Below are 105946 nucleotides of genomic sequence, written 5' to 3' on the forward strand. Positions count from 1 at the left end.
TATATGACTCTGAATACAAATAAGCAGGTCTCATTCATAACAAGATATCTTTTTTTTTAGACAAACTTCCTGTTAAAAAAGGGGAAACGCCCAAGTTTCCTAAGAGCCACCTAAGTGTTTTCTCCAGGAACTCCTAAAGGGACTGTGGAGTGATGAAGGCCAGAGGCAAACACCTGAAGGCAGCAGCCAGATTGTCTTGACTTCCCTTTTTGGTCCCAGACACTGGCTGGCTCAGTGTCAGGCTGGCCCTCCAGTACAGATCAGAGCAGTCTGATCAGTTCTGCTGGAATTGGTGACAAGTGCCAAGTCCTACACGTGTCCTACTTCTCCGGAGCACCTGTGAGTCACCACTTCAGCTGGGTGCAAAGGCAGCTCCTGGTTTGGTGGCCAACCAATGTCACACAGCCTGGAAGGAGAGACCTGCTTACCCACTGCATCCCTATTCTCACTGATACTAAGAGCCGAGTAGGAATAATTGAGTAATGAGCATTAGTTTAGTGAGGTGTGAATGTATATAAAAGGGCCAAGATACTATCCTGGCATTAGAAGAGCCTTTAAAAGGGCAAAAATCAATGGGAGTTTTTCTTGGCTGAAAAGTGCAGAAATTGGCACATGGATAGTAGCAGAAGATTCATTTCTTCTTTCTTGCAATGACATTTCATTACACACAGAAGAAAGAAAAACCATGAAATAGTCAATAGATATTGTTTCTTTCCTAAGGTCTTAAGAGAAAACAGTGTAACAAAAGGGAGTGATGCTGGTTTTATTATTGTTCTCAACGAACTGGCTGTTGCTTTCCTGGGAACCAAGCTCTCAGCTGAGCAATCAGTACTTTTAAAATAATTTTATGGTGAATTTCCTATACAGTGTTGCACTTTTAATACATCCAATAGTCACAATTCTCAGGTGGCAGAGTCTGCATTGGCATCCTTTTAAAAAACTTTTCCTAAAATGTATATTTCAAAATGTGTAACTTGCAAGTATTGCTCTTGATTGTTTCATTTTGAAGATTAGGCTCATGATCAAAGAGCTACGGCTTTATTCCTTCCTGTGCAATCATTTCTGTGCAAGGCCTACAAATCAATTATTTCTTCCTTCATTTGGTGGGCAATGCAATCAAAATGGCAAGTGGTTCACTCCACAAGATTTTGCTGGTGCGGGTGTGGTGTGTGTGCTGGTAGGGATGAGGGGTTTCTGCACATCCCTGAGACAGAAATACAAGCAGCTCTACCCAGCACTTCTAAGCTAGATGAAGTCCTTCCAAGAGCAGGAAAGTAACAGAAGAAATAGTACTTGGTCTTTAAGAAATAGTCTTACTGGCTTCTTTAACAAGACTTGTTTAGGCTATGAAAAGTACCAGTGATCTAGAGCTTACCTACTCTCTGCCTCTTAGTTTAAAAATAGGTTTTCTGCACTGCTTAACCACCTGCTGTATTCTCCCCCTATGCATTAGCACTGCCCTTTCTGCTGGCTCCCTAAACATACGTGGGTAGATCGCGAGATACACATTCTGCTTTTACAGAGGCAGGACTCAGCCTAATTATAACCTGCAAGATCAGAATGTGACTGTTTTGACTTGCAGAAGCAAAGATGAATAACTGAGTTGTTGGCATTTAATTTTAGATATTCTGAACTCAGTCCTCTTTTTACTGTAATTTATTGTACTTATGACAGTGCTGATACCTGAAGAAAATTACCTATATGTGCAAGTGATCATTTGCATTGTATTTTCCAATGAAGTAAATTGACTTTCAGCAAAGTAAAAACACTTTTGCTGTTCTTTTGTAAATCTAAAATCATTGTGTTTTTGTTATTTGTCTATGATGAGAAAATAATGGACAGAATAAAGTTTAAAAATATTTTTTACCAGACTACAGTAATTTAGACAATCTGACATTTCAAGAACATCTTTATTTCAATATTAATGACTAGTTGTGGTTAATGGATTTCATTCATCCTAATATCTCTTCCTGTGTGTAATAGGCACCTTCAGTGTTTACATAGGTAGCTTTGCCCATGATGTATTTCATCCTTGAGCATAATTTATAGTTCTATGTCAGCATCTGGTTGGAACAGACAGGGGTAAGATGACATGATTGCAGGGTGGCTTTTTGCTGAGGTAGTCTGTGTGTAAAGCTCTTGAGGGCAATTCCTGGTTGTCTAGACCCTTCAATGCTGCAGTCCTCACCTTCATCTCAGAGCAATGGTACTGACATATATCATTACAGACTAGCACATCACTTTGTTTTCCACCTATTTTTCCCCCATGGAGCTCTGCTGTCCCCAGCAATGATGTCAGAATGAGTGTCCCTATGGTGTCCCTAGCAATGATGACAGATTAGATAGGATAGCTCACATATTTTTGTAGTGATTATTTTCTTAAAATCAGTCCCATTTTCAGAACATTTGTAGCTTTATATAAACGGTTTCCCAAAGCATGTCCCTTTCATTATTTAAATACTTTACTTTCCTTCAGCATCTGACTTCTCCTTCTTACTCCTTTGTCTCTTGATTGCATTTAAACTATGTAGTTACTATTGTTTCAACCATACCAGCAGTATCCTCATTTGGGGGCTCTTTTGACCTAATTTTTAAGAGACAATATTTCTATATAAAAGAAGAATCACCCTTCCTTCTATAAGAAATATAATTTGTTAATTGTCTTTCTAAGTCAAGCCTCAAGGAGAGTCCATGCTTCTACATTTAGTGTCTATATACACAATCAAAAAACTTCACATAATATATTAAATATGGCACCTAGGCTCATGTACCACTAAATGTAATCTCCAATTAAATAAAAAATATAACTTTGTTTAAATGTATTTTTAGTAAGGGGAAAGATGTGTATGTATTTTTGTAGCCTGACATACAAGAGATTATGTTCTGAAATCTGAATTTAAATATAGCAGAGAAATAGGGGATGGACAACAGCATCAATGCAGTTGTTTCAATTTTTATTTATTGTAACATGTATTATCATCACAATTTTTCTAAAATAGAGTCTTAGTCTTGGACAGAATTCTTACATAGATGGATCAGGTTTCATACAAACACAAAATAATAGAATCATCCTTGCTTCCCCCTGCCTTATAATCCAAGGGTTCATAGTGAGAGACCATTGGGAAAGGATGAAGTAGATCACACGCATGATAGACAATTGGTTAAATATATCCAAATTTGTAGCATTGTGGCAAAGGTTTTTGAGGAAAACACTGAAGTAGCTTTCCTGATGTTTATGAGGAACTCAGCAAGAACACATAGGAGCACACAGGACATAACATGGATATGCATTCCTGAATTTTTAACACCCATCTATCCTGGGTAGGGTGGATGTGAGAGCTTAGGAGATGATATAGTGGGGACAAACTGTAAATGGACTTCCAAATGAAGACAGTGTATCCTAGTGCAGTAAAGATGGGGGGAACAAAGAGAGGGTTGTAGGAGAGGAAGATTTAGAACTTGCCATTTCCCATAGTGATGATGAATTATTAAGGTAGTTGGTGTCAAGGATAAGAAAACAGATGTTGCAGCAATAAATGTGTGGCATAATGAAAATTTGGATGAGTTTTAATTATGCATATAAATGCAGAAACTCTTCTACTGGAAATGTTAGGGAAAAGTGTTGTTAGGATTTCAGCATAATTTGGCTATGAAAAAAAGATGGAGGTGGAAAGTGCAGATAAGTGGCAGGCTAGATATGATTTGTCATGGTGACTGCAAAGGAGATACAACTGAAACTGCTGTTTTAAACACATCATTCTTGGGGTCATGTCCCTGGAGAACAAATCTGAGCCAAATTTTCTGAGGCTTTCCTTTGAATAAAAACAGTCAGATCTGCAGTGAAGAGATGAATATTCAAAATAATAACTAAATCATCATAGGGTCACATTGTCATGAATACTGGAGGTGGGTCTTGAAAGAACGCCAAGTGACATGAAGTGGTGATGGGTAGATGCACAGAGAGAAAACAACAAAAAAAGGAAAAATCATGGAAACTTAAGGAGAATAAGGTTTCAGTAATGGATTATTATTTTTCAACTTTATCTCAGTTCAAAATCAGTAACAGTCAAAGGTAAAAGCAGATTATGTTGTGTCTAAGGGGAGAAACCTAGTTTACAGGGGTTCTGGAATGAAACTGGAGAAGAGGTAAATTTAATGAGCTTGGAGATGGGAATGAGGAGCAGAGCAGTTTGTAGCTGGTGAGAAAAGGGGATCAGAAAAAGAATATTTTTGGTGGGAGCGTGAGAACTGAAGGAGGAGTGAACAACAGTTTGCTCAGGATGGAAGAACTGAGGCAAACGGAGGAGTTGGAAAAGAAATTCTTAAATGTGACATGGAAGAAGGAAAGGAGTTACAGAAAGGGAAGTGATGGAAAGCACATGTCTTCATGTAGAAGACATTGGTGAGATCCCAACGTGGAGAGTGAAGGAGATGCAGAGTAGAGAGGAGCAGAGTAAAAGGGAGGATGATTCAGGGTAGCTAAAATCCTACTTGAGATGAGAGATGTTCCCCAACTGGAGAATGGAGAGTTACCTAACCAGGAAACAGGAAGAAATATAGAAGGATAAAAAAAGCTTGCAGTGGTGAAAAGGGGTGAAGTGAAGGATGTAGAAAATTAACAACAATCCTTGGGATAAAAAGAGAAAGGAGAAATGAAGAAATCTGCGAAAAAGAGAAGGGAGAAAAATACCGAGAATTACTTATCATCTGAAAATTGTGGAAGGATTGACTGACAAGGCTTGAGGGAGAAGATGACCTCAAGTATGAGGGTGAAAGGTATATGATCATTGTTTAAAAGGGAGGAACACACCATCAGAGATTCAAGAATATGGCTGATGAAAATCAGTGCAAGGCTGTAAGCCTTGGTATAGGCTGAACTGAAGGAGGAATGAACACAGAAAGGAAAAAATGGGACTCTTCAGCCAAGGGTTCAGGTGAATTGGTAAAGACTTACATGGGATACAATGAAAATAAAATAATGCCTTGAGCTGAATAAAGGGACAAGGCTGAAGATGGAGAGCAGACAGAAAGAAAATTATAGGGGGAAGTGAGTAGGGTCATATTTAATGCTGCTAATAATGGAGGAAAAGGGATGTAGCCTGGGAGGCGTACAGACAGGGAAAGAGCAGAAGTCCAGTGTGATTATCATGAAATGTATCTGGGGAGATGGAAATGAATGGAAAAGAGAAACTTCTGAAAGAGAGGGAAGATAAAAAAAGACTTGGTGAGGGTGAAAGGAACGACATATGAAAAAGTCATGGATGACAGGGGTTTTTTACAGAGACAAAGAAAGTGGGAGGAAAGAAGGGTGTAGGTGTGAAATGTGAAGATGCAAAAGACAGGTAGAAGCAGTAAGAAAGGAAGATGTAGCATAAAGACAAAATTTTCAAACTTGGATGGTAAAAATAATGATCTTAAATTCTGTTTAGCCATCTTAGTAGAAGGTGGCTTTAAAGCAGAGTCCCTCAAAATATTTTTCTTTTTTCTTTCCAGACATCATCTGCAAATAGTTACTCAGATGTGTGGGCTTTTCTCTGGAGAGAGCAGTGGGAAATGAACTATGGATTCCTACTCTGTCATCTTCAGTGTGTGCATTAGGTGGTGGTGGAAAGGCTGACAGAAACTATATTTAATACAGTATCAGGTGATTCATTTGGCTGAGAGAAGGAATAGATGTTAATAGTACCATTCCTAAACAAGTGTAGATCTTTCTGTTTCACCACATTTGGCAGGTCTGTTTGGATGATGCCTAATACAGACTTCATCCTGAATGCAACCTAAATGGCTGAGACCAGGTTTATTTCAGCACTCTGCATTGGAGGGCCCTGCTGCTTGATAATAGTGTTGGCTTCTGTCTTAGGGACTTTCCTGTTTCTGCAGCTGCTTCTGCTTTGTTTGGAAGTGCACTTTTTTTCCCCCTGGACATGGACTTTGCTGTGCTTCTGTCACCTGGAGCTTGGGTTTCTGCAGAGAACAGCCCATAAGACCATGCCCAGGGATCAAAAGGCAGCTTTCCCATGTGAGCACAGAACACCCACTGGCAGAGTGAGCTCCTCCTAATGCTCCTGGCAGGCAGCTTTGGCTCCTGTGAAATTCAAAGTGTGTGTTTTTACATGCAAAGCTCTGGGACGGGATCCATCTTGCTGGAATGCGCCGCTCAGTCCCTGGCATGGCTCAGCAGCTGGGGCTCTTTGCTGAGGGGGTTCTGTTCTCACCTGTCCTGAAAGGTGACAAAGAAAGGTCTGCTGGTCTCGTGTCCTGCAGGCTCACCATGGTGCTCTCCACCAGCATTTGTGTTTCAGTCATAATGCCCACAAAAAGCCTGTTTCCAAGAGAAGCTTTCTCCTTCCTGTTTTTGAGAAGGGATTTGGTAGTTAAGCCTGGGGAGCTGCAGCAGACTGTGGTTCTGATTTGTTTTCTAGGAATGACTAAGAGAGGAGGAGTTTGTACTCTCTGACTATATTCTGATGACTCTGTTAGCAACCACATTGCTTTAACTGTACTTTCAGCATGCTGAAAGTATGTTTTTAATCTTGCAAAACCCTCCTCAGTTTCTGATGTTGCTTCTCACATACATGATGCTATTTTCCATTTTTAACTTCAATCCTTCTGGGTTTGGCACATAGGATTTTCCAGAAATATTTTCAAATGGATTTTCTCAACTTAGTAAACCAATTACTTTCATATATTTTCATTGTTGGCTGATGTCTGAAGATTTCTTGTTTTGAGTAAAACCCCTTGACCCTGGTTAAAACCAAAATTTTGTTTTACTATATAAGCATCTTAAAAGTGAAATATATTAAATTACAAAAATTAAGAACTAGTATGGTGGAGATTTTGCTTTCAAGTTATAGCAAAGAATGCAGAGAAAAAAGTTCAGGTCTTGATCAGAATAATGGGATGTGGGATTAATTACTTGGTGGAAGCTGCATCAGAAAAAAGGTGGTGATTTGAATCCTCAGAGGCAAAATGAATGAATTACACAGTAGCTGGTTTTGGTTCAGGATGATGGTTGTCCCAGATTAGCTTCCCTGGTATCATTTTAACAGCATCCAACTACAACAGTGAATAGTTTCTTGTGTTTAGTCCCCAACCAGGGAAAAAATGTCTAAGAAAAAAATCTGGATGTGCAGCCTGATAGTCACTGCTGAAAATCTGAAAACATAAGGCTGCAGTTCTCCATCGTGGACCACTCCCTGATGAAACTAATATCTTTTTCTCCAAAACTGTGTTGGAACTAGTTATCCTGTACTGCAGTGACATCTACTGAAAGAAAGCAAAAAAAGTCTTGGGAAAGCAGTCTTTGCCTTTCTAAAACATAATACAAACATCAGGGATTTAATATATTATTGAACACTGAGAGGTTTAACATTTTTCCCTTTGTCAATTTCAGAGCTATTATTGTCTGTTTTTTAGGAAGCACCTGTCACCACTATGTTCCCAGACTTTAAACACATAACTAATGTATTCTGTGACCTGTTTTGTATGCAAATACTTAATTCCTGAAAGATTGTGGTTTAGTTTTAGGTCATTCTCCATTTGAGAATGGAAGTAAAGGGACTTTTTTTCTCACTGAAGGAGGGGAGAGATTAGAATTTAGGGGTCTGGCAAGCATAAATATTGTTCAGACAGAGCTGGCTGCTGTGTGCCACAATGGGCTGAAAGGACAAGAGAATTGTCACTTCTACTACTAAGGGGAACTGCTTGTATTTTTATTACCTTTAGGTAGAGCATATTTGAATATGTGCTTTCTTTATGCTCTCCTCTTGTAGTAAGCAGTGTTTTATACTGGAGATGAACTAATGAATAGCAGAAGACTAATGAGTTGAATTGTGTACAGCTGCTTGTAGGGGAGATCTGCCTCATTTGCTGGCAAAGCTTTGTGGTCTGTAGCTGCCTCATCCAGATACTTCCATCTCTTTCTTCCAGGGAACTGGATTATGGGATCTAATCTTCTTGCCATTGGCAGCAGTGCATGCAGGTCTCTGGATGAGGAGAAAAATGGAATTCATGCCTGCACTTCCATCCCTCAGAAGCAGAAAACATCTTGTCATTTTACTTGCAAGATCCTCCTTGAAGGGATACCTTCAAGCAGAAGAAGTCCCACCGCTGTCTGCATATGACAAACTATCAATGAACTATGAAAAAAAAAATGTAGCAATGCAAAATATTGTTTGATTGAGATTACTGTTGTTTAAAAAAGACCTGAAAATACCAGCGGGAAGGGTTTATGGTTCTGCTCCCTTCTGCATTTTTTTTCTGGTCTTCCATCATGCAACACTTACAGCCTATAATTAAACCAGCTTGCTGCTATTTGCATTTTCATGAAAGGAGCCTCTCCTAACATACCTCTCTTAAATCTCCTATTTGATATCGAGTGAAATTTAATTTCAAGGCTTTACTCTTTGCAGATCATTTAACTCTTAATGGCTTTTCATCCTAAATCTATCTCTGCTTCTGTCTGAGCATATGTGTCTCCCTCCTCATCTCTCTGTCTCTCTTCCTCATTATTTGTTCACCTTTAAGCCATTCCAGAGCTATTGGAAAGACAGATTGCAAAGACAGAAGCCTGAATTTTGCTATTATGCTCTACAACTCTGGCATAAGTTCCTACACATTCCCATCAGAAATATTTCTGGAACTGAAAACCCAGCAAGGGAAAAAATGAGCTCTAGGCTGCTTATTAGTTAAATAGTTCTGTATGGCACTATTTGCACATGGGAGTCATATTTAAAGATTTAGCTGAACAGTCAAAGAATAGTGCTTTGCACAATATTCTTGGAAGTGCTTAACTTAAGGTCATGCATAAAACTAAAATACAGTTTATATGTTCAGTTCTAGGTCCTTTGTGTAAGGCATCCCTTAGAAAAGTAATAGCCAGCAGCAAAGCATGTCTAGCAAGTGGAATTTTCTGTTGATTCTCTCATTCCCTTCCCTATCTTTCCTTTTCCTGACAGAAACAGATGGAATTTTATTTTCTCACAATCACTATGAACTGAGACTAACAGCTCTTAAATTAGCAGTGAGGGGATGGAAAGGTGTGGAAAGCAACAAAAACATGCAAACCCTCTGTAACAGTCTGAACAGTGAAATGTGGAAATAAATCTTGTCAATCAATAAACCATAACTGCCCTGTGGCTTGTGGGTCACACCCAATACATGTAATGATCCCTCAGTCCTTCATATAACTTGTGTATATTGAATAATAAAAAAATATGTTGATTAGATCTTCCAAACTTCTATGCAAAAGAGGAGGACTGACATTTTATTTACTTACTGATAAAGTCTACAAAGGATTTTCTTTCAGCTTGGCAGTTGTTGTTTAACCATGGAAGTCTTTGACTTTCTGAGAACATTTCCTTTAGGTTCTTCTTTGCCCTTTTTAATCTTTTATTTTTTGCTCACTTTCCTCTCTTCCAGAATTTGGTGTTTTCTTTTTGTGACCATTATCTCATTTTTTAATTGTAGTAATTAATCACAAGAGATGGCATAATGGTAATAAGCTCAGTTTAAAACCTACTCCAGTTATCACATGGACATCTTCTGAGAAAGCAGCCACTTGACTTTGTTATAGGCTGGTTCTGGAGCTGGTCTGGATGTGCTGCAGGTACTGGCCACAATATGATTGTCTGACACAGGCCCCAGGAGTCACACAAAGACTCCCTGTGTTTAATTTTGAGAAAGAAGACTTTCTAAATTGAACAGCTTAAATCACTTACCCTCTAAGCAGGCTATATGGAAAGATGAGGAAATGAACACTCAGAGAAGTAGATGCTGCTGAGATGTCATTTTCTAAACCCTGACTGAGGTGTGTAGGAGGAAGGCCTGATGCAATGCTCAGTTTTGTTCCTGATGAGGATCTCCTGGTGGAAAATGCACACACCTGAGCTGGAGTGAGGGCTCCCCTTCAGCACCAACAAGGTGGGGATGTCCTTTCAGGTATAGAAGTAAAGGAAGTAAAGGAATAAATTCTCTGTGAGGGAAAGAAAACAGCTAAAGGTGAGGTATATTTCAAGCTCAGTTTTGTCTTTGCTATGGAACCAAGATCATGCTGGTACTGAGTACTGGTTGTGGGCTGCTCTAAGATCAGTAAATTCATTTTGGGTATGAAGGACTTTGCCATACTGATCTGATATTGCTGATACTGACCTGTTAGTTCAAGAACAGGAGGTCACTGCATTCTTGGTAGAGTTTGTATTGACCATAACCCTTTCTAGAATTGATTACCAATGCCAGGTGATGAGGATTGCTGCCTCTGGTCTGCAATATGTGCATCCCTTCTTCTCTGCTCCCACACATGCATGATGGAGGCTGCTGTGTAAAACAATAGCCCAGAGGCTGTCAGGGATTTCTTCCTATCCCTGAGGAAGCTGAAATACAGAGGTTCCTCCCAGTTACACCCCTGCAGCTTAAGCAGAGTTTCCATGAAGATGACTCTGATGCATAGGATGAAAGATGTTCAGCACACTAAAATTATTCAGCTACATATTTTTTGCCAAGTAGACCCTGAAAGTTCTGGGAGAAATGCCAAAGCAATGCTGGTAGATGAATGCTTCTGAGCCATCATGTCCTTGACTGCAGGAAGACAGAAATGTTCGATCAGGACTTGTTTTAAGGTTACCCTCTCTTTGTTTTGTTTTTCTTTGTATGGACCAGATAAATACCAGCTAAAAAATGGTATACTCATTTGATGATGCCCTTCTCATGGAAAACCATAAGTTAGATATAGCTTTTAACTATGCAGTTTCCATAGATTCCATTTTATTTATAGTTACCTCCTACCAGTATTCTATTTTCCTGGGTTTTCTGGATTTGCATTGTTTTGCTGATTCACTGCATACAGCACATGGAAAATTCTTGGTAATCTTGCAAACACAAATCAGCCTGATGCAAATTCCTTATACTGTGTGCTCATTTCATGGAAGGTCCAACTTCACTCTCCCTCAGCATATACAGCTGGGGAAAGATTTGACTTAAGTCACATCTAAAATCTCCTTCTTGAACATTTGTTTAACATTTGATTCTGCACTGCATGTTGCCTTGTATTTTGGACTTTTTTACCTGTGCCTACTATTGACATTTCTGCCATAGTGGCCCATTCGTACAGAACTTTTCTCTGAAATATGGCTTGGTTAGTTCACTGAACTAGTTTTCTTTATCTGAAACAAAAAATCAAAAATTACTGCCACAGCTATATCAATATTGTTTTAATTAAATTCTTTGCTCCTGCTAATTCTCATGAGGTTGAAGTATTTCTAGATAATGATGTATGTTTACTAACCCTTTTCAGCACCTTAAATCCCTAGTATTATTTAACAAGATAAGTATTACTACAGTTCTAGGGCTTTCTTTTCTGTTTAGCACAACCAATATGGAGAAATTTTCATTTTTGGTCTGACTTTTTTTCCCCAAATTGTAACAGGAAGATATCTTTCTGTTTTACTTCAGTCATACACCAATTGATGTTTCTGATGCTCTCTTTCATGCCTTATTTTTTAGTAATTGTGTTTGTGCCTTCAATGGAATATTCATTTCACAATAACTTCTTGTACTCTGGAGGGATTTTGTAGTGATGTAGAAAAATAGTCTAGAAGCCTTTAAAGAAAGATTGTTGAAAATTGATTTTTTAAAAATCATTTTTGAAGCATTTTCTAATTTTTGACTCCTGTGAGAATTAAAGTAGCCAAATCCAGTATACACTAAAATAACAAGCCTTTTTGTTCTGTAATAGATTGCTATGTGAACAGAGGGAAGAAAGGAGCTGAGCATGTAAGTGTTCAGGAGGTGCTGGATACATAAGGGTCAGTCAGCCTGTACTAATAAATGTCCCATTTAATCTGCACAGTGCTGGATTTAAAGGCATGGTTAAGAATTCTGGATTACAAAGGATATGAACAGCTCTGAAGAGGTATATCCTTGTCTGGGGTTTGGAGATTTATTTGATTATGCTGCATATGGTCATATGTTCATGGCAACAGGGATGTGCAAAGAGCCTCTGTAAACCAGAAGAGACAGAAATACCCTGTAATAAATGATTGGTGTAATTAGCTTTCTTACCAGTGGAAATAGCCAACAAAGTTCCAAGGAAGCCATGGAAGTCTTGATAAATATAATAAAAGTATCAATATGTACAAAAATCTACTGTAGCACATAAACTTCAAATGTAGCTAAAGATAAATAAAAAGAAAAAAAAAAAGCAAAGCCACATATAAATGTATATGTTTCTTTATGGCTTAGAATGAAGGTAGGCTAAAGGTGGTGTCATCCAGACCTGTAGCATCATGCATGCCAGGACTAATATTATGTGGAAGTTGTTCAGAGCAATGTAATTCAGATTTAGTGTTATTTTAGGCAATGTTAACATAGTCCTGACTCACAAGAGAGAGAAAATTAATTTAGTCTGGATCCCATTATTCTCCCTGAGAATATATCTTAGTTGAAATATTTTTATTTATCAAATTCAGTATCTGATTTTCAGATGTTGTTTTACAGTCAGATTTACAGTCCTAGTTTGTGTCCTATTTTTATCAAAACTAGGGCTTTGGAGGGGCTAAGATAAAGCTGGGGGGCCTTCCAAAGTTGCAAAACAAAAACAACTGTTCCTTTTGTTTCTGTTCAGCCTGCTGCTTTTTCCATCTGTTGGAGCATTGACCATCTCACAAGAGCTTGTAGCCCAATCTTTGGATTTGGTATTTACCTTCCTGTTTCCTCCAGTACTACTTTGCCTTTTTGGAGTAAGGCAGTTTTATGTCCTACTGCTATATTTTCTTTAGATCATTGTTTCCTAAAGTTATTGAAGCACTGAAAATGCCCACAAGGACAGATTTCATTAAAGAGCAGCACACGGGTTAAATTGTAACTAAAATAAGAGAAATTGACCCTTCTTTTGTCATCTCTGTGCAGCAGTCATTTCTCCAAATGCCTTGGGCATCTCGGAATGTCAGTTTGTTAAACTTGACTCAACAAAGAATTCTAGGGCACTATTTTGAAAACAATGTTTTATTAGTGAGTTGGCATCAAGAATCATAAAATATAAAGGTTCCCAACTTTGTGTATTAAAATAAACTGAATTTACAGGTTCTTCAGTAGTGAAAATTTCCAATTTTCAAAAGGAGTTTCCTATGATCAGGACTGGATAGAGTAGTGATACATGGATGGGGACAGTGCAATGGCTGTTGTATTGTGTTGGTTTGTTCCATTCCCACTCTAGGTTAAAATGGTTCTGCCCTGGTTCTCCCTCCCCTCCCAGTTCCTGCCTGTCACCCCAGTAATTATAGCGACCATTGTATCTTTTTACACTCCACCCCGGTTTCCCTAGTAACCGAATGTATCCTTCCCTCAACCCCACCCCGGTGCCCTGCCAGTCACTCCCTGCCACCACCTTTTTCTCCAGAAACTTCTGACCGGGGCTTGGAGTGATTGGATCAGGGGCCGGGGACCCTCCCTCAAGTTATTTTCATTGGTCTTTTCTGTGTGTCAATTCCGTGTACCCCACTCCCTCCTGGATTCCTATTTGCTCCCGACTTGGTTCCACCCCTGCCTCCCACACCCTTTATAACCTCATGTAATCGCTCCCCTTGCGCTCTTCGCTTGCTGGCCTCCCTGGAATCTTTGATAAATCTGGGCTTTGCCCTGAAAGAAGAGCGTGTTCTCTCCTTTCCTTGTTGTCCACAGCCACTCATTGGCCTTGTCCTGCATCTGGCACTGTCCCCTGCTATAGCGCTGGGCATTTGCCTGAGGCGCTGACCCGAAGCGTGGCCATCGGGCTGAGTGCCCCCTGTGCTGCTAGCGGTGCTGCCGAGCTAGCTGGGACGCTTTTCTCTGGCTGGACAGCTGCAAATGGCATTTCTGTTTCCTCATCCCATGATCTCAGAAGCACTATTTGGGTGTTACAGCTCTCTCCTTGTCCTTCAACATCCCTACATTGGATCAGAAAAGTCGACCAGACAAATCACAAGCATTTGCTATTCCATGGTGAGCACTTTTGAGCTGGAGGCATAAAATACCTCAAAGTGTTCATGTCTCTGGCCAACAAGAAAAATTGGTCATAGTCCCCGTGGTTTCTAGGACTTGTTGCCCTGGCACAATTCCAGCATGTGTGGGATTTTGCAAATGTATTTAAGGAACAGCTTTCAGCCAAAGGTTATGAAGTAAGAGGGTCCTGTATCTTCTCTGCTGCCATGGTGTGTCTGAACAGAGCCAGCACCACCACAGCCAGCTGGCCAAGAGAGGCAGATGGAATGAATGTAGCAATGCTGCCACGAAATCCAGTGATGAACACAGGTCAGGAGCATAGAAGGCCCTATTCTGCACATGGAACCAGGCCACTTTGTAAATTAAAAACAAATTAAAAAGTGGTGATTTTCTAATCTTCAAATTATTTAGGCGATCATACGCATTCACTAACTATCACATGATTGGTGGTAGGGCACTAGGATGAAGTAGAGAGTTTTTAAAGTAACAATATTTTAAAATATTCATCTGTCTTTTAAATAATAAAAATAATCTTTATGTTAAATAACAATTTTTAAAAAATAAAAAATAACTAGGGTTTTTCCTTGTTGCTAAGTAATTGTAAGTAGGGCATTAGTAATGTGCTATTTGTTTATAATAGTCTGATAGAAAGATAACTAGCTCAACTAAGAGAATACAAAAACCTCCCAAAACCAATCCTTAAATAGTCTGTCCATACAATGGTATGACATTAGCTAAATAATCCATGTCCTCCCAGCATTACCTCTACCTGTTCTTCACTTGTCACAGGTAGTAAAACAGGTCTTTGTCTTGTGCAAATAAAAAGACATTTGAGCATTTCTAAGTAAAACTTAGAGAGAAAAAATATTTGTTTAAGACAAACAACTGTTTCATGACAGACCTATTTTGGGTGAAAAGAATGTAAAAATGTTAGCAATGTGTCTCTGGTGTATAAATAAATGCCCTGTAATTGTCTTTGCTAAAAGTGGAGGTAATGGTGTTGAAACAATGGACTCCATTGAATAAATGAAGTCCTGTAAAGTGATAAATGTGTAAGGTCAGCAGAACTATTTGAAGGTAAATCACTTTTCTTTCCTTAGCTTCTGACATCTTTAATCTGAGAAAGAAGATGTCCAGAAATTAACTCTGTGTGTTCCACAGAGGTAGGAAAAGACCTATAACAGGTATAGGATCACACCTGCCACTTCACTTACAGGAACCCCTCCATTACCCTGCCTCTTCCCTGGATTAGACAATTCCTAGCACAAAAATCTCCAAACTGTGTTCAGACATGCTCAACTCCTGCTCAGACTGTTTCACACAGATTGCTGGCAAGACTGATGAGGCTGATGCATTTCTGGCCAGCCTGTGGCCAAGGGGCTAATGCTTCACATTCCTCCTGAGGGGCTGGGGTCCCTTAAAGAGGTAATGGGCAAAACTCCACCTGTATGCACAAAGAACTGCCATATCAGTGGGCCCAAATCATACTGGGAACTTCCATCTGGGAAGGAGAGGGCTGCCCAGGAGGTAGTTACAGTTGAGGGGTGCTTTGACTACTTGTACAGCTCACACAGATTTGCCATAACAGGCAACAGGTAACACACATCAGGTAACTTCACCAGGAGTGGAGCAGATTTAGCACTGCAGAAACTTGTACCTTATTTCATATCAGTTTACACAATGTGCTCATGCCATACTTTCTCCATTTCTCAGTTTCCATTGTATCTTCCAGCCATTCCTAATTCTGATCTCTCATAGCTCCCTCCAGTTTTAGATGTACTTTACATATTGCTATATTGTGTGTGTATATATATATATATGTTATATTGTGTGAATATATAGCTGATATGTACATATCTATACAACACTGCTGCTGTCCCAGCAGCAGCAGTATACTGCTGTAAAGAATTCTCTCAAGGAGAGGAGAATGCACTTAAGTCAGCAGCTGAAGGATCCTTATTGCAGGTGTAGAAATAATGTGTTTGTGATGGGAACATCAACCTCTGCACCAGTGACTGAGTACAAGCATAGAGGGTTTAGTTTGAGAGGGTTTTGACTCTGTCTCTGTGCTTATATCCTCTTTCCTTTGAAGACATGAGAATTTTCCCATTAGAGCTTACTTTGTGGCGTTATTTTGGGAATAACCTCACAAGAAACTGAACAACAATAAATAGATAAACAATGGAATAAAGAAAAAGCTGTTAATGCCAAGTGTGTAAGAACTTACATCCCTGGCAAAAAAAAAAAAGAACTGCTAGAATGAAAAAACATTATGTTCTGATAATTCCCATATTTGATGTCTTACTTCTTATGCAATGCATTTTCTTTACATCTCTGGTGTTTCCATTAGAAATATGATTCTCCTTCCCTGAGTCCTGCTCAGCTGGTATTTTGGTCATGACAGATTTTCATTTTTAAGAACAAAGGAATTTTTGGAAAGGAAACAGGGGTTTATGAAGTCCCATTACTTTTCTCTGAAACTGACAACATAAATGATTATATAAAAAGTACAAGCAATTGTTACAAGCCAAAAAATAAAAGAGTTTTCTTGAGTTTTCTTTCTTACCCTCAGCATCTGTCAGCTACAAAAGCAAAACTCAAAGGGATGCTCTCTATTTAAAATTATCTCTATTATAATCATCATAAGACATTCAGAACTACTTTAACCTTTACAGGTCTATCTCTTTGTGATATCCTGTTAGCTGTTGGTAACAGCAATGTTATATTGTGCTAAGGAGTTTCACAGGTTTTTCTATTTTAGCGCATCACATTTTCTGACATTTAAGTGTATGTTCTTATGTTTGTCTGTGAGTTTACTTTTTTTTTTTTGAAAGTATTTATTTATTGTCCCCCACTCATCTCTACATTAAACAACCCCACATATAGTGTCTCCTTGCATAAAAGTCTCAAGAGAATTTCTAATTTGTTTCATCATCTGTTTTTGTAATAATTTTGTTTGCATTTTTTGAGATGGAGAGTACAAAATAAAACACAATAGAAAATATAACTCTGATTTAAATAGTGCTTGAATATTGTAAGAATTATTTTCAGTGTTGTTTATAGACACCTTTCTTGGTAAGATCCTTTTATGCAGATGCTTCCTAAGTGTGGCCTTAGGATTTGCCTTCGGGACCATGAGCATCTTTGACCCTTTGTTGTGGTTGAGGCAGAGAAAGTATTCCTAACAAGTTCCTGAGAAGTATCTCTTTGTCTGCCTAAGAGTGAGTGTGTATTATTTTAGCAGTTCCATGATTTATTTTAAAACTCTCTGAATGTACTATTTAAACTGAGGACTTGTCCTTCACCTCATCCTTGTTTCAACAACTCTCCCTCTGATTCCTCAATCTCCAATCTGGATGTAGAAGAAAAATGGTGTATAGGGCTTTTCTGGCATTTTCTTACTGTTTCTACCCTCTTCTTTTATCTTCATATTTTTAGTAAAGAACATTAATATACTTTTTCAAAAAAGTAACATATACAAAAATGCTGTTAAATTTGAAAGCTAACAAAGAGTTGAAATGCTTCATTTTTTTCACCCAAAGATTGAAAGCTGAAGGTAAGGTGGTATTTCTATGAGAAAGGAAAAGTACATTATTTTTGTGTCTTTGTATAAAATATTTCAACTGCCATAACATCATTTATTAGACTAAAAACCTATGTATTTGTTCTAAATAATTAAAGGTAATGTTTTGACACAGAGAAAATAAAATTCCATTCGTTCTATTTAGTGCTGACTTGGGGTCATCTATTATTAGGACAGGGATGGGTGACAGGAGATGACCACTCTTTCCTTGCAGAAAGGGAGAGACAGAGGTGTTAGCAGCTGCTGCTTGTGGCCTCTGTCCGACCCCCTTCCCTGGCCACCTGCCCCCTCTCTCCCTCCCTCCCTTCACACTCTCCAGCAGCAAGGCTCCCCCTTGGTGGAAAGCTGAGAAAAGCTGTGCTTGGCAGGGACCCCTGCACACTAGCAGTGCCCATGCTGCTCTGAAGGTGGCTGTTGAGGGGCAGAAGCATCTATTCTTAATAAAGCCAATTACACTCAGCCATAAATAAATGAATAAATAAATTATTAGAAGCTGGATAAATGAAATAGCAATTGAAGTACCCTATTTAAACCAAGGTATTCTGTCCACAAGGAATAGTGCTTTAAGGAAAGCAGAAGTCGCTGGCATTTGTGAGCTTGCAAGCTGAGAGCTGCAAGCAAACTGCCTCTGTCATCATTTGAAAACATAATGCTGACAGATCCCTGACTTGGCAGTAGCACTAAACAGGATTAACCACTCTGGCATCTCAGGTTTCATTGCACTGAAATGGAAATAAGTGCTGTTCACACAAAGAATGGCATTTGTCATATTATTCATGCCTGTGGTGGCCTCTCAGGGTGTACATGGTTGGTCACATCAAGCCAAACAATGCATGACTTGAAACTAAACTTTCAAGAGTGCTTTAATGGTGTTTTTATTAGCTAATTCTTTTGGTTTTAGGGTACTAATTGAAAGAGATAGCAACCTGGCTCAAACGTCCTGATACTCTTGGCTTCAAAGAAAGCACCTTTCTGGTCTGATTCTTATGCAGCACATTCATTTAGCAGTTAGCCCTTTGCCCAGCCATGGCACTCCCTGTCACCTCCATTTGTCCCAGGGCATGCTCAGCCCAGGGTGTAGCCCAAGCAAGGATTTACACACCCATCACTCAGAGACCTGATTCATTTGATTGTGGATTTGAGATCCTGTTCCAACCAGGGCAGTGGCTCCAGCAGGTCACAGCTGCCACCCTGCCCCAAGGCAGCCCAAGTGGTGGCCAGCCTGTGCTAAATCCAGCTGATGGCCCACTCCCTCCCCTCACTTGCCAGCTGGGCTCCACCTTGCTCCCTTGCTTGCCCCTGGCCTCCTTCTGCCTGCCCCACCCTGCACAGAGCCAAGGGGCACAGGAGGCTGCCAGCATGGGCTGGCAGGGAACTGTCAGCAGTAACTGGCAAATCCCATGGCAGTAATGCTTGTTTCAGTAGCATCACAGAAACTGGACTGGGTTTGGAAGTTGTGGCACCATGGGGTCCAAAGGCTACATTTGAGAGAAAACACCCCCTTGTGTGTGTCTGTATGACTCTGCCAGGTTACCTAAAAATATTGGGAGACAACAGTGCATTTGCTTAAGTGTTTCAATTTCTCAAAGCTTTCTCACAGCTAGAAGAGCTGGAGGTTTTTTTCACGTGGGACTGAGTGGGGCAGTGATGTCCCCAGACAGCTGGATAAGCCCCAGCAGCAGGGAGATGGCAGGCTTTGCAGCAGCTGCTGAATTCAAGGGTAGGGATTATTAGCACTTCATCTTGTTTGCTCTCACTCTTAGTGATGAGGGTGCTCTATTTTAATTGAATTTCCTTTCCACTTTCAAAGAGCATCCAAAGGAGAAATGTCAGCACATTAAAGGAGACTTTGCTTTTGTTTGCCAAAATATGAACCTGGAGCCAGAATAGTTCCTCTCTGGTAATTATAAAAGCTCAAACATTTATTACTCTCCTGTTGGATGACACTTGTAGTACACCTTGGAGAAATTAATTCTTACCTAGGCCTGCAGAAAAATCAATGGCATTAAGAGAAAAGTTATGCTACCTTCTATCCTGTTTTGTGGAGTGTGACAACTAAATGACAATAATTAATCATTAATTTTTACTATTGCAAAATAAATTGGAATTTGAGTCAAGTGCATTGCAAAAATATTTGATGACATATCAGGATTGGTGGCAGGATGTTTATTAGAGCTTTTTCATTCGGACCTCTAATACAAATCACTGACCTGGGTTGTTATGACCTAGAAGTAACAGTTTTGTTCCCTGGTGCTGTTGCTTTATTTGAAATCCCATGTTTGAATCCATTTCATAAAATGTTTTCTCCTATTTTATTAATTTCTTTTATCCTAGCTGGAAAGATTCCTACTACATTTACACAAGTAGTTTGGATCACTGAAATTGTCTCCAGTAGAGGGATTATTATTCCTGGATTAAAAAAAAACAAACCTCAAAACAAGGTTGGTATTTTAACTCTCAAAATGAGATAGTTAGAGCTTGAAGTACTGAAAACATTGGATTTGCATAATTTGAATTCAAACACAATGCAATTTATGTCAAGGTAAAGAACAGGTCAAATGAGGTATTTAGAAATACTGAAACAAATAATTTCCATATAAAAACCGGTTTTACTTTGTCAGTTTATGAACATGTTCAGGATTCTTATACTTCAATTACAGAAGAAACTACTGCTTAAAATTTTGTCTTTTTTGGTTTTATAAATCTATTACATGTTTTTGCCCACAAGATTTTGGGAGTAAACATTTTTTTCTTGTTGTTTGTCATTGTGCAGAAAGCACTTACTTAAAATAATACCAAAAAAAAAATCTGTTTTCCCTTGCTGGGGCAATTTTAATCACTGTTCATCCAGTGGCAAAAGATTAGCCATAGTTTAAGTCTGTCTTACAGGAAATTGGTTTCTCACTGCTTTTCCTTTAAAAATCAATTTTTAACTAACACAGTCAAATATTTTAACAAGTTGTGTGGTGAATATTCTGTTCCCACTTATTTCTGTGAACTTCTTGTACCTCAGAGAAGTTATTTTCAGGTTTGCAGCTATGCAAATGAAAGTAACATAACTCCTTTTCTTTCAGGGCTACCAGTTCCTACATGCATGTCTAAACACCTCATGTATATACTGTAATATTATAGCATTAAATGAAACTGCTTTAGAAGGCCTGAATGTTTTTACTTACTCTAGTCACAGTGAGTGTTCTTTACACTTGTCATCTGAAATTATTCCTGCTCTTAATCTGCACAGTTTAAAAATTGTGAAGGAGGTGATGGCATTTTCTATAAGCCAGCAGAAAAGGAAAAGAAACATTAAAGAAGATGTTATTAAAAGCATATGTCATCGTCACACTTCAGGCCCTGAAGGACTTCTGAGGCTGTTCTGGAAAAGGCAAACTTCATTCTTGAGAAAGAACAAAATGTTAATTTGCTGTAGGATAAAAATCTACAGTATCTGTTGAATTCACATAACCGAATGCTAAGGCAGACCTCTTTAGGTCTAAATTGCAGCTTTCTTCAGCTAGTGAAACTGCACATCCTCTCAGATATCTTTGATATACTTAGTCACATAATCATATTGTGACAGCTTGAAAGGAGGAGGACTCAGAAAATAGAAAAGCAGTTTAAAATTCTTATTGAAACAATTTATTTTTGGAAGACAGTGGCATGAGTTTCGCAGAAACAATAAAATCCTTTCCGTGAGGAAGCTGATATTTTCCAATGGCCTTCAAGAAGGCTTACATTCATTGAATCATGTTATTATCAGGGACCATAGAAGGTGGCTGGGTCCACTCTCTGCCTGATGGCCAATATACCAGTGCCAGTTCTGAACAGTGGTGCAGCTCTTCTTGTAGAGTCTGAGGTTGGTGGCTGCACAAACACCCAGCCAATCTTCTTCCTATCCTTATAATTGTTATTTTCTAATCTTTTTGCTTTGTTTTAAACCTTGATACATCCACTATGGAACTGGAGAGTGAATTCATCCTTTTATCTTTGCAGTACTCGCATATACCTGATACACATTCATATCAGTACTGCATAGATATGTATGTTTCTCCTTCTTTTACTTTCTCCCTTCAACCTAAATTCCACATTGTGGGGTTTTTTTAAAATTTCCTTCTAAGTTATATTTTATAGATACCTGATCATTCAGATTGTTCTTTTCTGCTCTTTCCATGGGCCACATATTTACTGAAGCCAAACAGACCATAGCTACTAAGTTTTCCTAGGGCCATGTAAATAAGGCTGTTTCACAAAGTCCATCCTTTTCTGTATTGTTTTATGTGGTTTAACTTTCTCATTGCAGCTCTGTGACATTATCCCTTTTTTATAGATTGTGATTCACATAAAAACAGAAATTTTTTTTGGTCACATAATTGCAGCTTTTTTTCCCTGCAGAACACCCAGTAGTTCCCCCTTTCCTGTTTGTATAGCTGATCGCATCTGCTGCCACCCAGTAGCAGGCACTTATCCCTGTTGAATAGAACCCTCCTTTTTCCAAACCAAACCACTAGTGTGCAAAAATCCTTCTAAACCCAACATCTGTCCTCCAGCATTCTAAAGACTCTCAGTTTGGTATAATCTCCAGTAATGTAAACACGTTTTCTGAACCATCACTGAGTTCATTAACATCCTTCTGACAACGAGCCGCTTGTATGAGCTCCCTAAATAACTCCTTCTACATTGTTTTCCTTGTTTGCTGAAAGAATATCATATAAAACCATGTCAAAAATCTTACTAAAGTGACATTCAACATGACCTTCAATGTTTCTCCTCTGCTGATGATCTCTCTTACTTTGTTGCAGGAGAGATTAGATTTGACATCTTTTGTTCTTGACAAAGCTGTGTTGGCTGTTACTTGTTGTGTTACAACTGCTCAAAGATAGCTTGTTTACTTGCTCCAGTATCTTTTCTGTGTACTGAGGTCAAACAGATTGGTATGTAATATCCTCTTTCCTTCTTTCTGTTTCAACAATACAGTTTCTCCCCTTCTGTCCTGTAATATTCATTCACCGAAAATTATCAATGATAACCATTAGTTTTCATCAAGCAGTCCTTTAATTTCAGGTGATGGAAAGGCAGAAAATTGTGTTTGAATAATTTTTCACTTGGTTCTGTGATTGTCAAATTTGAAATGTCTTTTTTCCCAATTATCAAAAATGCCTGAGATATATATATATATATATATATATATATATATATATATATATGTAAAAATTAGATACAAAAATATTAAAAAGTTTGACTTTCCCAGTGTTGGTTGTCTATTAAAAACTTTCCAGTTTTGCTTGATAGGGGCATAATCATTTGCTTGATTCTTTTCCATGCCTGGCAGTGCACTAAAAATTATTTCATGTTACCCCAAATGTCCCTTACAAGTTGTTTCTCATTTTCTGCTGCCTTTTCTTACTTAATCCCTGCATGATCAGGCTATGCTGTTGTAGCTCCTCCAAGTAATCTGACCCAAATTCTCTTTTCTAGAAGCTTCATTCCTATCTGAGGCTCAGGAGGAGCTGGCGACAGCCAGGCTGATCTTTTACTCTGCCTGTTGCATTTTCTGCATGGAGAGTTCATTTACTTATACCCTTAGTGTTGTTTCTTTGGGGAAGTTCTTAAACTTTTTTTTTTTTTTTTGCCTTTATCAACCTCCCAGAACATCATGTTGGCCACTTGTAGGAGTTCATGGGAACCTACCTCCATAAAATGTATTTTTTGGTGTGTTTTGATGTTTTTGTTTTTTTCTAAAATCACAGAATCTCCCTGCAAAAAAACTGCAAAGCCATACATTTATATATGTATACATATACAGATATATGTATACATACATATTTATATATACATGCAGATGCATGTGTCTATCTCCCTCTTTGTGAAGAACACTGAGAACTTAAAAAAAGCCTGTTTTTTCTGACCCAAGTATTTCAGTTAAGTACCTCCAAAAGAAAATGAAAGATGATGGGCGAGTCACCAGAAAACAAGGTCATCATTCTACTGGAAAATAGAAGCAGTCAGGATTTCTTCTTCCTTTTCTAATAATCCTGTAAAGAATTTTTTTGTTTTACATCAGCAATAGCTTGGACGTGAAGGACATATGTGAAAGCATTATAAATCCATTCCTGGATTAGAAGAAGGTGTTAAAAGTTTTCTTCTGCTCTTTTTTCTGGTGATGTATCTTGTAGACATTTATTCTCATGACTATTGTTTATTCTGCTTCATCACATCAGGGATCTAAGAAGCAGGATTATTGTTGGCTGGACTTCCCGATTTCAGCCTTCAGGGACAATTACGAGCTGGTATAGGACTACACCAGTTCATGTTGTTCTGCAACAACAGCTGTAGAAACTGAGATACGGAGTCCCACTGCCTCCCAGGGAACAGATCCCTCAGATCTTGTATCTAGAACTGGCTTGGGTTTAAAGAATAGCTTTAAAATATGTTTTCATTTCTTCTGTGTCTCACAGGGACTTGTGACACTTGGCATGTTTTTGTATCTATCATTACAATGAACATAATCTCTCATTTTCCTGCAAAAGTCCAATATTACAGAAAGGGGAAAATATTTTAAGTTAAAAGCAGCATTCATCTGCATTGGTGATGAGCATAACACATTTCACTATAAAGGCTTTCTGTAAGCATGTTTCAGTATTTCTTTCTCTTCCTCTTGTGTATTTTAATTACTTGGATTAGCATATTTTTGTTTCTTTCATGTTGCCTTAATATTAAATATTTACAATTATGTCAAGGACTCATTTTCCTTGTTTCTAAAGATCCATTTGCTGCTTATGAGAGTGCTTAAAATAAATTGTTAGTAGTAACTTGCAGTCTATGCAGGATACTAAATGGGCTGTATGAATTTCACTGTCATACAGAAGAGTATGAGGAGGGTTGGGTAGATATTTGGGGTTTCTTTTCTGTGGTTTGGGGGTTTTTTTTCATTAAAAAAAACTCATAGAACCTCACTCTGATGACTTTTGCGTAATTTCGCATTTAAAATTTCACTTCCGAGTGATGTTAAATACCGCAGATGAAAATTGGGCACAAAGTCCTCTGAATGCTGGTAGCATTTAAAGTATGATTTTTTTACCAATTATGCTTATGCCTACTCGCCTCTTCGGGTCTGAATTAAAACACCCAAAGCTTATAAAATCGGAATGCATCCTCCCAAAAAGCCAAGGAAGAGCTTTTCCTATTATACAGTACTTATAAGCTTAGATGTCTGTAAAATAATAATGTGCTATTTCCCAGGTGGATATGCACCGATTATAACGTGCATTATTACCCGTTATAAGCGGTGATATGTAATTATACTCATATTCCGTGATCGCTCTTGCACGTTCAGTGCAGGGCACTGTTCACCACGTGTACGCTGGCGGTGCCGGCACCACCGCGCCGCGGCTGCCGCGCTCGGCACCGGCCGCCTCAGCTTCCCCTCAGAGCCCCCGCCACCGATCCCTCACGCCTTCTGCAGGCGTTCACTGCTCACACCCGAGTCTCCCACAAAAACACCTGCCAAGGGCTCCTTTCCCCCCTCGCAAGGCGCTCCCGCTCCCCGGGCGCAGCAGCCCCCGCCAACCCCTCCCGCCGCAGGTCCGGGCACAGCGCGGGGATTCTGACGGCGCGGGGATAGCGGCCGTGCGGAGATGCCGGCGGGGCGCGGGGATGGAGGGGGGTTGCGGGGCTGGCGGCCATGAGGGGATGCAGGCGAGGATGGCGGGCAGCGCGGGGATTCTGGCCGTGAGGAGATGCCGGTATCTCGGGATGCCCGCGGGTCGCGCAGCTCCGAGCGGTGCCGCCCCCGCCGCGGCGGGCGGAAGGGGGACGGCGGGGGGAGAGGCCCCGCGCCCCCGGTGCCGCTGCCGGGCATGCGCGGTGCCCCCGGAACATGGCGGCGGCGTGAGGCGGGCGGCGGCAGGAGCTGCTTGACAGGACGCTGCGGAGCCGCGTCCCGCCCGCCCGGTGAGTGGCGGCGGCGGCGGCGTTTCCCGCTCCCCGCGGTGGCGGGCAGGGGGAGGGAGGAGCGGAGAGAGAAAGGGAGGCGAGGCGGACGTCGCGCCCCCTCCTAGGGATCGCACCGCAGCCTCCGCCCGCCGTGGCCGCCGGGCGCCCCGGTCCGGGTTCCCCTCCTCGGCAACAACATTGCGCTGGAGGCGGCACCGGGTCTGGCCGGGGCTTCCCCATGCTCCAGCACCGCTCCCCTCCTTTGCGGGCTGAACTAAGAGTGCGGCGGGTCCCGCCGACCGCGCCCGCGGGGACCCGCGGGTGGCCGAGTCCGAGCGCAGCTGCGAGGGTGAGAGGAGCGGGGCGGCTCTGTCTGCCGGCGCTAACAGCGTGCCTCTCTCTGTCCCAGGGTGGCCGCGACTCCCCGGAGCAGGAGCTCCGGTGGGCAAGGGCGGCACGGGAGGTCCCCGAGCCGCCGGTGCCTCCGGGACGAGCGGCGGGGCCGGCGGCGTTTGACAGGAGCCCGAGCAGGACACGCCTCCCCTCGCCGGGGCGGCCCCGCTGCCTCCCCCGCGGTGGCGGTGGCTCCCCGTCCTCCCGGCGGGGGCTGCTCCCGATCGTCCCTGCCCGCCGACCGCCGAGGCTGGCGAGGTACTGGGCAACGGGCGTCGACCAGGAAAGCCGGGTGCCTGTTAAAAATCATTTAATTCCGAGCGCTCGCTTGTGTTGGGTAAGGGGGCTGGGGGTGCCGCTTGAAGACAGCGCGGTGCCAGACGTGGCCTATTGTGGGGCACTTGTCGGGTTGCGGTGCACTGCGGCACTGTTCCCGTTTTCTTTACAGTTAAACTGCGTGTGTGGCATATATTGATTGTCGACTTAAACGGGGTATCTTGCACGGGGAGTCATAATTTTGGATGGTTCAAAGAAAGTAGTTCAAATATGGAAAGTTCGATTACTGTGTTGTGTGTCATTGTTCTTGTTAGCTAGGCTCACCTATAAACACGTTATTACTGTGCTGTAGTGTGTATCAATATTCAAGTTAAATTTTATGCTCAATTATTCTTTAGGAGTGAAGGCATGCTTTAAGTATTAATACAATTTAAAGTTGAAGTCTTTCCCTACAGTAATTTGCTGTTTCTCTCTGATGAGTTAGACTATAAGAGATAGCAAAAAATAATTCTAAGACCTAAAAGGTTTAATGAAAATGGAAAATAGTGATATTTTACTGGGTTCTGGTAATGTAAACTTTGCTTGTGACTCGTGCATATCCTAACTAACCTAGACAAGGTGATGAAAACTTAAAAAGCATAGGCTCTGTAGAAATGACAGTAGGTTTTCAGAGCATGCTGTGTCTGACTTGTAAACAGCTCTTCAAGTATGACTGGTTATGAATTTTTTATAATATAGACTAACAGTCTTAAACCTTTGGATTCTAAGATCATTCCTGCTTCACCTTACTCTTTGGAAGTGGCAGAGCAAAGCAGTTGGTGAGGCAGTCGTGCAGGGTCACTAAGAACTGCAGCACTGGTACAGATGGGAGCAGTATTGCAGGGAGGCGTTTGCTGTGTTACCCTTGGGTTTTGGGCTGTCACGTTAATATTTCAGAGTAAATAGGGGAGGGAATGATGCATTGTGCTGTACCAGCTCTCCACGGGCCACCATCGAGTGCGGCTCAGGCCGCAGCAGCCCACAGCCCATGTGAGCCATTGCACTTAGAGTGTGTCCACAGAAACTCTTTGTATAGCCAGGCTGTGCTTTGGGAGGCAGGGGGAGCTGATTTTATCCCTTAGGGTGCCATAAAATGTAAGTACTATTTAAGGATGATATTACTTGATCTGATGTAAAGACGAAGCGCATTGGAGACCCTTCTGCTAGTATTTTATTTATGGGAAGTTGTGCAGTAATGCAAGTGGGAAGCTGCAGGAAACGGTGTATGGTGAAACGGAGTTTGAGACCAGGAAGTGTTTATATGGCTTTTAACTTTAACATGGTCTGGTATTGAATATGAAAATAGAGTTTGCTAATTTTGTTTGAAACTCAGTTGATGCTCTGTTTTTCTATTTGATGTAAAAAGGTAGCAGTATTTGTGTGATATCTTTCAGGTTGCTTGGTATTTTATATTCTTGTAATAATGTTTAGATTCAGCAAAAACAAATGTTGGCTTTTCATGATGTACTGTAGTAAAAGCATAAACTACTTTCACAACAATTAGAGACCATGTAGATATGAGAACATAACATAACTAGATTGTTCTTAACATTCAGACATATATAAGTCTTGATGTAGAAATTTTAGGAAACAAGCAATGGCTGTACTTTAAAATATTTTTCTTTTGACTTTGTGTGTTCCTACATTAAATGTACAGATGCTTTTTTCCCCCTTTGCTGTGACTGCCGTTGCTGTGACCAGAGAGTGCGCTCGTAAGGCAGAGGCATTGTTTTCTGGAATAGCTGCTCGAGTTCAAAAGATACATTTTGCTAGTGTGAAATTTGTAATACTGAGAAAGTATTGATTCCATTACCTGTCTAAAATTTGTGCTAAAGTGCAGCTTTACTTGAGAGAATGTGAAGAAACTCTAAGCAAACTTAGATAGCTGCTTGTGCCTGTTGTACATAGGTGTCTATTTTTGTTTTCTTGATATTCCAATGGGATCGTGAGCTGTGAGTGAGTCCTGTTTACTCCCTTTGCTGAGTGAATGTACAGGGACAAATGAAGTCTTCAGCAATTATCCACTGCCACTAAATAGTGTCACTAACAGGAAATTACATTTGTCATTAACTGTTCAGGACACTGCAGCTGGCTTTCTTATTTGTCTGGATACATCTACCTCAAAGAAGGGTGAGTGAAATTCATAGTTATTCTTTTCATGTTTTAAGGAAATCTTTAGAAATATCATTTGACAGTCTATTGTGATATTTTTAAAGTGTAAATATAGAAGAAATTACAGGTAGGGACCAGGACACTGCTTCAGGAGTCTAGACAAGGGAGGTTGTTAACTAATTTTGTGTGCTCCATATCTGCGGGGGCATTTAAAGTTCTCTTCATTCCCATTTGAAAGAAATAGCCTTAGGCACCCAGCCTTAGTGCTGATTGCTTTTTTCAGAGATTAAAATCTTAAATGTAAAGGACTATACCGTTTGTATTCTTGAAAGTGTAAGACATGCAACATAAATTGCTCAGAATGAGATTTTTCTAGTGCGTGGGAAGAGCCAGAAATGCCCATATAAAATTGTCAAAGTGTAATAGAGCAGTGGGTAAATAAGAAGCAATGGAAATGTTTAAATTTAAAGTTCCAGAATATTTGTAAATAAATACAATTTGATGAATAATTCTTTTTTACTGTGATTTGTGCTTTTGGTATATGAGGGTGCTTTTCCTAGAAAATTTGTACATATTCTTTGGAGATTTCTTGTAAGGTCCAACTGCTCTATAAATAAGTGTTAGGAAGCTTTAATATTAGTTATATGCAGTTAAGTTTATTTTTGCATTGTAATGATGACTGATAATGTGTGTGTGAGCAGCTTTCCTTACAATGTCCAAGTGGAGGGGCAATTAATTTGTTTGAGGTAAAGTCACTGAAAAGTGAGGCAGTTGAGTACTTAAGTCAACTGTAAGGCTTTTTAAGAGTATGCTTCTGTGTAAGTACTATTTTTGTACCTTCATGCACCTGCTGGCTGACTTGCTGTGTGTGGTCAGTGAGGGCTGAGGGTGTGCACCCAGCTCCTGCTGCAGTGCTGGCCAGCAGTGCTGGAGCAGCAATGCTGCCTCGCTCCTGGGAGCAGCAGAAGATCATTTGGTGAGTCACCTGCTCAGTCCAGGTGTGTTTCTGTAAACTGAGCACATTGCCAAAAACTTGTGTTCTGTATCTGTGATCTCTTCAAGTAGATTACCATCTTTTGGGATGGGAAGGGTGACTTCAGGTACCTGAGCCAACAGTGAGCAGGCTCCCCTTTTATCCGGAGCAGATCTATACACAAAGAGTGAGTGGTGCATAAATGGTGCTGATGACCATCAGAGGTACTTTTATCTTGTCCTTGCTGGTCTTTCTGCTTGGTCAGCAACGGTGTAGGTCTGGAGCAAAGTCAGGACCTGCCTCATAACCATTCAGAAACCAGCAGCTGTTTCTATTACCCAAGTTTCTATTACTTTTATTTTTTGGGCTTGCTCTGATAGTTTCTTTTATATACAATGGATTTGGCATAAGTGCACACAATGAAACCAGTTGTAAAGGGTATGTAATGTGTTACATACACCCTTAGCACTGTGTGTCTGCAGGGATGTGTTGTGTACGTGCCCTTAGCAACTCTTTGCCCAAGATCCCTGTCAGAAGAAGTAACAGCCTTAGTTTCTATGTCTTTTGTATAGGACCAAAAATTCATTATTTTCTTATCTTGGATCTAAATGAAATAGGGATTTCTTCTTTGTGATGTTAAATTCCATGTCTCTTTTGTTTCTGCAGTCTTGTTTCAAGACTGGTTCATACTAAGGCACTAAGGCAACTTCAACTAAGGCACCTGCTTTCTGGGTACTGGTTGATCAGTTTGGATCCAAGCTGGTGCAGTACTGATGGTGTGCTTGTTGTGGTTATGTGTGCTCTCTTCCTGCTCTTCTAAATTACTTACAGAGCCTAGTATCAAAGTGTTTCTGAAATACTACACCTTTAGCACAATTTTAGTGCTCTTTCATGTGTTATAGCACGGTGATAGCCTTTCTGCTTCACAGGTAGAATACTGTATAGATATCTTAGGTCCAAACTAATCCTAAAGTACATTTTCTTTTTTGGCTTTGTAAGAATAATGCTGTATCCAGTTTAAGGATGAGTAGTTTTGGACTGATTCCTGTTTGTTTGGGTTTTTTTTAACCCATAAGTGGTTTATATTCTTAATATTTGTATGTTGTCATCTAAACCCAAGCAAAACATTGTATTAAAGGTAGATGTGCTGTTTACATAATTTTATTTTTGTCCTTCAACTTCACAAATCAGGTCAAATTCAATTTAAGATACCAAGGGAATACCATCATTTTCCTTTCCATCAATTTTCATAAAAGGGATGAACTTCTTTGATGGAAATCTAAGTCAGTTGTCTTCTCAAGGTAATATGAGATCCTTTTAGTGTAGGGCGAAGACGAGGTTGAGCCTTTCATCCTCTACCATACATTAGTGCAGGGAGCAGCTGAAGTTTATAAAACCTGTAAGAGAGTAGCACCATTTTAATGAGGTGCATACCTAAAATGGAGCATGTACCATTATTTATGTACTGTGTGGAATCTATCAGAGATTAATGCAGGCAGGTTCAGTGGAAGGAGTGCAGTTTGTGGGGCACTTCTAAAAGCCCACTTAAAAAGGGCAGTTTGTAAAAGTGAGTCTTGTCCATGGAGGAATGTGAAAGGGTATCAGAGCTGCTAAATTTGGTGGAACTCTTTATTGTCACTAATGTCTGTCAGGGGCTCAGAGATTAAAAGGGCTGCTGCATGTTTGATGGCACTTCCCCTACCAAATCTCTTATATGTGTACCCTGCACTGGAGCGCTGTAAAGAGGCAGACAGTGGTTTTTTGGGAAGGTCAGATGATATGAACTGGTTTTAATCCCAAAATAAGCAGTGTTATGGTTAGATGGAAAACTCTGAATATGGTTTGTAATTATTTTTCAGCTTGTTGTAGGAAAATACTACATAGTCTGAATATTTCTAGTTCTCAATGGTGTAAGCACTGAGTGGAGGAAAGAGGGGGGCTTACCTTCAGAAAGGGGGTCTCCAGAAACAGCAGAAAGGGAGATACTCTGCCACTGTCCTGGGCCTGAGCCACATACAACCAGTGACAGATGTGCTGCCACGCTGAGGAAGAGGTGGAGGAGATTGCCCTGTTACGGCTTGCTTCACCTCTGTGTTGTTTTTTAATACAATTGGGAAGTTGTCATAGAAAGTGGGAAGAAAGATACAGATTTGCTGCAAATTGATGCTTTTAGTCTTTAGTTGCCTTCTGTTTTTGCAGAGCGAAGCAAATAGTACAGCCGAGTATTTGCAGCTGTCTAGTCCTTTGAGCATTTAGGAGTTGTTATGTCTTTTATGACCTGTTAGTGCTTTGTTAGCTGCAGAAATGTCTAGCAGCACTGAATGGTCCTTTGGAATGGCATTTGGTGTGATTCTTGGGGTTGTTCTGTCCAGGGAGAGGAGTTGGACCTTGATGATCCTTGTGGGTCCATTTCTACTCACAATATTCTGAGATTCAATAATAAGTTTGTTCAATAGATGGACAAATATTTTTGGTGGCATTTGCACAAAGATCCCTTGTGTAAGGGGACTTTTTGAGTTGGAGAAATAGCACAGCTATGAGCACCAGCAACAGGTGAGTCCAGTGCATGTGCCTGGAAACTGCAAGCAGCTCTCTGGGTTTTTTTTTTTCTGCAGAAAACATTGTCTCGACCGAGGAGCTATCAGGAAATTGCTGGAGGGTTGTTTAGTTCTGGTTGGTTTGGTTTTGTTCCCTGACTGGACACCAGTATGTGGGACCAGTGTAGTTATTCCATTACATGAGCCAGGCTACACCATGGAGTGTTGCAGCAGCAGAAAAATGAGTTGAGGCAAATTGTGTCTTTGTTAATATATAGTGGCAGGTAGTCCCAGTCAGCATTATGTTGTTTGGATTCTCAAGAGGGAGAGAGAAACAGGTATTTTATGCACTGGAAGAGGATGGTAGCAGAAGTATGTTGCTGCTGGTGTTGAGTAGAAGCGAGAGGAGACAAACACGTTGTTCTGAAGCTTCATCTGGGGTGCTGACAGCAGCAGTCAGATCCTGTGCAGAAATGTCCCAAGGCTCTTCTCCATGCCTTCAATGAAAAAAACATTTGTGTATGCTATTTGACTTCTGTATATTTCGTCATCAGACTAAAAGTAGATGTGTTTCTCTGGATACTCCGTTGTAAATAAAAAATCTGGACTTTTGGGATGAATTTGCTGGCTGTGCGCTGTGTGGACAGAGCTCTGTTGGATCATAACTGAACCAAGCTTCTACAGTCCTTTTCCAGTGTGAAGGCAGCGTAGAAGGGAGGAAGCCAAAGTTGCCTAAGAGGGTGAAAAATTCCCTTTCTGCCATTGGGCCTCTGTTTGTCTTTTTCTCCCTAGTTCCCTTATGCATTGCACGCTCTGACTGCTGCTGGTGCTGTTGCTTCTTGTCTGCTAAAGACAAGTGCAGAAAAGCTGTATAGAGTTCTTTAGCACTTGCTATGTTTGCAACAGCAATTTCTTTTCTCCTTTGCCTGCTGTATTTACACTGTGCTAAAAGTAAGATCAGTGCCTTGCAGAATGAATAGTTTGAGACCTCTCTTCTGTAAGGGAGGCTGAGCTGAGGACAGAGGAGATGTATCTGAGTGTAGAGACAATTTCATGCAGGTATGTAGCTCTTAGTGCTAATCACGCAGGTTTGGTTGGGTTTTTTTCCACAATTAATTAGTTTACTTTATGAAAAAAAAATTGAGTTAGGTATTTGGACAAAGCCAGGTTGAATAATGATGATGAATGTTTTCAGGAAGAGTACTCCAGGCTTGAAGGGGGAAGTAGAAAATAGCACAGAGGTTTCAGTGTGCTGAATTCACCAAAATATTTAAACAAATTGTCAAAATCTTGTGCTACTGTAAATATGTACTAGTAAACTACTAAAACTGGCAGTTTTGTTTAAGATAGAAACGTAAGCTATGTTTTAAAATTTATTTTAATAAATAAAATTTCTATTTATTTTAATATAACATTAAAATACCCTTTCATGTGGGAAGATTGGCATTTTAAGAATATTTAAAGCTGTTAATGGCCAGCCGCTTTGCTGAACTGCTGACTTCACACATACCATTTCCTTTTTCAGGTTTTTACAACCCCACATCTGACTTTTAAAGCAGGATGGGGAGGGAGGGAAGGAGGAGAAAAGCTTTTTCATTTTTTGTTAGTAGCCATAGAGCAGCTCTAAACTGCAATTTTAAAAATTACTGTCAATTTAGTAAATGTTGTATCTCCATGACATTAATTGTTTCTGTTGTGCATTAATACAAGCTGTGCTGTTTAATTTGGAGACCTTACTTCTCTGATGTTCTCATGTATAAGTATTATTTCTTGTTTTAGGATTTTTTGGGACAAATCTTTGGTCTAAACCATGTTAATGTTTCTTTTTAAAATATGCAATGCTTTACTGAATAACACACTTAATAGGGTTTGAGAGTTTAGAGAGAGTTTTGCATTCTTGAAATGTATGACTTACTGTAATTACAGTTGCTCATATTCTGAAGCAGGTCATAAACTTACCTGGAGAGAGAGCAGAACATTTACAGGCAATATTTTACTGCTGACAGCTTAAAAGTTTGTTTATGCTAATCACTTCATAAATAGTGAGCAGTACACCACTGGTGACTTACCGAGCAGTTTTGCAAATGCAGAAAATTTCTGCTTGATGTTAAAGAAAATGACATTACAAAAATATATTTGTAAAGCACTAAGTACCCACTGGCTTTCTTTAACAACTTAAGAAATACTCAAGCTTAGTTGTTGTAATGATATATATGGCTAGTTAATATTTGCTGGTTTGAAAGCCTGTGAATTTCATTAAAGTCTATCTGTCTAGCTTTGCTCTTAGTGACTAGAGGAGGTATTCAGATATATCACTTTATTGAAAGTTGAGCTATATGAAAATGTAGAAGTTTAATTTCCTTTCCTTGAAAGAATTTAACTTTTTTGTTGCTTTTTTTTTAATACAAAGAATGTGAACTAAAAGGGATTCCAACTCAGATCAAATTTCTTGTCAGAACACCGACTGATTATGTATTTGTGTACATAAATAAAGAAGACCTGATTTTTAATGTTTGGTTCAAAGTCATAAATGTGTAATGCTAAATAATACTAAGTTTAGAAGTAGGAGGCTTTTGTTACATTTTCTAAAGTTCTGATACATAAGTGTAATTTTTTTCTTCCTTTAGCCTTTGAGATCTTACTTTTCCATAATGATGCCACAGTGTGCACTGAGAGGAAAACTTTATTTATTGAATAAAAAAATCTTTATTACAGAAATAAGGAAGTATGCTGTTGTGTCTTCAAGTATACTGGATGTGTCTATATGCTGGGTAGTTTGCTGGAAATTATTTTTAAGTATTGAAAATTTTATTTAATACTGTATATTATTTTAAAAATCCTTTTAAGTTTTACTCTCCTTGTTTGCCTCTTTTCAGCCCCTTAAAGACTTTTAGAAATGGTATGAAGTAGAGTTTTATTTAAGAGACAACAGATGAGTAGACAGATGATTAGGTTTAAGGAAAAGATGTTCCAGATTCATGAAGGATGGCTTTGAAGTAATGCAGTTAGGTCACACTGGTTTGGGAAGTGACCGGTGCCTGTAGGTACCCGTTCCCCGTGTGTGGAGCCTGGAGTGGGAGCTGTGGCTGCTGGGCCGTGCCCATGGCGAGGCTGCACAGGTCCCTTCCTTGAAGGGCTCTGCAGCACTGGCAGTGGCAGACAGCAGGGAGGAGAGGAGCAGGGAGCGTGGCCAGCAGTTGGAGCTGATGTCTCGTGTGTTTCTAAATGTAATATTGCGTGAATGCTAATGGGGAAAGCAAATGTAAGACTTGTACAAATGACAGCATTGGCAGGGGGAAGTATTTCTTAGCTTACACTGTACCTATTTTCTGTCTATAACTGGGTTTGCTGTTCAAACTATGTGTAATTCTTTTTCACCCTTGCATATGGAATTTTAATCTTGAAGCATTTGTAGAATAAAAAAGGGGCAAATACAACTCCTCGTTCACATTAAGCCTGAAAAATATCTGCCTTTATTTCAGGCTAAAACTGAGAACTTCATTGATGCTTCCAAGTGGCTGTTTTGTTAGATTCCTCCTCAGTGCAGTGTATCTGTGTGAAAGAATAGTCTCAGTCCTTACCCAGCAGAGATTGCCCATTGATGACTGTCCCACCCATGAAGATGCCAATGGTGAGGTCTAAGTTACTGCATTTGTACCACTGGTAGGGTCAAAAAAGCTAATGGGCTCTAAAATTGCTGCCTCTTGTCCTGCCTTAGATGCACAGTCATTGAGAGAAAAACCTGAATCTTCTTTGTGCAGACTGAACCCACAGTCTCTTCTTTGCTTAGGCTTCTTTTAAATGTTACATTTATCTCCGTAGTTCTGTTGTGTGTTTTTATGAGCAAGCATGCTGTCAAGATAAACTTGCACTGGGAAGCCCTAGATATGCAAACATATTTTTTTTTCAGGACATTTGGCTTACTTGAATGCCTGGCTAACAGAAGGATAATGGAGAGGCATGGCAGGCAAAAGAAGGAACAATTTTGACATTTTCTGTAGAATGCTACCTTCTTGGAAATGCAGCAATGCATGCCCTTTGAATAATTCTTCCAAAATCGAAAGAGAAAAGTTAGGCAGGAAAAACGTTTTCTACCCTGTTTTCTGATACCTGGTATTATGTACTAGCAATACAGAGAAGGTAAAGACTTAGGCTTGTCTGCTAATATAATGCTTTCTGACAAAGGGCTTGCACAGTGGGAGGTGGCTAGTAGAAGTGATTTGGGGATTAACAATAAAAACTTCAGTAAGGAATTAAAGGCAGATAAATGCTTTCCTTCAGATTTTTTAAAAAGGAATTCGTGTAAGGGATGGAAATCGGATAAGACTAAAACTCAGTTTACAGGATGAATTGAGACATAAGGGATGTAAATAATACACTTCAGGAATGTGGATATCCTTTGAGTGCTCTTTGGATTGAAGACATTTTGATGATTAATCCAATAGTATCCTAGGTTCGAGGAATATTTTTTCCCCCATTGCTTTTTCCTTAATTTGCAGCAAATGGGTTCTCACTGGATTCTGTACTGACAGTCACTTAAATACGTTGTTCATTTTGTCTGTGACTGACAACCTCTGTGCTCATCTCAGTCTTTATAACTTTGGTTTTCATTCTGTTGTTTTGTGCACTCTAATGCCATTGCACTTCAGCCTTGCCATTGCATTTCTTTGTTTGCTCATATATTCCTGACCTTGTTTGTTTCATTTTTCCCTTTATTTCTAGAAGCTTCTCTATTAATTTCTTAACCCCATCTTTCTTATTCAGCTTGCTTGCCAAGGCATGTGTACAAGAATCTTGAGATCTGTCCTTGCTGTGTAATTTTACCAGAATCTGCCTGGAGGTGTTTTCCCTGTGTTTGCTGGTGGTTTTCTTCTTTTCTGTGTTGGGTGTGCTGTGGGTTGAGCCAGGCTGGGGATGGTGAGTGTGACATAAGTGACTCTGTCTTGGTTAGCGAAGGGCACAACTGCCTTGCCTAGAGTTTGCCACTTAAGTATGTGAGGTGATGGAAAATAGTTCCTACATCTGCCCCTGCAGAAGAAATTGCACTTTGTTTCAGGTTGACCCTGCCCTGGGTTTGAGGTAACTGGTTTGAAGTTTGCTGTGGTTCAGCAACATGTAGTGGTTGTTAGAGGCTCAGAAATACCGTTCTTTAGTGTTTTCTGTGACAAACAGTACGATCAACGAGCTAATTTAATAGCAGCTTTAAATTGAATCCTTAGGTGTAACTGAGTTCTAAGTAGCACCTCTTGGAAACAGTAATATATTGTGTTCCTGCAGTTGGATTTGCCTCATTTCAAACAGCTCTTTCAGAACTTTCAGTTGTCTTATATTTTTAACAGGCTGGTGGGCATGCTGTAAAACAGCCTATCTGGTACAACACAAGCTAATGAAAAGCTGGAATCCTTTTTATGTTCTCACAGACGCTCCGGTTGTGCTAAACTTGATGACTATCACTGCAGGGTTGGAATCTTTATTACTGCACCAAGTGCAATCTGGTACTTGGAACAAAAAGATAAAAACCATGCGCTGTTCTAAAGTAATCTGTAAAAACAGTTACTTTGACTCTGCATCACCTTCCATGATTTATTACTTGCAGTGGAAAAGCTTTGAATTTTTGGGGGAGTCTGTGAAAGTATAAAGTATTTCAAATCTATTTGATGGCTTAAAAGGATTCTGTTCTTAATCTCGATGATCACTTATACTATGAATGCTATTGTGTAGCAAAACCTGCTTATTTTATGGTAGTACTCAGTTTTATTTATAACTCCTTTCAAGTCTCAGTCTTGAGTTTTTGTAATAACTGTCCAGCATGTTCACAGACAACACACACGTGAAATAAATTCATCAGTCACTGGCATTTTAAAAAACTTTAATTAGCTTTAGTCATGTTCTTGCACTGTATAAAGTTTTCATCATCCAGTCCATCATCATAGTGCTTTGAAGTTTCTTGAAGTTTCAGTAAAGGATTGCAGTTTCAGGAAAATACTCAGCTCTATGATACTTCTCTTTTTATATGTGATATATATGAGTATTTTAATTTTTTTTTTTGCATGTGAGTAGAAGAGTCAAGAAATTCCAGGTAGATAACCTGCTTTTCAACTGTTACTGCTTTTATGTCACAGTGGAAAGATGTAGCTTCTAAAAATGTTACCTTTGACAAAATTAATCATGGAAAGAATATGCACATATTTAAATTCAAATAACTCCTCATGCTTTTGGTGATGTCACCTTTAAACCTTGTGGAAGTTGCTTGAAAGGAAATTATTCAAGAACATAATTCAGAAATTTGAATATATTTACCCATTATTACTTGAAAAGTTAATGGAGAAGGATAATAAACTTGCTGGCTTTGTTGCTTCAAGGTGAGATGCTTGAAATGAGTTTGACTTGAACACAGTCAAAGTTCAAAATATTAGATGCTGGAGTAGAAAATCACAGTAATACACACAAAAAAGAAAGCTTGTTTTTGCTGTTTTACACTAGTTTAACCAATCTGTCTCTTCCAGTTTCTAAACCCTACAAGAATGTGGCTCAGTGCTTTTATCTGCAGTTAGCATTTCCCTAACACTTCTCTGTGTGCTGTTACAAGTCTGTTACAAATCATAGGGCTGGGCTATCACTGAGCACTTGGGCCTTGTACAGATTTTTCACATTAGTGTTTTGTTCCCTCTTCAACTGTAGTTGTGCAAGATAATGTGTTTTACCCAGAGGTATTGAAGTTGATGATTGTTTAACTCTGTGCAAGTGAGGCAGGGTGAGTAGGTTATGTATGAAGAGTCTTCCATTTTTCAGTAATATTTCTTGGGGGTGAAAAGGAATAAAGCACATTTTATATCTTTCTTTGTTTTAGAAATCCACAGAAAATGCAAATCATTAGAGAATGAACTGTCTAAAACAAGGAAATGAAAGTTAGCATTTGGTATTTTTGCTACTTTTATTTAACTGTTGTTTCCACACTACTCTCCTACAGATAGTTTGTTAAACACTTGCAATTTAAAACCAGCAAGATAATTATATACCAATACAAAAAATCATCCTTTCCAAAAAAAGAAAACCCAAATGCCAACAACAACCTCCCCCCCTAACTTGTTGTATTATTGCTCCACAGGAAACTGTTGTGTTGAAAGGAAGAATTAACTGGTCTTTCAACTTCAGCCTTTTTATTGTGAGAGGGGAGATCACAGAGTGTTACCATGGGGAGAACAGCAGCGAAAGGTAAGGCCTGGTAGCTTTAATCCAAGAGGAAAGAAAGTGGGGAACCTGTTAAATTCTCTTTTTGGATCTGGTGGAATACAACATGACAATTTGCCATACTGTTAGATTAAGGAAGACAGTTTGTGATATCTTCTGAATACAGGTAAGTTCAAACTTCACATTGTTTTAGAATATATATGCTGAATTTGGCTGTCTTGAGTTCCACAAGTTTAATGAAAAAATTCTGTCCTGTGACAGCCTTGAAATCATTACTGTACTGTGAAATTAAGGAATGTGTCTAGATGTGCTATTAAATAAAACTGAGGGCTTTATTCTGGAGTTGCCTATAATTTAGCAGGATAATAACTAAGGAGTACAAAGAATCAAATTTTATCACAGTGAATGGCATTAGCAACTGTCTTTGAAGATAAAATGAACATTTTAAAAGAAATTCATCCACAAGTACACGGTGTACCACAAAGGTGTGATTTCTGCTGTATCATGTTTGCAGATGTTAATTGTGAGTTCAGAGCTAAAATAGAGAGTGAGACTTAAGAAGAAACAAGAGTGTTTGGGCTGATGAAACAAAAATAATTAGAAGAGCAAAAGATCTACTCTCTGAAACCATGTTGTTGCTGCTTTGGAAGCTTCCAGATTGGTAGTCATCCTCCATAAAAGGCTGCTAGCACTTTTGTACTTTCCTTGAGCTTACCACCTTCACCCCAAGCTGCTTTATGTGCTTGTGTGTTCCCTTGGTAAATAATTGTCTTTTGCTAGAATAGATTTTCTGTAATGGCAGGAGTCATCCATTTAATTGTTGCACCAGGAGTTTATGGAGGAAGTCTGACCCCTTCTCTTGTAGGTTTTCTGCATGGCTGTTGTCTAAATATAGTCAAAGAGACTGGCTGTTCCAAGCAGATAAGATAAGAATCCTGCTAGGGAAACACAAAAAGAAAGGAAAGGAGAAATTTTCATATTCACTCTGTCTGGATATCCTAAACTGTGTGCACTGAGGCTTGGTGAAAGGCGCTCACAACGCTGTGTAGTGGGGAGTGAGAAGAAGGCCCCTTCCTGAGCAATAGTTAGTGTTGGGCTTGTTTTAGTAAACTTCATTTCAGGGTGAGTAACTGTGTGGCATGGGAAGAGCAAAAGTTTTTGTCGCCCAAAGGTATTTACATCAGGAAAAGACAAGGGGCTTGTTTGAGAAGAGTGGTATCCTGCCATGTTCTGAAGACCCAGAAGAGTTGAAGACCTCAGGGTGGCTGAGGGATAGCTGCAGGAGTCTTGAAAGCATGACTGTGAACTTCATTTTCCCCACAGTGGACAATGGGCAAATAACAAGTCTTAGAAGACAGCACATATATGCCTTCCCTACATGTAGCACACCATTCCGGGGTGAAAACTTTTGCTGTTAAAAGACATGATGTTTGCTATCCCTTAGACAAAACAGTCATCTAGTTTGCTGAAAGGTTAAGTCTTCTAGAAAGAAGTTGCAAAGTTTTAAAGCTTCTCAGGCAAGAAACTGTAGTTCAATATGGGAGCTTATAAGAGGAAATACACATTGGTCACCAGGATTATCTTTGCCCAGAGCTTTACCACTGCCTTCTCTGATTATTTTTTGTTTGGTATTCACAAGTCAGTCAGGATAGCTTTGTCCTTTTTTTTCCCCTTTGTCTCTAGTTTCTTAAGTGATAGATGTGGTTGCTCTTGCCTGTCTTCTGTTGAGTAATCTTATCAGCAAAATTCTGTGGTTACAGATAGGGTGGGAGTAATGTAAACACACAGAGTTTTGAATCAGTAAGCAGAAAGCACTATGTTAAATAATCTTACTCTAATCTTGGCTTGTATCTAAAGCTTTAGCTTATCAGTGCACTCTAGAAAATAAATTGTTTGTGAACAATAGAATATGTTGCTTTTAAAACTTTAGTGTATGCTGTACTCCTATCTTGCTGCCCTAAAAGAAAGAAATTTTTCATAGGGTATTTAGCCTTCACATGGTATAGGCTAAATATGCAAATATATAAATGCTATGTACTTATATGTAATACTTCATTTTCAAAACTTTTTTTGAGATAGATATCCTGTTCTTCATTGTTCTTTTAGAGAGCTGAGTAGCATTTGATTTAGTCCATTTGATTAAGCAAAATTTCATTCTAACTCTTGTTTTGGCAAATGATCTAACACGTATTGTGTTTTACATTGAGAAATAAACTGAAACTTTTCCCTTTAGAAATGGACAGGGGAAGATAGATGATTAATTAAGCTGACCTTTTTTTTTTGTTACCATGAGCTTCAAGACTGTAGGACTAATAAGTCTCTTCTGTCTCCAATATATAAATAGAGTTCCTATTTTCAACTGAACTTTTCAGGTTTCAAGGAATTAGCCATTGAATGTGGCTAGGAGCTGAATGTGCAATGGGATGAAAAGAAAATACTCTTTGTACATGTACATTTATTTACAGGTACATATTATGTCATTCATTACCTCATTTTTTGAGGTTTGACCTCAAAGTTTGACCAAGCTGGGGATCACGTGCAGACAGAATCATCTTGTTCAACCCAGTGATTTGAATAATAGCCTTCTGTCTAAATTTTTTTCTGTGATCTTTGGAAACTAAATTTATTAAAATATAGAATATTAAAATTTCAAATATAGATTGGCATGCATTAAAAAACTCCATGTGTTTATAAAAACTTAATATTTATAAAATTGGTTTTTAATAAAATATTACTTTCTTTATCTTTTTTTGAAAATAAACCATTTTTTTTTATCCAGCCTAACTGCCAACATTGGAAAAAGCATACCTGAACAAGGCTGGGCAGTATAGACTGTGAATAGTGACTGTGAAATACAGACTGGGGAAAGTTTTCTGGGGTGGCAATAGAAAGATACAGGGTTTCTGATGTGGGAACAGGTTGGTAATTCTTCTGCTAGTAGCTTTGCATCTGTTTAGACAAAACACTCCAGCTTTGTAATGGTATTCCCAGCTTCCCACTGATGAAGGTTGGAATGCATAAAAGCAAGGGGATCCTTTGAAAGCAGTGTTGGTTTTATTCAGGCTTATTCTTGGATGCTTCTGCATATGCTGGGTGAGATTTATTTGTACCTTTTAAAGAGGAGATTTCCTACCATCAAAAACAAGTGATAGTGACAGTGCTTTGTGTTTACTGTGCATGAAAATGCCTCCACCTCAAATGAAATGTTTAAAATGCTATTGAGGAATCCACTTATTAATATAATCATCTCTTCTTTTCTTGTAGTTTTCTAATGGCTGATAGGAAAAATACATTGCTGAGAGTGTTTTGTTTCAACTTTCATATTTGCTGTGATATTTTTGAAAGAGGCACTAAAGCTTGCTGGTATAGGGAATAAATAATTCATGTAGTGATTGTCAGCAAGAACACATGTGGTGTCCAGGCTGCAGTTTTTCACATTCTTTCACCTGTTCTTGATGTCTCTCATCATGAAAAGCTGTCATCTTGTTTTTAATCTGACACTGTTTGGTAGATACTCTTTCATGACTCTGTCCTTTCAAGCTTTGGGTGTTTGCAGGAAGCAGTTATTAGTTCTCTTCTTTCACTGGAGCTCCACATAACAGACTTCTTGATTTCCTTTTTGGACATAGTCAGATTGGGAAGTTACTTGTTCTGCAAGCTGACAGCCTGATGTCTGCCTTAGTACCATGACTGTTTGTGGGAAATACTGACTAAGGTTATAGAATGTGGCAAAAGGTCCTGCTAGTAGAAAATTATCTGGATTCAGCTCAAGCCCAAAGAGGCTGGATGAAATATATTTTCATAGGATGTAGGATGGAGAAGGTGAACATTAGCCTTGCTTCTTTTCAGTGTTACTGAACTAGTTTTAGCATTATCCCTTCTGAGATTCCCACAGGTATTTGTAGGGTATCCACTTGTATGGGTTAAAGCCCTACTGCTGAGGTTAGAGGTCTGTAGGCCCTGTCCCAAATAATTTCAGCAGTTCCATCTGAAGCTGACTTTCATTAGCATTTTTTTTCAGGAATCTATATAATAGAAAATTTTCCAAAGTAAACTTCTTCCAAAAGAAAGAGCATATAAGTCAAGAAAGAAGATTAAGTCAAGATGTAAACAGCATTTTTTTTCTTTTTCAAAGGACTTGGAGTTCTGCCTGTGTCTGCTTTAGGAGAAAAGGGTGATATTTTTGCAGTGTATTTTATGAGCAGTTGTGTAAGTTGTGCATTGATTTTGTAGGACTGTGAAGTCTGGATTATTCTTGGAAGGTATTGTGGTCCTGAGTACACTCATAGGCTTTAATGACCCTGACTCACCTGGGCCCTCCACCTGCCCTGCCCCAGTGGTGCTGCAGCAGGGCCAGTCTCCAGATCACCACAGCCCTGGCCCCATGCCCCATCCCAGCCCCTGCCTGTCTCCTGGGATGGCCCCCAGCACTGGGGCTGCCCCCAGGGCCACCCCCCCCAGTAGCTCCTGGACAGGGTGATGGGGTGGCTCTCATCCATCCATCCATCCATGTGGATGGCTTATCCTCTCCTCACTGAGTGGTAGGGCAGGATTTTGGGTCTGGTGGCAGAGGCTTGTCATGACCCAGCTCTTGCATTATGTGGCAATTTCCTGATAATGATGAAAGATGTGAGATGGAAGTGCTGAACACCACACGTTGCTTGTCAGTATGTTTAATGAAATACTTTACTCACAGAAAAGAAACACTGTTAGGGCTTAGTCTTTTCTGCAGAACAATTCATTGTATTTCAAGTGTTTCTGTCACCAAATGCTTCACATTCTAGGTCAGGAGTGCTTTGTTTTCAAGAGCAACCCATCAGTAGCTGTAGATTAAAAAGTGAGTGAATACAGCTACTAATAATTGACTACTAATGCAATCTTCAGTAAAAGTGAGCCTTCCCTTCACCTGTACCAGTTCAGGCTCAGTGGGATAACCCAAGGTGTGAGCTAGGCACAAGCCTAACTAGAGGAGCAGCCCCATTCCCAGTAGTGAGGCATTTGCAGACCAAGAGAATTATTCTCCTATGCAGATCTTGGTAAAAAACAAAAAAGATTTTTAGATCTGAAAATGTGCTTGCATTTTTGTTGCGAGATCAATATCGTGTCAATATCGCACTCAAGTCCAGGAGTGTCAAAAGCAGGTCACCAAACAATGTATTTTAAAAGGAATGAGTGGAACTGTCTCTCTCAGTCTTCTCCATTATAGCTGCCCAGCTCTCCTGCATCTCTCATGCATGCTGAAATCCATCAAAAATGAAATATGGCAGACCCCTGAGTGTGTGCCAAGATTAATGACAGAGAAGGTAGATTCTTCTGAGTGATTCTTTTAAATAACTGATGAGTGCTGAGATAGCTGCTTTGAATATTTGAGAATTTTATATTGAGACTATTGAGTATTAAAGAATCTCAATATAGAATGAAATCTTTAACTCAGAAATATGGTTTTAGGATGGGTTTGTATTTTTTCCTTGTTTCTCAGTTCACAGTGATCTGTATATAACCAGATGTATAAAGCTATCCAGTGATCTTTAGGATCTCAAATTTTATGTAGGTTGAAGTAAAACTGTTTAAAAATAGGACAGGATTGCTGTCTGTGGAGCTGATATTCTGTATTCTGCAATTAGATTTATTCTAATAATTGATATAAAGTAGTCAAAAGCTCTGCTTTTTCATGCTGTACTTTTCAATATACTTTGAAGGGAAAATAGTGTGGTGATTAAATTTACATACCTTTTTGATTATGTACTGAAATTAATAAAATAAAGTCAACAAGATATTCTGTATTGTTTGAAAGCATTCTGTGCTATGCTGGACATAGTTGTGATGTGAATATTAAATTGATTATGTAATGGAATCTTGTCTTTTAGATTCAAAGAATATTAGAAAAGAGAAAGATGGAAAGAATCAGCAGGCAAACAACCCATCTTTAAAAAGTGGTAGGTATTGCAGCTGTCAGGTTCTTAGTTAAGGTACTCTAAAAGAAAAAAAAATGTGTGTTTGGATTGCACTTTTTTCTGACTTCTTTTCCTTTTTGGAATCTCTTGGGTTATTATGGTGGGTAGTTAAAAACATTCCTTTGCTTTTGTCTAGCTGTTAGGAAAGTATGTTTTGTTATGGAAAGTGATGGTTGAAGCTGCTTGAGTTGAACCTGCTAGTTTTATGAGCCAAATAAGTATTCTTTGTATGTATAAACAACGATGCTGTTTAAACTTTATTATTTTTAAACTGTTACTGATTTGTTTGTTCTTCTCCTCATGTATTTCTCAGTCTCATGCCTTTTCTGCTGCAGTTACCTTCTATTTCCTTACTGTGTTTGCTGGTGCCAAAAGAAAGATTTTCAGTTTAATAGTCTTGAGTTTTTAGGATTGCTAACTGGATTAAATTGCCTGGGATTCTAATTTTGCTTTAAATAATTGATGTGCCAGCAGAATTTGTGGGTTTTTTTTTTTTAGTAAATGGAGGAAAAGTGCACACTTACCAGAAATGATCCAGATTTTTGGCTAACTTAGCCTCTCCTGTGCACAGCAGGTGCCATAAGGCAGTGTACACATGAGATTGCTGTCAGGGTAGCTTCTGTGGTGGGCTGCAGTGAGACAGCAGCAACATCCTTAGATATGCTTTGCATGTTCACATTGTTTGTTTGAATTTGGACAGTAAGAAATGTCATGAGTAGTATTGACTAAAGTACAAAATCTTTTCAGGAGTTCTTGAAAAAATGACACTGAATTATTTAAACTCTCACTCTGCTCACCTTTCTGTGCTTTCTGACTCTTGATAGATGGTCTGGTTCTTCTTGGGTACCAGTGGAGACAAGTAGCATAGTCACTGATCAAACATGCCAGGGTACTGACACATTGGCTGGGTAATTGAGGTAATGACTTTACATAAAAGATACAATACCAGTCATAGTGCAGCCTTCAGCTGTTACATTTGCCAGAGCTAATTTTTTTATTTATTGGGACTTTGGCCATCACAGAATGGGTAAGGTTGGAAGCAACCACTGGAGGTCATCTTGGTCCAACCTGCTGCTCAAGCAGGAACCCCTAGGACACATTACTTGGGATTGTGTCCAGAAAATGTACAAGAATCTCCAGAGGAGGAGAATCCACAACCTGTGCAGGCAACCTGTCATCTTTATTTGTCCCTGTTACTTTGAACCAGAAAAGGAGGCATATTTGTCTTTTTTCTTCGTCTGCAGTGTAAAAGGAGCTCCAGTCAAACTGGACTCAGTGTGTCTGTTTTAAATAATGTTGTCTGACATGACAGAGTGCTGTAGACACCCCTCACCAGCAAAGTGCTCTTCATATGTGGATAAGATAACCATATTTCATGAGTTACTGGAAAATGTCCCTGCCTCCTCCTGCAGCTGAGAGCAAGGTGTTGAAAAACCTTCTCTTTGTGGAGAAGCAGTGCTAAGCAGACAAGCCTCATTCTGCATTCTGTGTTCTTGACTTGGTCTGTGCTATTAACCCAGTGTCTGGGAATTGAACTGCTTCATGAAATCTAGGCTCAGCTTTGTCAAACAGAGAGGAGTTTCTTGCAAGATCTCCAATTATCTACAGATAAATATTTTTTATCCTGTGTTGTTGCTTGTTGGTGGCAAAGGAGCAGAAAAAGCCTCTTGATGCTAGATGAAGACACCATACAATGCTTTGGGCTAGCAGCTAGGAAGTCTCCAGAGTTTCCAGGGCAATGTGTGATAGGAAAAGTCAAAGAGGAGATAAAGAGGTGAAGAACAGGTTAAAAAAATAGACTGAAGCAAGTAGAGAAAGATATGAGGAGGAGAAAAATTTTAATTGAAGGATCACAACATAAAGAAAGAGGTACAAGGTATAAAGCAGAGTATGAAATACCTTACACCTAAACTACTGCATTTTCAAGAGTATGTGAACAAAGGAAGTCTCATCTTTGAAGAAGAAAGGTTATGGGATGAAGACTAGAAAATAGGCATCTCCATGTCCAAAGTCTCAGATGGCTGCCAAGGGAACCTAGGGGTGATCTGAGAAGACATGACATGTTCCATCTGCCCAAACATTCTACCAATCTGCAAGTGACAACTCATAGTTTAAATCTTCAGTTAAAATTTTGTAAAACTTTTAGCTTTTACTAAACTAGAGAATTACATATGGTGAAAAAAGATGGGGAGCACTTCAACAAATCAGGTTTTCACTTATTCATGGCAGCAGATGTGACGCTTCCAGGGGTGCTGGGGCAGGGGACTGATGTCACAAGGAGGCTTCTCACTTCTCTTGGAGAACTTGTAATGGTTGAGGAAATTTCACCATGGATGGAAAAGGTCAAATAGTACACACTGTCAAGAAGGACAAGATGGGATCACCTGGGGAATTACAGACTGGCCTGCCCAGTCTAAGTCTTCAGGAAGACTATAAAGAAAATATTTCTGGAAACCATTTCCAAGCAAATAAAGGACAGCAATGAGGTTAGGAACAGAGGAGGTAGATTTGTCAAGTGTGTGAACTGTGCATGACTGATTGCCTTTTGTGCTTAGTTACTCTGGAAACAAGGGAAAGCAATGGATGTTGTTCATGTCAACTTAAGCAAAGCTTTCTGTACAGTTTCTGTAGCGTCCTTTCAGCCAAACTGGTGAGATATGGTTTGGATAGGTGGATGAAAAATTGACTGGACTGTCAAGCTGTGCAAGGACTACCTGTCAGATGGTAGCTAGTGGCATTTCTTAGAGGTATTAGGGCTGATTCTGTTTAAGGCCTTACTGTCAGGTGGGGACAATTGTACAGAACACACTGCCAGAGCAGTTTGTGGGTAACATCTAATGGGGAGGAGTAGGGAGTAGGCTGGAAGGCAGCCCTTCAGATGGACTTGCCAGTGCTGAGGAAATGGAATGGCAGGACCGTGCTGTGACTCGGTGGTGAATGCAGAGTCCCTCTCGGCAGCGGCCAGAGCGGAGCCCAGGCGGGCAGCGGCTGCCTGGGCAGGAATTCAGCGGGAGAGGCCCCGAGCCTGCGGGCAGAGCGGAGCCCTGAGGCAGCCCAGGCGGGCAGGAATTCAGCGGGAGAGGAATTCTGCTCCGAGCCTGCGGGCAGAGCGGAGCCCTGGGGCAGCCCGGGCGGGCAGGAATTCAGCGGGAGAGGCCCCGAGGCCGCAGGCAGAGAGGAGCCCTGAGGCAGCCCGGGCGGGCAGGAATTCAGCGGGAGAGGCCCCGAGGCCGCAGGCAGAGAGGAGCCCTGAGGCAGCCCGGGCGGGCGGGAATTCAGCGGGAGAGGCCCCGAGGCCGCGGGCAGAGCGGAGCCCTGAGGCAGCCCGGGCGGGCAGGAATTCAGCGGGAGAAGCCCCGAGCCTGCGGGCAGAGCGGAGCCCTGAGGCAGCCCGGGCGGGCGGGAATTCAGCGGGAGAGGCCCCGAGGCCGCGGGCAGAGCGGAGCGTGGGCCAGCAGCGAGCTCGTGTGGCCAAAGAGCTCCACTGCAACGGGATCCTGCGGGCAGCGGGCCGGGAGGAGGCAGGCGTTCACTGCTTCGGGGAATTTGGGAGGCTCTGTCGGGAGAGCTCTCTTCAGCTTTGAGCTGCACAGTACAAGGAAGGCGCTGCTGTACTGGAGTATGCTGTCTTGAAGTCCTGCAAAAAATTGAACGCAAGAAAATGGTACTGAAACCAGAAGAAATGTTTCTTTTTCAGCTAAAAGAAAAGAAAGCTTATGGGAGATGGTCATGCTGTCCTCAACTACCTGTCAGGTGGATGGAAAGGGGACAGAGCCAGGCTCCTGTCAGAGCCACTGTGGAAGGAGAAGTGACAAATACTGGCTGGAGAATGAGAAATTCCTCCTTGATGAGGAAATCTTCACATTGAGTCTGATGGAACCCTGGAAGACTGGGAAGCTGAGCTGGAGACCTCCCGAGGTCCCTTCTAGCTTGAGTAAATTTGGGATTGGCAGGTTTGACAAGAAGTGATAGGGTATTGATACAGCATTGAAGAGAGCATCAGGGGTCATTCACCCATGGGTCAGTGCCAGTAATGCAGGCAACTGTGACATGAACTCAGTCCCTCCATTTTTTCAATTAGTCAGGCTTTTTGCCATTGCTGCTTTTTTTGAATCGCTATTTAAGAGCCTCCCTCCTATGCAGGTTTTAAACTAATAGTTTTTTTCATTTACAAAAGGCTCTAGTTACCTTCTGGTTTGGGTTTTGTTTCGTTCCATTTCCAGTATATGCTGGTTTGCTCTTCAGCATAAAATTTTCTTTTTCTCTCTAGTTTTCACTTTCCTGGTGGGTTATAACGTTGTGGTTGTTGCATAACAGTCTTTTCTTAGGCTGTTTTATTCAGCCTGCTGATTTGAATGTGAAGAGAAATGCACATTACATTATTTAGTATGAGCTAATTTTCTTAAGGATTTCTATTTGTCAGAAGCTGCATATTTTCAGGGTCTTTAGAATTAGAAATATGAATAACACAATTGCTTCTTTACCTGTGCACACTGAGAATACAGAGAAGCTTTTGGGTAGATATTTTTTCAATGTGCTTATCTTTCTAGAGATGAATCTTGTATGTTGCAAACATACATGTGTGTCCTATCTCTATAACTGCAGTAATTAAATGATAATTAGCACCATCTCTGAGAGCTTGGCTCTAATTTAATACAGTGTATCTTCACAGGTGGAGAGCTTCTAATTTTAACTCCAGGACATTTCTGCTTGCTGCAAGAGCTCTTGATAGCCAGGATTTAAAGCAAAGAGCAAGGCAATGTTGTTTTCCTCTTGGCTTTTCTGTAGCTGGCTGCTTACCTTCCCTGTCTTTCTAGTACATGTTCTGTTACCTTCTGTGTCTTTCTAGTAAATGTTCCCTTGAAAAAACAAAACTGTTTCTTTCTCTCTCTGTTTTTGGCCACCCCACGAAATTTACCATCCTGTTATTAAAATTCAGATAATTTTGGAAATGTTACTATAATCTTTTGGGAGGAGGTGAATGACTGTTTGTCCTGGTAAATGCGATGATGTCACTGAAGTATCTGTATTTGTACAGTCCTTAACACAACGAGGCTATGCATGACTACAGCTTTTACATCATGTTAGATCTGAGGCAGCTGGGACACAACTAATATTTTCCTTTGACTAGATTTAATTATGTAGAATTAGGTACTTTACTAAGGTAAACTCTGAATATTTTTTTTAATCAGAAGGCAACCTGAAGTGGCAGCTTTATTATTGGAGTACAAGAAGAATTTTTATAAGATAAAACCTTGCTATCAGTTCATAATATTTAATTTTTGCACCCTCCTTGGCTTGTTAATGAAAAGAGCAACAAATCTGGAGGCTTCTTTCTGGGGAAAGTTCTGAAGAGCTATTTCTGCCTTCCTGAAATACAAATATATGCTTAAGTTAATGTATCCTGCCTTTTGTAAGGAATACAAAATCAGTTTTACTGTGTAAATGTGTGAATAAAATTTTCATTCCAAAATAGGTGGAATTACAAGATGTTGTGTAAAAGTGTCTTTGTTACCAGCCTGCATATATTCCAGACCACCAAATTAACAGCTTTTGACATTTTACTGACTTGTTACTGACTTCTCACATTGCTGACAAGCACCTGGCTTCTGCAGTGGCAAGGACAAAGGAGTTGTACACTTCTGAGTCTGTTTCACCAAAACCCAGGACCTCAGCAGGCCGAAGGGATGGTTCCCTTTTGCTTGAGGCACTTGATATTGTCAGCTGAACGCTGTACTGCTGCAGGAAGAATCTGGGTTTGAGCCACCACACATCCTTCAGAGAAGCTGTGTGCAAGTGCTGGAAAATGCTGCCATTTTCAGATTGTTTCTTTGCTTCTCCTCTCTCCTGAAAACTGCAGACCTGTATTTAAGCATCTGTGCCCAGTGGTGTTTTTGGAAGAATTACTGGCACACCTGGAGCAAGCTCTCCATCATCCCCAAGGATTTTGCATTAGGCTCTGTGAGTGGCTGTTGCTGAGCCGCTGGGTGGCATCACTGCATCATTTTGGGTTCATCAGTGCTTTATTCTAAAGGAACATCAGAAAGATGCCAGCTGCCCAAACAAGAAAAATAAGCAAAAGAGCTCACTCAGATAATTTAGTAACAAAAATATTAGCTGTGCCATTGTAGCTTTTCTCTTCCACTTTATATTAAAATAATTAATATGCTTGCTTGTATCTTTGATGTTGGTACTTCATATTTTTCCATTCATGCAAAACTGGTAACACTAATTAAATCAAATTCAGAATCCACTTGCCCATAAACGCTTTACACATAAACAATGACACTACTAACACTGGAAATAATACCATGATTTTGTTACTTAACATTGCCATAATGTTTACCTATCTGTGCCATATTACATCATATTCTACAGAAAGAAACCTTTATGTGACTTCAGATAAAAAGAGACAAAGATACAGTTGGAAGGCTGTGCTAATCTTTTTGCTTTCTAATGGATAATGTTCATAACATACATTTCAACAGTATCCATGTGTCTGTGTTTTTCAATGTATATCATCTCAGTACTCATATGAGGTTGTCATATCAACCTTGCTGTTAGGAGAATTAAGATATAGGAAAGCTAATGTGATTTATATAAGGATGCTTGGGAGATCCTTATGCAGAGAACTGAATCTAGATATTCTGACTTGGATTGTTTTACATTTGGAAAAAAAATTGAAGGAAGGTTTATAATAATTATGCCTATTGTGTGTTCACCCCTTTAAATTAACATTACTTTTGAAGCTCCTTCAAGGTCTGTATGTATTTCAATGGTGGAGTTTCCATTTGAGAATGATTCTGCTCTTGAGAAAATGTATTTTACAAGATCGTTGGGTTTTCTGTACCTTTCTTTCCTCAAATCTTCATTTAATGTAAATTCCTTTTTTTTTTATAAGTGTGTATATGTATTTTTTTATCTTGTGTCTTCCAGAACAGTTTAATTGGGATGATTATCTGAAAGAGACTGAGTCAGTAGCTGCCCCTCTGCATTGTTTCAGACAGGTATGCCAGAATCTATTTTGCAAGTGTGTGTCTATTGTATGCCTGTTACAGGGTGATCCTAGAAAAACTTTCACATTTAGACTGCTTGCAGACTTCCCATTTGACTTCTTTTGATCTGTAGTTATCAGTAGCTTACAGTTTTGGCAGTTACTAGCTGCGGAAGTTTTTTCATTCTTGGTTTCTGCCTCAAGCCAAATTTTGAGGGTTTCATGAAAATTGTTTCTTTGAACTCTGTTTTCCTTTAAAAAAAAAGACTAGCTAATGAAAACAGATAGCCTTGTCAGTGTTCAAAAATGTTTTCTACTTTTTTTCAATAATCTTAGCGCTACCATGGTTTTATTGAGAATTAAAAAATTGGCTGATTGTCAGAGGAGTTTTTGCCCCATTTTTGAAAGATTTCTTTCAATTCTGTCTAGCTATAAGATGTGTGTGTAGTAGATTTGAATAACCACTTTTTTCCTGGGTCTCTAATATGTTTAATTTTGTCTCTTTCTGAACAGAGTGCTTTCTCCTTAGGGGTAACAGATACTAAAATTAGAAAACAAGCAGACAAACAAGTGGAATGTATGGGAATACAAAGAAAATACTGGATTTATGATGAAGGGTGTTTAATGTACTATTTGGTGTTACTCTATACCCTACAAGTTTGATCCCCCCACCTGATGGTTTAGTATGTATTTGCAGATGCAATTTAAATCTATCATCTTGTGTAAGCTAATGACCTCCAGTTGTTCAGCCCTCTGGAGACTGAGTCAATCTCTTTAGGCATCTTTCTCTCTGTTTTCCCAAGCTGAGGTGTATCTTGTCTATGTAAAGTTAAATAGGATTCAGTGCCCTCACTGTGTTAGGAAGATAGTTGCTAAGGAATTGGATTGTTCAGGTTCATAGAAATGTAATAGGTGTGACAGGCAGTACATGTCTAGTTTAGTGGCTTGGGCATGTTCTGAAATTGTTTTCTAGGGTCTGTTGGTGGTCTGATTGTACTGTAAGTGATACTGGCCTCCAGTGGGGGCCCAAATAAAAAGCAGCACGAATTGAATGTCTGAGAAGGAGAGGAGCCATCACTTGGTGAGTCTGAAGCAGTTGCAGGAATGGAGAATTAGGAGACAGAAACACAGATGGTAACATTTCCTCATGCTAGATCTTGAATCTCAGCTTGCTCTTTGCAGATGAGGACGAAGGGCAAAGAGCCCCTCTCATGCTGCTTTCAGTGAGAGGTGGCTAAAAACACTGGTGTCCATAGCTCTGAGTGGAGCTGCAGAAATTATTTTCACAGTATGTGTTTTTCACAAGGCAGACACCTCAGACTCCTCTTGGGTGGAGGCAGAGGGTGGTGTGTTGTCCCTGGATCTTCCTGAGGTTAGTGACATACTCACAGACCATAAACCACCATGACCAGAGTGTATGTTCCCAAGGAATGTAACTACTGCAGAAAGCTGCTCAAAAGCCTTTCCCTGTGCCTTTCTTGCATCTTCCTCTCCTCTAGTAATGCTCAAGAAGTCTGAACTGAGCAACCAAATAATGCCTTGAATAGAGATGCTTAGATGTCATGCATTGACAGAGAAATCCAAGGGACCTAGATTGCTTAAGTAGTGTGTGAGTTGAAAAGAAGAACTTTAATTTATGTGCACAACAAATTTCAAAGCAATTTGCATATGCAGATTTTCATTTTTTCTAAGAGTCGATCTTTAGGTAGGAAGTGACATGCAATGGTGATAGGTGCAGAGCTACATCCTCTTGCTACATAATGTTTGCAGATTTTTAGAACCTAAAGTGCTTGTGCTTTGCCTAGGACTAATTTGACTTTTATTGGGTTACACATGGATTTTACATGTCATTATTACTCTGTGTAATGCAAAGAAATACGCTGCTGTGGCCAGCCAGAAAATAAAGTGCAGCAAGAAAATTAATTTGACAATTACATCCAGAATTTGTGACCTGTGGGAATTTTAAAAGTTTAAATTTTTTAGCAATTAAAAATTACCTGGGGAACAATAAATTAAAGCCTCTACCATAAATTAAGACACAGACAGATAATGGAAATTGATTAAAGTATTTATCTTAATTTAGAAGGTATTTTATCTGTTGCTTTAAGTTGTTTTTAATAACTACTTAAAATTTCAATGCACTTCATATTCCTTTTTCTTGCCCTAAAACTTTTTCCCAAGCAGCTGAAAATTTTAATTGTAAAAGCTCAGTCCCTTGTGGTTTGAGCAGAACTTAAAAGGAAAGCTCTTACTGAGTGAGGTTTTGTAATTTTATTTAAAGACAAACTAGCATGGAGGACTTAGCTTTTTAGTAGAATGAGTTGTTGTCTTGAGTTGTTGATATTTCAACAAGCTCACCTTTTCCACAAACAAAGAAACAAACTCCCCACTTTCTCAATTTCTGTTGCTTTTCCCGCTTGTACAAAATAACAGCTTGACAAGTAATATCCTGAAATTGAATTGCCCTTTAAATTTAATATGCTCAGGCTCCCTTTCAGCCAGCCTGCTGTCTGAGTTCAGCACTGGCAAATGCTCACTGAATTCTGCTCACCTCTTTGGCTTTTGGGCTCAGGCTCCTCCAGGGCGCCTGCTGTTGATCTAGGGGTGTGTTGTAAATAGTGCACCTGCACAATATAGCAAGTAGAGCAAGATATATTTTAGACATTTAAATGTGGTGGAGAAAAAATATCACTAACACTTGTTGCAGGAGCAGACTCTTCTCCTGTCTTTTCCTGTGCCCACAGACAGGTAAGTGCACTTTGTCTGCCTGCTGTGGGATCCCCACCTGGCCTGGTCAGGCAGGCACAAGGGGACAGAGGAGTCCTGTGGGCGTGAATGCCTACGGTTTTGGGTATTCTAATGTGCCTCCTATATTAGAAGTCAGACTGTGTTAGTCTGGATAGGGTAGCTACTGGGTTAAAATGTCATGGGGAAGGCTGCTTATAGTTCTGGATGTCTGTATTCAAAACCAGCTTTGTACTGAAGAGCTGCAGAAGAGAGTTTCCAGGGTGGTAGGAGAATAGTCATCCTCCCCTAAGGGAAATTTCAGTGCTTTACTTATTTGCATTGTTGAAAAGGTACTGAGAAAGGATCAGTTGTAGCTTTTGGTTTTATTTGCTTAAGTGCAAAAATAAATTAAATGATATTAAATGATAGTGTTGGCCAAAAATTCCATCAATAAAATTTAGGCTGGAAATGAGGAGACAAGAGAATAGTGAGAGTCATTCCATCCCAGTTAGTGTTCATACAAAGTTTTAAACATCATCACATGTTATTTGCCTGCAATATGACAGAAGGCAAGTAATCAGACTGCAATCCAGTCAATCTCTGCCTGTAGTGTGTTGATACATGAGTAAAAAATACCCTCTTTTGTCATCTTTAGCATGTGACAAAAAGTTCTTCCTAGCAACCAAATTGCATTTGTCACATTTCTTTTCCCTGTGCTAATTAAATTGGCATTGCATTGTATGTTTGTGATTATATTCAGTTCTCTACAAATAAGCACAAGCTACAGTTTTTGTCTTAGCATGGAAGTTTTATGCATCTTTAGGACTGTTTTCTTTCTTAAAAGTGTTCACACTAACTCCTTTTTCTGTCTTCTTTCTTTGTAATGAAAGCTTTTTTTTTTGATACAGAAGGGTCCAAATTTTGTTTACATTTCCAAAGTATTGCTACAATGAGGATAATTATTTCTTTTGAATTGGAAGCTAATAAACCTTGTGGTTGGGATTTTCTTTTGCACGTGTCTGTTGGTTTGCGTTTTGGTTTTTTGGGCTTTTTTGAGTTGAACGTCATGTTTCCTAATGTCCTTTTATTTCTTTCACTTCACTCTTGTGTTCATATCATCATATAGATTCCCTTGTTACCCTGTCCTTATCTTTTTAGAAATCAAACATGTTTATGCAGTTGGTAGGTTATCCAGTTGCCTTTTCTGACTTGCTGCTAGACACTCAAAAGTTTAAAAGCTTCTTCATATTTATAATTTTTATGCTAAGTTTGGAGGAAATAAAGCTGTCTATTGATCTGGCTGGTAAATTTAGCAGTATTAACAACTGCAAGAAAAAGTCTTTTGCCTTTTATTGTAGTCTAGAATTCCACCTACAAACGATTTCAAAGTTGGAATGAAGCTGGAAGCGCACGATCCTCGCAACGTTACCTCAGTTTGTATCGCTACAGTCATTGGAATCACTGGTGCCAGGCTAAGGCTGCGGCTCGATGGGAGTGACAACAAAAATGATTTCTGGAGGCTTGTGGATTCCTCAGACATACAGCCCATTGGGACCTGTGAAAAGAAAGGGGGCATGCTCCAGCCTCCACTTGGTAAGTAACAAAGCTGCTGAACAAATGTGCGTGGAGTATTGCTTTCAGAGAGTCAAATTTACCTTTTCATCTTGGCAAATGCAATGGTATGAACATCTCACCAAACCATTATTTAATTGAAAAAGAGGTAAGTAAACTAATTCTGGCTAAGTGAATTGTGGCTTTCTCTTAGTTTTTCATTCTTCTGACATAAGAATGACCAGTTTTGGTTTTTGTTGTTTTTTCTTAATAGGCCCTAATATTAAATGTGCCCATTCTGTAAATGTTCCTCACACACCTTGTGTATGTATATACAGTGTTTTCTTGCATGATGCCATGCATGCTCCTTGTGGGAGCCCTTGGAAAGAACTGGAGAAAGCCAAATTGCCCCTTTACTCTTCATCAGTGCATCCAAGCAGCTCACAAGAGGGCACTGGCTGCTGAGGCCTGGGAAGCTTCAGCAGGGCTGCTGAAAGCACGCCCCTGCAGGGCAGTCAGGATGTTTCCTTGGGCGCCAAGCAAATTGATTTGTGTTCTAGGACAGGCAGCATAAGATGGGTTAGTGCAGAATTGCAGCCTTCTGCTCTGAATTTTTACTCTGAGGTAGTAAAAGCAGCGCTCCAGAGCTCTAGCAAACTGCAGGCTTAGACTGCCTGATATTCTCATTGCCTCAGATCAGTATGTTCAGGAATGTTAGATCAGTGTGTCATGGCTGGTTTGTGAGCACAACAAATGCTTGTGAACAATGTATAGCTTTCTAAGGCTTAGAAATATCATGCAGAACTTCTTTTGTCTTCCATGAGCAGCATGAGTGACAACATTGTGTCTCCCCAAACTGAGAAATAGTGCTTGGGTTTAGACTTACTGAGGAAGTTTATTAAATTGGAAATTCTACAAAGCAATTCCTTGTTACCTGGTGAATGGTCAGAGGTAACTTGGACTAAACTGCTAGAGGTAGTAAAAATGTGACATTGCCTTTCTTTGCTGTGATTAACTTGTATGTTTAGATCTACAGTCTTATACCATATTTGTCAATAGCTTAAACTTCTGTGTATGGAAAAATTTAAAGATTTCACGATGATCTGCAAATAGTTTTGCTTTTAAAAAAGAGGACAAATAATGACCAAAATTTAACACTCTCTCCCCTTTTATCTTATTATCTTCTGTGACTTTTAGGAGATGCAAGAAATGATAAAAGTAATAAACTGTAAAATAATAAAAAACTACCTGTATACAGAAATTGGTTGCTGCTGCTTTTCCATCTTATGCTTATGAACCTACTTCTGGTTTGCTGCCATCAGTAATTCTTAGAGAATTCTTATTGGAGGTTTAGTGAGGATAGGTATGCTTTCTCTCAGTAGCCTCTCAAAAAGCTTGTCATCCTGCTTTGGAAGCAACTTCCAGTTTTTCTGTGTGAAAGATGAAGAGAAAAGTATAATTTCACTAGAGTATGAATCTTGATTTGCTTGTAGAGAGACAGACACAGGAACAGTTGACATAACCATTAAGACACTTCACATAGATTATAAGGGCAGATTTTTGTGCTATTGTGGTCCTTCAGGAGCACAAGAAAATGAATGCAACCAGAGTGCCAGTCTAGAAAAATATTGCTTATGATAGATACAGTTTGAGCCAGAAGGGTTTTTTCCCCCTTCTTTCAGTGAATATATAGAGGTTTTGATTGAATACACTAAAAATTCCTGACATCAGGGAAGAAGTTGGTTTTTTTTTTTTCCTTTTTTTTTTAAGAAGTTTCTCAGTTAAACCTCTCTGAAGTTCTTGGTATAACCTTCTAGAATGAATGAAGTGATACCAGTATAAAAAATGGAAGAGTATGGAGGTTCCTTCAGCTGCACACATGTACAGGGTTAAAAAATGCAGCTTCAGAAACACAACAGTTTTAAAATTGTGTTTCTAAGCCAGAGTGATGAATGAAACAACTCAGGTTGTGTGATGGGGGCAGTTGATTTGTTAAGAGGAGAAACTTTCCATGACCATCAGTAGAAAGGTTGATGCCTTCTCCTCAGATACTGTTTCTTAGCCTTTTGTGGTCAGGCTGCCTGCAGTGCAGCACCTAACAAGCAGCTGTTTCCCTGTGTTCAGGCAAGTTTACCTGCCCTCTGAACAATTGCTGATTATTCAGAAAAGAATGTGAGTGCCACTATTTTGGCCCTCCTGCCCTAGATTTTTCTAGAGATAGGCTGAATTCCAGCAATCAAACATTCAGGCATACCTAGATAAATTTTTGAAAAAGCCTTTTTGGCAGTTTTACAGCATCCTGTTCCTGGGTAAAGCTGGGAGCTAATTGGGTGTATAATTACCTCCTGTTAGACATTTAACCAACGGATTTTTTTTCCTTAGTAGTAGGGAACCTTCTGGATACTAATGTTCCACTTCTATCATAATGACTAACTAAAATAGTCCCTCCTACCTGATTTTTACATGGCTTTAATTATGCATGTTACATAAGGGTTTTGAGAAAGTGATTATTGCAGCAAAGTGTTCCTGTTCCAGCCTCTGTTTTCCATAGCTTTTCCATAGCTTTTGTTGTTGAGAGCTTAATTTTCTGAGCAAATTACAATGCAGATAGCAGTTTCTCTGGTTTTACCAGGACAACTTAAAGGCCAAATGAAGTTAATTGAAACTGTTGTTTAGTTGTCACTCCTCTATCTTGCTTGTATATATTTTCTGAGCTACTGAATTGGGAATCTTGTGTTTCAATAACCACACGTGTTCAGGTTTTATGAAGACTCTGGTATGAAACCAGTCCTGACAATCAGCTCAGTGGTCCCTGAATTATGACACCATTCATCATATAGGAGCTCTGCGTTAATTTAGGTGTTGAATAGGTAGTGCTGGCTTGAAAACTGTTTATTCTACTGAAGATAGCTTAAAGCTATGAGCTCAAGAACCACTATAGCGTATAATCAAATTTTAAATGAGTGAATTATTTACCTGATCAAGAATTGCAGGTATGGTCCACCTTTCTAGTTACAGATTTTTAAGACAATTCTTAAAGATCAATTATGAGGGAACTCATGAGCTCTTGGCAGATTATGGTACTATTTGCTTTGTGGAAAAAATTCCGATTTGCTGTATGTATTATGTCTGTTTTTCTGCAGAACTGTTCCAGACATCTAACTGCTAAAGAAGCAGAAAAAATGTCCAGTATTATATCTTACTCATTACTTTAAAACATTCATTTGGAAAGCAAAGAAAGCAAAAGGACGTTCTGTTTGCTTTGTTTTATGTTTTAACGTAAAGTGGTTGATTGTGAGGGAAGATTATCTGGAATAAGAAGGTTTTCAGCCAAATCTTTGTTCTGTTTGAATAAGGTAGTTCATCTAAACAAATTTGATTGTTGTTTTTGATTTTTATTCACTTGTTAATGAAGAATAATGAAATAGAAAGACCATCTGGCTTATGTTTTTCAATATGATACATGATTTTTTTTTTTTTTTTTTGTTCACTCTTAGGTATGCTTTGTTTTTATGGCTACTTATGTATTTCTTTTAATGAGAGAGGGAGAAAAACCAATTGCACTGTTTTTTTGTCTGTGGTTTGGTGAAACAAGATTCTCAAAAATAAAAAAGTATCTTCTCAATAAATGAGCTAGAACCTGAAGAGGAAGCCAGGTGCTTGTGACAGGGAAGTTCCACTGGACCAGAGACTCTCTGAGACAACCTAATGGTCTCTTGTACTAGGACTTCCATATCATTGAATCCTAGAAATTAATCTGTAGTGCCTGATGTTATGATGAGTGGTTTTGCAGGCAAGTCACTCAGAATGGAAATGAATTGCACAGCTTTCTGCAGTGATAGTGACCATGTTCATTTCTTCTTAGCTGCTTCTATTTTGGCCGAGTCTAAAATAGAGGGAATGAGGCATTAGTGAAACAGACTTTTTCTCCTATTGTGCTTTACAAACTGAAAGCAGGGCTGTTTGTTTGGTTTTTTGTTTGTCCTCAGGGTTCCAGATGAATGCATCCTCTTGGCCAATGTTTCTCTTAAGAACTCTCAATGGAGCTGAAATGGCACCTGCAGCATTCTTTAAAAAGGTAAGAAGAAAGGCTTTTCTACTAAACAACTTCCTATCAATTCATCCATGGTTACATTTTTTAATGAGGATGATTAGATATTACTCTGTTGTCTGCAGCAAAGACAGGGAAGACAAGACTATTATTTAAAATTACTTTGAACTGGATTGACATGCTATGGAACTAGACAGAAAGGAATCTGCTTCAAGTCCTTAGAGAGGGCCATTTCTTTTCCTGAGCTGAGACTTCAAAGTATGGTGTGTTACTTAGAAAAATTGTGTTGCTCCTGTTTTATCTCATGGATTTTAGATAAAATGCATATCACATTTCTTAACAGCACTGTACTCATGTGGATGTGCACAGGAGTAAAACAAAATTAATGGGGAATGAGACCCATTGGAATACAGTAGTGTTTGGAAAGGTTTTGTTAAAGATTTTCATTGGGCACACACTCATCATTTAAAATGTAGTGAGAAAGTAGTTGAAAATAGCAGAAAAAGCCATTCAGTTTTTTAAACATGACTCTTCAGTAAGTTACTTTGAAATATGGAAAGTTATATAAAAATAGCAGTAATATTAAAATGACTTGGTTCAATTTTTTGTTGAGGTGATAAAACCCTGTTGTCATACTGAGTGTGTTCTTTTTGGATACTGAGAGTGATACTGAGAAGTATGTCAGCAAATCAAACAGTTGGGTTTAGGCCTGCAATCACATTACTTGCTGTTAACTTCATATAATTTTTTTTAGATAAGATAATATAAATTTTCTGAGGCATGATGAGCCATGCTTCTCTGTGCTAGCCTGCAGCACATCTGAGATGGCTTGGATAATAAGGTTCTTGAGGCTGAGGTGGTAATTTGTGTTCAGTCAGATCACAACTCCTGCTGTGGAGGTACACTTACACCAGTCACATTCACTTGATTTTTGTTTTTCTTTTGTCCACTTGGAATTGGTCTAAGGCCAAGTGAGTTAACAGAGGCCTATAAATAATGTCCAATGCTAATGAATTTTTCATGGATTAATTGAGAGGTAAAGCTTTTACCAGACAGTTATCAGTCCCCAGAAATATCCATGCTCTGCAAACCTCTTCTTTATTAGCATGTAATAATTTCATTTTAGTGTCTTGGCTGTCCTGCTGCCCAGACATAATGTATTGTTTGCAACCTATTGCTTATGTAAATACTTTTATCAGAATCTTTCTGTCATGGAGAATTTTGCTAATTATCCCAGCTGTGTTTTGGGGAAATAGAATGAAGATTTTTGTCGTGCAGAAGAGCAAAGGCAAATTTAAAATTCGACTAAGTTTCCTTGAATGTGTTTCTATAGCTTCCTGACAGTAGTGACTATAAATAGTAAGAATGTTGAGGAAAAAAAAAAAGGGCTGTTACTTAGTTTTGGGTTTTTTTCAAGAGGTCATAGAAATACAAATATTCTACCTTGTTTATTTTTGTAGGAGCCACCAAAACCTGTGCCAAACTGCTTTAAAGTTGGAATGAAACTTGAAGCTATAGATAGAAAGAACCCATACCTAATTTGCCCAGCAACCATTGGAGATGTTAAAGGAGATGAAGTTTTTGTTACATTTGATGGTTGGAGAGGAGCATTTGACTATTGGTGCAGGTGTGATTCTCGAGATATTTTCCCAGTCGGATGGTGTAGCTTGACAGGAGATGCATTACAACCACCAGGGAACAATGGTAAGATGACTAATAATATTGCTTAATTGTTTTTCTCCTCAATTACAGCAGAATTTTAAAAACCAGCTGGCTATATGCAGATAAGACTGAAGATTTGATTTGTGAGTAGCAGATGAGGATGAAATGTTGTTTTCTTTATGCAGCTTAAAGCTAATAGAAATTGCTGGGAAACAGTTTTTGCCTGTTCGTAGTATCTCTGGGAACATGTTTTATTTAATACTGTTAGGAGGACTTCTGATGACCTCTAATTTTTGTGTGCTTATAAAGAATCTTGAACTAGATTTGCTGTTTTTATTATTGATAGATACATGCTCCTGTTTAGCGATACTAATATATTGGCTGCTGCAGGACTTTATGTTATGCTAAGTAAAGTAAAGTAGTGTTTACTTCTTTGATGATTGCAGGTCTAAACTATAGATTTAATATTTCTTCCTTCATACTCAAAAAATTCTGTCTTGCAGCTGCCTATTCTGAGTGCTTTGTCATCCTCTTGCCTTTAGGGATGTTTGTTGATCAGGTGATAGTGTCTCTTTAACTGATGGCTGCTTTAAAATGAATAACTCTCTACCTTAGAAAGAAGGGAAATAGCATGAAGAGGGATATCCCTCAGTGTAATCCCTTTGCTACTATGGGACTGCTTGTCAGGTTTCTATAGTGTAAGGCTTTTCTGTCAAACTGTTTGAGCTTTTCTATCCTCATACCATTAAAAAAAAATGTCAGGAAGAGAGGTTTGAAGGAGGGGAATAATATTTTAATTAATTTCTTTATTAACCAGAATTAATTAATTAATTAATTTCTTTATTAACCAGAATGATTTGTTCTCAGTGAGAATTTTCATAGCTGGTGTTAGGTGAGTAAGGAGCAAATAGATTGGTGTCACAGAACTCTCACGTGGAAGTAGGAAAGGAACAGAAGCAAGAAGGCAAGAAATTAGTAATGTTTCCTGGCTTTTCCATCCCTGTTATTTTTCTCAGTCTTTTGCTAGCAGATCAAGAACTGTATGGAAAATCTAACTGGAATTAGCCAATGGCATCTCTGCATCCTTGTTCTCACCTGTCTGAAGTTGCTGCCAGGGGTCATAGTACCTGGAATCATATTTAGTCCATTCTGGCAGATTTCAGCAAAGGAATAACTCTGTGTAGTTGTACTGCCCAAAATGATCTGCTGGTACAAACCTGCAGCGAGAGGGAAGGGGAAAGGCAGGTGAGGATGATGGACATTGGATCAGAAGTCATCTAATAGGTACCACACTGACCTTGGTCTTAATGTTTCTATGCTCTCAATCTCTAAAGTGTCTTTCTAGGCTTCTTCAGAAGGTTGACCTTGTCTTGGGAGATCATGAATGAGGTGTGTTATTACACTTAAGCTAGTTATTTCTTTACTGTGGGGGTGACTGTGCACTGGAATAGATTGCCCAGAGAAGTTGTGCAGTCTCCCTCACTGGAGACATTCCAGAGCTGTCTGGACGCAATCCTGTGCCATGTGCTCTGGCATGACCTTGCTTGAGCAGGGAGGTTGGACCAGATGACCCCACTGTGGTCCCTTCCAACCTGACCCATTCTGTGATACATGAGAGGGGCTGTGTAAATAAGTGGCATAGAAGTTTAAAACATATTTTTGTGACAGTTTAGATTACTGAGTCCAATTTCATCTTCTGGAAAGAATATTATTAAATTGTTTAGTCTACTCCAATTTCACACTGGAAAGCCAGCGATATTTTCAGGTAAGACATCCAGAATTTTTTCTTGCCTGACCAGTGCTTGATAGAGCTCAAGGTTGTTTGACCATGAGTAAAGCTGATTATGTAATCCAGTTCTTCAGGTAATAAACCAAACAAAATTCAGACTTGAAATACCTATCCAGTTAGGATACTATTGCTTTGTAATAAGAAACAAAAACACTCCAGGCATAAATAAAATCTGGAGCAGGGTTCTTACATACTTGTAGTTAAAATTGAGAATTTTGGACATGTAATAGAAACTGAGTGCAGAGAGATGCAGGCTGGAGTGGTTTTTATTTTTGTTTCCAAAAGTGAGGCCAAAGTTAACTGCAATTTTATTGAAATTGTGTATTCATTTTTCCACTATTCATTCTAAGCATAAATAATTTTTTATTTCTATTTTGCTTTGTGTTGCTATTTTTATTTATTTTATGTTTTATGTTTGTATGTGTTATACACACTTGTTGAATTTACATATCTGGATGAAATATTTTTTGCTCTCAGGTTATCTTTTTCACTGTTATTTGATTGCTATGGAGCCACTAAAGAACTGCAATGACAATCCTTTATTAAGATTTAAATAATAGCTTCAAGGAGAGTACAATCAAGTCGTTTGAATTCAGAAATATGATGGATGTTGTCAGTATTCTTCATTACATCATACTAACATTAACTACTCCTGTTAAGGAAGAAAATATTACAGGTACTACATTGTAGGAATTTCCTTGGAGTACTGAAGTGTTATTTTGGTCTGGACCTTTTTCCTGCTGGTTACCTCAGTATTTCTGGCTTGAATTTCTGCAATAAAAAGTGAAAATAATTGATTTAAGAGTGGCTTGAATTCCAGAGTGAATATGAAACGTATTCTTGATTTTTGTGAAGCTGAAAACATTTAAATGTGTTAAATCTCTACTTAGAGGGCTGAAAAAAGCCTCAGATCTTAGTGAACATGCAAAGCCAGTATCCTGCAATCGAAGTATGAAAGAGAAGAACTGCTCTTGCTTTAAAGTTAAATTCCTTAAATTTCATTCATACCTAGTACAACAATTTCCTGCCATGAGATGTATTTTTGGGGTCTAATTTAACCTTTTGAAAGAGAGATTAAATGCAGTAAGGGAGACAGTATGCAAATTAGGGAAGATTGTATTTCAGCTCTCTACTGTCTTGGCCTTTTAGGACACCCAGAGAGAATGTAGGACCTCTGCCATGGGAGGTGTTTAAGAACAGGCTTCTAGGATTTGGGTTATTCAGACCAGATTTTGTGTTATCTTTACTCTTTACAACTGTATCTTCTGTACCTCTCATTGCTATTAGCTCATGAACTAAGATGAAAGATAATACAGAGATGTTGGGTGAAAAGTTGTTTTGGACCAACTGTTGATAGCCTTCAGGCCCTAATATTTATGTTTTCTCTTTGGTCCTTATCAGAAGGTGTGACTTCAGTGGACCTGGCTGGATGTCAGGATATGTGCACAGTGGTATGCAATGTACCATTCAATATTTATGCTATCAGAAGCTGTGCTTAGCTAACATTGTAGTTTGTGTCATTAGAAATATCTCCAACAGTACTTATTGGTCATGTATGGTTTGACTTCAGTGCTTGATGTTGGCTTGGCCCAGTGCCTCAAGGTTAATATTTTAAGGACGCAGTAGATTGCTTTCTCTGTGTCTCTTGGTCATTTAAATGCTTTTAGAGAAGACTAAAAAACACAACCAGTGTTGTGAAAAGTACCTCATGAAAGAGATTGACACTGGTCTGTGCTGGACCATCGAAGGACCATCTGCTCTTGAAGGTTTCCTCCAGCACTGGCCGAAAGCAAATGTCTGAAGAAAATTATAAGCACATAGGAGACAGGTTTGCTCAAGTGTTCCTAGTATCTGTCCATCTGCAGCCACATCTTTCCAAGCCCAGAATAATGCTTTTATGCTGATTGCTTTCTCAGGTACTCAGCATAAAAGGGGAGGAACTTGATCTAACCTGTTCTATTATATACTGGAGCCATCTGAACTTTTAGCACCTACAACATCCTTTTTAGCACCTAAAGCATAAGGCATTCTCTACTTGAGTATATTTTTTGTGGAAAAGGAGAAATTCCTTTTCCTTGCTGGTAGTTTCAATTTTTGTCCTTGGTTTCTTGTACTGAAACAGATTCTTGTACTTCCAGTACTTGTACAGGAAGATTTTGGTGTTGTTGTTCAGGGGTCAGTTTTATTCCTCTGGTCACCCTTGTTCTTCTGAACTGTTTCCTTTTCACTTAACAGCATTTTTGAACCACTGGATCCAGAAGTGCACAATATATGGAAACTTAGTGACATAGTGGTGCCTTCTGTTATGTTTTCTGTTCCTTCCATGATTATTCATTAATTGATATTTGGAATTTTTGGACTTATACTGATATTGTGTGCTTCCTTGGAGTGAGTATGAATGCAAAATAAATTCAGTCTTGTTGTTTTAGTGTTACCTTCTGCATTTGCTTATTCTGAAATCTGGTCATCTCTTGGGTCCATGTAACTTATGCTTTTGATATACTTTAAGAAGGATTTTAAAGTTTTATATCTTCTGCATGTTTTTTTTATTCACTCTTTTTCTAGGCCAAATATATTGTACTTTTCTATTTAACCACAATAGATTGTAATTTTTACTTTACTCTGTTGAATAATAGAAATCTGTTACTATACCCAAGAATATTCTTGATATTCATGTATTGCTTTGTGGCTTGTTGTATTTTGAGGCTTATGATTGAAGTAAGCAGCAGGTGACTGGAGATTGTCAGAACAATTTCTATTTGCTGTTTCTGTATAAATTCATTTTACTGTTATTACATGTAAATGGCAGTTACTTAGGCAACCCACCTTTTTATTTATAATAGAAGTAAAGCCTTTTTCATAAAAGAGAAAACAAAAGAACAACTGGGGACAAGCCATGTGGGAAACAATAAGTAGTTTCACCTGCAAAGATTGATTTCAGTATTAAGTACTATCTATCATTTAGATGTGAACAGAAAGAGGGGGATCAGTTTCTACATATTCATGATCCCCCCAGCCTTATGAAGCTGGATTTTTGAAGGATAAAGGTGATGAAAAGAACTCAAAAAGTTGGAACTGCTCTCTGTGCTCTAAAAATTTGGGAGGCCAAAGGAAGATGCTAAAATAATTTTTAAAAACCAACCAAAACCATGTTACAATGTTGTTTTTACCATTAGTCATATTCTTTCTTTCACTCTCCTGTCTCCCCCTCTTCCACACCCTGTGTCCCATCATTGCTTTTCTCCTAATTTAGTGCATTTATTGTCAGTGAGAGCAATCTTCTTTCATTATGCTAATCAGCATGTTGATGTTAGAGATCTCCTTCTAAAACTGTTTTCAGCAAAAGAGCAGTACAGACTCAAGCAGAGATTTAAAAATATCTTATTTGTCTGTTTTATGATTTCTTAGTTTTATTTAATTTTCAGTCATTTTCTCAGTGTTTACTTTGTGCAGATTTTACTGAGCTAGATACTAGAGATGGTCTCTGTTGTTGATGAAATTATGTGAAAATAAGCTCTGGTATGTTTTCAGCTGAGTTGTGCACAAATGTGCAACATCAGTACAAACCTAAGTATTTTCCCTGTTTGCAGATGAAACAAAAGAAGTGTTGAAACTTTATACAGAGCTATAGTAAGATCTGCGAAGACTCTGTGATGTTTAGAGTAGCCAAAAAAAAATCAGATAAGCATGGTAATTAAGTTTCATTTAAAAAAAAAAGCAAAGTGGTAAAATTTCATACTGCTGGAGGTTTTATTTTTCTGTCACTGCAGCCAGCTTCTCTTCATGAGCAGATCACAGTAGTTAAGTCAGACACACACAGTAAGCAGATTTATGCTGTCTTCAGAATTGTACATGAAAAACTCCTCAGTGCTTCAGGCTAAAACCTGATTTGCCACATTCTCTCAAATGTTAAGCTTTTTTTATTTGGTATTAATGTTTCTTGACATCTTGCAGCAAGGCTTGGATAGTGCTGCTACAGAGCACTAATCACTTAAGAAAGAATAAAGGTTTTGCCTTTCCAAAAGATGTGACCTTATTGTAAGTCTGGATTCCCTGTCATCTTACCATGTTTATTTATAAGGTAATTGTAATTTTCTTGTAAATTGGAAGTACTCCAACACATGTATTTTTGACTGCTACATGGACTTTTTTTTTTTAATTTGGGTCTTATGGATACTGCAGGTATTTCAGTATAGTCTAAACAGAAAGTTGTACTACTGTACAGACCTCCCACCTGCAGACCTGCAGCTTGAGTAATAAAACACCCTACTCCTGGTCATCTCTTGGGTCCATGTGACTTATGCTTTTGATATACTTTAAGAAGGATTTTTATGTCTTTGTGGGGACAAAACAGTAAAGGGTTGCTAACCCAGGTGTGCCAAGCCACAGCCAATGGTTGTGGTGCCCTACCGGTGGATGTGATTGAGTAGATATTTTCCAAATCTGTGTTAGTAGCTATAGGCTATGTCCAGAGTATCATTCACATGCTGAGACAAAACAAATTGTTGCATTGTACTATCCGTGCTCTGTGTGTCTTTTTTCTTCCCTGGAAGCTTGTTGCATTGTATTCTGTCATTTTTGGGCCCTCCTTTCATCCTGTTTATGCTATTTGGGGAAAAAATAATGGCAAAGCCAGGGCAGAATCAGTAATGATTGAGAGAAAAGTCAGGTTGTTAAATTTGTACCCAGTTTGTAGAGCTGGGCCTTGCTGGGCTTATTGACAGATTCATCGCCAGCACATCTGAGTTCACTTCAGGTAACTCAAGTTGATGCTGTTTTGATAGCTCAAGTTACTTGCTTGCTGTCTTCCTTGTCTTCCTTCCTTCTAGATTATCAACAAAGTATAGGGGGTTTTTTGTTGGGGTTTGTCTGGTTTAGGTTTTTTTGCTAATGTGGTTGTAATGGCAATGCTTGTTGAAGGATGAGACTAGAAGCTGGCTTTTCACAGTTCTTGATTTCTGGGGACTAACTGAAAAGATCTTTCTTCTGTTTGCCTGTAACCCCCCAAGTCCCACAAATTCCCTGCCCCATCTTAGCTCATAGAAGTTGGTTTTTTTGGAAGTGATGAGTGTTAATTTGGTTAGCAGTGGGTTTTGATGGATCTTAAACAGTATTTTCAGTGGTCACTTCTGTAGGGGCTGGCTTGCCTACCTCTTGAAAATGTGGCAGACTGGGGATGGGGGTGAAAGACTGAGGGACTGAAGGTGCTACAGTGCTGCCTGGGGAGGTCACTGGGAGAGGAATGCTTTTTTTTTCTTTCATCCATTTCTGTCTTACATTACTTGGCAGTCTCCATTTTGCCTTTCAGTCTTGTGTAAGCTAGGCTAAAAATTTTCACAAAGACAGAGACTTCCTATTTCTTTTATTATATTGGTAACAGAAACTAAAATCTAGAAAGAAGAAAGTTTCAAGCTGTAGTGTCCATGTCTTGCCAAGGTGGTTGTTGAAGTTTCCAAGTGTGATGTTGCTTTTTAGATAGCAGAATAATGACTTACACCTGATTTTGTATCATAGCTACATATCAATTAGTATCTCACAGCTACCTCTTAACAAGAAATCATCCATACACAGATAGGAAGAGGTGGAATGTAGTACAGATAATTACAGTTTTGTATGGCTCTGTTGTTCAATTGAGACATAAGGACATAAATTTTTATGATCCTTGGCACTGAGCTGTTTTGAAAAAATTGCTAATCTTTTCCACTTCTTTTGCCAGTTGTCAAAACTATCATGATAATAACTGACTGTATTAAAGAAGGTTAGTTTTATAGTTAAAACTCCAGGCTAGAACCCAGCAGATATGTTTCCATTACTTCTCCTGTGGAATGCTCACATGGATTTAGGGTAAGTTGCTAAACCTCTTTGCCTTTTTTTTTTTTTTTTTTTTTTTTTTTTTTTTTTTTTTTTTTTTTTTTGTCTCTACATGACAGAAGGACCAAGCTTTTATATTCTCAGAAAAACATTGGGTTTATATATTGGGGGGACAATACTACAGTACAAATAGAATAATTTATCTCTTGAAAGAAAATCTGATTTTAAAAAGTGAGCTACTTTTTTTACTGGCCTAATTGGCACCTTCACCTCAGGTAGCAATTCTGTGTTCACAGAATGCACAGCAGTGAAGCCCCTACCTTGCTTTGTGTAATTTCCCATCAGTTGTTTTAAGTCTTGTCTTGTAATTGCTGTTCTGTGGCACTAATGAATGGGAGATTTATAATGTTTAAATATTACAAATCTGAACGTTTTTTTTCCCCTGCTTTCCATAAAAACATGGAGTGAAACTGTCACTGCTGATTATTTGAGGGAATTTTACTAATTAGAATTGCATGAGAATTCAGGCTTTTGAGCTGTCATCTGTTCCATCCCCTTCCCAAGTACTGGAGGTTTCAGTAGCTTCAGATTTCACAGTTGTCTTAAATATGTTACTTATTCTGGCAAGAGATCTTGGAGATAACATTCTGGGGTCAATTTTGCAGTTCTACCTGTGTCTGGGCCAAAGCTTTTCTACTTCTGCAAGCAGAATTTGGCCCTCATGTGAGATGTAACCTTTTGGGTCCTTTTCATGCAAATGGACTCAGTTGATTGCAGTGGATCTGCTTGTTTCAGCGAGGGACTGAGTTGTGGCCATGCATCTCCAGGTTGTGAGTTCCAAAATACAGGATCTGGGGTTTCTCTTAAATTAAATGCAAAGTTCACAGGTGTTGGGATTGTCACAGAACCGTTTTGGGAGGAAGGAAAGAATGTTTTGAAAGAGAAGTATTTGAAAGTATGAAAGCTGTGAGTTGCATGGAGGGCCAGGTACCTATAGCCCACACAAACGTGGCAGTATGACTGGAGCTCTGTGAACTCTGAAAGTGCTGCTTAGTTGCTAACATTTCTATGGTAAAGTGTATCTGTGTAGTGTGACCTTTGTTCTTCAGTTATTCAGGGTGCCTGTACAGGTTTTGGCTCTTAACAAGATATTTGGGAAGGAAAGCCATGCAGTGCATCCCATTCCTGAAAATGGAGAGGCGGACATTTCTGTAGATGAGCAACATGACACAAATGCTTGATTTTCTTTGTGCAAATGAGAGGGCCTTTGTGATGCAAAGCAGCATCCTCAAAAGGCAAATGTGCTTTTTTGGTTGTAAATATCCAAGCTAAATACTGCAGTAATTGCAAGCAGAGCTTGGCATTTTTCCTCTCTATTCTCTTCGTTGTTGTATTTTAACAAGTTCTCATGAGACTATTAAAGTGTCTTAGTTTTTGGAACATGTGGCCTAGTGGGGATAACTCTGTCTACAGATGCAGTGGGTTGGCAGCTTGATTTTGCATGTCTTTTCATTTCCCCCAGATCCTGTGACCCAGTGTAACCTTTGGTCTCCCTCTGAAGGCCAGGGTGAGGGAAGTATGAGCAGGTGACTGATGATCACTGTCAATACAGCCTGCAGACAATATGGGAATTACTTTAGCAGTCTCCCACTCCCTTGTGCTCCCCCCATCCTCTCTTAAATCAACAAATGCAAATAGCAGCTTCCTCATTTGCTGCTATCTCTGGGATGCTTCCCAGGCAGCATGGGCTTTGTTGCAGTCCTGCCTATTAAAAAAAGCAGCTTCAGCCCTAGGCAGAAGGAAAAATACCAAGTGGGACCTGATTCCCCCCACTCCCTTAATGGTTAATGCTGCTCATATTTGGTCCTCTGGCATATACAGGTAGGAAGATGCTGAGATAAGGTAGTGCTTGATGTGTGTGGTTCAAGAGGGCAGCAGGAAGTGGCTGGAGCTGTTTGCATTGTTACTCTTTGTCTGGTAAATGTCCTTCTGGAAGGGAGTAGGGATTGCCCAGTGTCCAAAACTTTTACCTGTGCTCCTAGAACCTATTGACTTGAAAGTAGTTTGTATTTAACAACAGCTATGTCTTTACTGTGGGAGACTAGAAATGCATTTGCTAGATTTCAGCATAGGCAGAAGCACAAAGAATTTGTTAAACAACGTTTCTTTCCAAGGTCATAATTGTTTTGTTCAATGCATAATTGTGGGGCACAAATAAATAAAATAGCTGCATTTATATTGTTGTAAGTATAATATGTAGTATTGCATTGTACAGCATACAGTTGATCTTGTTTTGCTTTCCAGATATACAGCTTAACGTGAGTTGTCGTTCAGCAATTCAGGAACATAAGAGTAATGCTGTGCCAGCATTTGGTTAAAATTCTGTTCATCTTATTTTGTCATCGCATATGAAAAGATGTTTTGGCAAACATAAATAAAAGGAAAGTGGTCACTTTGTACATCCAGAAGGTGGTCCTTCTCAGATACCTCAGGATATCAGGTCTGCATTTGATGTATTAGGACTGCAACCAGCCATAATGAAGAGATTTCTTCTGAACTGCCATTAAGGAATATTAGATTAGTAACTGAATCAAGCAAATAGCTATGTATGTAAATGCTCCTCCTGCTTTAGAAATGTGTGTCAGTAGTGCTTGTATTTTATAAGAAGTCTGTGTGCAGTGTGTATTTAATCTTAGTGAATTTGAAAATAGTGACATTTTCTATTGCAAATACTTAATAACAGTAAACTCCTGAATGAAGATACAGGGTTAAAGGAACAGTTGTAAAGCAAGGTGCTGGAATGTTAAGTTGAATATGATTCATAGAGCTTGACATTAAAATTGTTACTCAATCTTTAAGTATTTTATTTTCTCAATCTCTTATTTCGAAAGTATCTTTGTATTTTATTTTTTGTTTTACTTGCTTACCAGAAAGCTTCAACATACTAATATTTTCAGGGAATAAAGATTCCAAATTCAAAAAAATAAAAAAATCCAGAATTAACAGCCCCCTATGCTCCATCTCCAGTATGAATTAGTGCTTTGAATCAGGCACTGATGACTGACACAGTCAAAGCCTGCTTTACCTCTAACTTGCAGTACGTCTCTAACTTATGTCACATTAAGTTTATGGTATATAAGGTTGGGGTGAATCACATGAATTTCATGATCAGCAAGATGCAAAAGGCTGTGATAGGGGTGGTTTGACACTAGAAAGTTGTCTGATTTTAGTGTAGAGGTTTCACATTATTTCAAATATGTTGTGTGTTTCTTTCCCATACCTCTCAGCAAAGGTGGTTTGATGTCAGAAAATTTCCCTATTTCCCTATTTCATCTTCTACTTACCTGTCCTGCAATTTCTGCATCTGCCTGCCAGCAGTTGGGCCAACAGAATGGAGTATTTGTTGGCCACAGGGGCTTAATATTTGCTTTTTGTTGGCCACAGGTGCTGCTGTAGCAGGTTTATTGAGGGTAGGTCCTCATGTTCTGTTTGGCATCCTTTTGGTGTTCTAATCTGTCCATTGGGAAGGGAATTGTTAAAATAAAACTATCATTATTTCAGAGAAGAGCGAGTTGGGCAGAAAAGACCTGTTCACTAGGAAGTTTTAATTTAATGAAATCTGGTTACATCTTAGAGCCTCACACCAGATTATAATGCTATCACAGCATTTGCATATTGGAACATATCCAAGTGGATATCTGTTGGGATCCCATATTGAATTGGAGAGATTAACCCATCTCATGGGAGAAAATCATTTGAGTGTTAAGAATGAAGAAAAATGATACTTTGTGTTTGATTTTTGGAATCCTTTCTTTGAAATGGCCCCTGGTAGAAAAATTTGGGTATGGTTATGTGAGCTTAACTTTCTAAATCAGCATCTCAGACAAATACTCATTAAAGACATTTTGCCTGTCATCAGTTTCTCCTCGTCACTGGGATGATTTTCTTTGCTGCTCAAAGTTGTTTTGTAGCTCCCTAGAAGTAGTTTGCATGTCTTGTAGTTGTGGAAGCTGCTCTTAGCAGAAAAGGGACGTAATATAAGCTGTATAATTCGTGAAGTATTTTTGAAGGCCTTCTTGATGAATGGCACTTTATAAATATTGTAATTAAATTATGGGAAGCATTTATAAGGTGAGTGGATTAATTCTTGGGTTTTTTTCCCAATTTTTATTTGAATGTTTTTCTCTTAGGAAAGTCCCTGTAAAAGAATGGGTACAAAGAGTTCTCTCTTTGGCGTCAATGAAGTTCTGTAGTTTCATGCCAGCTACTTAAGTTCAAAGTTAAAAGTATATTCATTTTACAATGTTAATTGTGCAGTACACTTTTATTTTTTTAAGCCTTTGTTAGAAAAGTTGCTTTCCATTGTTCATTTTGAGGTTTTCCCCCCCTTCCCTTTTGTTTTTGTTTTTCCTCAGTTTCCATTACAAAGAGCAGTGCAAAAATCCAATCTTCCCCTTCCAAAGTGACCCGGCGTTCAATGCAGTCTCCACAGAAATCTGCTCCAGTACCAGCGCAGCGGGGCAGGAAACCAGGTCGGGGCAAACCCCCTGGACAGTCTGCAGTTCCCAAGAAGGGCAGGTCTCCTAAAAATATTCCCCTGACAAAAAGCACCTCTCATACTGAAAATCTTAAAACAAGGAAAAAAAGTTTAAAACCTGGAAAAAAGGTTAGTCCTTATCTACTACTTTATTTTATATTGCAGAATTTTGCAGTGAGATTTTTTTATTATTATCACCTAATTTTCTATCTTCTCTTCAGCCTTCAGGGCTTTACTGTTTTCAGCAACTGATTACAAGAAAAAGTTTAGAATAGCTCTTCTGGAATATTTTAGTATAAGATCCTGTGGATTATTTTATTCCCAAACAAGATTACTGTTTTATTTATGGGTGAGTAATTGGTGTTGAAAAATGCTATTCTGAAGTAGAGAGACAGGGAAGCATTTAAGCTTTTTAGTTTGGGTTAGTTTTTTACTGAACCATATATATAGCTTGCAATTTTTGGGGTTTTTTTCAGGTTTAGAAACACAGAATTAAAAACAGTGGGGACTTCGTTGCATAATTTAAGCTTTTTAAGCATACAGCTGGATTTGCCAAATGAATCTCGTGGATACTCCCTAATCCTTGAGCTTCTACTAGCATGAAGCAGGAAGCTTCTTTTTCTCCAGATGTGGGCCTAATTCTGCCCTGGTCTGAAAGGCATGATGCCTTTCTCCCTGCCCAGCTGAGTCAGACCTGCAGCATTGGCAGCTGCCTCCAGCTTCAGCTCTGGTGGAGCTCTCTGGTCAGGTACACACTGGAGCTCTGGTCAGGTACACACTGGAGCTCTCTGGTCAAGTACATACTGGAGCTCTCTGGTCAGGTACACACTGCAGCTCTTGGTCAGGTACACACTGGAGCTCTGGTTAGGTACACACTGGATCCTTGGTCAGGTACACACTGGAGCTCTCTGGTCAGGTACACACTGGAGCTCTCTGGTCAGGTACACTCTGGAGCTCTTGGTCAGGTACACACTGGAGCTCTGGTCAGGTACACACTGGAGCTCTCTGGTCAGGTACACACTGGAGCTCTCTGGTCAGGTACACGCTGGAGCTCTTGGTCAGGTACACACTGGAGCTCTTGGTCAGGTACACACTGGAGCTCTGGTTAGGTACACACTGGATCCTTGGTCAGGTACACACTGGAGCTCTCTGGTCAGGTACACTCTGGAGCTCTTGGTCAGGTACACACTGGAGCTCTGGTTAGGTACACACTGGAGCTCTGGTTAGGTACACTCTGGAGCTGTTTGGTCAGGTACACTCTGGAGCTCTTGGTCACATACACACTGGAGCTCTCTGGTCAGGTACACACTGAATCCTTGATCAGGTACACATTGGAGCTCTGGTCTGGTACACACTGGATCCTTGGTCAGGTACACTCTGGAGCTCTCGATCAGGTACACACTGGATCCTTGGTCAGGTGTACACTGGAACTGCTGTCCCCTCAGCTCACTGCCACTGACAGCAGCACTGGCATATGAACAATCTCCAAATGAGCCAGTTCAGGAAGCTGATCTGGTAGACAGGTAGCACAGCATCCATCCCTCCTACTTCCTTCTTTGTCTGCTCCACTCCAAAAAAAGCACAAATGCTACAGTTGCTGCAAAGAAGAATAGGATCACAGCAGGGCAGACTTAGGGCAATCTGAATTGCCATGGACAGTACACTCTATTTTCTGAGGCTTGCTCATGCACAGCAGGCTGTCCAAGAAGAGTAGCAATGCTGCAGTGTCTTTCCTCAGGCAATTTGAGGCTGTCCTTGTGCTCCTTCCTGCTTTGCATTAGCACTAGTGAGGAGGTGGTGGTGGGGGGCAGTGCTTTTTCCTGGTATTTTTGGGGGTTTTTTTGTGTTCATTCCCCTTTCCTCTGAACAAGAATCTAAAAGTAGAAGTCTTGGGACTTCTCTCGTCCAGTCTGTATCAGTGTGGGCTGTGGGATCTATTCCTAATGATGCTTCGGAAGAGGTGTAGTAATGGCAAGGTGGGGATTCTCCCTTCCAGTGACTGTGCTGGTCAGGGTGAAGTGCTAGTGAAGAAGCATTACTAGAGCATAGCTGGAAGCTCTAGTATGAAACTGGAAGCAGCACTTCATTGAAATGATGATCACAAGATAAAAACATATTTTGGGGGCCATAAATTGAAAGCTGAGCACTCTTCTCTGCTGCCTGCCCCTTGCAGTCAGACATCCAGACTGATGGAATTGGTCTCCAGTTTTGTTTCTCTCTTACTTGGTGTATAAAAATGCACAGTGACAGGGATTAAAGAGGAGAAAGGTGCTCCTATCCAGGCTTAGCTGGTGGGCAGGGTGCTGTTTGTAAGTCTGGACAGAGCTTTAAAGGACACCATTGAACACAGGACTGTCATGTCTTAAGGTCTTATTCAGGTGTGGCAGGATGTGCACTTGCATGTAAGAATTTTGTCTTTAACTCTTATTAAAAAGAAATGGAGAGGCTTTATCTATGTTTTGAAGCAATAGTTGGAGGTACCTTGCCTTTAGAAGAGGCTTCTGGGCCCTGGGTGTCTGAAAGTGTCTGCTTGGAGTATTTGACACCTGGTTTGTGTGAAGTGCTTGGAGATACTGTTTGAGGAGTGGGTGTTAGTGCTGACAATACCCTGTCCTGAGGCAGCAAATCTGGGGTACCTCTATGCACTCCTGATTTCTTCTGTGGGACAGGCAACAGAGAGGTTTCGCAAAATCTAGGTTTGATACATCTAATTTGGAATTTTTACTTTAACTTAAGCATTAAAAACTTGAAAAATTAGCTCCTTTTGAGAATTAACAGAAGGCTGTTATTGCTTTGGTAAGTGGTTAAATTGCCAAGATGTTATACATATGTACAAACTTTTCTTTGGACTATTACACCTGTTAGCATAAGGGTAAAGAGAGGAAATGGGGCTTTGTAGGAGTTCTGCAGACAGGGTGTGTCTGACATGAAGTGCAGCCATACAGCCTGTACACCTCACAGTATGTATGCAAATATGCAAGTGGTATGTGCCTGGAGGCTTGAAAATGCTTTTTTTTCTTCCATCCACCCCCCCAGACTGATGCAAAAAAAAACCCTCTCCAGATGTTGCACTAAATGGTTGTGCTTCAAGTGTGAGCTGGCTATTTGGTGTATTTAGGGACATTGGTATCTGCCTGTCTCTCTGCAGAGTTATTTGAATTTCTTTGCCCCTTTAGGTTTGTTATGTTGCAGTATTTATCATTTTGCAGATACTAACTTTTATTATACAGCTAGAAATGTTGAGCTGTTGCATTATTTTTCTCCTTTATTTAAATTTTTTCTAAGCTCTGTAAGTATGAGATGCATGTTGGATTTTGTTTTTCATTTGTTTCTCACAGCTTGCACTGTATGTTTTTACTCTTCCATAATAAAGAAGGAACCTCTGTACATCTCTTTCATTATATTTTAAAAGTACACTTTGCATAACAGTGCAAAGAATTCCTTTCAGAATTTCTTGAGGAAACCCCTTGGTCTGAGTGTGGGTACCAGCCCCAAATTCAACCCCACAAAAAAGAGTTTTTGAGCATGAGGATGAAACTGGTGGTGTTGTCCTGGTGGTATGAGCTGTGAGCCTTGCTCTCTGCAGGCAGACAGAGCTGGTGTGCCCTTCCAGCTGGCAGGGGCCAGCCAGACAAAGCCACTGTGCCCAGCCCTGCTGGGATTGTGGCCTGTCTCATGAAACAACACTGCCCATCATGGGGGGGCTCCAAAATGAGAGCCTCAGCTGAGCAAGTATGATGTGCTATATTCCCTTCTGAGGGAGAAGCTAGGAAACAGCCAGCTAGTTTCACCACATGTGTGCATTGGTCTGGAGAGTGGATGGTTCCTCTTAGTTTAGTGTTTGTATTTTGTTTTCATTCCTGCATTTTCCCCGATTTCCCTCATATTTTTCCTCAATTTGACCAATATCAATACCAAAAATGGATATTTTTTAGCATGGTAAAAGAAAACTGCCTCCCTGCAAGAATCCCTGCTAGAGGGGGCCTTCAGGAATGTTGGACTTCAGATCAAAACCTCAATCTTCCCAAGTGCATTTTTTTTCTGTATTAAGGATGGAGACCTTTCTGTCACCCAGTGGTAAGATAAATGGGCAGTTCCTGACAAGTACATCACTCCTTGGTTCTGTGCCACCTCATCTCATTCACAATGCAATGCCAAGCCTTGGCAGTCTATTCTTAATGTTCATGGTGATTCCACCCAGTGCCACATTGTCAAGTACTTTCCCCACCCAAACCTATCTTCTCCAAAATGTAAGTGGCACAGAATTTTTTTAAGTGCCCTAGATTTCAGAAGAAAGTTAATTCTTTCTAGGTTTTATGAAGAAGTTAAACACTGCTTCTTTTAGGAAGGTGTATATTCTGATTGCTTTCTACATGGTTTTCAATACATTACTTGAAAAATAGGCTTCTCTAAAAGTGTAGAGGATGAATACTGCTAAATGGAAGAGGGCTTAGCCTTCCTTAGCTGAAGTTTTTCTTCTCTATGTATCAGTTTTAATGGTAAATCCTTACCACATTGCCAAAGTCTCTGCTGCATTCAGCAATGCCAAGACCATGGGTGATCTCTTACATTCCTAATTTTTGCTAGGTAAGAGAGTCAAAAAGTAATCTGTTCTCATGCAGGAATAAGTGGTGAAGGGAAAAGTGATGAACTCCGATTTATTATTTCTTTTGTTTCGATGTATTTTTATAGTATGACAAAACACATCACTGATCTCCTCTCTGGTGACCAGTGACAGAACACAAGGCAATGGCCTGAAGTTGTGTCAGGAGAGGTTTAGGTTGGATATCAGGAGGGTGGTTGGGCACTGGAAAAGCCTCCCCAAGGAAGTGGCCACAGCACCAAGTCTGACAGAGCTTGAGAAGTGTTTGGACGCTCTCAGGCACAAGGTGTGACTCTTAGGGTGTCCTGTGCAGGGCCAGGAGTTGGACTCAATGATCCTTTTGAGTCCCTTCCAACTCAGGACATTCTGTGATTCTGTGAAATGTCTTCCGTGTGCACATTTCTTTCTAAACCCTAGTCCAAACCAAATTACAACAAAATTCTCTTTTCCTCAGGTGGAGAAAGTAATGCACATGGACTAATCTGTAAATTGCTGTGCTCTGAACTCTGGTTATCTGTAGTATGATAAGCTGCAAATGAGTTTGCTTTGGGAAAGGAAAGGGTATTGGCAACCAGCATGACTGGATTGTAACTACAGGCTTGTTTGATATCTTGCATGAAGCACCTGAAAATTCCTGGAAGTGGTTACTTGACAATGTCAACCCCTTTGAAACAAGCTGAGGAAAAATACAGGTGCACTGTAATGTTGACACCTAGATGTGAGTTAGGTTTTTAGTGGCAGTACATACACAGCCCAACTAACTTACTTGAGCTGTGATAAACCCAGCTGGAAGGGCATGGACAGGAAAATACCTGGAATACCTCTTCCTAAGATTTTTAGAAGAGTCATGAAGTAGTATATAAAGCTCTTTCTTTTCCCACTTTTTAGGCAAAGGTGGGTTCTTTTCTAAGTCTTTTGTCTTCCACTGCATTACTAAAGTAGCTGTAACTGCAAACTGACAGTTTCTGGTCTTCCTTTCCTGAACTTTCCCTTCTCTGCTGTGTGTGGTACTTTTCTAATAAGGAACCACACACATTCATTAAGATGGTAACTGATAGGAGGAAGGTTGTGCATACTCCTTAAAAAACATTAAATATTTTGACTCTGTTTTTTTTTTTTCTCTTAACAGAAAAAAACCTTGCCTGAACAACTGACTCCTACATCTCTTTCTCCTCAGTCATCTCCTGAGGGGGAAAATGGCACTACACAGATACTTAAAGATGGAATCAGTTTGTCTGGTGCAACTGCAGCAGTTATATCCACAGGTAAAAAACAAAGAAGTGTGTGAAATGGCTTCCATGTCAAGCAGTTTCATTTTTATGAAGAATGTGCTGCAAACTAACTTATTACTACTGTAAATCATTATCCAGCTGCCTTATTTTTGAAAGATATTTGTAGGAGCCAGAGTTACTTTTCAGAAATGGTATTTTGATGCCCACATTATAGCAATAAGTGCTGGGGCACAGGGACTTTTGATAGGTCTGCTAGACCTGGCAGTTTGTTCCTGTGTGAAGAAGGAAACTGTACAGTTCTTTCATGTCTGTCCTACTCCTTAATGTATGAAATGGGAATAGATGTAGCTAAAAGCCCATATGATATTCTGATCCCGTGCAAGCTGTACTGTAATGTTACAAAATGGAGATTTTATCTCTATATAACCTTACATGAAAAGAACCAACTCTGTTAAAACCCAGTAATGGCAATCAGAAGAAATACATTCCTCTTTCCTCATGTTTGATTTTTTTTTTGCCTCTAAATATAATGAAATGTGTCTTGAAAAGGATTGGCAGAAAAGTAATAAGCCAGTAGATGAACTAACCCATTGAGGAACTGGTAACCCTATAGTGAAACAATTCATATATTGTCAGCCAAAATCTCAGAATTTTCTAAAAACTCCATAAATTACCATCATTTTGCTTGTGGTGCTTTTTTACATTCAAAATGTGTTTTTACAATAGAAGTTGTCAGGCTCTTCTCACACCCAGTTTCAGTCATGGATGAGAGGAAAACAAGTACCTTTTTCCTAGGAAAATAAACCTTTTGCAAGACAGTTGTTGCTGAGCCCAGACAGAAAATGCCACACTATTCTTGTTGGTTTGTAGCTTTGATTATTTGTACAAATAGGTTTCCTTCAATTTGCAGACATCAGAGGGTAAACACATATGCACGAAGATATTACATCATTAAAACTCTTGTAGAAATACTTTATTTTTAAATGCTTAGGGTTTTATCTAAAATCAAACTACAGTTCAGAAAATATGTCAGTCTTCTGTGTAACAGAATGTTTAGATTGCTTAATCACCACAGAGGCACATATTTTATTAAGCTGTAATAATGCCTTGGGTGCATTCATGGTCATGTGGCAGCCAGGATGAACACGAAAAAAAATCATCATTTGCATGTTTCCCATGTTCTTCTACCTTGGTAGTTGTTTTGGAGGACAGTTTCACGTTGTTTCTTTAAAAAGTAGTTACAGAAGTCCTATATGATTGTTTTGTGGTTCACTTTAAACCACCTTCGTGTTTGTAAAGAAGTGTTTATTTAGCAGACCAGCCACATTGCAGTGTGGAAATCCTGTGAGTGGTTCAGGTCTTCTGAAGCTGCAGGCCTTTGGTAGCCACTCTGTGTGATGTATATGTTAGTGCCCTATGGGTGCTGCAGAATGAGCATCAGTGGCAAGTATATAACACACGGTTCTCTTTGTTGCATCTTCTCAAATAGGAAAAAAATTAAGCAGTAGCTTGGTAAGGCCTGCTTTGTAGAATTGTGGCTTGGTAGTTTGGAGTACCTGCCAGTAATTTGTACTTTACTGGAACTAGTGTATGAGCAGAGATTAGTCAAAACACAAGCACAGATCATGTCAGCTTTGTTACATTAGTGAGGTTAAAGAGGGCTTCAGAAAGCATGAGAAAAAGTGAGTTTAGGATTCAGTCAGGAGAACCTTGGTAGACGAGCACTTTCTGCATGCTCTGAAAAATATGTGTGCATGCTCAGCTTCTTGAGTTGACCAGTATAACTTTTCTGCAGGATTAAAACTAAAATGACAATTTGCAGTTCTAACTTGGAAATGTGTCTTGGTTCCTTGGCAGTAAATATGGCTTGTACCTTTTCAGTGTGTGTTTATGTGAACAAACATGGAAATTCTGGGCCTCACCTGGATAAGAAGAAGGTTCAGCAGCTTCCAGACCATTTTGGACCAGGTCCTGTAAATGTGGTACTTCAGCAGGCTGTACAGGCTTGTGTGGATTGTGCCTATCAAGCCAAAACAGTCTTTGGATTTCTGAAATCTGGCCATCATGGAGGGGAAATGATAACTGGTATGTGAAGATGCTCTGTTTCTTTTGTTTCTTTACTTGTTGAACTTGAGGTGGGGCAGAAGAACTGAAGTAGTTGCAATGAATTTATATCACTTTTGTAGTTGTGTAAACACAGGTGTGAACATTGATGATGTATGATTTATCTTACTCTGAGTTCAGAGTGATTTGAACAATTTAAATATGAATTAAAATATAGCAATAGCAGTGTTTAAATTACAAATACACAATACATTTAGTTTCTTACACTAAGTAGAGCTTGTGTACCTCATTTAGCATTTGTCAAGTAAACTCACTACAAATGAAATAATCAGCTTTATTAGTTCAAGTCATTCGCATAATCTTATCCATGCACGACATTTGTGCTCTTAAAGCATTAACCAAGTGGGTGACAAGTCTCAAACTAATCTGTTTAGCTTCCAGGCAAGTGATTCCACATGTTAAAGTTGTTGCTGCTTCCCTTGCCCCATTCCCCAGAACTGCAGCAGTATCTCAGGTCACTCTTCACCCACCTATGTCACCTGTTATGGAATAGGTTTATTTCTATTACATATTGATGGCAGGTTTGTAGATAAATGATCTCTATGTCTCAATCTGAATAGCTGCTGCTTGACATTTTTTCCTTCTAGACTAGGAAATATTCTATGTATAACAGTTAGCACATCAATTCATAAATCCATCAGTGATGGTAAAAGACCTGGCATTACTTTAATCTCTTTACATTAAACCAGATGTGAAAGATGATTAGTGGAATAGAGAATCAGTTAAGTATTCATACAGATGTTGCTGTCTAACTGTATTTAAAGAGCAGCACCCCAACCTGTGTATGGCAGAACTACAGTGAGCCTTGTTCAGGCATCCCCCTGAGTCTGTGCACAAAATGGATGCTGCTTCTCTGCTGTGTAGTAGAGGTTTAATGGCATTGTTTGAAACTGGTACTGCCTTATTTTTTCAATGTATATGAATGTTTGTTATATTATTAATGCCTTGCTGTACCTATTTCAGGCAAGTCAGTTTTCTGGAGCAAAATGCCCTGAGATGTTCATTGCCAGTATTCTCTTTGGGATTGTTTATCAACAAGGGCTAAATCCCAGGCCAGTGGCATCTCTGGGCGGTGACTGAGTAATTGAAAATAATACTTTTGAACAGGAGAGAGAAATTTCAGATTCCTTATGTAGCTGTGGCTTGTTTGCATTCAAAAATTCTGTACAGAAAGGATTTACTGTTGTGCACCTGGCTTCACCCCAAGGCCTGTATTCTGGATTTGAGGAACCTGGTGATGTGGACTGCTCTGGAGTCCTGGTCTGGCTGATAGTAAAGCCACAAGTCCCCAGTGGGTTTCTAGTGTTCTTGAGCTCTTGCTTCTCCTTGGCTTGTCAAACGGGTAGCTGAGAAGTGGCTGAGCAAACACTCCTTGTCATTTTATCAAAAATTTGTGTGTGATAAGTTTTGTGAAGCATAAAATATGACTTAGATTAATGTAGCACATTACATCTAGCTGTGCACATGAATAGTAAGGAAGAAGAGGAAAGCAACTGTAGAATAAAATAAGGAAATACAGTTGTAGCCTTTTTGTTTTAAAGTGGGTCTGGAGGGTGGCTTGTTGTTCAGGATTTGATTGGGTTTTTTTAAAACTGTCAAGAAAAAAAAATGTTGTGGCAGATAATAAGCAAAGAAATCTAAGTCTTTTGTGAATTGATGCTTTTATAGAAAGTATTATACCTTCCATAGGAGGCAACAGTGTGCTGATGAGGACATGGATAAAATAATCTTGCTAGAATACATGGAATAATTAGTGGGTTCTTTTGGTTCAGCTACCAAGGAAAATAATTGTTTTGAATAACATTAAATTTAGGATTTTTCCATCTTTTCTTTCTCAAACAAAAGCACAAACTATTTTATTTTTGGTTAATGCATAAGCTTTCAATTCAGGCAAATAAAACAGAAAGGAAATTAAAGGCTTGATTAGCAAGCCCACTAATGGTGGTGGTGTCAGCCCCTTTTTTCTCTTTGTAGAACAGAGACTATGGTGTTTGATGGGATGAAAAAGATTGAGGCTCAGATAAATTTTCTCAATTAAAATCTGACTCTAGGATGAGTGTCATCACTATCAGAAAAACACATTTCTCTGATTGTTTCGTTCTCAGTCTTTTTCCCAGCTTGAACCTGGTATGTAAAACATACTTAAAGAAAGGAAGGCGAAGAAATGAGTATGACTCTTCATCCTGAGAGCTGGGGTTGCACATGCAGGCTTCAGTCCCTGTTTATGTATCATTAAAATTAAGGTTATTGCACCTCAGAGGTACTCCTTTTTATTTTTTCCCCTAGCATTTATCTGGGAAGTAAGATGCTTATGTTTTTCCCAATCAGAGTAGACAGTTGAGCCTGTGGATGTGGATCCCACACCCTTGGCTGGAGTTTGTATGGGTGCCCTCAGGTGTTAAGAGTCTGGGGGAGCTGTGTTTGCACTGAATCTTTATTTGTGGATTTTTCTCATGAAATGTTTTGCTGGGGCAGTCACAACACCTCAGCTGTTTCTTGCTTTATCCTCTTGACAACTCCTGAGTAGCATTGTTCTTTTCAATGTTTTTTTTCAAAATGAGAAATTAAGGGGTATAGAATAAGTCATTTCCCCAAAGGCCATATAGGTAGATCCATAAGGCTATTATAGAGCATTTTAAATTTCTGCTGTAGTTGACTACTACCTTGCAGTTAATTTGTCAGAAGGTCAAGCTATGGTAGCTCTCACAGCCCATTTGCTCTTCAGAACTGGTTGAATTCCAAGCAAAAATTTGCCTTTGGAGACTCCTTCCCCAAACAGGATGTAGAGGACCTTGTGTCTGAGCTACATGTGGGACTGTTAATCATTAGCATTTCATTTGGACACTGGAGCCTGGAAAAAACCTAATAGGCCATGGAAACACTTCAGTCTTGTAGTACTGACTCTTAAACTTTAAGCACTTGCAATGGTCAGTGTGTCATGAAAGCAGGTGGGAGAGGCAGCACCTTGTTGTTGGTGCTGGCTGGTTAACTCACATTAACTCTAATCAGAAGCTTCCTTACATCAACAGTGTAAGTAATTGACACTTCAGATTTCCTAAAGAAGCCTAAAATATGCTAGACTTAGGCATTTTCCTTGGTTTTGCATATATTATCTGTCTCTTTTGTAACACAATATGGAAGTATTCCTGATTTCAGATCTGTGAGTAAAGGCTTTCTTGTAATTTCTGGCTTGCGTTTTTTTTTCTTTTCTTTTTTTTTTTTTAAAGCATCTGCCACCAACAAAATGTGATCCTTTAAAGCTCTGCTTATCATTTGGAAACTTATGTTAACAAGAGAAAGCTACATGACAGGCTGAAAACCAAAAAGACAAATTGATGCATAAACCTGGTGTTTATGCCACTTCTTTTCAGTCCTAAGCAAGTTGCAAGTTTGTTCCTGCTTTGTTCTAAAGTCTTCCTAATCACAAGTAACTAAAAGTTTCAGCTGATGTAATGGTAATTATTTATCCATGTATCTGGAGTATTGATTCTTTTCCAAACCTTACTAATTTTCACAAAAAAAGAAAAATATCCTCAGCTGCCACACTGTTTGAGGGCAAGGAAAGATATCAACAAGGAAAAGACATAGGCACATGTCCAGACTCTTTGTAATCACTCAGTTTAAAAGACAACAGATCCATTTGTGGCTGCTGTGGTATCTCTGCCACCTAACTCCTGTTGAAATAAATGGGTGCTTGACCACTGTAGTGTTGACAGCAGGATAGATTTCTCTAGGGATAAAATAGCAAATGGCAAAACAATTTCTGAGTCAGAATTTCAGTGGTAATGGATCCCAGCACCTTACCACAAGTATTCTCCATTCAGTTAGAAACTGAGAAAAAATACTAAAATTGTTTGTTTCATTTCTTTAGGGTTTTTTTCTGGCTTTTTTTTTTTGTTTTTTGGTTTGGTTTGGTGTTTTTTTTTTGTTTTTTTTTTTTTGTTGTTGTTGAGCTGAGCTTTTTGTTGACTTTTTTAGGAGGATTGTGGGGTATTTTTTAGCAAGTATTGTAAGGGGTGTTTCTTTTGCTATCTCCTGTAAATAGGTAGTGGAGAGCTTGCTGCTTTATAAGTGATGGAAATTCCACATAGAGTTTCAGTGGTGAGGGAGTTGTAAGTTTTGTTATACTGGTGTGAATCCAAAATGATTTTATTAAAATAAGTTCCCATAAAGCAAATTTAAACTGACATGGATCCCATGGAAGGTGAGATCAGTCCTTTGGATATAAATTTTTTAAACTATCAGAATGATTGTTTACTCCTCTCATGTCTTGCATGGTTTAAATCAAGTCTGGCTGTCTTTTCCTTTAAGTTAATGATGGTGTTTTACTATACTTCATGATGCTTGGGGGGTGTTTGACATAATCTTCTTATTCACAGCTTCCTTTGATGGGGAAAAGCATGCCATCAATCTTCCTTCTGTAAACAGTGCATCGTTTGTCCTACGCTTCTTGGAGAAGCTCTGCCACAGTCTGCAGTGTGATAATCTCTTCAGTAGCCAGCCCTTCAGCCCTTACATGGGATGTGCCCACAGTCCTATGGAGTATGATAGGAATAAGCCAGGTACTGTTCATCAGTTGTTATTTTCAAGTGCTGATATTTCTGAGAAATGTGGGGACTTTAGGAAATGCAACTTTTTAGTCTTTCTGTGACATGAATTGCTTAAAATTTATACACGTCAGTTCTTAGTGAATTGGTTCCAGTGTGGAAGTGCTTTGACAGTAATGGATAGGTCATACCACATGTGCAGAAATAATTTTGTTCAGCAAACTTCTCCTTGTAGGCAAGCCAGAAAGCATACGTACTTCACCACTGTGATACTGCTAAAAAGACAAGCTCAAAACTTCACATTTCATTTGTTAAATTTATGTGCTGCTCATAAACTGAATTTACCAAAAGAGGCTTGCTGCCTGGGAGAAGGCACTTCCCCTGAAAGGGAGTTCAACACAAGTACAAAGTCTTTTCTTTCTCTTTTTACCTTACTTAGGGGTGGCTAAAAATTTTTTACATTCTACTATGTACAGTCCAGTGATTTAGTAGAAGAACTTGTGAAATTGTCTGCTTGTGAAATTTTGTGTGAGTCCAATACCTTTGCTGCACCAGGAATGTAGAGTGAAGGGAAGATGCAATTACTTGCCTAAGATCTCCCAACAGGTTGTTTGCAGGACCTGGTATTACAAGACCCAGGTGAAGCCAGGGGTCACAGCTGAGATAGCTTTGTTGTCAAGACAATTTCACAAGATTTATATTGGGAATGAAGCTTCCTCGGAGCTCTTTGATAGCTGAGTCTGTGTTCTGGTGCTGCTGTAGAATTTTTTTTCCTCTTTCCAATGCAGAAATTATGTTTATAATTCTATCTACTGTATGAAAGTTCTTAGTTTTAACTATTCCGGAAGGTAGACAGGGTCAAGGTTATTCAGCTTTGAAATTTTGTATTGAAGTGACTGAGTCTGTGTGACACGAGAAATGGAACTCTAACCTGGTGAATGGCTGATGTCTGTCAGCTTCTGTCTCTGGACTTAGCCCATGAGCAGCTTTATGCCAGAGTAACAGGTAGTGACTTTTCCTCTTCACAGCCAAAGAAGAAATACCTGAAAACAGGAGTGCTAAACGATACCCTCAGGACTCTCCACCATACACTGCTCCTCTTTCCCCTAAGCTTCCCCGAAATGATGCTCATCCATCTGAAGGTAATTACATTATGTCAGAATTATATATGGGGATTATTTATGGTTTCAGTTTTTCCAGTCAAAAAGGACCGAGTACAACATATGTATCTGGTTTGTCTCTAAGCCTTTGACAGGTCAGGGTGGAAGTATGTTAATTATTGATCACTGGCACTTTGCACTTAAAGAAGATCTACTGCAGGCTCCAGCAGTGCTTCTCCTAAACCCACAGCCTTTTCTGTGAAGGGGCTCAGGCACACAGGTGACAGATGAAGCCTCCTGCTCCATGTAGAGCAACTAAGCAGAAAACCAATTGCCTTGAAATGGGTTAGGTGGTAAATTGGAAGCAACTCTTAACTCCAGGCTGGGTTCATTAAGTGAGTAAGGGTGCAGCTAGATGATACAATTCAGCTGAGTTTATGGCTAGCTAGCTGCCAGTGGAAGTTGTGCTGCTCCTGCTTTCCTTGCCTCCTTGTCCCTGCACGGAGTCCTAGCCCACCCCCTGCTCCCTTTCCCTGGCTGGGTAGTGAGCTGAAGCAGTGAGCAAAAGCACAGAAAACATTCTGGTGAAGTCTTGTTTTACTTCTCTGGAGTGACTCTCTGTGGACTTGGATGAGCACAGGGAAGGATTGAGTGGAAGGCAGCCGTGGCCAGGGGGCAGTGTGGCCCCCCTGTGACAGCTCACTCTTAGGCTGGTGTAGTTCACAGATGAAATAACACTTCTTCCTGTGCTGCAGCTCAGCTGCAGTAACTGAGCACATGTCTAGTCTTAGTCTGCCTCAGATGTGAAGTAAAGCATCTAGGTTTAAATGTCAGTGAGAGAGACAGAGCAAAATGGTTGAGTATTTGCTATTTAACTGGTTAAGACATGGTAAGTTGATGATACTGACTTATCCCATCTGATACATACTTTCTCTTGCAGCAAAATACTAGCACATCATTTCCAAGGGCTTTTTTGAAGTATAGTGGAGATTAGTAATTTTTTCCTCCTTTTTTTCTTTTTTTTGTTTGTGACCTTGAAATGATTTTGTATCTATTGCCATGAGTGGAGGCAGGATATCTCTTCTGTGCATATTAAAAAGCCATAAGACTACAGTTAAAGCAGAAAAGGATGTAAAATTAAAATGTTCCAAACGATAACTTATTTAAAATTATATGTCTTATTATTTTTATATATATAACATATTCACATCTTTATATTTCCTATAGCTGTTATTATACACAGTTCTGCATTGATTATTGACTTCCGTGTCTTCACAAAACAAGTTCTGGTTTAATTCCAGAGATACATTATATATCTAAGTTATATTTCTGGTACTAACATAATTAGTGTGGAGCACTTAATAATACTCAAATGAAGTTGTTTCATTTGGAGCAAAAGAAATGTTTAAGTAGATCTGCAGTATCTTGTAAGAAATCTTACTCAAGTAAACATGAGTACACATTCTGCTTTTTATTCCTTGTTTGCTAGCAGATCTTCTACAGATGGAGTCAGGGTAACCTTTAAAATACTTTTTAAGATCACTAGTTCGTTTTAAAATGCAGTTACTTGAATAAGAAGTAATTAAAGTAAGTGTTTTTCCATAGTTTCAGAGGTTTGAATTTGTACTCTGTGTATTTTAACAGGCAAAGTGTTCTCTAGCATTGTGTGTTTCCCATTAGGACAATGTCCTCTGCTGAAAATCTGGAGGCAATTTTGTAGCGGTCAGTCATGGGTTGGTTAACAAGAAAGATCTGCCCCCAAAAAGTTCTGGTTCCATTGAGACACAGTTGTCTTAAAATAGTTGTTTTGAAATATCATTTGAAGGCAAAATGGAGTAATTGTGGGAAAGTCTTTCAGACAGCTCGTTTTCCTTCTGATCTGCTCAGGGATATGCTTTGCAGGTTTTGCTGCCTTTCTTGCTCACTAACAGTTTCTTCTTAAAGTTATGAAAGATAAAGAAGGAGGGAGTGGGGAATAACTCAGACTCCCTTCCCCTGAAAACAGAGTGTTCCTACTACTGTGTCCAATTACATCATTTTGTTATGTATGAGACAGAACAACTGGCTTCTAATTCCCAGAAGAGCCTCAAGAAAACAAAACATCCAGTTCCTGCTAAGGCTTCAGTGCCTAAACAGTCTGCTGTCAGCCCTACATTTGAAACTGGAGGCCTCTTACTGGCCTTTCATTAATCTGCCCAGAGGTCAGGCATTCTGCAGTGGAACCTCCCATCTCCTTCCATACCCCTGTTATTCACAGCTGCTCAAAATGCCGAGGTAGGCGAACTGAGTCACTCCATGGATTGCAATGCTCCATTTCCTAGATGCCAGTTTGGCTGCATTTTGTTTGTAGAGAAGCTGGATGGATGGATTGGAAAGTGGATTGAATACTATAGCTACTGAACAGAAAGCCTTACCTAAAAAATGATGGGAAATATGCCAGCTTTTCTACCTTGTGTATATGAGTTTAGAATTACAGTAAGATAAAGTCAAATGCTGATATCTTGGAGGGAAAAAAGCAGAGTTGATCTTTCCCAAACCTAGTATTTCCTCCAGGATATTAAACATCACAGAGAAACCTGGCATACACCTGGAATGAATACAATTAAGTTCTTTTGCAATACAGTCAATTTTTAACATTTTTTTTCTACAGAAATCTTGACAAACATAATGCAAGCCAATTATTAAAAAACAAAAAAAAACCCCAACCTACTACCAGATTCCTGCTATTCCTGCTAGTTTACCATAAAAACTTTAAAAATCTTTTTCCTTATTATGTTACATGGAGTTAGTACATGCTACAATACTCCAGTTGAAACTCTGCTGAGGAGTGTTGTCTCCATTGTTCCATCCTACCTTTCAAGACTTCTGAAATCTGAATGTACAGGTTCAGTCAGTTAAACCTTATGCTCCTTCATACAGCTTTGCTGTAACAATTTAAGGTATCACCTCTGCCTTTCAGCCTTGGACTGAGATGTGGTTTCGTGCTCTACAGCTCTAATTTTCCCTTGGTTGGCTACTTTTTAATTTTATAGTGTCCATCATTTACTTCATCTTTTAAAGTCTCTCTGAAATTCTGTGGAATGCTATCTTTTGTTTTTAATCTTGGTAAGTTGCTGTAAGTACTTCTGAGAAATATAAAGGCTTTTGTTTTCTTGTTTGTTTTCTTTAAATACCTCAGTAGCTTCTTCTTTGCTTTTGTGATTCAGGTCTGACAAACTAGAAAGTTTTGCAGCGGTTATTTGTATGAAAGAGAAGGACTTGTATCCATAAAAGCTTCTTTATTCCATGACTATCAAATATAGTAAAAGATGTTACATCACCTTGCAGATAAGGAGTCCAGGAAGGCTGGACATAAAGATGCAGGAGCAGGCTGTCCTCACATGCTGAAAGACAAGCTTGCATGGAAGAAGACTGTCCTGGTTGAACAGAAGAGTTTGGCTGGAACTCAGGTTAAAAAAGGACTTTGGATGAAGGGGCAGGAAAATCAGAAGGACTACAAAGATGCTCTTAGGTTATTTGGGGCAAAAATTAGAAAGGTTAAAGCCCAAATAGCACTTAATCTGGCTACTGCCATGAAAGACAAGAAAATTTTTGTCCCATTTTTCTCAGCAGTCAGGGGAGGGCTAAGGAGAATCTCAAGCCTTTATTGGATATGGGGTGAAACAAAGTGATGAAGTTTTAGGAAAGCTGTTAGTTCTGTCTTCAGTACTAAGATTAGTTGTTCTCCATGTACCCAGCATCCTGAACTGGAAGGTGGGGATGGGAAGCAGATTGAAGCCCCCACAAGCCAAGAGAAAATGGTCACTAATGTGCACAAGTCTCTAGGACTATATAGAATCTGCCCAGGAATACTGAGGGAGCTGGTGGAAGTGCTCACCTCCTTTCACCTTACTGTGCTCTACACTTATGTGAAAGGAGGTTACTGGGAGGTGGGAATTTATATCTTCTCCCACCTAACACTTCTCCCAGCCGATAGGACAAGAGGAAATGGCCTCAAGTTGCACATGAAGAAGTTCAAATTGGGTATTCGGAAAAGTTTCTTCACTAAAGTCTTGTCAAGCATTGGAACAGGTTGCCCAGGGTTGAGTCACCATCCCTGGGAGTATTTAAAAGACATGTAGATGTGGCTCAGTGGTGAACACAGTGGTACTGGGTTAACAATGGTCATTGTGGCTTTTTCCAGCCAAAAGGATTCTGTGGTTCCATTCTTTGATTCTATGGTCTTGCCTTACTGAATTCACTGAGCAGGGAGCTGGCTCTCTGAGAGCCTTTAACTCCCTTTCAGGGTTATGGTGTTTGAAGGTCAAAATACACATAACAGTTCTTTGCTGTAGTACACTTTAAACAGGATTCAGAAAGAGAACCTGAGAGAAGAACCTCAAGCAAGAGGTGCAGAAGAGAACCTCAAGCAAGTTGAAAGCACGCTTGAGAAGGTCACTGGGTTTTTTAGGAAAATACTCTTCCTTTGGTTTTAATTGGGCATTTGCCCAATAAATTCTTGAAAGTTTTCATATAAGAAGAGTAGTAAAAAAGCTTATTTCAGGAACTTGTTTTGCAGAACATACCAGTTCTTATTCCAAAGAATATGCTGCCTCACTAGCATATGTTTCATAACTTCAGTAGAGTTATTTTCAAGATGGTAGTGTGGGGCTTACACTTCTGTGAACCTGTTAGCTATATTTTTCCAGCTCTTAACTCTCCTGCCAAAGCAGCATTTGTTTCATACAGATTTGTACATCATGCTTCCAAGTTCTTTCTTGTGCTAGATAGTGGTCTGATGCAAACAGAGGAGAGTATCTATGATTGCTAGAGAATGGAGTGGTGTTCCTGTTGATTTGGGTTTTTTTTCCTCATGCAGCATGCTTCTCTCAAACAGACCTGAATTGGGCTGAATGGGAGTGGAATTTTCAGTAATCAAGCAAACCTGGCTCCTGTCTCACGGCCCAGGGAAAGGGACATGCTTAACTACATTCAGGTGGCTTCGAATCAGTATTGACAGACTTTAAAGAGTTCACAAGTCTTCTGAGTGGATGTTGTTTTCCTTTATTCACTGAAAAGACATAAGAACTATATTATTGTTATACTCCCCCCCGAGACTTCACTTTTTTTTTATGCTTGCTCTGTGGGTTCAGTAATTTAGCTGAATCTTTAGCTTTCCAGAGTCTGCAGTTAGAGACCTTGAAACCTGCTGTATGCAAAGAACTGTGTGAAGATAAATCAGGGTGGTCAAAACATATTACATTAGTGTGCCATAGCAGGCACTCACAGCCTTCTGTGGCTTTGTCTGTAACCTCTTCCCCTTTTTAATAATGGCACCTCTGTCTGAACCTGTGGGTCCATAGATATTAATTGTACATTTGTTTTCTTTATGAAGTTGGTAACTCCCTCTGCTGTTTAGAACTTACTAAACAATTGTTAGTTAACATGCGGGGTTTTTTTGCATTAATAATGTCTTGCAAAATAAATGCTACATAATATTAATGGTTGGCTTTTTAATTATATGTTTAAAAAGCAATGAAAATTCTTGACTAAAATTATTTGATGTATCAATATTTACAGCAGACAATTTTATAAAAAAGAATTCCTCTGTCATTTCCCTGCTCATAGCTTTCAGTAAGTACAACTGAAATGATTAATGGAAGAATGTCTCAAACTTGACATATTAAATCTTCTGCTACAAAAATAATGTTTGAAAATACAATAAGAGCCCAATGATTAGTTGAAGAAAAGGGACAAACATTCAGTCTCAGTGATTGTCTCACAAGAAATTTGTTAACAGGATTACAATCTGTCAGTACCTTCAAGAGAACATAGCTAGACCTTAAGTAACAAAGGTGTAATGTCCATCACTTTGAACAAATTCGTGTTTGCTTTTTGTGTAGCAGAAACATTGCCTATAGAGGAAAACAGCACTTCCAAAGAACACCGATTTTCTGAGGATTCTATGGATTCTGCACTTAATTCTGTAAATCCATCAAACCCAGCCTGTCGAAATTCCACGGAGTACCGCCCTTCAGGAAATGCTGCATATTACAGAAACTCCCATCAGCCAGCAACTGCTACCTCAAATTCAGCCCCAGTCCTGCGCAGGCTGTCCCTGAGCTCAGCTGGGAGCAGTGGTTACTATGAAGTCAGCAGGAATCGGATACAGAGGCGGATTGAAGGTATGCTGTTACACAAACCCTTCCAGAGTATGTAACTGCTTCAATTAACAGGCAAAGTTATGAATAAAGAAGTTCTTTGCCATTGGAGAGCTTGCATATGGAGTGAAATGTGCTGTTGCCAAGCATGTCAGTCTTGCTAATGTAACTGCAAATAAAAAACTTAAGCCTTTTAGTATTAATAGTGTAGTGCAAGCCAGGGAAGGTCTTTGCTGCTGCAGCTTCTTCTTGCTGTTGTGATGGACCCTGCAGCAAGCCAGAGCAGACAGGGATAGCTACATGCAGCTCACTTCCTGAGCATCTTATCAAATATTGCCATGTTGCTGAAATGCAGGAGTAGAGTTTCCTACTGTCTCTCCCTCTGTCTGCACAGCTTCACTTGCCTTTGCCTCATTCCCAGTTAATAGCATCTTGGGACTCAGGAGCCAAGTACAAGTAAAACTAATCCCTCTAGGTATGTCACAGTGCTAATTTGTGCTGCTGTAAATATTTGCAGTTATAGAAGACATTTCAAAGTTCAGTATTATTAGAAGGGAAATAAAGCATATTTTAATATATTGGAAACAATACATAATAAATTCCATAAGGTAATATTAAAGTGTCTTATGTGAAATGAAATGTGTTATCCCTGTACAAACTAGTGATGCTTCTTCCTTTCACAATATTTTTGTATTAAAAGCTGCAAGTTCCACAACTGGACCGGATTTGAATTCACTAAAAAGGGAACCTTCAAGAATATTGAATAAGGATCCTTCCACTTGGTCAATAGAGGAAGTAGTGCGTTTTGTGAAAGAAGCTGATCCACGGGCACTGGCTCCACATGCAGAACTCTTCAGAAGACATGTATGATGCTTGTCCATTCTGTTCTAGTAGATTGTATCATTTTAATCTCTTAAAATACAACTTTCATGTCTATCAGTCTTTTTGCATCTGGAGGTGGAGTAGACTCTCCAGATACATTAGAGAGAGGTGGAAGATTACTTTCCTACCTGAAACCCCTCCTGCAGTATATGTTTCTCAGTCTTACTAGACTAACATAAATAGCCACATCTTTCCAGTGTATGTGGAATATTGCCAACCTGGAAGTGCCCACGTTCTAATGGCCAACATCTGTGGTACCCCTGTCCTCCCTGGTGCCTCTAGAGACAATGGCATTCTCATGTACAGTGTGGGGCATTCGCTCCCCCGTGGTTTGGAGACTTAATCTTCTAGAGCAGAGATGATGTTACCTATCGTTAGCTAGGCACTTGGTCATTGATACTAAAATTCAGAGAACTGAAATATTTAATTAATCTGTTTGAGAAAACAAGGGTTTCATAGGTCTGACTAGATGTTGTCTTTACAGATAGAAACTGTTACCAGGTTGCAGTAGGTTTGATCTCCCCTATTTCTTGTTGCTGTGTCTTTCTATGGTAGGTTGTTCAGTAAAGGGCTGCTTTCTTATTTTATTGCATATATGGCCCTCCAAAAAGAGATTGGCTTTCTCTTTAGTAGTATTTCACCTATGTTCTGCTCCAGCTCCTCCTAACAGTTTAAGCTCTGAGTAAGCTGGATTGGAATGAAAAATCAAAATAACTTCTGATGTAGATTCCTGTCTTATATTTTATTCTTAGTTGTATAACAACAGTAAATGTCACTTGTTTTGTCAGGTTTATGTTTAAAAAAGTAAGACAAAGTGTTTCTCTTTATGGTGCTTTATGGAACTAATGGCCTCTCTGTGGTAAGTAATGATACTAAGAGCTTAGGACTGTCATATTTCAGCAGCTTCTCAGTCAGACAGTTGAAATCTGACTAGGTTGTCCTTGGTCTTGATCCTGACAATCTCTTTGGTTCAACATGGAAATAGATCTGTCTAATTTCCCATATTTAGATGGTCTCTAGCCCTTTTCTCCATATGACCACTTGCACATGCATGCCAAAATCCTCCCACAGCTGTTTTCAAGGTTCAGTGCAAGGCTCAGTGCTTGGATCATTTAATCACAAACTGCACAGACCTTCCTTTGCAGCTTCTTTTTACTTTTTCCCTTGACCCATTCACTTCTTTTCTTGGTTGGAAACCCTAATTCTGAGGGCTGTTTGGTCAGTTTCTTTTATTCACTATTATTTTCTTTCTTTAACATCTCAAATACTTAATCACACATTAAAAAATACTAAAACAAATTAAATTTCAGTGGTCATCTGTAAATTCAAACTTACAGTTGCTGTTTTATATATAGTAGATATATTTTTACTACAGTATAAACAACTATAATGTACTTTCCCGGTTTCCCGTGCAGCTTGTTAAAGTAGTTGTCTGTTGTGTTTATTCTCTTCCTTCTGCAGGAAATTGATGGGAAAGCACTACTCTTACTGAGGAGTGATATGATAATGAAATATATGGGACTGAAGCTGGGCCCTGCCCTAAAGCTGTGCTACCACATTGAACGACTTAAACAAGGGAAGTTCTAGCCAGTGGGGATGCCACAGATGTGAGTTGGGGTCACACCAAGCTCTCAGGTTCACAGCCATCGCCTTCATTTGAAACGCTTTTGCTGATACAAACCTTTATTTTTTGAAAGTGGCCTCGAATTGTAAAAGAGACATTCAGGATAAAGCGGGGGGGGAGGGATTTGTATTACATTCTAGTATTTTTGCAAACTCTTTCACAGAAAGTTGGCAGGGAAGGACAGTTGATCATACTGGGTGTGGGCAGGTCTGGTAACGACACTCTCCGAATCCTGAAAAGTGTGTTCTGAGTTACAGGCTTCAGCCAATGTGTTCATATCCAGAACCAAAACAGCTGAATCCCAAAGGGAAATAATAAATTAAACCAGCATCAGGTGTTAATATTTTTTACAGGGGTGGCTGTAAACTTTTATATTGCAAGAAAATCTTAAAACAGAAGATTTCATCTCTGTAGTGAATATTCTGGTCTTTCAGAAGAGAGGAAGGGTAATGGAAGAGAGGGCTTAATACAAGTATAAGCTTTTATAAAGTGATTATCAGTCCTTTGGGAAGTTATGAGGACAAATGTATCATATATTGTCAGTTTAGGCAGGCAGTAAATATTTCTGTTTCATGGAAGGTCATATTGGCTGTATAAACAGCCATTTCTGAGACAGACTGATTTCACTGGAACAATGCATCCACATATTAAACATTCCATCTTTTTGCTAAGTTTGGCATGGATGTGTTCATGCTTTTTATATGTACATGTGTATGTGTCAGGGAAATACGTACTATATAAAAATATACATACACACTGTACATATTTTTTCAGTTTTATAATGTGTACTTTGCACTGTGCCAGAGAGAACTGTACAATTTCTTAGGGTTTTTTTACCAGTAAATTTAGTTGTGTATTACTTTCATTAGCACCTGTTTAATTTGTTCTTGGAGTCAGAAGGTGACAAACAATCAAAAGGTGTTTTTATTCATACAGGCAAGATCCCTGTACTATGCAATACTCCTGGTTATTCATCCCTTAACTCTGAGCCATATATTCTGATATATATTTGGAAAGACACATTTGGTTCCAATGTTTTGGGTTTATATTTCCTGTGAGGAAGTGCTACTATGTTACTGATAAACCTTTTTTTTGGGTAAAATTGGTGCTGTTTGTATAAGCTGCAAGAATAAGTGGTGATAATAAAACAGTTTGTTGTCACTGCCAGTTGTAAAATACATCAGGGACAAGAAAATACACTTTCTGTTTAGGAAATTGAATGTACTGTATGTAATAGTCAAGTGATAAAACTGTTTGTTAGGGAAGGTGTAGTCCTAAAATGGTAGGATTTATTATATTTCTTAATGCCTTTTTATATGAAAGCATATAGTATAAATGTATTTTTTACAAATTCCTTTTTTGAAAATGACTTTCTTTACCCATAGACTGATACTCATCAGATTTCAGCAAGGTACTGCTGAAAAACAGTGAATTTTGTGACTCACGAGTCCAAGTATTTTGTTATTTTAAGTGACTGCAATGCAATTTCAATTCAGAAAGTCATTTGGGCCCTGAGAATTGTTTTTGTTATTACATCATTAGACATTTGACACTAAAGTTTATCTGTATCCATTTGTTTTGCATATCTTTTGTGGTGCATGTATGCTTAGATGATACAATACAGGCATGCTGTTTATAGTAAGAAAACGTCAGAGCATTGATTGAAGAAACAGAGTATTTTCTCTTGGTGTTAGAAAAATACTGGCTTCACTTTCATATGGTTACACCAAGATTTATATATTAATGAAAACATCATGCCCCACGTGTTCAGTATATTGTTCATACATATATATAATTGTATACTACTTCTTCTATGCCTTATTATGCTGAATTTGGGTTCTTCAGCATAAAAAGATCCCATACAATTTAAGTGGAAGTAATTGACTGGAAACAATTTTCATTTTTTACATTGCCCTTGGCATAAGAAAAACAAAGATGTTTGAATTTTCTGTTTGGTCTTTTGTACATGGCACTATTATGGGTATAAATATTTGTTCAAGGCTTTCTGTGTACCCATGTGCACAAAGATAACTGTGATGTTGCTGTACCAGAATTTCTCCGTGTGCTGTTGTGTGAGTTTCAAGCATTCAGAGTCTTACCACAGAATATATTTTTTATTCTTTATTTTCAGTGGGATGTTCTTATCTAGCAAGAAAAATAAAATAGTTTGTTCATTGTTGTAACTGTCTGTTCTGTTTGATGCTGTGTGGATGGATGAGTGCTCTCTGCGTAGGCAAGGGTGGCTGCCTGATCTGGCATTTGGCTGTTCCTGACAGTTCATGGAAACATCTGATATGAGGAGGTTTTAATGAAAAGGGTAAGATCATTCCAACCTTGTTCATCTGAAACAATTAATGTTTGAATTTGGGTTGTTCTATGCTTTCAAAGTAAGAACTTATCTAGTTATTCAACTATTTTGTTTTGTGTATCTCATTATCCAACTTAAAGCTTACAGAATTCTCATATAACCACTGAGGGAAAGAGGCTGATAAAAACTGTTTATGCTGTGTTCAGATAAAGATATGAAGTATTTTAAATCAAAGCGGTTAATGGCAGTAAGTTTGAACTTTGTAGACTTCAAGCTTTCTTATTTCTGTGATACAGAAGTCTCTTGTTCCAGCGACTGTTATCAGCAATCAGCCAGTGCCTGAGAAGGAACTTGGATTGGGTTAATGGTAACCTCACAACTGTCACTGGCAGTTGATGAAACTTGCAGGTTGGCAGTACCAGTAGTCCAGAGGCATTTTGCATCTGATCTCTCTCAGAACATACTTAGTATCTTTTTGGTGTTTATTTGATATAGAAGACAATATGATTTAGTCTCTTTGTTTCTCCAATTGCTTTTCTATCAATGTGGGTTCATCTGTTTATCTGCTTCTGTAACTTTTGGTCATCTTGGAAGACAGTGACATAACTCCTCAGTGCATCGTGGGAAATTAAAATACTGCTGCCTGGGAGGACTAGCAGCTCTAAAAATTATTTTTGCAGAACACCTGTGGAACAGTGGAATTGAAGAAGGCTGGAGGGTAGGGTGTGGCAGTGTACATATTGTAGGACTTTTTCACACATATGTAGGAATGACAGTGAAAGACAGCAATATTGTGTTACCAATGTTGGCTTGAAGGATGGAGCATCTTTCCGTTTTTTGTTGCTTTGGATAAAGACACACCATTTTTTATTTCAGGTGGTAGACACAGGCACAAAGATGTTCATCTTATTACTCATTATATTGGTAGGAACTCTTCCTCTGCAGTCAGGGATATGATTTGCAAAAAGTGGTGTTAACCATCTCTGTAGCTCTGACAGTTTTATATGAGTCTGTGGATGTGATTATGTAAGCCCTGAACATGATACAAAAATTTTAAATTTGAGTATCTCCAGTATTTTTGTAGAGGAAAAATGAGCCCTGGGTGGGGATGACTAAAATCTTGAACTTTTAACCTGATCAGATAAAAGTTTCTTTGTGCTTGTCTGTCCTTTAATTTAAGCTGAAATTCAGAGAATTGAAATATGGGTACACTGAGGCAGTAATTCAGCCTCTTCCATGTAATGAGGTCCCCCTCCTCATTCAGCAGCAGGCCCAAGTTTTCCACAGTCTTCTTTTGTTAGTTATAGAATGTTGTCTATTTTAATGCAGGATCATGGAGAGAAACACACTTTAAAAGGGAATGATAGCAGTATTTTTTTTCTTTGATTGGCCAGCTAGTTACATAATAGAGTAAAATGAATGAAGAGGTGTGAACCTCTTCTAAGTCATGAGTGTCCTCATTTTTTTGTCGTTCTTTCTGCCAAGTTGAGACTGTGTAGAGTTACACTGGCTTGGCTTGAAGAGGAAAAAAGAAAAAAAGAGAGACCTCCTTAAGATCAATTTCAAAGGTCATCTATTCCTCCTCTATATCGTTATTACATGTAAAACTGTGGGAGTGAGTAAAAAGTGCTCATTTGGAACTGCCTAAGAGTGATGCAGGGAGGCAGAAGCTGATTTCATGTCCATTTTAGTGGTGAAATGATTGCTGCTTTTTTTTCAAGCCTTGATTATAATCTTTTGCTCTGTAAAGCTTCCTAACTAGCCCATAATCCTGGGATTGTGTTCCCCAACTGTCAGTGTTCCTGTTGTTTCAAAGGTCATGCAGAGCCATTTTGAGACTTGTTAAAATCTGAAGAGTCTGTTGTAAACTCAGTGTTGTGAGTCTGCAACTGTATACATAACATTTTATATATATTTTTAGTGTGAAAACTGCAGAGATAGGGTTCGGGGGTTATTTAATGGTGAAGTATTTTGCTACTTTGTTCTCTGATGGTTTGTTCTAAATAAATCCTCATTATTGTGGCTGTGGTAGATGATGGGAGTCCTGTGAGTACTTAAAATATGCCATTACAGTGATCCAGTGGGCTTTTAAATTCCTCACTTACATAATCATCCATCCCTATCCTAGCAGATAATTTTGATTAGCTGTAATTTGTCCCATTTTAATCAGAATTAGCTTCTATCAGCTCCAGAATCTCCCAGTCCTGCTGTACATGCGGAGGAGTCCTGCACAAGCTGTTTCTCCTCATAGCTTTATGGACCACTGCTAGTTTTATTTCAGCTTTCATTAACTGCAGGGGAATTATTTAGTGCTGATAGCGAAGGCTGCACATCTCTACTTCTTTTCTTTTTAAAATACACAAAGGCATTTTCATCCACAGAGATTCAATTTCCAGTTTCCGAAATCCAAGGCCTTTGAGGACAAACAGCACAAGCAAACAGATGCCAGCACAAGGGGAAGGGGAGATAGCATCCCATCTTTTCTGAACAGACAAGCGTGAACAGATGTACAGCTTGAAGCTGGCAGAAACCCTCTCTGCCAATGGTTCCTTTCTAGTTGTGACAGCTGGAAGAAAATGAATATGCCACAAAAGTACCATGACAATTGCCATTACCCTGTGTTGACTGTCCCAGCTCTGAGGTCCAGATCTGCACAGACAGACTCATCTACCCTTCCAGGTGGATGCTGAGGCAATTCCCAAGGCAGTGGGAAAAAAACATAATGAATGGTGGCACACCTTAGAAAGTCTGGTGTTCAAATGCAAGAGGTCATGATTTTGCTGAATTTTTCCCTTTCTTATATTTAGTTCTTTTTAGTAGTTATGGAGGCACTCTGTTTCCCCAAGCAATTGGGTGGGTTAATGCTGTCTAGATTTCCAAGAGTGAGGTTTTCAAACAGGTCTGAACTCTTCCATAACTTCCATCTCTCCAAACTAGTGCTGCAGAACATGTTTCCTCTTATTGAAGACACTTTTGAGGGAAGGATCTTCCCATGTGCTTTTTAATCCTGCATGGTATGAAAAGTAAGGGAAGGAGTCTGCAGCTTTTGCTTGCTTTATCTCTGATGTACCAGTGATTGCTACTGATATCAGCCCTTGCCTGGGGACGTGCATGGTACTTACTCTGTTATGAACAGATGCCTCCCACCTGCACAGTGTTACTCAAGGTGTGACCTACAAAGTGCTTTTCTTTTTTAAGTCCCTGTGCTTATATGAGCAAAATTGTGGGGAGGGACAAATTAATAAATAAGTACTCAGATTTAGTCTAACCTTGGTTTATGCTTGTACTTTAGGGGTGAGGTGGAACATAATTGCTAATAATTGTTATATTGGAACATAATTATTTATTAGGTTTAGTGGGTAATGGGACAGTGGGCAGGTTTTGTTGGTTGATTGGTTTTAGTTTGGTGTGGTTTGGTTTTGGTTTGGTTTTTTTTTTTTTTTTTGGTTTTGGTTTTGGTTTTTTTTTTTTTTTTTTTTTGTGGTGGGGTTTTTATTGTTTGTCTTGTGTTTTTTTAGTTTGTTTTTTTTTTTTTTTTACCTGACTGCTATCAGCTGTTCATTTGTTTTCAAGAGGGCAGCTCAGCAAAAGGGAGCATATTACTTTCATACATCTTTGCATTCACTGTAATATATTAATTGTAATTGCCTGGGTGGTGTTTGGCTGCAGGAAATGAACAGGTTGGGGAAAGTTTAAATGTTTTGAAAGAAAACAGAAATGCGAGGCTGGGATGAGTGATAGGGTTTGCTTGCAATAAACATAGGAAGGAAAATACATGAAGAATGAAGTAATGGAAAATTAGGAAGGAGAAAACCAGGTGGATACATCAAGATAAACTGTTTCAGATTCACAGTTGACTTGTGTCTTTGACTGTTCATGTTAAACTGGGATTTTTAAGGGGAAAGTTAGGAATAAACATTTTGAACCATGTCAGGGACGTGAAGTCTTATCTTGACATGCTTTTATCTGAAAACAAGGGATGAATCCTTGTAATTCCCAACCCAGTTTTTGAGACATGCACTCTCTGTCCTTAAATTGTTTCTTAGATGCTGCTAACAACTCACTATTGGTATGACTTCTTTTAAAGCCAGAACAGTTGAGGGGCCAAAACCTGGGAACACAGGCTTGGGTTTGACTTAATGTAACTTCATTTCTTGACATCACAGTTGTCCAGACTCTTTCTGAATTTAGTCCATGGGAGTTGAGGGTATGAGTGATCTGACCAAATAGCAACATCTGCTTTAAGAGACTTCTTGACTCTACTGGTTTTATTAGCCAGTTTCTATCATGGGAGACGCAATACTCATTTCAACTTTAGCACATGATCTAATACATCACCTAAAGTTCTCTTCATTGCAAATAAGCTGGAACAACCCTCTTACTCAAGTCCTTCATTGGAAGACATTGGCATTGAGAAGCAAATGTTCAGGTGCACATTACAGTAACCAAGCAATGTTGGCCAGGTCCCATGTTCTACCACACAAGAGGTCTGGGTTTAAAGTCCAGTTGTTCAGAATATCTAGCCAAAATTCTATCCACAGAGAATATTTGTGCTTTCTTAGATCTTTGTTGTTGCACAGAATGCTGTGGCAAAAAGCAGACAGCAAGCACTTAAATATTCTGTGGGTGTCTTTAAACCCCACTCTGATGCCCATGTACACAAATTCTAGGTGAGTGTGTCATATGCATCATAGAGCTGTAAGATTGAGTGCAGTGGCTTTGTGCCATCATGGCTGAGCTGTGGAGGGCCTCTGAAGGGTAGGTACATGCTCTCTTACACTGGATTGTGCTCTGTGGGCCAACTTTCAAAATACTTATTTTGAAACATTTGTTAAAAAAAAAATCCACTTGTTACCTTTATAACTTTGAATGCAGGTAAGGTTTGGTTTGGGGTTTTTTTTCCCTCCATAAGCAAGAAATTACTTGTGTATCAGAAACCTCAAAACTCAATAGCTTTCCCATGCTTATTGGTGGCACTTCTAGGGGTTTTCTTTGGGTACATAAGCTCCACAAAGAAGCACCTCCTTGTTTTGTGTCCAGTGGCCTGTCCTTGGTCTGTGAGATTCCAGTCTGGGACAAATAATTGCCTAACTTTGTTCCTAAGCAAAGAAAGATGGGAACTCCGTTGATGAGGATGTGGTGGGAAGGATGATATTGAAGCAATGCAAAAAATGTGACCGTTTTGAAACAGCTGTGGCCTAAGGAACATTAGTAATCCCAGGAGCAAGGGGGGGGAAACAGGGTGATGCAGGGATGCAATGTCTGTTACCAGCATTTCACTGGAAACACACTTCCAAACAGTGAAAAAATGATGTTCCACTTGGAAAAAAGGAGAAATAGCCCTTCCTTCCAGATACTTGATTAGATTGTACCCCGCTGTTTGCTCTTTTAATTTTCATATCTTAGCTTGGAACAATCCTAATAATTTTAGTACTGAGATGTTACGGTATTATTCTAAGAGAGCTTGGGGTATATGGGCACAAAGCAGTACTAAATATTTTAGTGATTAGTAATATTTCTACTCAAACATGAAGAAATGTTTCAGATGGTTCAACAACAAAACAGATTTTCCTAACAGGATTGCAATACCATGATTTTAACAACTGTGGAAAATAGGCTTTCCACACTAAAATTAGGGGATTTGCTTGTGTGTGTCAGACTGCCCCAGAGTACTCTGAATTGAAAACTTCAGCATTAGGGGTATGTAGTATAGTCTAAGAGAAATGCAACTTTAAATAGGAGGAGGAGGAAGCATTGGGGAAAAAAAGTGAAAGGTGATTGAAAAAAGCAAATTGCACAAATTAACATTATTAATGTCACTGTGTCAGGCTGTCTGCCTTTGGGAAGGCAGGAACAGACCCCAGAGGAAAACAAGGTCCTTGACTGAGCCCTTCAACATGTTTTTATAAACTTGAGCACAAAAGCAAACTAAAACATCTGGCACCAGGATATTATGCAATGTTGTTTTATGCTGTTTTCATTGTCTAATATTCTTCATGAGAACTGTTAACAAGTCACTTACTGTTGTCGGATCACAGTCCCAAGTTGCCTCTGTGCAAGTGAAGGGGCACAGACTTCTCTGATTCATTCCCTTCCATGCTCAGTTTCCCCTGAAACCTTTCATGTGCATGTGTGTGAAGCTGTTTGTTGAGCCCCTATGGGTCAAACCTCTGCAGAGATGTGCGAGGTGGTGTAATCATCCCAGTGCTCTGGGAGGCCTGAGCAGAAAATGGGGAGAAGTGGTTTAAAAAATGAGCAGTGATCGTGAGACATCGTGGCATATCAATTTTATAGCAGAGAGGAATGTGGGTGGTAGGAAAATTTAGGTCACGCACGTTCTCTCAGGCATGGGAAAGGCAAAACCAGCTACCTTTGCTCTTCTGCTTCCCTTCACATTTCTGCTGGGATGCTTTTGCTGCCCCTTGTCCCCTGCTGTCAGGGCAGGAGGAGCAGGAGCTTGCACTGCCTTGTGTGTTCTGCATGTGTGGTTTGATATATGGTCTCCCCCAGCCCTCACTTTTTGGCTGCCTTCAGCCTAAGACAGCATTGCCCTCTCTGGGCTCAGTGCCTGCCTTTCTCCCTGCTCTCACCAAGTGGCCTGAGCTGTGTCTTTGAAGCTGACACCCTTCTTTTCTCTCTCTGTCAGCAGCTCACAGCCAAAGGCCATAGTTTTGCTTTTCCCTCCCATTCTCTGGCTGGCTGCTTGCTAACTTCAATAAAGGTGCAGTACTAACAGGCTTGGACCTTGTCTCAGCTTCCATTGCCTGCTTTCCTCTTCCTATTTCCACCTTTTCCTTGCACTTAATTGTTGTCTGTGCCTTACCCGACTGCTTGGTGTCCTCCCAGCCTAGAAACTGCCCAGTCCAGGTAAGCTCCCTGTCTGAGAAGCTGCTCATTCTTCTTTTGGATTAATTTATTTTGCTAACAGCTAACTCCATGTGTGGAAGCCTTAGGTGTGCACCCCTGGTCCTGAAGCTGTGTTTCAGGCAGCACTGGGGAAAGGCTGTCCCTGTGTAGGAAAGTTGGTAGATCTGAACACTCCTGCCCGCAAGGCTGCCCTGTCCCATGGCCTTCATCTGAGATGTGCAGTCCTTCTGCCTGCCTTGGATTTAGTTTCTGGATTCCTGCAAAGCCCCTGCCTGATAGGGGGAAGAGAGCAGAGGGAAAGGTAACATGACCCTGCAGCCTTCTACCCTCTCACTCACTCCCTAATAAGACCCCACACCCAAAGACCAAGTCATATGGAGACTGAAGCCAACAAGGGGTGCCCCTAAGGGCACGGCTCCTCTCTCCCTCTTTTACC

General features: G+C 39.4%; 1 protein-coding gene across 10 annotated transcripts; it reads left to right on the plus strand.

Annotated features, from left to right (window-relative positions):
• Nucleotides 1-25355: 25355 nt before the first annotated feature.
• On the plus strand, nucleotides 25356-98518 carry SCML2 (Scm polycomb group protein like 2). Of its 10 annotated transcripts, XM_071430450.1 has the most exons (16): nucleotides 25562-25835; nucleotides 28273-28324; nucleotides 38925-39031; nucleotides 44875-44943; nucleotides 51898-51968; nucleotides 56041-56275; nucleotides 60223-60311; nucleotides 61745-61988; nucleotides 73962-74212; nucleotides 79816-79951; nucleotides 81800-82003; nucleotides 86422-86604; nucleotides 87618-87731; nucleotides 93572-93853; nucleotides 94530-94693; nucleotides 96173-98518. In XM_071430450.1, the coding sequence occupies exons 3-16, from the start codon at nucleotides 39010-39012 to the stop codon at nucleotides 96296-96298; spliced, it is 2190 nt and encodes a 729-aa protein (XP_071286551.1). In that variant the 5' UTR covers nucleotides 25562-25835; nucleotides 28273-28324; nucleotides 38925-39009; the 3' UTR covers nucleotides 96299-98518. The 10 variants fall into 10 exon arrangements, with proteins under 10 accessions (XP_071286549.1, XP_071286555.1, XP_071286556.1 ...); XM_071430448.1 differs by lacking the exons at nucleotides 25562-25835; nucleotides 28273-28324 and adding an exon at nucleotides 25356-25504; XM_071430454.1 differs by lacking the exons at nucleotides 25562-25835; nucleotides 28273-28324 and adding an exon at nucleotides 25356-25504 and having other exon boundaries at nucleotides 93575-93853.
• Nucleotides 98519-105946: the final 7428 nt, after the last annotated feature.

The sequence above is a fragment of the Agelaius tricolor genome, unplaced genomic scaffold (genome assembly GCF_023055355.1).
Source record: "Agelaius tricolor isolate 1412-34295 unplaced genomic scaffold, bAgeTri1.0.p SCAF_7, whole genome shotgun sequence".
In the NCBI taxonomy this organism is placed as follows: domain Eukaryota; kingdom Metazoa; phylum Chordata; class Aves; order Passeriformes; family Icteridae; genus Agelaius; species Agelaius tricolor.

What these genes read in the sequence shown, in the direction of transcription:
- SCML2 (XM_071430448.1), top strand. Translation starts at nt 39,010, where the DNA reads ATGGGGAGAACAGCAGCGAAAG. An exon ending in CTCTGCATTGTTTCAGACAG is followed by an intron (nt 51,969 to 56,040) that starts GTATGCCAGAAT and finishes CTTTTATTGTAG; the next exon opens with TCTAGAATTCCACCTACAAA. An exon ending in CTGCAGCATTCTTTAAAAAG is followed by an intron (nt 60,312 to 61,744) that starts GTAAGAAGAAAG and finishes TTATTTTTGTAG; the next exon opens with GAGCCACCAAAACCTGTGCC.